Source organism: Mauremys mutica, chromosome 8 (assembly GCF_020497125.1).
Source record: "Mauremys mutica isolate MM-2020 ecotype Southern chromosome 8, ASM2049712v1, whole genome shotgun sequence".
NCBI classification, from domain to species: Eukaryota; Metazoa; Chordata; order Testudines; family Geoemydidae; genus Mauremys; species Mauremys mutica.
Window position 1 is genome coordinate 31,891,647 of NC_059079.1, and position 130,095 is coordinate 32,021,741.

Here is a 130,095-nt window from a genome sequence, read left to right on the forward strand (position 1 = left end):
TTGTGGTGTTAGTTTCCTATTGCATTTCACTTATCCTGGACAATGAAACAAACTGTTTGGTTTTATTTTGTTTATAGGTGTTTTGCTGTTGTTTCTGGTACTCAAGCACTAGCACAGTACGACAATGTTTGGGTTGCAAACACTGCAAGAAACATTTAACTCCAAACCAACATTATGTTTCCACTGAAATTATTTGTTTTTAAAGGTTATAGTCTATTAAAGGTGTCAGAGTAGCAGCCATGTTAGTCTGTATCCACAAAAAGAACAGGAGACTTGTGGCACCTTAGAGACTAACATTTATTTCAGCATAAGCTTCCGTGGGCTACAGCCAGTGGTGAGCTGGAGCAGGTTCCCACAGGTTCCCAAGAACCGGTTGCTAAAATTAGACCTCCGTGGAGAACCGGTTGTTAAAGGGCCAGGAGGTGGGCAAAGAACTCCGGTCCGTGGGCCGGACCATCCTGTTGCTCCCAGGATTCCTAGCTGGGGAGGCTGAGGCTCCCCCGGCCCTTCCCCCGCGTCCCCCCAGCTGCAGCATGGCCAGCCGCCGGCACCAGCTGGGCAGCTCAGCTGAGCTCCGGAGTCGTCCTGCTGCTTTGAGCTGCCAGCACGGTAAGGGGGGAGGGGGCTGCAAGCTCCAGGCAATTTGCCCCAGGCCCTGCAGGGGCCCCTGGCCCCACAAGTATGTCTCCCCCTGCCCCGGTCCCTCCCCCACTCCCTCCTCTTAAATCAGAACTTTTTATAGGGAACTGGTTGTTAAGATTTTGGCAGCTCATCACTGGCTACAGCCCACAAAGCTTTCTTTCCAAATCCTAAACATGCAGTGATGTTATAGCTGTGTCTGTCCAAGGATATTAGAGGGACAATGTGGGTGAGGTAATATCTTCTACTGGACTAACTTCTGTATTTTTGTCTTTTATCATTATCCTGTGTGAGCTCATTCCAGACCTGAGTGAGTCTCGTTTCATCCACATTTAGTGCACTGGCTAATGTACACCACATCCCTGATGGAGGAACACTTTTCACAAGCAATCACTCTCTCTCTGACCTATAAATCCTCATCCTTAAAGGAAACCCACACCCCACCTTCAAAAGATGAGCCTGGGATCTTAAATTCATAACCTTGCTAGACACTAAAAATCATAGTCCTAATAAAGACACTAGATTTATGGCTTATTACAACAACCTGTAACTCATTAACCCCTCTTTATGTCCTATGACTACAGGAGAGTTAATGGGCCACTTCACCTTGAATAATCCTTTAGATATGTGCTAACTGCTTATGCTAAATTCTGTTTGACCTTGTATTTAGCTGTGACCCTCTGAGGGCTTGAGTCTACACTGCAAAGTTGTCGACAAAACTTTTGTCTTCCATGGGTACTTAAAAAAGACAAAAGTTTTGCCCGAAGCAAGTGGCAGTGTGAACAAGGCTCCTGCTGACAAAGCTAACACTTCTTGCCGGGCTGGAAGTATTTTGTCGGTGACCACAAAGTACCGAAAAAGTGTTTACAGACACTGACTTTTAGCGAGGAGAAGCCCTGAGTATCTTTCCCAGACCCGAGGAAGAGCTCCATTAAGTTCAAACGCTTGTCTCCCATAATGGAAACTGATCCACTAGCAGATATTACCTAACCCACCTTGTCTCTCCACAATCTGAATAGTGAATTTAAATTGCCTTCAGCTGTCTCTTTATAATGAAGGAACCTTAAAGTTCTAAATGTGTTAAAGGTAAAGATATGATTGACTTATAGAAAGAACATTAAAAGAGCTAATAAGAATTATAGGCCTCCATCCTGCAAACATTTATGAACATATTTAATTTTAGGCATATGAGTCAATGATATTGTTTTCAATGGGACTATTCATGTGCCCAGAGTTAATAACCTTCAGGACTTGGGACAGAGTTCTCAGAGCACTGAGATTCTTGCCATGTTCTTATAATAAAACTATAATGAATTGTGTGTGTGTGTGTGTGTGTACACATATTCCACTGCCTGTGTAGTGTCCAGAGTGCTTGGCTATGTGCAGGGGCGGCTCTAGCAATTTCGCTGCCCCAAGCACGGCGGCACACCGCGGGGGGAGCTCTGGTGGTCACCAGTCCCGCGGCTCCGGTGGACCTCCTGCAGACGTGCCTGCGGAGGGTCCGCTGGTTCCGTGGCTCTGGTGGACCTCCCGCAGCGACACGCCCCCCCCCCCGCATGCCGCCCTAAGCACGCGCTTGGCGTGCTGGGGCCTGGAGCTGCCCCTGGCTGTGTGTCCTATGCCCCATTCAGCAAAAAACCATTCTCCTGTAGCGAAAGCTGTGCCTGTGGTTTTGGAACAGAGGATCTGAAATCCATTCTCCGTATTGCCAGGCAGCCCCACATGGCCAAGATGTTTGACACAGTGACGCTTATGAAGTCCTGAGTGGCCATGGAGCTGTTGACCACTAAGACTTTGCCCTTCCCTTTGGGGTGCTCGACGGTCCCTCTGTCGCTATTCAACCCGTGTCAGAGACAGCCAACTAGACACAGTGGCATTAGGTAACTTGCCCAAAGTCCCAGTGCCCCGCACCGTGGGGAAGCTGGGCTCGGAAGGGGGCCCTGGCACTTGGGCCGGGCTTTCGGGGCGCGGCCAAGCTGGAGCGGCAGCAGCTGTGGCGATCCTGCAAGCAGCGGACCTAGAAGCAGGCGGAAAACACCCCGGGGGGGGGGACCTATTGCTCTCTCTTCCCTCCGCCCCCGTGCGGGGCGCCCCGGATCCGGCAGCGGGGCCCCGGCCCGAGCACCCCGGCAGCGAGGGAGGGTCGCAGGCACCTGCAGCGCGCGGCCCCGGAGCACCTGAGCCCTGGCAGCGCAGAGGTGCCGCGCAGCGCAGCGCAGCGCAGCGGGGAGGGGACTGGCGATCACATGGGCGCTGCCGCGGGGCCATTGGCTGGTGCCTCAGCGGCCGGGCCGGAGCTGCTCCGAGCGGAGCCATGTGCCGCTGCGTGGCGTGTGGCTGCGCGGCGCGGGCTGCAGGGCGCTGCTAGCCGCCGGGAGCCCCCCATGGCCGCCCCGCCGGAGTGATTCGCCGTGCGGCCGCGCCCACCTGCCTGCCGCGCCCTCCGCCAAGGTTTGTTCCTGCAGCCCCGGGGTGGTGCGGGCAGTGGAGGCCCCCGGGCAGGGAGGCTGGTGCAGCCTGGTACGGGGGGGATCGGTGCCAGCAGGGATCCTCCCGCCCTGGAGCGTCTCGGGGCTAAGGGGAGAATCCGGCTGCTTGGGGGAGCGTCACGGTTCCCGGACAGCGGCGCTGCCCCTCGCCTTCCTCCTTCCCTGCTTCGCCCCTCCCGCTGCGTCTGCACGTGCATCGGTCTTACCCGGCCGCTGTAGCTCCGCTAAGGTGAAACCCAGCCCAGCGGCTCTTCCTTATGCAACAGACCGCCGGTTACAGGAAATGCTAAGAATAAAACTGATGTCGCTGTCTCCCAGTGAGGGATCATGTCTGCTCTGACTGACCGGGCAGCCCCAGAGGCTGGCCCGGGAGTGTTAAGGACAGAGCCCATGTCCGATTGCCAGATCAATACCGCTGCAGGAAAACGGAGCGTATCTTGCCACCCTGGTGTTTTCAGATAATTGCAAAAGTCCACAGTTATGTTGGCCGGGAGACCCGCTTAGATAAGGAGAGCTTAGAATTCATCCAGTACTAGCAAAGTGAACTGAAGCAGGCAGGAATAGTGTCCCCAGATTAATAGTTATAAATACCCACCCTCATAAAAGTAGCTCTGCCTTCCCCTGGCAACAGGGGTATCCATAAACACTTGGAATACCGGCTAGTGGAAACTGAAAGGGTAACTAGCTTTGCAGTGACAGGAAGAATATTATAGTTCATCCAGAGATATTTTCCTTTTTAAAATCTGTTTAATATTTTTAGTGTGTGTGTATGTGCGTGTGTGCGTGCACGCATGCATGAAGCATTGCATGCCAGAGTATGATACTGGAGCAAGCCTTGGGTATGGAAGTTTACTCCAGCTAAAAAATCAGTCTTTCTGGACCCTCTCTTTTGCCATATTGCATTATGAAATCAGCGTGCAACCACTGATTATTTGTGGTTTTTCTATGGTCTCAAATATTTTCTTGATGTTGCACTAGGCACAGATAAAGGGCCTTAACCTATGTAATGTTTGCTACGTAAATTTATTATAACATTTCCTACATCAGCACAGTCAGACTTTTGGTCAATGAACCATCTTTATTCCACTGCTTTTTTAGGTATCCTTGCTAGTAAATGGCAGTACAATAACACTTCTATAGTGTCTGTTGTATGGGAATCTCAGAGCATTTTCTATTAATCCTTGAAACCCCTCTCCACGTTAAAGAAGTTTTGTTATCCCTGTCCTACGAATGTGTGAACTGAAGTCCAAGGTCACACAGTAAGCCTATGACAGCCAGTAATTGACTCTTCAGTCTGGTCTTCTCTAGGTGATTGACCTGTTGCTTGATAAAACCAAGTCTCAGGAATGCTTTTTATAATGGTGCTGAAATGTTTTTTCCTGTCTCTAGCAGCAGCTAAATTATCTTCAGCGCCGGTTTGTGGTACATGTTGCTGCTCATTGTTGTCAATGATGGTGGTCTCTCTCTCGCTCTTAAAATATATTTAGGAAAGGCTTAATTTCTGTGCCATACAAACAGGGTTATGACCATCAGCTCTGGTAGCATTAAAGATAGAAAAGAAATTATCTATGAAGCCGAACGATAAGCAACTGCTAAGTGGACAGGGGACGTTGCGCTTCCGAGGATGCTACCGAGGTCCTGGTCCCCCAGTGTAACCTATCAAATACATTTTAGCCCTCTTTACTTCACAAGCTAAAGGTGCCCTAGTTTCAAATCTGTTAACTGTGTTTCTGCTTTTCCAGTGGGTCTACATTCATTTTCTTCATGACTAAATTAAGGGCTTCAACAGTGAACAGCAATTCATGTTACATTATTTATTCACCATTGATCTTGGATCAGTACACCAGGCTTCACTCTGAGGCCAGCAGTGAGGTGCTTTGAATTAGATCTATTCTCAGGGATTTATAACTTGGCTGTAAACCTTGTATTGTCTGATTAAACTTGACTTACAAGGTCTTGGCCTGATAGTAAGTTATTTTGATGATATTTTATGTGCCTTTATGATGTCTGCCAATTCTCAGCAGAGTCCACTGTACAGAAAATTAAAGTGTTAATATTAAAATAATACAGTATTTGTCCTAGATCTTGGCATGTAACAAACAAGGACTGTCTGAACAGATACTCTTCTCTGCTGTCAAAATTGCTTTGATAAGGAGACAAAAATTACATTGACTATACAAGGTGGGGTGGAGGATGGAACAATATAAAACAGATTCATAATCTCCAGAACATGATGCTGTGTATATGATGGGAGTTCTAAAATCCATTTAGAAGTGGGACAACTGTCTGTGTAATGTTTACAGACCCAGAGGAGGTGTAGTAAAGCAACAACACTAATAATAACATAGAGAAACATTGCATGGTGCTACCATATGAAGGTAATATTGATAGGAACAAGCCTGTTCCTGTAATGACCATGTTAAGAGCTGGGTAAGTTAAAGCAGTCAGACACGCACATAAAAAAATTAAATATCAAACATAGCACTACTATAACTCATTGGAACATGCAAAATCTGGTTCCTCCATGGTATTGCATTATTTAGCCTTGCTAAACATTTTACTTCTGTGTGACACATGCCACTTTGGTGAAGGCACCAGCTTTACTGAGAGCACATCCAGCTCACTTTCCTCTGACTTCAGAAAAGTGTTTTTCTTTCCACTAGAAGTAGGTAACAACCAGGAGATATGCCAATTATACATCTTCTTTCTGGGCATCTTTCCTAATTCCATTTCTGGTGAGTCACAAAAAACTAATGGTATTGTGGGAAGTGCTTCCAAATGCAGGAGATTAAGAAATGGAATGCATGGCAGCAGTCAGAGAAAACTAGCCAGAGCTCGCGCTTGGCATAAGTAGACTAAGCAATTGCTTAGGGCCCCAAGCAGCTCAAGCTTCCCCCCCCCCCCATGTTATTAGTATGTGGTGGGTGTGTGTGTGTGCGTGGGGGGAAATTCCTGTTTAGGCCCCCCCTGGGCCAGCACTGGCTCTGAAACTAGACATAGGTTCTAGGAGCACTTGTAACCATGAATAAATGTGATAGATGTTGCTTGCTTTAATCCAATAGTGTGATTGTCCTGAAAATTCTTAACTGAAGTTTGTTCTCTCTCTATCCCCATTCCTCAAAGCCTTTTCATTGGTTCCCTGCTCTGTATTATGGTGCTGATTCAAGGCCTACTCTGAATTTAGTGGGAGTTGACTTCAGAGGGCTTTGGATCAGGCCCTGTGTCACTAGCTGGTTCTTCCCCCTCTCCTGATCCCATCTGTTGCTGTGTCATTTCCTCCTCTTGCAGTCTGGCAGTGAGTGGGGGATGACCAAGAATCCTGAGTCAGTGCCTCATCCCAAGTGGCTGCAAATGGTCCCTCTTCCTGTTGTTGTACCTCTCTCAACCACAGTGGAATTGGCTAGTCTTAATCCAAGGGACCCTGGGTAATCTCTAAGGATTAGACAATGTTTTGAGGATTAAAATTCTTAATTAGAGCCTAGTGCTGGAGACAGACATCTTGCTGAAATGTGGCATACTTTGTCATGCAAGCAGTGTGGGAGCTCAGAGAAATAAACTCTAAACCAGTTTCCAAGATACATACTAACAAAAGGGAACACCTGATTATTCAATCAAAATGTTTCTTTTGTAAAATACAAAGAATATAAGGTTTTCTTCTGCCTGTTAAAGAGATAATTGACAATTACAAATGTTCTTTAAGTTCCTTGTCTTCTTGCAGTTGCTTCTTGTTTTCACATAGTTTTACAAACAATTTGTAGCATTACTAATAATGCACTTGAGTAGTAATATTTTTTAAATGATCTTTTCGCATTTTAGGCTGTTTATTTTTGTATTTCTTTCAACTGTGAAACTAGACTACTCAGTTATGTTTTTGTTTCTATTCAGTTCCATTTCCCTGATTCTGCTATATTACCACAATGCCAAACATTGCAGGGGGAGGCTTGCATCAAAACAATTTTTTCCCCCAGTGAAGTGTTTAGAAAATACAAAAACCAACCAAACACAAACCCCTCACCCTCACAAAGTCTTGGTTTCTATTAAGACTTTGTAGATTCTTTTATAAATTTTAAACTATGTGAAAGTGTTTCTTTGGCAAAGCAGACTAAAAGCTGTGCTACACGCTTTGGACACAATCCTGCAAAAACATTTGGAGGTATGTAATTTTTCACACATGTAGTCTCATGGGTCTGCTTCCCTGTAAAAGTCTTTGGCATCATAGTCTTAGGACTGGATCTGCAAAAAATTACTATTGGCCATACTGGTTGGCTTCCTCAGGCTCATGTTTTTAGTGAGTGTTTGCAGGAGTGGGCCTTTAAATCATGTTTGAACACTGGACTGACATTTTTTAGCATCTAGTGGCCTCCAGCACTAGGCTCAGAAAAGCCAATTGTAATTAGTTGTTTTAAATAAATATATCACAGTTTATTCATGGTGACAAGTGCTTCTTACCTCACTCACCCATCTCTCTCAAGGTAACACCTACTATTGTACCAGCTTCTACCTTGAGAACATTTTGGGTCCCGTTTTTCAATGGTGCAACTCCTTTACTCTATCAGAATTACACCAGGGATAGAGTTGGCTCAAAATCTCTTGGGCTGAGTAAAATGGGTGCAGTTTTCTCTTCTCCACTTAGCAAGAATAGGCACTGATTGCCAAACCAAACTTTTCCAGAGGCTCCATACAAATTTACTAAAGAACAAAGCCAGCATTCTTCATTTTCAACTAGCTGAGAATCATCTTGTTGTTTTTTGACCTGTTCAAAAGCAAAGTGCGTCACAAGTCAGATTGGCACTTTTGTAACACAGTCAATAAGTAACACTCATTTCCACATCGTTAATTTTAACAGCCTATTGCTGAAACTTTCTTTCATGAAAGGAATCAAAGCTCTTTTGCAATATCTCTGTATTCTTCCAGTCTTGCAAACTAGTTTCCCATCTCTTTCCTGAAACAGAGAAGACTGTTTGTTTTATAGGACCCTGATTTAGCACCTCCAGAAATGCCCTGGGGCCTAAAAATATATTCCTTCTGTGGGAGTAGATTTGTCTTTTGGAATCTAGCAAGCAAAGTATCTATTTCACTCATCTTTAAGGAAGAAAGCGGTGGTATTAAAGTGGTATCACTGCATCAAGCACCTGCTTGTTGCCACTGTACAAAGAGAAATAGTTTCATTTTTGTCCTTTTCATCTTATCTGTGTGAATGAAGCTATGAAAATATTGTGCTGATACATTCGTTAATGCTGTTACTGTCTACAACTTTCTCTTTCTGCTCATGCTCCCCTCTTAGCCACCAAAGTGATGTTCCATGTAAGGGGACAATTTGTGCTACTCCACTTTTAAGGGACAACTGTGGTACAAAGCACTACCACACTAGAGGAGGATGGTGAACATTTGCCACCCCCGTCTTGAACAAAATGCTCTTTTTGGAAACAATATTCGAGAGGGGAATGAGGAAATTAGCAGGCTGAATGCAGTAAGGCAACTAGCAGTAGGAAAGATGAGCAGAGCAGACACATGGTTCTGTGTAGTCCAGCATTTTGTATTAAAGGTGAGACAGTAGAGCCTGTGACCTCTTTTACTGCTTGAAAAGTGTAAGGCTGTTTTATTATGGTTTTTTTCCATCTTAGAAGTATCAGGCCTGGTCATTCCTTGTTTTGTTAGGGGACTTTTTAGAGGACCAGAGAAGTGAAGTGGGCTTTCTCAGCCCTCAGTTGAGGAGGAGGTGGTGTTTCACACTTTAACAAAGAGCTTCTCTTCCAACTGTTTTTTTTCTCATATTTGAATTAAAAAGGGTAAACAAAACCCCAATAAACAAGAGTTTGAAACAATCTGAATAAAAATCTATTTCCATCTCAATTGCTCAGGTTTTGCTGTCTGCATGTTATCTTCCTACTGGTTCTGAAGACTAGTGAGACCTAGACTTCCGATCAGTGATGAGCTGCCAAAATCTTAGGAACCGGTTCCCTACTGGGTCTTTGGCGGCATGGCTCCGGCGGCTGAAGGACCCACCACCGAAGACCCGGTAGGGAACCGCCCAGTGAGTACACCCCCCACCCACGTCCTGCCCCCCCTCAGAAACCACAACCCATAACCCCCCCTGCCCTGCTCCTTGTCCCCTGACCACTCCTTCCCAAGACCCCCAACCCTAACTCCCCCCCAGGACCCCACCCCCTGCCAAACTTGCCCCGCTCCCTGTCCCCTGACTGCCCCGACTCCATCCACCACCATCCCAACAGACCCCAGGAACTCCCACGCGGTGCCTACCCAACCCCCCCTTCCCCATCCCCTGTCTGCCCCCCCCAGAACCTCTGCCTGATCCAACCCCTCCTCCCCCGCCCCAGTCCCGGCCCTGGCCCTGGCCTCTTACCCCTGCCGGGGTCGGGGCCAGTGTCGGAGCCGCGCCGTGCGGCCGGAGTTGGGGCCGGGCAGTGGTTGGAGCAGGGCCGGGCGGCGCCTGGAGTCCTCATCGCGCCCCACCCTGCCCCAGCTCACCTGCAGGAAGCTTCCCCCCGGCTTCTCCTCCCACCGCGCCGCCCGGCCAGGAACCGCGCCGCCCGGCCAGGAACCGCGCCGCCCGGCCGGGCCCGGCCAGGAACCGCACCGCCCGGCCAGGAACCGGGGGCCGGACCCGGGCAGGAGCCGTGCCGCCCGGCCGAGGTCGCAGCTGGACCCTGGCGTCCAGAGTCTCGCTACGACTTCGCCGAGTGGCGCGCCACCTGGAGCCCTCCTCCCGCTGGCACCCCCGGCCCCAGCTCACCTGGTGGAAGCGCTGCTTGCTTCTCAGCCCTCCCAGCTTCCCGCGCGAACAGCTGATTCGCGGGAAGCTGGGGAGGGGGAGGAGAAGCCGGAGGAGCTTCAGCAGAGGAGGCGGAGGCTTTGGCTACACTTGCATTTCAAAGCGCTGCCGTGGCAGCGCGAGTGAGGTGAGTTGGGGCTGGGGGAAGGGTAGGGAGCAGCTAGAGTTTTAATTAAATTTAAAAGCCCTTTTGGAACTAGTTGTCCCTCCAGGAACAACCGGTTCTAAAGGGGGCTTCTAAATTTAACAACCGGTTCGCGCGATCCGGTGCGAACCGGCTGCAGCTCACCACTGCTTCCGATGTAAAGAAAGAAGTAAAGTTAAAACCTTAGGCCTTCTTTAGGCACCATAAAGAAACAAACAAAAAGAACACAAAGTCTGATTTTTGTTTTTTTCAGATGGCCATTAAGGGTATACCTTCACTGCAGTTAACTGGATGCTTGGCACCCAAGTTAGTTTAGCCCAGATGGGAGCATTCTCACAGCAAAGCTCTACCCGTGTTATTGGATCCCTGTTTTCCGCTTATCCATGGGGCATATCCTGTTTTTCTTTGTGCTGGGGCTTCCACAACTAATTGTGGGAAGACACTGGAAGACTTTCAGCATTTGAGTGACTTATGCCTGTGTCCCCACTTCAACGAGGGCATTTTGCAGTCCTAGTTAAAATGGAGTTTGAGCTCTGACCCACCCCAATAGCCACATAAATTAGCCCAGGCTTAAAGCACATCCAAATCCAGCTTCAGGGGGTTTTCTGTGTGGCAGGAAGGGGGAGAGTTTGGGCTAAAACTCAGGCAGGAGCCTGGATTAACTCTGAAGTAAAGATGTACTCTCAGTGGGTTTCTCCATAAAAGGTGGCTTTTGTTTTCTACAGGATCCTTGGCTTAGAACTTCCTCTAGTGTTGTAAAACCCGAATGGTGCTAGGCCAGATTTCACATTTACTAGAAGCAGTGCTGAGTCAGTGTTGTTTTAAGAACTTAGCTTTCTGCAAGATGATCTCTGCAGTCATAGGAAAGTTATACTGTATTGTGACATTTTGGGGTTCACAGCAGGCCAGCAAGGGGTTGTCATTGCCTGTCCGGTAACTCTGGGTGTCTTCAATGCTATACTGCTGTGGCTAACAGCCCTGATGCCAACTGCCAATATTACAAGTATGCAGGTCCCATGCTGGCTTCACCACCTAGTTACTTTTTGCAGAGTGACCCCAACATCCCCCCAGTCCCGAATTTTCCCCAAACTGTCTACCTCTGTAGTGTCCAGCTCTCTCCTGGACTGCTCACAGAAGTTGTTAGTCAATATGCTGCAGCTTATTAATTTAACTGGTGTTTGACAAGCACTCTTATTTCAATCACACAACTGAATTGGTTTATAGTAAAAGTGAAACAAGTTTATTAAACAAAAAGTCATAGATTTAAGTGATACCAAGTATAAGGAAAGAGTTATAAGCAAACAAAAGTAAAAATATGCTTTTAAGACTAAAACTTACTTAATTTCAGCAAGTTCCAGTCTTTGCCTAAGTAGGTTTCTTATATAAACTTAGTTCCCAGAAACGTCAACCCCCTTGGTTGAAGGGCCCACTGTCCTTTGGTTTCAAGAGCTCCAGCCTCTTGAATCCCTCAAGTGGTAACTCAAACATCTTTTGCCCCCCCTCCCCCTTATATCACCCAAAATTCATTGTCTGTTTCAAAAGCCTGGAAGGCTTCCTGCTGTTCTTCCCTTCTTGGGGACTTCCCCTCCCTCTGCTGATTTGTATGTAAATAGGGCTTCCGTTGGTTTTATTCCACATTGCTTAACTTACAGTAGAGAAATGTAGATAGTTATCTTCCCTCCTGTCTGGGAGAAAATCATTTTCTCCCTGTGTTTAGTCACAGACTTTAAAGCATAACATCATGGAGTATCCATAATTCCTCACATTGTGTAAATACATACATTTCACAATGACATCGATCACAAGTGTGTCACAGGCTGTCAGAAGAGACCTTACTCGATATGCTTTTATAATACAGTACTGTTGTATACAATCAGTGAATTCAATTGCTTATCATTTAAGGTACAGATCCCCTCTTTATAGACCAGTAAACCTTTGAAATGCATATTCAGATGAAGTTCCTTTTCTCCTGCTGGGGAGAAACACCATGTGGTCTGGCAAAGACTTAATGCTGGTTCTTTCCCATGTTAGGTTGATGGTTTTGTTTACCGTTTATGTAAATGCATTTCCAATGACTCTCAATTTACCCCGAAGACACATGCAAGCAGGCAGAACCACATTCTAGGTGGGGTGGGATGCCTTTTAAAAACATAATGTCAGCATGTTTTGCCTAGGTTACCTATTCGTATACCACACAAGAATATTACCAGTCAGTGAGTTGTGTGTTTTCCAATGGTACATTACATGCCACCTTTCGATGACAACTGTGTTAGATATATTGAGTATGTGAGGCCTGACAAGTTGCTGACACAGAGTAGTGAACCACCAATGGGCCTCTGGGTCACAAGTATAAAGCCATGGTTATAAGTAGAAATTAATCCACTACACCACACACATTTTTTTTTTATACTTGTTCTTTAAGGCCGGCTGTAGACACAGGCCTCAAGATGGGGAAGAAGGGGAACTTTTCCACTAGTAGCAATTGGTAAGCAATTCAGGGTAAGCACCTGAATAATTGGATGATCTTTTGTGCAGAATTACTGAAGTGAGGTGTGAGAGAGAATGCAGTGCTTTAAAGTTAGAAGAGGGCTGATAAATGAATGGAGCTCTTTAATGTAACTTTTGTGTGTATATTTCAAGTTGTATTTCTTAAATGTTTGTTATGCTAATAAACTCTGTCCATAGCCTGATTGTTTCTGTCTACATCCAGTATGCTGATCAGCAAATAATGAATAAACGTATTGTAAATTAAGCTTTCAGGTCAAAGGTTTCATCTGTGGGTATCAGTATTATGTGCAAAAATATTGTTTATACAATACTTATCTGATTACAGTGCCTTGCATTGATGCAACTTTTGACACTATTATTATTCATTAATAAATCTCTCTGTACTGTACTAATGCAAACCTCCACTAATGATTCAAACATGTCCACCAACTTACACATTATACCTAGTGCTTTTTGCACAAATTGCCAAAAGGAAGTCAATAATCCTTTTAATCTGACAGTTTGTATATTAAAAGTTGACTTGTTGGTCCAGACCAGTGAAAAGTATTACATTCCCTCGCCTGTCTACTCCCCCTCCCGCCCCTACAAGCACCAATATGGCTACACTTTCCACATAAATTAACAATTGCCTTAATCAAAGATGCAGAGAGGAACCAGACATCACGCTTAATCTAACTAAGGTTTAAAAATACAAAAGCAGAAGCCTATACGCAGCTCACAATGACTGCTATCCAGAAACTTGCATATGGATGCTCCTTTTCCTTTTTTAAAATAAATCCCAAGCCTTCTCAAACTGGAAGACCGCTACAGAAAGAAACATGAAACCTTTGAGGCATTTTTTTCTCTTTAAAAGTTTTATTTTAGGTACTTGTTCTATAATCTATACCAGGCCTATTCAATATTTTATCTTGCCTGCATATATGGTAGTGGAAGATGGAGAATAGGTTTGATAATGCTGGTCCTTCAAAAATACCCAAATCTCTTGTAGTACAAACACATCTTCGTGTCTTATACTCAGGGCCGCCCAGAGGATTCCAGGGGCCCGGGGTCTTCGGCGGCGGGGGGCCCTTCTGTTCCGGGACCCGCCGCCGAAGTGCCCCGAAGACCCGCGGCGGGACCCCCCGCCGCCGAATTACCGCCGAAGCGGGACCCGCCACCGAAGTGCAGCCCAGTCTTCGGCGGTAATTCGGTGGCGGGGCGGGGGTCCCCGCCGGGGGTCTTCGGGGCACTTCGGCGGCGGGTCCCGGAACGGAAGGGCCCCCCGCCGCCGAATTACTGCTGAAGACCGGGCTGCACATCGGCGGCGGGTCCCGCTTCGGCGGTAATTTGCCAGTGGGGGGGGGTGCGTGCGCCCCGGAGCGGAAGGACCCCCCGCCAGCGAAGACCGGGAGCGAAGAAGCTCCTGCGCTCTGCCCCGCGAGAGTTTTCCGGGCCCCCCGGAGCGAGTGAAGGACCCCGCTCCAGGGGCCCCGAAAAACTCTTGTGGGGACCCCTGTGGGGCCTGGGGCAAATTGCCCCTCTTGGCCCCCCCTGGGCGGCTCTGACCCTATCCACCCCCCCAGAACACCCACAATCCAACCCCCCCATTCCCTGCCCCCTGACCGCTCCCCCAACCTCTGCCCCCTCCCGGGGCCCTGACTGTCCCCAGGACTCCCTGCCCCGTATCCCCCCCCCGGCCCCCGCCTCGTACCCCCGGCTCCCTCCTCGCCCGGAGTCTCAGCACCTCGCTGAACAGCCGCAGCGTGTCTCCGGCGGGGCTGGGAGCTCCACGCCGAGCGGAGGGAGCTGAGCTCAGCCCCGAGCTCCCAGCCCCGCCCCCTCACCACGCGGCTCTGAGCGGGGCGGGGCTCAGGGGCCCCGGCGGAGACACGATGCGGCGCTGTCTGAGGACGCCGCTTGATGCGCTAGGGCTCCAGGAGCGGGACGGAGGTGGGAGCCTCAGCTGTTCTCTTGGAGGCCCCTGTGGAGCCCGGGGCAAATTGCCCCCTGTGCCCCCCCCCTCCCCCGGGCAGCCCTGCTTATACTTATTTCTCTGCTTCAAAAGTTGTGATTCTAGTCATTTACTCTACCTGAAATACAAAGTGAAAAGGGAGTAAAGATGGGTTGTACAATACAAGAACAGGAAAAAAGTAACACCTGAAACGGGGGAATGGATGTAAAAAGCATTAGAAGTCTGTTGGACTGGCACATCTTTGGTAGAGTGGGTCATGGAGTCAGGGAGATCTGAAACTGGTCTTCTCTAACAAGAGTTGTAAATCTTTATTATTTAAAACTTTGTGGACACGTAAATTTTTTGTTAATTTGGTAAGGGATTAATTGTTGCTGAATTGAGATAGATCAATCCAAGGCACTCAAACCAATTTAAGATTGTCCACAACAGAGATTTACACCACTGTAACAAAATCTATTTTAAAATAAGACTTGAAATCAGTACAAATTCTATTTGTAGACTAGCCTTGAGTTACAGGAAAATAAGAATTGTTAGTAAATGAAGACAAAAAAGATTGGAAACAATATGAAGTATGGCAGGTAGAGGAGATAACAGGCACCAATCTGACAAGATAAACACGAGTAAATCTAAAAGGCTAGATCATACCATTCTGCAAGTGAAAGGTGTGGGGATTCTATTTTTTAGACTGAACCTAATCTCATAATTGGAAATAAGGTCTTTGTGCCTAAGGCACTATCCAAACATGCAAGTTGCGTCAGTTTAACTAAAATCCATTAAAAAACTGATGTAATTAAGCTGGTGTAAATGCATGGTGTAGATGCAAACTCATCAGTTTCAGACTGATTATATTGATATAGCATGTGCCTGTAAATTTCCTGATGCAAGCTAAATCAATATAAACCAGGTTTAAATCAAATGCAGTGTTGCCACAGAGCTTTGCACCATTTAATTACAGCAGTTTAAAATTGCCTGTTCAGTTAAACTGGCACTATGGGTGCGGAGACCAGGCCAGAGTTGAAACACTGCTGGGGCAGTATTCAGGGCTGCTACCCCTCTGTATTTCTTCTGTGGATAAAGAGAGGATTGCAGGTTTCAGAACTTACATTTACCACCTCTCCCAAGCATTCCATTCATTTCCCTCCCACCCCCATTTTAAGGGCTTCTTCAAAGGCAATCATATTTATCTGAAAATATTTTTACCTGCCAGTTGACCAAGTCTGCATAGCCTTGCACTGAACTTTTCAGTTTGGGGTGTAATGTGATAAACCAAAAGGGGGTGGGGGACATGGAACCATTGGCATCTGGTTAGCAGCTTCTGTAATTGCCTATAGTTTAAAGAACTGGCTGATGGTAGGCAACGTATGGCACGGGTGCTGAAGGCGGCACGCGAGCTGATTTTCAGCGGCACTCACGCTGCCCGGGTCCTGGCCACCCGTCTGGGGCTCTGCATTTTAATTAATTTTAAATGAAGCTTCTTAAACATTTAAAAAACCTTATTTACTTTACATACAACAATAGTTTAGTTATTTACTATAGACCTTATAGAAAGAGACCTTCTAAAAATGTTAAAATTTATTACTGGCATGCAAAGCCTTAAATCAGAGTGAATAAATGAAGACTCGGCACAGCACTTCTGAAAGGTTGCTGACCCCTGCACTAAAGACTTCCAAACAATCCTCCCAATGCAGTTTAAAATAGTTGGTGAATACTCTGAATGACTTATCTCCCAGAGAGAGAGAGAGAGAGAATAAATAAGAATGATGGACCACAGGGACCCTGTGTGGGGAATAGACGAACCCACAAAATGCCTGGCTGGGGAAGACTAGGGGACCCTGGCCTGTGGGGAAGGAGACATAAGCACCCAGAGTCCTTGGTGTCAGAGGGAAGAGGTGGAATGCAGAACTCCTGGTATGGGGGCAGGTTTATAGGGAGTCTCTGAAATAGAGTGGGATGGGAAGGTGGCAACAGAGAGAGCTTGAAGGAGAATGGAAAATTACAAGGAACCCATGTTGTGTGCTGAGAGTTCTGCCAACAGAAGAAAAATTATATGACCCTCTACTGTTACAAAAAAGATTCTTTCAACTCAGCTATGTCTACACTGCAATTAAACACTTATTGTTGGCCCCGGTCAGCTGACTAGGCTGGGGCTGTAAAATAGTGGTGTAGACATTTGGGCTCGGTCTGGAAAATGTCTACACCCCAATTCTATAACCCCACGAGCCTGATTCAGCTGACGGGGGTCAGCTGTGGGTGCTTAATTGCAGTGTAGACATACCTTGTGAGACTAGAGGGGGACAAAAGTCCTTTCCAGTTTGGTTACTTTGTGTATTTGATAACATTGTGTATATAGTCAGTTTCATTGTTTCCTCCTATATATCCAGTGAGTTTTCCCTGTCTGCGTGGATCTTTCATACAGACACTGGAGAGGAAACCAGCATTTTTTTTAAGTGATTGAAAAATCACAAGCATTGGTGGGTGACTCAGACAGACGGAAGACCTATTGAAATTTGCTTTCAAATTTGCTTTCAAATTGTTACCTTTAATTTTTAAGTGTTTTTGGAAGCTTGACACCTTCCCCACAAAAATGAACTGTTCTCTCCCCGCCCTCCCCTAAAATCAGTTACTACACCTGGTACAGCGATTGTTAGTAATGATTATTTACGTAGCAAACATAACAAATAAAAGGATTTGATGACTAATGAAAGAATGAGGACAGGTGTATATATTCCACATATAGGCAGTGTTATATAGGAAACGGCCATTTGGAGGTCACATGTCATGCCAAAAACACTGAAGGCCTGGCTATGCTGTAGAGATGTAGGTACACCAGTGCACATTTTTAAACACTTTCCCAATGTTGAGGGGGCCTGAGAGAACAGAGAAGGAATGACTGGGAGAGAAATGGATATCACACAGACTTAAAACATACACTTATTTTATAGTGTCCTGCATACCGACCATCCACAATACTAGCAGTACAAAACAGCGGCTAGTGTGTTTTGTTTCCTATATTACAGCAGATGGTTATGTAACTAAGACATGGCTTTGCTGGACTACATTTAAGACAGTCGTCCATAAGACTCAGCCCGTGTCTGTGCTATGCACTCTACAGCAGCACAGCTAGAGCGCTGTAGCTATGCCACTGGTGCTGTAGATGCTTCCTACAGTAACAGAAGAGATTCCCCCCCCCCCCCGCTTACCCCTAGATAATCCACCTCCAGTAGCAGCACCTAGAGTGATAGAAGCATTACACCAGAGGTTAGGTTGTCAGCTTGGCACTAAGGCATGTGAATTTTTCACATTGACATAACTATGTTGCTCAGCAATCTAAATTTGAAGTTTAGACAGGTGCAGGGGGAAGAACAAAAAAGGTATAAACAGAGGAGAAAAGTCTTCAAATAGAGTTTGAAATAAAATGGAGAGGCTGAGGTTTACAGGTTCAGGAAGGTACTTCTTAGGGGTGTCCGTACTACAAGCACTACAGCAGCACGGCTGCAACTAATGCTGCTATAGTGTGGACACTTCCTACAGCAATGGACAGGATTATTATCTTTGCTGTAAATCTATCCGAGTGGCGGAAGCTAGGCTGATGGAAAAATTCTTCCATTGACTTTGCTGCATGTAGATTGGGGTTAGTTTGACCTAACTGTGTCACAGGGCATGAAATTTTTCACAGCCCTGAGCGATGTAGCTAGGTCAATGTAAGTTTTAGGTACAGATCAGATCTTAATCTACACTATGGGGTTGTGCTGGTGTAGCTACATCAGCATACCTAGCCAGTGTAGATGTACCTTTAGTGGCAGGAACTTCAGAGAAGGCTCTTGCACCTATCTTGACAATATGGAAAAAGGAATTTGATTTTTTTATCAGATTTTTAGTATTTTTCCTAAAGTCTCTGCTTACATGAGACTTTCACCTTTCATTTTAAAATAAAAATATGTTTCTAGCTATCATGGTTGCACCCTAAAGCTTCAAACGTGTGATGACAAATAACACAATGTGTTTTATATTTTTTTTAAAACCTCATATTTTGGGGGCCTGTCTTTGTGGTTTTTGAATGCTTGGGATTGGCAATACTGGGGGAGGTTCTAGAGAAGGCTGGGATTAAGACTGGAGCAAATTCATCATTTAAAAAAAAAAGGCACTTTGAACTGGCACCCAAGATTCATTGGATTATTTGCAGATGGCGATGTTGTGGTCAGGCTTCTTGCTGGACTCTTGAAGCAGCAAGGGTGAGGATGTTCCCATACTTGGAAAGGTATCAAAGTAGCTATTCCAGAATGCATATTTAATGGCCCTGTATGGAGACTTATTCTGGAATAGCTATTTTGGGGATATTTCCAACTGCAGAGAAATCCTTGGGGTGCGGGGAAATGCTGCTAATGAAAGCACAAAGGTGGATTTATGCAGAAGGGGAAGAGAGGCACTAGGGTACACACACACTGAGGTTGCCTTTTTCACAACTGCTGCAATCTCACCGAGGTGGGAGAACACAGGATACCTTATCTACCTCTGAACTGAGACTGCTTCCTGCATTGAGCAGTTGATGCAGCATAATAGGATATAAAGGTTAATTATCAGAAAAGATTATGGGCCTTGTCACAGCATTCCCAAAGGATCTGGGCAGGTCATAAACATACATCTGCTTGAATCATCAGGGACTCTTGGTTATTGATTTTTTCATTTCTTCAGATTTCGCTGATTTCAGAAAGGAGTTAACCTAAGGGTCAGTCTAGCTTGGCTATCCCTCTGGACATGCTGGACCCCGGCATTAAGTACACACGCTTTAATCCTGGCCATACCCTAGCGAAGGCTCCATTAGGAGCTGCGATATGCCCCACTCCAACTGATATCTTGCAAACGCGGCTACGGCGCATGCTTCGGCTAGCCCTGTAATGTTTTTTTAAGAGCTGTGGCGATGGGTATGGGCTTGTTATGTGTGAGTGAGCGTGACTGATGGGACGGGACATGCAGTAAATATGCATGGCTGGCTAGTGCATCCTTCGGGCAGCAGCGAAAGTTCGCATTTTATAGCCTACCTTTGTTTCAGCAAAGCAATGAACTGTAGCCACCCCACCCCCTTCCACTATCAGCGCCCAGAGGCCGTGACACCGCCAGCCAGAGGCCACCGGGAGCGGTACGCTGTGAGCTCCCCCCAGCGCGGCGATCAGCCTGTCTCTGCCGCCAGCCGGCGCGGTGCAGACGTAAACAATTCCTACCCCCCTCCCGCTCCGTCTGGGCAGCTTTGCAGACGAGGCGGCTGCAAACTTTACGGGCGGCGCGCGAGGCGCAGCCGGCGGAGCGGGGCTGGTTTCCCGGGGGGGCGGGAGCCCGGCCGCCGCTGGAGCGGGCACGCGCGGCGCTGCCGGCTGCGCGCGGAGGTTGGCGGGTTCCGCGGCAGCCGGCGGAGAGGGGCGCGCGCGGGCGGGCGGGTCTGCGGGCAGCGGCTGACAATGGCAGGGGCGCTGGTGCCGCCGGCGGAACCTCCTGGCCGCACGCCGCCAGCCGCGGGCTTTCTCTCGCTCTCTTGTCGCGCAGGAAGTGCCCGGCGGTGTGCAAGGCCGGCCGGCAGGAGGGCGTGACTCCGCGCTGCTGGATTCCCGGCCCCCCGCGCCCGGAGCCCGCCGCAGCCCGAGCTGGGGCCAGCTGAAGCAGGACAGGCGAAGGAAGGAGGAGCGCAGCCGGATCAGGTACAGAGACGGGGCTGGGGGGAGGGAGAAGCAGCCGCTGCCGGTCCCGTCCCCCCCCCGGCAGTCCCCTTTGCTGCCATTCACGTATTGCTCGGCAGCGGGGGGGTCCATAACCTGGACCATAGCGCCTGCCTTGTACAACTCCTCCGGCGCGCGGTGGAAATGGGCACCTTGTTTTCCCGGCTCAGGACTTCGCACTGAGCAGGCTTCTTCCAGCCTGTGATCGCCGGCTGCTGCTGCTGCTGCTGCAGCTTCAAGCCCTTTGTTCCTGCAGCCTCCTCACTGATCTTATTACGGCCGGGGAAGCGGCTAGGGAGCCTTCGAGACAATGGGGGTGTCGGCGAGTGCCCGGAGCGTGAGAGAGCCGCTGTGCTCCGGAGGGAAGAGATACTTAAATGTTACTCTGTTCAGTTTTCAGATGAATAAGCACGGAGTGAGCACGGGGCTGTCGTTTTTCTCAGGCAGCGATCTGAGATAGGGCCCAGCTAGCTGACCTCCGCTGCCTGTGTGGAAGCAGTAAGTTACCTTTAGTCTTACCCAGGCAGACCTGAGTGTATTTGCTTTTCTCGGCTGACAATCGGAATTACGGTACCTGGGAGTCAAAGCTGCTGATCCAGACTTCTCTGGATTAAGCCATTGGGTGATTGATGCTCCTTGAACATGCCCTATTGTGAGCTGTTCTTGTGATGAGCAAGATGCATAACAAGCAGCACAGGCCTTTAGGCTTTGCTGTCATCTCCCTTCCACCTGCAGACTCCCAGACAGACCTCTGATTCCTTCAGCTGCAAGAGATGGGGCCCTGCTTCCCTATCTACATCTTGCCAAAGGCAAAAGCGACCACCTTCTCTCTGGAAATAAATTGGAAACAATGGCATTTGACAAGTTTGTTGTGCAGACCTTTGCTTTCCATTTTGAGGTTTAAAATTCAGCATCAGAATAATGATGATAATGAGTGTGAATTTTTTTATTTTTTTTGGAAGGGAGTTATTCTGAGTGGTGGGAATACATCAGTAGAATTGTACTTAATCTCTCTATATAACAAGCACTGCTTAGAGTATAAACAAGACTGTTATTGCACAGAATAGCCAATAAAAGGGCATGTCAAATGTATGGAATCATTCTTTCTTCTTTATGAAAAGCACTATTTGGCATTTGTTATACAGCAATGAAAATATACGTGGCAGCATGCCATGTGCTTGTTGGAGGCTATTACAGTAAAGATGCTTGATTTATAATGAAATACATTTAATACATTTATACATTTAATAGAGCAAACAACTGTAAGTACAAGGAAAGTCACATAACTGTGTGTATGTATTCTTTTTGCTGTCCCATCGCTCTTCCATAATACTGCTTGCTCTGTCTCCTAAATGATACTGAAGGAAATGTAACTAGCCAGGGGCATGGCCAGTGGCAGCGCTAGGAAGTAGCTTTGATGGACATAGGCTTGGTGTACACTACCAATTTATGCTGGTATAATTACGTTGCTCGGGAGTGTGGAAAATCCACACCTCTGAGCGATGTAGTTATACCATCCTAACTCCTGGTGTAGGCAGTGCTATGGCAATGGGAGGGCTTCTCCCATCTACAAAGTTTACTGCCTCTTGGGAGGTGGAATATCTATGACGTAGCATCTTCACTAAGCACTACAGCATCGCTGTAAGTGTAGACAAGCCCGTAGTACCTTTTTGTCTTTTGTCATACCTTTGTTTGATAGGAGTTGTAACCTTTTCACTAAACTGACTCCTTGATTCCTGGGTGTCCACGCGCTAAATGTTCTATCAGGGCACATCATGATCATGTCAGTACATGTAAAGTGTTGTGCAATGATTTAGATATGATCTAAATACTCATGGGGCATGTAAGTGAGATGAGAATGTGATTGGCATGAAGATGCAATTTGTTGCTGGTGTAACCGTGCTCTACAGCGAGATACAAGTGGAATGCTATAGTGCAGGAAAAGAAGGGCACTTTTGGGGTAGGTGTGGATGAGTGAGTTGGCATATAAAAGGAGACAGGTAGTATGTAGGGGATGTGTATTAAAGATTACATCTCAGGCTTTTGGTAGTGACGTAAGGGCAATTCAGTAATATTGTAGGATCTCAAATGTTTGAATATAGGAGGAGCCTAGAGTATTAAAGAGCATTATTAAAATAAATAGAGGTATGCCCTCGCTTCCTTGCCCCCACCTTAATTCTGCCATAAAGTTGCTTTCTGGATAATATGCATTGTTTGCAGCATCTTAGACACCCAGGTTTGCAGCACAGCTTAGACACTCAGGTGTGCCTGAGTTTATGTTGGAACACTTGTCTCGGTAGCTTTTAAAACCAAAGAACGTGATACCAGCCTGACTTTCAGAACTACTGAAAACCTTCAGTTCCTGTTGACTTTAGGTGGAGTTGTAAGTGCTCAGTACTCTTGAAAATGAGTTGCATAGTATCTGATTTTTGTTGTTGTTTTTTTATTTTCCCAAGCAAGATGGCTACATGCTTGAGATACCTACAGCAGACACAACTATGACTCCCTGGGTGTACTAGCTGTTCACGGTAGTGACTAGTGACATGGTCATGTATCCTTTAGTTGCAGAAAGTCCTTTTTCCTGCTGTCTTTGGTGTGTGTGATGTCAATAGGGCCCTTCCCCCAACTCACAGTATACACAAGTTCTGCACCTAGACTAAACATCAGGGAATGGGACTTATACTTGACATGTTCATGCATGTCTAATTGTCACATGGATGATGGTAGTGCAGTTCAGTGGCAGTTTGGATGCCAAAATCTGAATCAAGGCTCTGTTGTCAAATTGTAAGTACAAGTTATAACTCTTAGCACACTTTCATTTGAAAGCTATTTAAATATTGAAGAGTGATTTTATGCTTGGTCAGAATTATTTTATTCTTTATGCTAACAGGGAAAATTTACAGCACAACCTTCCAGGAACATAATGTTACTGGGAGGCTAAGGAAAATTGAATGTATTAGCTGCGTGGTGCCTGGCAGTTACAGATTTTCTAGTTTTAATTAAAACGGTTTAGAACAGGAATTAATTTGCTGTGGCTGTTTTTGTAAACTGAGAATTTGTACTTGCAAACAAAAGTTTCACATTGCCAGAAAACTTTGTTAGGTTTATTTACGTAGTTGTGCAATAATGACAAACTGGCAGGATGATCCAACTTCTGAAGAAAAGAAAATTACAAAATAGCTGGATGTTCTCAATTATTTTTGACAGTTGTTGTCCCTTTTAATTTAAAAAATCAGTTAGAATGGTGGCGGGCTATGGTGCTTTGGTTTAGTAGGGACTAGTATGCTTAGGTCCCAATCCTGCAAAGTCTGAGCCATGTACTTAATTTTATGCCCATGAAGAGACCCATGGGCATCAATGGGGCTACTAACATATTTAAAGTTAAATATGTGCATAAGTCTTGGCAGGATCAGGGCCTTAGTTTACAGCTAGGAATTGTACTTTTCCTGCAGATTTTTAAGGCAAAATGTTTACTGTGTATATACTGTGGGGCCTGTTCTCAATCACATTTTCTGGCCAGATGTCCCACAGCACTTTATCTGTTTACCTGATTTGAATTTATTTCAGACTAATTTGGATCCTACTTTATTCCAAAATTAGAATGACTTAATAACATTTGTTACCAGGCTAGTCTACGCTAGAAACACTATAACAGAGCAGCTGCACCAATGTGGCATGTCTGGTGAAGGTGCTCTATGCTGATGGGAAAGAGCTCTGCCACCTCCACAAGAGGTGGTAGCTATGTTGGCGGGAGACGCTCTCCTGATGACATAGCACTGTCCACGCCAGCGCTTAGGTCGGTGTAACTTATGTTACTCAGTGGGTGGCTTATTCACACCCCTGAGTGACACACGTTTATCCAACATAAGTGGTAGTGTGTACAAGCCTGTAGCCTTTGCATTTTCAGTGAAATTTACAATTAAGGCCATGTCTACACTACCCCTTATGTCAGCAAAACTTATGTTGCTCGGGTGGGAATAAGCCACCCCCCTAATGGACATAAGTTTTCCTGGCACAAGTGGTAGTGTGCCCAGTTGGTGGGAGAGCTCTCTCCCGTCGGCATAGACCAGCTACACAAGAGATCTTACAGCGCCACGGCTGCATAGGTACAGCTGTGCTGCTGAAAGCTGGCTAGTGTATCATAGAATCATAGAATCTCAGGGTTGGAAGGGACCTCAGGAGGTCATCTAGTCCAACCCCCTGCTCAAAGCAGGACCAAACCCAACTAAATCATCCCAGCCAGGGCTTTGTCAAGCCTGATCTTAAAAATCTCTAAGGTAGGAGATTCCACCACCTCCCTAGGTAACCCATTCCAGTTCTTCACCACCCAGTGTAGACGTGGCCTAAAGCTAGGTACATAACTCCAGTATGGTTAAGGAAAGGCAAGCTCCTGACTGGTATGCACTGAGAAGGCTTGATAGTTGAAGGAAATGGAGAATGCTCTGTTAGTGTAATTGCGGGAATATAAACCAGTATTCTTTTGATTCAGTGACTGGCTTCCTGCCCCACAGGGAAGAGGTGGTGGCTTATTCACTTGGAAACGTCTCTCCAAATGAAGTGATAAACTAGAGTGTCTTTGTCACAGAGTTTGAGGGAAGCTAGAAGTTACAAGTAAAATAGCTGCATAATAGGATGAGGGGATTATTGTATCGTTACTAGAAACGATATGTTTATATGCAAGGCCTCACGTATTCCACATGCAAGCTGACTTAAATCCTGCAACTAGGCCCCCTAGTTTCTGCATCAGTTTGATGTGGCAGATTGGAAATTCTGAAGCAGACCTGAATAAATATTGGAGGTTTTTATTTAAATAAGGAAATAATGCAGCTAATGTGTTATACCTTTAATGAGTTTGTATTTTAATATGAAAGTTCATGTTATTCTGCCCTTACACAATCTATATTGGAAATTGACAAGTCAATTCTGTGTTATAGAAGTTGTCACTGGGAAATGGGAGATTTTTGCTGCTGGGTAGAACACATTTTGGTCATCTTGCACTGGATAAGGCTTGAGAGGTGGTTTGAGGGATAACTACATAAGCACATCTTGTTTGCTAAAAATGATCGGCCATGAAATAATCACTGATATTTAAATCATCACTGTTGGGTTTCAGGATTAACACCCCATTGAGATATATGGAGCAGTCATACTTATGAGGGTTTTTCAGGCCATCTGCAGGCATAGGAAGACTACACATTGCTGGTCTACACTGGGGGTTAAGTTGGCATAGCGACGTCTCTCAGGATCGTGAAAAACCCACCCTCCTGAGAGATGTAGCTATGCCGACTTAACCCCCAGTGTAGACAGTGCTAGGTTGACGGAAGAATTCTTCCATCAATCTAGCTACCACCTCTTAGTGAAGTGGATTACCTACACTGACAGGAGAACCCCTCCGGTTGGTGTAAGTGGTGTCTACACTGAAGCACAACAAAGGCACAACTTAGTGCTGCAGCAGCACTGCTGTAGCATTTTAAATGTAGACAACCTAAGTGTGGCCATAGCCACAGTGCTGAATATGATAGAAGAATCCAAATAGAAACCAAAAAAGCAGTGTCAGTTTATACTCTGCTCACTACTGGGTCTGGTCTGTATGCCAATTTTGTACCAGTATTACTATATCAGTTAGGGGTGACTCTTATGCAGCCCTAGTGTAGATGCTGTTATACCAATATACTATATTTCCCTTTCTGTATCAAAATAAGCTATACCAATATAAACACTGCTGTACTGGTACAAATGCGTCCACAATAGGAGGTTGTACTGGTTATGATTATACTGGTATATTTAAAGCAGTAGAACTTTTTTTTATGTAGGTGAGTCTTTGAACGGCTTTCTTTGCAACTATATTATAGCTAGACATGTATATTTTAAAAATTATAAAAATAGAAAGCTTCCGTAACTGCAGAATTGTGGAATATGTAGGCATTGGCAATTATCTTCAAACTTAAATAAAAAAAATTAGTTACCACATTTTACTGACCAACTCTTTTTTTGTAATGTAATCTGTGATGGGGGGGGGGGGGGAAGAAATCAAATCCATCTAAGGCAGGGGTAGGCAACCTATGGCACGCGTGCCGAAAGTGGCACGCAAGCTGATTTTCAGTGGCACACTCACTATGTGGGTCCTGGCCACCAGTCCAGGGGGCTCTGCATTTTAATTTAATTTTAAATGAAGCTTCTTAAACATTTTAAAAACCTGATTTACTTTACATAAAACAATAGTTTAGTTATATATTATAGACTTATAGAAAGAGATCGTCTAAAAACGTTAAAATGTATTACTGGCACGCGAAACCTTAAATTAGAGTGAATAAATGAAGACTCGGTACACCACTTCTGAAAGGTTGCCGACCCCTGATCTAAGGTATTATTTATATCTATTTCCAACCTTATTCACTGTCCCTATTACAACTTCATGGGTCAGCTGCAGGTTTTTCTTTGCTGTGTAGACATACCCTATCTGTACAAGGTGCTGAAAACTTGGTGGAGATGGGTTGAGGAAGGCAAAAACCAACCAAACAAAAAGACTTGTGGATAAAAAGTAATTTGTTTGAGGATTTTGTGTCTCTCTCCTGTCACCATGCCTGATGCAAGTTTTCAGTACCTTGTGTAGCTGGAACTTCTTATTACAGAATATCAGTATTCCAGCAAGAGAGAAAAATAAATCTAATGGATTGGTTGGTCAGTGCATCAGTGACTTCCACAGTTATGAAAGCTTATCAATAACAAACTCAAAGTAACTGTGGTGTCCTGAGTCAGCCTATTGTAATTTGTTTATGTAACACCAACTTTAGTCTGTACTGATGGGCTATTTCATTTCATGTGTCTAAGCCATGTGAGTCTTTGGCTGCAGAGGAGAGTGAGAATGGAAGGAGACTGTAGTCTGCTAAAACAACAGCTATAGTCATTAGTGCTGTTAACACCAGCTGCCAGGGGAAGGAAAAGTGGTGGAAGTGGTAAAGATGTATGTATTTAATAGGGTTGTCAAACAATTAAAAAAATAATTGTGATTAATTGAAAGATAAAGAAAATAGTCTCAATTAATTGCAGTTTTAATCACACCGTTAAACAATGATAGAATACACTTCAATTATATTTGGATACTTTTTACATTTTTAAATATATTGATTTCAATTACAACACAATACAAAGTGTACAGTGCTCACTTTATATTTTTTATTACAAATATTTGCACTGTAAAAATAAACAAGGCATACTATTTTTCAATTCACCTCATACAAGTACAGTATCTTTATTGTGAAAGTGCAATTTTCAAATGTAGAATTATTATTTTTTACATAACTTCACTCACAAACAAAACAATGTAAAACTTAGAGCTTACAAGTCCACTCAGACATACTTCTTGTTCAGTCAATCGCTAAGACAAACAAGTTTATTTACATTTACAGGAGCTAATGCTGACCACTTCTTATTTACAATATCGCATGGGGGCTGCATCTTGCCAGAATCCTCAGCCATCCCTCAGGTCTCTGGCCACTCCTGGTTCACCAAGGGCACCATATTAGATTTTGGTTTGTGTGTGTGTATGTATTGGGGAAGAAGAGTGTGTGTGTGTGTGTGTGTGTGTGTGCGCGCGTGCGAGCACATGTATGCATGTTGGGGGAGCACTGTCTCTTTAAGCAAAGCACTCATGAGCCTGAACACTTTTTCAGCCAGTAGCAGGTGTTAGCAGCAGCACGCACTCCCAAGCCACCATCATCATCAGCAGACAGGCTCCCCCTGTTCAGTGGTGACCATGTACACAGACGAGGGGAAGGGGATACCCTGATATCAGACACTCTGGCAGGTTCCTAGTCCAGAGCAGCTTGGCCAGGGTCAGCTCCATGGTGGGGGTTGGGGAGTGGTGGAAGTAGCAGTGGAGCATGGTGGAGGGAGAAGGGGCACACTTGCCTTGTAGGCAGGCAGCAGCGTCCTCCTGAGCATGGCACCCTGGATGGTGGCCTTCCTCGCTCATCCCTAAGGCTGTTCGTATCCAGTGGGGTGGTGATAGTGCAGGCGGCAGGGAGCTGGGCTCCTCCTTCCCCCGTGAAAAGTGTTTAACCGTCTCTCCCAAATCGCTTCAGCCAGAGCCTCCCTCTTCGCCCAGCTGCTGCCAAGTCCGGTCTTCAGAGATGGGCGATTAACGCTTGTTTAAAAAAAAAAAGTGTTAATTTTTTGAGTTAATCGCATCCGTCAACTGCTATTAATTGACAGCCCTAGTAGAAAGTACATGTTGCTTTAAACAACCCCTGGCTTTGTTTTAATTGCCAAAAAAGTGCATATTTATATTGAGATAGCTGCCTCCATGTAAAATCTTAGTGGAGACAAGGCAGGCAGATTTAACCTCATTGTAGCTAGTAAAGGTCAACCCTATACCCCTTACCTGGAGTTTACTTCACAAAGCTGTGTCAAGGTAAAAACTACCTATGCCTTGTCTTCTCTCGGATTTTACATCAAGGTAGCTATCAGTATTAAAACACTCTATTTTTGCAGTGTAATCATAGCCACTTTGTAGGTAATAGTAAGAGATTTCATTGATCTGTGCTAGTTTTGTGTAATGAAGATGGATAATGGCCTTATTTGCCTACTGTTCATTGTTTTTGTTTTGATCGTTCCCTGCATAGCCAAGAGTTCATCAGTTGTTAATAACAAAGATAGCCACACTCCTTCCTAGAGGAGCTAGATGTAACTGCCACCACTTCCTCTGATGATTTACTCAGGCTAGCAGCAGAACCAGTTTTGTCTGGGTTGGGCTTCAGCCAGCCAGTGGGCTCTTCAAGTCAAGTTTTGGGTCAGTCACTGGGAAGTATTTGGTATAACATCTGGATGAGATCAATGAGGCTGGTGCAAAACTAAGTATCACTAGCAAACTGGTGATGTCATGTCAAAATGTGCCTTGCATCAAAATGTGGCAGTTCACCATCTTAATTACTAACAGTGTAATGTATGGCTGCATATTTTGGTGTGCATGGGGAGCCCATCAAAATTGGGCTACACCTCCTCAGTTTTCACCCTTGGCCCTGAGGGGGCACATTTTTATGGGTGTGAGGTGACTGTCAAAGTAGGGTCTTCCACCAGTTTTTACCCTGGTCCTAAAGAGGGCACACTTTATCAAGTATGGGCCACCCATCAAAAAGTGCCCTGCCAGAAATGAAAACTGGAGGGTGGGGCATTTTTTGATGGGCTACCACAGCTACCGCTTGTATGTCTTCCTTAGGGTCAGATTCAGTGTACTTGGGAAAGTGAAACCCTTGCTGAAACTGAGGGCAAAATAAGGACAGGGCCTCGCCAAGGCTTCCGTTCTCTTATTTATTTATGTGCATCCCCTATATGTGCTCTCTAGGAATGTTAAGTTTGCACATGTTCCTACCAAAAAGGTTACATATTGACACTACAATAATACTGCACCCCAAACAATGAAGGGATAGAAAAGAAATTTTGGCAGGTGGCAGGCTGGCAGAGTTCTTTTTGAAGGACCATTTTAATGCTACTAGGGTATTGTTTTAATATTAATTATCTGTTAAGTCACCTGAGCCCAGATTTTAAGGGTAGTTAGGCATTACTGCACTCAGCATTGCAACACCTAATTGATTTAGGAGCCTAAATCTCATTTTGCAGAAGGAGTTTAGGTTTTTAAGTGCCTATATATGAAGATAAGTAAATTGGCCCTTTAGGCAGAATATATATTAAATCAGTAGGCCACTGTGTGAAATATAGTAAAAGTAAATTGGCCGTTTAGGTAGCAAAGCGGTAATCTCTATGATTGCACTTAAATACTATCAAATAGTCAACAAACAACAATGCATATGTTTGAACACAGTGAGCTTAAAACTAACTCAGATGCATATATGCACAGGTCATCTAGTCAGATGCCTTTTCATCAGCGAACAAGACAAGAGGCTGGTGTGTTTTTTTTTCTCCATCACATGATCAGTAAATTTATTTAAAGGGCATGTGTGATACATAAGAACATAAGAAAGGCCGTACCGGGTCAGACCAAAGGTCCATCTAGCCCAGTATCTGTCTACCGACAGTGGCCAATGCCAGGTGCCCCTTGGGGAGTGAACCTAACAGGCAATGATCAAGTGATCTCTCTCCTGCCATCCATCTCCATCCTCTGACGAACAGAGGCTAGGGACACCATTCTTACCCATCCTGGCTAATAGCCATTTATGGACTTAGCCACCATGAATTTATCCAGTCCCCTTTTAAACATTGTTATAGTCCTAGCCTTCACAACCTCCTCAGGTAAGGAGTTCCACAAGTTGACTGTGCGCTGCGTGAAGAAGAACTTCCTTTTATTTGTTTTAAACCTGCTGCCTATTAATTTTATTTGGTGACCCCTAGTTCTTGTATTATGGGAATAAGTAAATAACTTTTCCTTATCCACTTTCTCAACATCACTCATGATTTTATATACCTCTATCATGTCCCCCCTTAGTCTTCTCTTTTCCAAACTGAAGAGTCCTAGCCTCTTTAATCTTTCCTCATATGGGACCCTCTCTAAACCCCTAATCATTTTAGTTGCTCTTTTCTGAACCTTTTCTAATGCTAGAATATCTTTTTTGAGGTGAGGAGACCACATCTGTACACAGTATTCGAGATGTGGGCGTACCATGGATTTATATAATGGCAATAATATACTCTCAGTCTTATTCTCTATCCCCTTTTTAATGATTCCTAATATCCTGTTTGCTTTTTTGACCGCCTCTGCACACTGCGTGGACATCTTCAGAGAACTATCCACGATAACTCCAAGATCTTTTTCCTGACTTGTTGTAGCTAAATTAGCCCCCATCATGTTGTATGTATAGTTGGGGTTATTTTTTCCAATGTGCATTACTTTACATTTATCCACATTAAATTTCATTTGCCATTTTGTTGCCCAATCACTTAGTTTTGTGAGATCTTTTTGAAGTTCTTCACAATCTGCTTTGGTCTTAACTATCTTGAGTAGTTTAGTATCATCTGCAAACTTTGCCACCTCACTGTTTACCCCTTTCTCCAGATCATTTATGAATAAATTGAATAGGATTGGTCCTAGGACTGACCCTTGGGGAACACCACTAGTTACCCCTCTCCATTCGGAGAATTTACCATTAATTCCTACCCTTTGTTCCCTGTCCTTTAACCAGTTCTCAATCCATGAAAGGACCTTTCCTTTTATCCCATGACAGCTTAATTTACGTAAGAGCCTTTGGTGAGGGACCTTGTCAAAGGCTTTCTGGAAATCTAAGTACACTATGTCCACCGGATCCCCCTTGTCCACATGTTTGTTGACCCCTTCAAAGAACTCTAATAGATTAGTAAGACACGATTTCCCTTTACAGAAACCATGTTGACTATTGCTCAAGAGTTTATGTTTTTCTATGTGTCTGACAATTTTATTCTTTACTATTGTTTCAACTAATTTGCCCGATACCGACGTTAGACTTACCGGTCTGTAATTGCCGGGATCACCCCTAGAGCCCTTTTTAAATATTGGCGTTACATTAGCTAACTTCCAGTCATTGGGTACCGAAGCCGATTTAAAGGACAGGTTACAAACCTTAGTTAATAGTTCTGCAACTTCACATTTGAGTTCTTTCAGAACTCTTGGGTGAATGCCATCTGGTCCCGGTGACTTGTTAATGTTGAGTTTATCAATTAATTCCAAAACCTCCTCTAGTGACACTTCAATCTGTGACAGTTCCTCAGATTTGTCACCTACAAAAGCCAGCTCAGGTTTGGGAATTCCTGAGGGTATGTCTACACTGGAACTGCTGCAGCTGCACTGCTGTAGTGTAGGCGCTTACTACAGTGGCAGAAGGGTTTCTTCCTTTGCTGTAGTAAATCCACCACTCTGAGAGATGTTAGTTAAGGGCTTGTCTTCACTTAAAACGCTACTGTGACATAGCTGTGCTGCTGTCATTCTTCAGTGTAGATACTACGTATGCTGGCTAGGAGGCACTTCTCCTGTTGGCATAGGGAATCCACCTCCCCAAGAGATCATGGCTAGCTCAGTGGAAGAATTCTGCTGTTGACCTAGCAGTGTCTACACTGGGCATTAGGTGGCTTAACTACATCTCACGGGGTGTGAAATTTTTCACAATTAAGCTGACCTAACTCTGTAGCATAGACCAGCCCTGAGCTGCAGTGAAAGATTAATTCTGTTTGTTTTACGTGAATTAGGCAACCTCTAAGGTGTTGGCTGAAATCTTGGCCCCATTGAAGTCAATGGCAAAACTCTAATAGACCTCACTGGGAGTTTTGTAGTTGACTTCAGTGGGGCCAGGATTTTGCCTTCAGATTTTGTGCAGAATCTGAATTATGCAGAGAATAGGGCAGTGATGGAAAGAATAACTAGAGTCAGTGTCCTCTTCAGCAATTGGTGGTAAATGCTGAAATGGATTTCCAGTGCCCTTGCCTAATGATAATAATATGATACATTTTATTTTAAAACAGAAATACTAGTTAGTGGAGAAAACTCAAAACTTTTGTTGCCCTTCTTTCAGGGGCAGGATCATAATATTTTGTTTCATATGTATACTGCAATGTAAATGACAGCTATAATGATAAGGAGGATCAGATCCTTGGTGCTTTGTGTATGTGTGTAGGAATAAAGAGGGAAGAAAAGATTTTTTTAAATTAAATGTAATACTAAACATGAATAGGATTTTTTTTATAAAAGCATATAAATACTATTTTAAAGCATTGCAGCCTAAGGCTAACACTCTTCAGCAATTTCTAGACAACCTGTTTCCTGCACCCACATAGAGGTCCGTGGGGCTCTGTATGGGCACTGGGATCTGCTCACATGGAGGTCATTGCAGAATTGTGGGCTCAGTACCTCTTTACTGACTCCTCCTCCTACCCCCACGATGTTGAGAATTTTATAACAAAAGTTTGCTTTCTGAAACACTTTGCTAATGTGAGGGTTTTTAGACTCCTAGAAATCATTTACCTGTTTAAAGGGGGAGAATCCACTATAGCTTTAGAATGATTGATTGTGCCTCTCTCAACAATAATTGAAATGCTTAGATGAGCACTGCCTCTTTTGATAGGCATCCTTCATTATTTATGTAGCATTCTGTCCTCTGTGTAGTCATAGCCTTTCACATTATTTCTTTCTGTGTGCTTCCCGCCTACAGCTCTGATGAGTACTTTGTTTCAGTTGGTCTCCTGTAGCTCAAACTGAAGGGAACTTTGTTAAAACAGGCATAATACATAGAGGTGGAAAGGCAGGGAAAGGAAAGCTCTTATTATTAAACATTTCAAAGCTGTCTTCAGCTGCTATTTCTGCTGTTTTCTGTCAAAGGGACACTGTCATCTTAAAAAAAAAAAATCATACTTCTGCCTGATTTTTTTTACCTAATCTTGTTACAAGTAACACCTAAATCTTATACAACTGAAAGAGATGGGAGAAAGAATACTCTTGTTTCCCTGATGCATTTGGCAACACTTTGTGTATGGTTGAATTGTGTCTGCATGGTTGTTCAGTTTCTCTTGTTGTGTAGCTCTTCCACTCAGCAGCATGGGTAGGAGGAGAAAGAACCCATTCAAATAGGGAAATATGATGAGGCATGGACTGTCATTTATGATGTGTTTATTCTGTCTGGCACAATGGAGCCCTGACCTAGTTTAAACCTCTAGGTACTCCTGCAATATGAATGTTTAATAATAATAATAATAAACCACTGTAACTGGCTGAGGGACTCAATGGGCAAGTGTGCAGCTTGAACAACTTCATTCACTTTTGAAATTGACTAGATTTCAGGGTGATAAGGTCCCTTTGAGTTTGAGACCAGAGGTTCCCTATTCAAAATGTGCTTGTCAGCAAAATACTATTTTATGGTAATATATGTGTTGCTAAAGACCCAACAGCTGCTCTTAATTATTTAGAGGAAAGAAAAGAGGCATATTAGGGTTGGTTTGTCTCATCTGACCTACTTTATTCTCTATAGTAACAATATTGTAGTAATTGTTTTGTCTGTTTTTCATATATGATGTCAATGTTATATTACAAAAATCAGCCACACTGCTTTTAGCAAACTTACAGCAGTGATTGAAAACAAAACCAGAAACCCCCAGGCTGTGGTGTGGTCAAGGAGAGAGAGCTGCTAGTAACCAAGGACTTGTTATAAATGGTCTAAGGGAAGAAAGGTTATGAAAACTCACTTGACAGTAACTTTAATCTTTAGACTGATATTATAAATGTGGATGGTGCTGTGTAACAAAACATCTCCCATTTTTCCTTTTAATAGTAATCTTATTTATTTTTACTCAAAACTTTTGAATAGTTGAATTTAACACGATTCTTCACAGGAAGATGCCTTGGGGCTTATTCTTGGCTTTTTGAGTATTCTAATATGTTAATGGAACTGAGGTGGGATATGGGGTCATGGCATTTTAAAAAAGGAACCTGTTAGATATAATCTAGATGACCCTCTTCAGTTGGAGGTGTCCTTCAGATAAGCCATTTTGAGTGATCTGCTGCCAAGAGGACCAGTAATTAGATGGGAGGAATGTAGCTGGATTGATGTACCTAGGGTTAAAATATTGAGTGTGTGCGTATATTCTGGTTGAAAATGTTGCTCAAAATTGGAATGACTTCATAACATTTGTTGCCAGTGTTTGTCTCTTTTGATCTGTTTATCTACTATATCAGAACATATGCAGAAGGTCTTACTTCATTTTTTAGCTTTGTGTAAGGCACATAAGAAGTGCACATCTTGTTTTCAGAGCAGTCAAGCAGTCTGCAGTATCTGACTCTCTGCTGTTTTGTAAGACTTGCCTTCTCTTCTGTTCTTGCTTTCTTTGGCCATGTTAACTTACATTTTCTTTGTGTTGTGTAGTGCTTTGGTGTCAAAACAGACTTGTTTGGGTAGTATCTAATCTTTTGTGTATATTTTATACTCAGATTAATTTGATATATCCTCAAACATGTTAATTTTTGGTTGCTTTGTTCCTTTCTAATTGTGCCACTGTTTATAACGTGAACCAGGGTGCATGGACACTTTTGTACAGCTGTTTATTCTGAAAAGTATATCTTGTTGGGGTTTTATTTTGTTGGTATTGATGGTTTTCATATTTATTTATTTTTTGAAAGTTTGACTCTTCTGGGCTTGTTTTCAGCCTCTTCTGGGCTTTGTCTTGCACAAATTGCAAAATATTTGATGATCACTTGAGTCACCGGTTAATTGACCTAATCAAGTTGCATCTGTATGTCTGAGCTGCAGTAATTTAGGGGAGGCTGCAGGGTGGGGTTGAAGCTTGGACTGTTGGGAGAGAACTTCAGGAGGAGGTCTGGGAAAGAAAAATAAGAACAGGGTTGTGACTTTCTATGGCTTTGATCCTTTTTTACTCCCCTTGTGCCTATGTGCCCATTCTTAATATAGCAAACCTTAAATTATGTAACTAGTATTCCAATTCTGGGTTTTAAAATCACTTAAATGTACTTTCACAGTTTGATAATGAGTGAAATGTAGATACAGGTGATTGGCAGTAACCTTTTGATATCAAAACCTATAATTTTAGTCTTTAAATGTCAATTCAGAGCTTGAAACTCCATTTCCTGTCTCTTTTTCTTGGGCCAAGTGGGAAGTTTGTCGTGGCGAGTGAGGGAGGGGACCTATGCAGTCACTTTTGGCCGAAGTTAAGCTTTTATTTAAATAAAAACCCTTGCATGTTTGGTTGTGAACATAACTTTCCAAATTTCCACTGAAGTGAAAGATAATGCAGTGATGGCTCCCAGATGAGTCTTCAGACAGTTCCGGTATTTCTGCTGCTCCTCATAGCTTTGCCAGGCAACAACAGAAGAAGAAATAGTAAAACTGATTAGTTTCACTGATGTTATTGAGAACCTTGTGCTTAGTTGCGAAACTGACAAGAATTGGGTGAATTTCCCACTGTGGCTACTACCTAGAAAGCAGAGGCAGGCACTAGAGTTGTTCACTCGGAACCCATAAACCAGGCCCTGGCAGAGAAGTAGCGTAGCAGAGACCTTTTTTCATCTTTCTACACCCTGTTCACTGCAACCAGGAGTTGAAGATGAGGCGTGTGACACTGGCAAACCAGGTGTCATCTCATGCTAAGGCCCCGGGCATCACTGAACAATGACAAATGCAAGCTGGAAACCAGTCTGGCTTACCTGTGGGTTAGTGTAGTTAAATATTAGTGGCATAAGAATGTGTTTAGACTTTATGGAATGTTTGTAGGATGCTGAATGTATTAACCCTACTTATCCCATACTATAAGGCAGTGGTTGTCAACCTTTTTATCATTGTGGGCCACAGGTTGAGAACCACAGTATGCGCTCCCCGAATGCCCCTCCCAGGCCCCTTATGTGCAGCACCTCCCTCCCAGAGACCCCTCCACAGAGTGGGGCGAGGAGCAGAGCCCTGGGTGCGGGGCTGGATGGCAGGGACCCTGCGGTGTGGGGCCGGGTGACAGCCCTGACCCTGGACCTGGCTGTATGGGGCCAGCTGGTGACCCCTCACCCTGCCGCGCTGGGCAGCCAGGAACCAGACCTCGCTGCATGGGCCCGGCAGCCTTTAGCGCACACCTGGGCCACAACGGTTTGCTAATTGGGCCATGGGTTGAGAACCGCTGCTATTAGGTAATACTTAAGTGTTTGCTCTGTAACTGTACAGTGTTTTTTCTGAAACTCTTAATTCACCAAACAGGGGAAAAAACCCTTCACCTAATGCAAAATGCTGGATTCCTGCAAAACATGTTATTTCCTGCCCATCAAGATAGACTGTTGAATCCAAATGAGCCATTGGAACAAAGATTTTGTCAATAGCTCCCCCGACTCACCCATGAAGAGATTATGCGCCAGAGCGCTTGTCCCATCAGTTTGAACTCTAGGAATAGGGTGATAAAAAAAAAACTCTGACCAGAGAAATTAGGTTCTCTTTATGCTGTCTGGACTCTGAGGGGAAAAGATGTCTAACCATAAGCAAGAGATCCCCATGCTGCTTATTATAGGTGCTTATATTACTTTTTTACATTTAAGGTTGTAACTCATTTGTGTGTGTGTGTGTTTCCTGTTTTTAACCTTGTAAATAATTCTCATTTCTTTTCTTAGTTAATAAATCTGTAGTTAGTTTATTACAGGATTGGCTTCAGGCATTGTCTTTGGTTTGAGATCTGCATATAAATGACTTGAGGTAAGTGACTGGTCCTTTGGGACTGGGAGTAACCTGAATATTATTCTGACTTTTGGTGTAAAATTACCATTGATCACATAGTCCATCTTGCTTACGTGGCAAGATAGACTGGAATGCCGAATGGGGGCTGACTTTGACTCCTTGGTAAGACGGTTATAGTGCTTTAGGAGTTCACAGTTGTTATTGAGTTGGAGAAATCTAATTATACAATTGGTTTGGGGTGCTTGCCCGGCTTTTTGACGGTTGGTGCTCACGCTTGTGAGCCATTCCAAACAGCGTGACAGCAGGAGAAATGGAGAGAATAGTAGCCATCATCCTCTTTGTGGGAGAGGCTTATAAGTAGGGTGGAGTAACATTACCTTTCTCTTCCCTGCCGCAGAGCAGCTGGAGCAAAGGAGAGAAGTCAAGAGTTTCCCTTCTTGGAGCAGACATGAGGCTATAGAGAGGGGAGATAGCTCTTCATTTCCAGGGTGCAGTTTCATATTTATGGCACTTAAATGCTGGAGGCTAGGAAAGATGACTGTGTCCTGGTAGAAATTGCAGCTCCTTTGTAGCAGCTGTTGGCAGCGGTAGGTGAACTTCAATCTGGGTGTTTCCTCTGGATCTTGTTGGTGAAGCCCTCCATCCTCCTCTTGTGTGTCTACCTCTGGCTTGTAGGTGTCTCGTATGGTTTTCTGTCACTGTTGACAAAATAAAAAAAGAGCGTGGGTGGGAGATATGCAAATGTGTTCCATCATTCTGAAATAATTTTAGTGCAGGAAAGGAGCAAACTGCTTTTGTAGGAATCCAAAATTAGGCTCCAATTCTGCAGCTTAATTCATGCAAATAGTCCTGTAGACTCTGAAAGCCCTGGTCATGTAAGTATGGGCTGTAGGATCAGACTGTTAGTTTTTCAGACTCTATAAACCAGGGGTCGGCAACCTTTCAGAAGCGGTGTGCCGAGTCTTCATTTATTCACTCTAATTTAAGGTTTTGCGTGCCGGTAATACATTTTAACATTTTTTTAGAAGGTCTCTCTCTATAAGTCTATATATTATATAACTAAACAAGTGTTGTAAAATAAACAGGGTTTTCAAAATGTTTAAGAAGTTTAATTTAAAATGAAATTAAAATGTTGATCTTACGCTGCCAGCCTGCTCAGCCCGCTGCTGGTCTGGGGTTCTGTTCACCTAGGCCGGCAGCAGGCTGAGCGGGGCCTGCAGCGCGGCTGGCAAGGGTCCGTCAGCCAGAACCCCAGACCAGCAGCGGGCTGTGCGGGGCTGGCGGCCAGGACCCAGAGGGCTAGAGTCAGGGCTGGGTATGGGGGGGGAATGTAGGTGTCAGGGCAGAGGGGGCTCTGGGTATGGGTGGGGTGCCAGAGTCAGGGCTAGGGTTGCGAGTGGGAGGGGGAATGAAGGAGTCAAGCAGAGGGCTGGGTATGTACAGGTACAGGGCTCAGGGCAGGGGCCTGGGGGGTGGGTGCGGGGCTCAGGGCAGAGGGCGTTGTGTGTGTGTGTGGGGGGGTCGGGGGTCAGGGCTCAGGGGAGAGTGCTGGGTGACTGCCCCCCCTAAAAACTCTCAACCCCGCTGCTCCTTGTCCTCTGACTACCCCCTCCTGCCCCCAACTGCCCCCCAGGACCCCACCCCCTATCTAAGCCTCCCTGTTCCTTGTCCCCAGACTGGACTCTACCTCCTACCTGTCCCCTGACTGCCCCGACCTTTATCCACACCCCTGTCCCCAGCCAGACCCCCGGGACTCCCATGCCTATCCAACCACTCCCTGCCCCCTGACAGGACCCCCAGAACTCCCGACCCATCCAACCCCCCCATTCCCTGCCTGCCCCAACCCCTTTCCACACCCCTGCCTCCTGACAGGACCCCCAGAACTCCCAACTCCTACAATCCCCCCAGCTCCTTGTCCCCTGACCACCCCCCTTCAGAGAGCCCCCACCCTAACTTCCCCCCCCAGGACCCTTCTTGCTCCCGGTCCCCTGACTGCCCTGACCCCTATTCACCCCCTGCCCCCTCACAAACCCTGGGACTCCCATGCCCCATCCAACCCCCTGCCCCTAACCCCCCCCCTGGGATCCTACCCCCCCATCCAACCCACCCTGCTCCCTGTCCCCTGACTGCCCCCACCCCTGATCCAACCCCCCCAGCCCTGGGCCCCTTACCATGAGACTCCACACAGAGCTAGATACGCTGCTCCGCGGGAGCACACAGCCCCGCCCCTCCGGTTGAGCGGGGAGCATGTCTGCCTCCCCGCGGAGCCAAACGCCGTCATCGGGAGCGTGCAGCCCCAACCCCCAGAGTGCTGCGCGCGGCGGCATGGCTCCAGGGGAGGGGAGAAGATGGGGGAGGGGCCGGCAGCTTGCTGCGCTCGGCTCCGTGCTCCAGCCTGGGAGCGCGGACCCCGCGGCTTGCTGTGCTGGGAGAGTGGGGCCATTTGCCCACCCCGTGCGCACGGCTATGCTTCTGCTTCCTGCCCCCGCGGGGGAAGTGGAGGGCAGAGGAGGGTGCACCGGGCTGGGCAGGATTTTTAGTGGCATGCTGGAGTCCCGGCAGGCTCCAGCATGCCATTAAAAATTGGCTCGCGTGCCGTCTTTGGCACGCGTGCCATAGGTTGCCAACCCCTGCTATAAACCAACACCTACAAGGAGTGCATGCTTAAAGTTAAATCCTTTGAAGTTAATAGGAATTGTCTGTGTGAGGATAACAGAATCAGGCCTTTTAATTGCATGTAAACTGAGGCTGTAATTAAGAAGATCTGGTGATGTGAAAATATTCTTTGCTCGAGGCCCGTAGCATCATCAGAACCATCTACCTTATGGGTGGTTTTATTATAAATGACTGTTAGAGATGGAAGTTTTATCTCCTCTTGCTGCTATTAAAAATATATAGATCCCAAGTGTTGCTTTGATATACAGCTAATTGTAATTTCTCTTACAGTTCACTGGTAAAACAGAATTTTATTAAGAAAAACATTTAAGATGCCTTTGTCATACCTTGGGTTAAATATTATAGATTACATGGCAGTATAATAGTTAACTATAGCCCTTTTATACAACGTTAACTTTAGCAATGAGAGTGAGTGACTCATCACAGGAGGTAGGATGGATGAAAAGATTCATTAATAATTAATGTGTAAAACAAAAAATCCTTCCCCATAATGTGTTCCAAATTAAGCATTCAAATTATCCTCAAATCCTCACATATAGTTTACTCTTTGAGTGACAGTGACATGTTTATTTTGATGTCTCTCCCTAAATTGCAAATGTTGCTTCCTCTCTGCATTTGTTTAGGTGTTATTTATAGGGACATAAATGTTGGGTATAATGTTTACAGTGCTTTGAAGACATTACAGCACTCTTAAGTAGCTGAGTATTGCCATTATTTTCATTTTATTTTAGGCTTGAAATTAGATGAAGATTTCTAACCATCAGAGGAGTGGAGTTCTGGAACAGCCTTCCACGGGGATCAGTGGGGGCAAAAAATCTAACTGGTTTCAAAACTGAGCTTGATAAGTTTACAGAGGAGATGGTATGATGAGATTGCCTGCAAGGACACGTGACTGGTAGTAGCAAATATCTCCAGTCTGGCCAAAGATGGGACAATAGATAGGCAGGGCTCTGAGTTACTACAGCAGATTCTTTCCCAGGTGTCTGCCTGATGGGTCTCGCTGACATGCTCAGGGTCTAACTAATCGTCATATTTGGGGTTGGGAAGGAATTTCCCCCCAGGTCAGATTGGCAGGGTTTTTCACCAGCTTGGGGTATGGGTCGCTTGCTGGTTAGAGTAAATGGTGGATTCTCTGTAACTTGAAGTTTTTAAACCGTGATTTGAGGACTGCAGTAACTCAACCTAAGGTTAGGGGGCTATTGTAGGAGTAGGTGGTGACGTTCTGTGGCCTGCAATGTGCAGGAGGTCAGACTAGATGATCACGATGGTCCCTTCTGGCCTTAAAGTCTGAGACTGTTGTTTTCATGTGATTTAGATGGTTCATTATACTTCAGTCTTTAACTCCTCATTACTTTCTGGCAGTAGCTGAAATGTGGACAAGCTTTTTAAACAATTGAGAGAGAGAGAGAGAGAGTGTGTCTGAGGGGGCAGTTAGCATACATCACACACATTTTCTCTTAAACATTCATTTGTCTGACAATCTGGAAAATGCCAGTGTTTTGCATTTCTTGTGCTTTTAAGCCTGGAGGTAAAAGGTGAGTGAACACTTGTAACAGTTTTAATATGGGGTTGCTCGTCATCCTGACATTGTAAAGGGAAATTCAGTAATTAAACATAAAGTTCACATTTTTTTACTTCAATTGCCCCAGAGACACTAACTCACAAATTAAATTATGGCTGGGCTAGTTTCATGATAAAAGGAGGTGGCTCTCAAATATTTGGCACTCTGATGTAGTTACGACCTTGTGGTGTTTGTATTTATGGCATCCCATTTTGCTGTTGGTGCAGGGTTGCATCACCAGAGCCTTGTACTCCTTCAGGCCAAAACTTGTAAGGAGTTATCTAAATCTTCTGGTTCAGAGATGGAGGTGCATTTTGGCCAACTTTAACCTTTAATTTACCTTAGATCACAATTTTAGATGTAGCTGCAGTGCAGCATGAATTCTTTAGCTGTAGTGCTGAACTGCAGTTATGGATGGTGTTAACGGAAAGGGGGAGAACATGAAGGGTCATTGTAAACCTAAAGCAACAGTCAAAATCAGGATGGCTGTGTAAAAGCCATAGTATTGCTCCTTTAATAAAATATAAAATTAATGGCCCTTTTTAATTTTGTGCCCTTTTTTTTTTTTTTGGGCACTTGTATGAGATGAAACGGAGGACAACAAATGTCTTCCCCACTTTTTGTACAAGCAAATTTTAGCTGTAGGGAAACGGAAGTCTCCTAGTTGAACCCAGCACTTATGGATCAGGCATTTTGGCTCCGCTCCGTCACAGCTCCATCAGGTAAACAGCACGTGCTGGGTGCTCAATAAGCAGAGTCTGCAGGAAAAGAAATGAAACCTCTCTCAAAGCCCCTGTTGGGAGATGGAGAAAGAAAGAAACTCATTTGGTAGAAGAGATGGCCAGCCTGCCACCCCAAGAAACCAAACTTTCCTTGGTGGAAGATCAGACCATGGGATATTCACCCGTGGAAGTCAGCTTGGGAGAGACAGGTTGATGACGGGCAGAGTGATTTCCCCTGGTGGGAAAAAGGGAATTGGCTCTGCAGTGGGAGATTGGTGAATCAGAATACATAACATAAGCCAAAGCAGGGTGCTGGGGTGAATCAGGTTGATGTGTGATGTCGGTTTCCCCCCCCCTCCACTTGATCTGCGTCGGTGTGGGCAGAAGAAAGGGGCTGCATTGCACTAGTGGTGCCAGAACGCGAGGGTGCCAGGGCCTTCCCACTTCTTGAAAGCGAATGGGCTTGGACCATCCACTTTTTGCCAGGGTAGACCCTGCCCCCTTCCCCTCCTCTTCCCCATGAGGTCCCATCCTCCGGCCATGCCAGCGGGGAGCCCGGGCAGTTGTGGGAGCCATGCAGACCCTCTGCCTTCCCGCTGTGCTGGGGAGTCCCCACCCCCTGGGCTCCCTGCCCGGCCCAGGGCAGGTGGAGGATCCATGACTCTGTGGCAGCTCCCCACAGCTGCCGATGCGACTCTCCCCAACCTGGCTCTGGCTGGGGCGGGGGGGGGAAGACACCTTGGAGCCACAGCCCGGCCATGGTAAGAGTCATGCGCGGGCAGCTGTGGGGAGCCACAGACCCTCCACCTGCCCTGGGTCGGGGGCTCAGGGGGTGGGGACACGGGCCAGTGACTGCTCTTGGCGCCCCCCCCCCCACCATGAGCAAGTGGAGGGTCCACCAGGTCCCTTATCATGGCCAGGCTGTGGCTCTGAGGCCCCATCTCCTGGCTGGAGCTGCATGGGTAGCTGTAGGGAGCCTGGGTCCCTCCACCCGCCCTGGGTGGTGAGCCTGGGGGCGGGAACACAGGCAGGAGGGCCCACCCCCACCCTGAGTGGGGGAACAGAGCTCCCCGGCCCGCCTCTGGCTTCCTGCGTGGCCAGGGCGGGGCGTTGGGGGGGAAGAGGAGGGGTCTCGGGGGTGGGGGCTTCTGGCCTCTGATCTCCCACTTTTGGGAAGGCTCCAAGGCCCTTGCATTGCACCCCAGTTGTGAAAATCTGTGTGGGTGTGCTGTGCAGGTGGAAATGCCACCAGGAAGCCCTGTGCCTTGCTCGTACCTGAGTTTGCCGCGACTGTAGTCACTATTTCAGGGTTTCCCTTTTGCCTCCTTGTGCCCCTGGAACTGCCTTAAAAAGGGCTCCATTGTGCAGAGGGCTCTGAGCAAAAGTAAGTGCATCTCGAGACTGTATTTATCTTTTGCCCTATGGGATCATCGTGGGATTCCTGGTGGGTACAGAGAGAGATGATTTGTCTTTTCCTGTCCCCTGCCTCCCCACCAGCCCTTTATTCTCCCTATGCATAGATTCCTGGTCCTGTGGAGAGCTCTTTCTGTCTCCCACAATGGTGCTGTGGAGGTGGCTGGATTACCCCTTCCATGATAAAATGAGTAGATCTGCCTGTAGAATATCCCTTCTGTGAGCAGATCTCAGTGGGATAATTTACTTGGCCCCTGGTGTGGTTGGTAGGAAGTAAAGGGGAAGTGAGTGTGTTTATATACCGGTATAAGCTTTGTGAGGAGTCTGGGGGTATGGCTACACTTACAAATCTGCAGCGCTGGTCGTCCAGCTGTGCAGGGCCAGCGCTGGTGTGTGGCCACACTCACAGCTACCAGCGCTGGTGTGTGGCCACATTTGCAGCATTTGCAGCACTGTTGGGAGTGATGCATTATGGGCAGCTATCCCAGCATTCAAGTGGCAGCAATGTGCTTTTCAAAAGGGGGGGGGGCGTAGTGTGACAGGGAGCGAGCGAGAGAGAGAGAGTGGATTTTTGGAGCCAACACTGTGTGTTAGCTTCCTGACTTGAAAAATCAGAACATGTTCCTGATCCCTTACCCTTAACTCTTAACTGCAAACAGCCTGCAGCCAACTGACTCCCTCTCTCCCCTCTGCCCCGTTTCTGTCAAGCAAACACTCACTCCCTGCCTGCCTCATTATCTCATTTGATTGTTCACAGATTGATCACAGCAAACAGGAGCTGTGTTTGTAGATAAGCAGCTCGGGATCAACGGAGCTAAGGAGCTCTGAGTTCACAACAAAACAAAGAGAGGCTGCATAACAAAACAAAGAGAGTAATTTATAAAAGCATTCTGGGATATCTGCTAATACCCTGGAGGCCAATAACAGCGCTGGTGTGTGGCCACACTTGATGACCAGCGCTGCAATCTTTATTCCCCATGCTGAGCCAGGTGTACGGCCAGCGCTGCAGCCAGGGAGTTGCAGTGCTGGATGTGCCCTGCAGGTGTGGACACTTACTAATTGCAGCGCTGGAAAGCCTCCACCAGCGCTGCAACTCGCAAGTGTAGCCATACCCTGGGCCACCATTCACATCTCTGAATAGGTGACAACTGCTTAAAAATGTAATTGGAACTGAAAACTGTTCACATGGGTTTCCCGATGTTGGCATGAGCATGTTGCTACCATGGTGGTGCTCCATGAACCAATACGTGCCGAGATTCCATTGAGCCTGACCTAATTTTCAAATACCTACTTCCCTCCCACTCCTGTAAAAACTAACGCAGTTGCATAGTGTTTCCATTATCACGGTGGTAAAGCCAAATAGAAAATTAGTTCAGAATATTATTTGTATAGCTGTTTCTCTTCAGCATTTCTGAGTTCACTTTTTGTAAAACTGCTTGCTTCTCTGTTAATATCAGTTGACTTGCAGTTGATTAGTTAATATCCCTCTCAGGGGAATTATTAAGATAACTGGTGTATTAGTTTCTATAGTTCCCTTTGTGATGCAGCTTTCACTGATTAGCCTGGACTTGATTTGTGCGTTCACTGGAGTTGTTTACATGCTCAGAATATGCTTGAGGCAAGGGGAAGTGAAAGAGCATCTTCAATTTGGGGCAGCTAGTTGCTGTAGTGAAGGAGGCCTCAAACTTCTTCATAATACAGACCATGTTTTAATTGTCTCATGGAATTCTTCCCCCCACCCCCATTCTCTGTCAATCTGTGTTCCTGTGGATGCTACGGCAGTTGCATACATGGAAAAGTAAGAGGAAAGTCATGCATTTCCCAACTGTCTTTAAAGTCAGAAGTCTGAGTTTCTCTCTGGAAAAACATTAATCACAGTGTCTCTTGTTGCGTGGCCCGTGGTCTGTAGCAGAGGCAGAGACACAGGCTGCTCCTTGGTTCCAGCTGCTTTTACAAGCCTCAAGGCTTTTCTTTGCAATGAAACAACAAGGAGGAACCCGCATGGTATAAGTAGCCTGCTCACTTCTGCCCTCAGGGACGTGTTCTGTGGATCACTACTTTTGATTTCAAGAAGACATTAAATATTTAATTAAATCCAATTGCTTTGTGGAATCCAATATAAAATTCTTGTTTCCATCTCCTCTTTTGTATCATTTCTGGTGTTGCTAAAAATCTCAACTGTTCAAATGGGTTTTTTTGCTGCAGCTATAAACTGGGATTAGTATACAATGTGAACTTGTGGTCGCATAAATTGCCATCTAATTGTACATTATTAAGTTGCCCAATGACTCACCAGAATTTAGGCTTTCACTTAGGGTTTTTTTTTTTTTAATTTCTAACCTTTTATGGTTGTGAAGAAAACCTTTTGGAATAGTCTGTGCTGATGAACCAATGTGTTGATATCTGCTTACAGCATCAGACTGCCTTGAAAGGATAGCTCTGAGAAGGGTGTGAACTTATCTATTTGTCCCAGTGAGTTGACTCTGAACTATAAATGTAAAACTAGGCAAGGAGCACTGCATATCTTGGACTAGATGTAGGCAAACAGATTAATAATTCTGGATCTCTGCCTTATAATTTAGGTGTAATGCGCTGTATAAAACAGGGACATGACTGTAAAGTCACTCTTAATCTATTAAAAAAGAACTAGCCTGTCCTCCCCGCTCCCTGTCCCCAACAAATGTTTTTAAAAGTGAGAACTGAATGGCTAAAATATTGTATATTGATTTTCTTTGTTCATCTAAGACTGTGCTCCCCTCCGCAATCCTTCCAAAAAATAGTTGCAGAGTTCCTGATGAACAGCAAGTGCCAGACTGTGTTGACTTGAGCCAACACATTTTTTTTAGTTCATTGATGTTCAACAAAAAAGACTAACTTCTACAACATACTTCTGGCCCTGATCCTGCAACTGGGTTCTTTCTGAGGTGCCATTGACTTGAGGCTGTGCATAGGTGGAAGTGGAAGGGTCCACCTGTGTAGATTCAGTAGTGCTGTGTGTGTGTGTGTGTGTGTGTGTGTGTGTGTGTTTACACATTTGTATCTCTAACTGAGTTCATATGGAACACCGTTAATAGCTATTGCATATTAATAGCTACCTTGTTTGCTTACACTTGACATTAAATTACTAACAGGGCCCCCCACTTTTGTGAGGCTGTTACATTTTTCTTAACTGCTGTGTAGAATTATGTTTAATGAGTTTATTGCTCCTTGAAAGAGACACTCATAGACCCTGAAGGCTGCTAACTCCATTTTTATGTACAGAACAGTCACAGCACAGGAACAGTACATCTCATCTGATGAATTTTAAAGACTGGGCTGGTTTAGTGTAAACCAGGACAGCTAAGACTGGATATGATAGAGGCATGTGTGACAGACTAAAAATATCCTGAACAAACCTCATGGAATTAAGATAAACTTTATTGAACTAAGTTAAAACCTTATTGAATTAGGGTTAATATATTGGCGGTTCATTGTATTAAAAATGCAATTGTATATGTGTTACTGTGGCACTGTGTGAACTTTCCTTAGTTGGGCAGGGGGGAAATGCAAATGTATTTCTTCTGTTTCCAACCCTTTGCAGCCACCCCACTGGACAGATACACATATACTAGAAAAATAAAGAGTTTTAGGTTTTAAACTGGCTCAGGGCCTTTCCTGATTCAGCAAACAGACCAAACCCCTGATCCATGGAGGGGCCCCAGTCCTTAGGGTAGGGATCAAAGGACTGTGAGTGTTCTGAGCTGAAGCTGTGATGAAGTGGTAATCACAAGAATCCCCTTGGGTGGGGGTTTAAAGGACGACTCCTGCCAGAATCCATTGTAGGGTTGGGATTAATTTTGGAAAGTTTATTAGTGTGTGTGTAGGTCCTTCTATTGCTTTGAGTAAATTTTCTCTGTAATGCTTTTGTACCTTAAGAATAAAGCAGACTTGCCTAGGAAGTGCTGTGTGGTACCTTATAATTGTAGCAATAACACCTGTTAACTCTCTCTGAAGAGAAAGCAAGCAGGTGTCCTGGGGCAACCTGTCAGTGCTGGGAAATACACTGTGAAGGCAGGGTGCTGTGCAGCCTGGAAATACCCTGGTCAGAAGAGGGAGAGATGCAGGTCTCTGCCCGAGAGAGGTGACAGCTGGGGAGCTGGAAGCCCTGCTCTGAACTGTGGTAAAGAGATGGTAAATTGGGTGTTCCCATTTACCACTTTTTTAAAAAACAGGAATAAAGAGTTGTTGATGAAATTGAGCATATGTCTACACTGCATAGTAAACCCAGGTCCATGTGAACTGCACTTTCGGATCTGTTCTTTTGAAGCTCATGCTTGAGCATCCATACTGCATTGCTATTCGAGTCTCACACCCGTGCCAGCACATCCACTCTATGCGCATATGAGTCAGACGTTGTTTCTGGAGCATGTCCTAGTATTCTTAATATCCTTGGTACTATGGCCACTCTAGGGCTTGATTCATTGTGTATTGTGGGGAACTTGTCTGTCCGTCCATCCATCCCATGGGACTTGACCAGAAGTGGTTTGAGCCCACCAGCGCATACAGCTGAGCCATTTTTGAGTCTGCATGTCCCCAGCACTGGAGCTATCAATATGGATCCCAACCCCGTGGAAAAGCTTCTCCAGCTCACACTTTTGCTCCTATTTTGGGAATCAGGCAGAGCATCTGTGGGAGCCTGGTGGACATTCAGGTGGTGGTATTTGTCCTAACGAAGGCACCTCTTGGAGGGTGTTACCGACATAGTAGCTGCAACCCAGCTAATGCAGCTTATGGCTGTTGCCAAAATCGCACATTCCCCATATGTACAGCAGCACTTCTGCAGCAGGGCCACAATCACAGACTGGTGGGACCACATCTTCATGTGTACCTTGGGATGACCAGCAGTAGCTCCAGAACTTTTGCAAGAAGCAGCAGATTTTCCCAGACACTTGTGATCAGCTTGTTCTCGTGCTCCAGCATCAGGACACATGCCTGAGGGCAGTTGTGCTGGCCCAGAAACTGGTTGCTTATAACCAGCTGGAAGCTACCCCGGATTGCTACAGGTCCACAGCTAACCAGTTTGGAGTTGGCAAGTCTGGGGCTGGATCCACATGTGCAATGGAAAACAGGGATGCTTTGTTTGCCCACATAATAGGTTTGCACAGTCCCAGGCATGAAGGGAATGAAATAGTCTTTGTAGTTGTGCCGTTTCCAGCTATGAAGCAGCTCTAGGAGATCATTTTTATGAATTTGTATTTTGAATTTTGTGAACAATGCTAATGTCCCTCCAGTCTCACTATGCATGTATGGAACTTTTTATTCATTTTATAAAAACTAACCATGTACTTCAACCCACAGCGAATGGATTATGATGATGAAATGTGTTGAAATTTTTTATTACTTTTATTGAGACTGGCCATGTATTTCAACCCAAAGTTTACGGACCCAACTTCATTAAATGTAATAACATTTGCTAATGATGCCTCTTGTGCAAATTCAGCACTTTTATTTTAAATATTTATTTAAATACAAAGTGACAATGTAAAATCCAGAAAGGCAGACCAGCTGCCATCCACATGTACAACACAATTATCAAAATCAGTGCAAAACCAGTGAACAGTGCGTGTTAAAACATGAAATGGACAACAGTGCAAATTGCTCCAGCTATGTATATTGCCACTGAAGCAGTTTATCTCTTTCTGGGTGTTCAGTTTCCCTTTCTTTGTAATGGCCTGTCTGGTGCATTTTGCAGCTGGACTAGAGTGGAGAAATGCACAGGGTACATTTGACCATTCCATGTACTAGTGTTCATTGCCTGTGACATAATCCAGCTTACCCCTGAATTGTCCAAAGGCTGTGTAGTATGCAGTACATGATAGGGTGGTGGGTGGGAGGCCTTAGGGCATGGGGATGGAGCAGGAGCTGAAGGGGTCTGTGGAAGTGGTGCTGGAGCCTGCAGTCTGGTGACCATAAGCAAAAGCAACCGCTCAAACAGTTGCTTCTGTAGCAGTCTGTCTTTCTCCCTCGACCTGCAGTCATGCTCTGCAAGAACTGGGCTGCCAATCTCTGTGCACTTTTTCTCTTTCCACCTTTCTTGCATCCTGATCACTCTGGTACTTCATCTACTCATTGGTTTTCTCAGGGTAGGTCTATACTTACCGCGCGGGTCGACGCGGAGAGTTCGACTTCTCAGAGTTCGAACTATCGCGTCTAATCAAGACGTGATAGTTCGAACTCCCCACGCGCTCCGGTCGACTCCGGAACTCCACCACCGCGAACGGCGGTGGCGGAGTCGACCTTGGAGCCGCAGACTTCGATCCGCGGCGTCTGGACGGCTGAGTAGCCCGAACTAAGGTACTTCGACTTCAGCTACACTATTCGCGTAGCTGAAGTCGCGTACCTTAGTTCGACCTCCGCCCCCCCTTAGTGTAGACCAGGCCTCAGAAGTATCTCCCATGGATTTATCTCTGACTCCACCCCACCCCCCTCTTGCCTGTAGTTGGAGTCTCTCTCTCCCCCCAGGCTCCTGGACTCTTGTGTGTGCCATGCAGAGATGGAAAAGCCTGGAAAGGAACATGAAAGAGCACGTTATTATCTGGCCATGATAAACAAAATACATTTCTACTCTTTCAAAGGGCCTGTGTCAATTCAAGGTCAAAAGATGATGCTTCTAATCACTGGGTCTTATTACATTCATACAAAAACCACTGGCCAGTTCAGACATCCTTTGGAATAGTACTGAGAGCCATCACGCATAATGGGAAGATACATATACACATTCAATTAAAATTATTTATAGATCCTCACCATTTTTCCCAGAGTGGAGAGGGAAGGGGGGGTTCATATGAGGGGGCCTGTTACTAGCTATAGTTTTACAGTCCTTTCAGGAAGGGCAAACTCTGAAGGACATTTTTTATTCTGTAGTTCCCTGAATGGAGCATGAACTTCTGTTCCAGGCCAGCAGATACACCCATCTGAGTATGCAGAGGAGCTTTTTAGGCTTCTAGGGAGACATCCAGCACATCTACAAATGGATGAGGCTCATGAGCTACAGAGGCAGTTCTGTCCCAGAACGTAAACGACTGTCTGGAGTTCCTACTCTGTGAGGTCACTTTCATCATCAGCCAGGAATGGGTTGAAAGTTGTGGCACAGTCAACCAGAGGCTGAGTTACCACGGAGATGGACTACAGCCTCCTTACAAGCATCTTGTGTTTGTGCACAAGCCCGACTGCCAGCCATTGGAACCCTTAACACACAGAGACAGCCACCCTCTGCTGTAATTTGGACTCATATTACTGTGCTTTGGACCAAATACACCAACACTGGGACAGAGCAGTGTGTCTGACTTATCAGGTGCACTGTATTAGCAAGGTTGGGTATGTGCGACTCATAATTTTAGTGCCCCAACCTACCTTTCTAACAATCAGTGAGTATCTAGTAAAAATTCCATAACCCACATATTCATTCAAGTGACACCATCATAGGACCTAATCACATCAGACACGCCATCAGGGGCTCGTACACCTGCACATCTACCAATGTGATATATGCCATCATGTGCCAGCAATGCCCCTCTGCCATGTACATTGGCCAAACTGGACAGTCTCTACGCAAAAGAATAAATGGACACAAATCTGACATCAGGAATCATAACATTCAAAAACCAGTGGGAGAACACTTCAACCTCTCTAACCACTCAGTGACAGACTTGAAGGTGGCAATTTTGCAACAAAAAAGCTTCAAAAACAGACTCCAAAGAGAAACTGCTGAACTTGAATTAATATGCAAACTAGACACAATTAATTGTGGCCTAAACAGAGACTGGGAATGGTTGGGTCATTACACTAATTGAATCTATTTCCCTATGCTAAGTTCTCCTCACACCTTCTATGGGCCATCTTAATTATCACTTCAAAAAGTTTTTTTCCTCCTGCTGACGATAGCTCATCTCAATTGATTAGACTCTTCCTGTTGGTATGCATACTTCCACCTTTTCATGTTCTCTGTATGTATAAATTTCTCCTGTCTGTGTGTTCCATTCTATGCATCCGAAGAAGTGAGCTGCAGCTCACGAAAGCTCATGCTAAAATAAATTTGTTAGTCTTTAAGGTGCCACAAGTACTCCTGTTCTTTTTCCCCTCAGTTCCCAGTATTCATTTTGTATCCCACATGGTGTCGGGGGAAGAGAAAGGAGGGGAGGTGCTAGGGAACTGGCATGGGTTCTGCCCTGAATGGAAGTACACTACAACTCCTGGCTTATATTAATCATTTCTGAGGGGCAGAAGCTAGAAACCCCTCCCATTCATATATTAATAACAAACATGGTGGCAGAAACATACCAGGCTCTGGCTCCAGCTTTCTTCTGCTCTAGATTGTGCTGTGGGCTGCTCCCCGGGGCTATTCCCAAACAGGTCCTCCTCCGAATATGGACCCGGGATGTGTGTTAGCTGCTCTGGCAGGATAGCCTTTTCAGGGACTGGCATTAGCACCAGAGTCACGTCATTAACTTCATAGAATCTCAGGGTTGGAAGGGACCTCAGGAGGTCATCTAGTCCAACCCCCTGCTCAAAGCAGGACCAAACCCAACTAAATCGTCCCAGCCAGGGCTTCGTCAAGCCTGACCTTAAAAACCTCTAAGAAAAGAGATTCCACTACCTCCCTAGGTAACCCATTCCAGTTCTTCACCACCCTACTAGTGAAAAAGTTTTTCCTAATGTCCAACCTAAACCTCCCCCTCTGCAACTTGAGACCATTACTCCTTGTTCTGTCATCTTCTACCACTGAGAACAGTCTAGATCCATCCTCTTTGGAACCCCCTTTCAGGTAGTTGAAAGCAGCTATCAAATCCCCCCTCATTCTTCTCTTCTGCAGACTAAACAATCCCAGTTCCCTCAGCCTCTCCTCATAAGTCATGTGCTCCAGCCCCCTAATCATTTTTGTTGCCCTCCGTTGGACTCTCTCCAATTTCTCCACATCCTTCTTGTAGTGTGGGGCCCAAAACTGGACACAGTACTCCAAATGAGGCCTCACCAGTGCTGAGTAGAGGGGAATGATCACATCCCTCGATCTGCTGGAAATGCCCTTACTTATACAACCCAAAATGCCATTAGCCTTCTTGGCAACAAGGGCACACTGTTGACTCATATTCAGCTTTTTGTCCACCGTAACCCCTAGGTCCTTTTCTGCAGAACTGCTGCCCAGCCATTCGGTCCCTAGTCTGTAACAGTGCATGGGATTCTTCCGTCCTAAGTGCAGGACTCTGCACTTGTCCTTGTTGAACCTCATCATATTTCTTTTGGCCCAATCCTCTAATTTGTCTAGGTCCCTCTGTATCCTATCCCTACCCTCCAGCATATCAACCACTCCTCCCAGTTTAGTGTCATCTGCAAACTTGCTAAGGGTGCAGTCCACACCATCCTCCAGATCTTTAATGATTGCTGGCTCTTCTCCAGTGGAGCCTGTGACTGTGGGGTTATCAGGGTACCATCCCTGCTCTTCAGATTGTCCTGTGCCATGGTGGGCTCAGTGCTTGCTGAAGTCCTTAGCACCATTGAATTCCTTGCAAAAGAGACAGATGGATGGGGAGCTCTCAGAGGTGCTGTTAGTATCGTTGACTTTGTTGTAGTCAATCTTGAGCCGTTTGATTCACTCTTTGCATTGATCTCCAGTGTGGTTGATTCTTGCTGCCACCACCTGCTCCATATAGATTTGTAGAAGTGATCATTTCTTGTGCTCTTGCTGAAGTCAAATGTCTTGCTTGGCAAGCACCAGAGATTAACCAGAATCTGTTCCTGTGGCCAGCCAGTAGCACTTTTGATGTAGGATTTCTTATTAGTGCTGGCCATAGCTAATACACATGAGGATTAACTGTGTTGATCAGTCTGTGGAAATGAAGGGCTAAATGCTGAGCAGCTGTGTTTGAAACAGGAAGTTGCTTCAGATTGCTGGGAATTGAGTGGGAAGCTTTGGAATGGATGGGCTGGGAAACACAGGCTCAAAGGATTGTTGGTTTGCAATAGTGGACTGTTCGGACATGAGTCTGGTGACCCAGGCTTGAGCTCCATCCGTTCTGCAAATGCCTCGGCTTGAACCTGCAGCATAGCAGGACTTGGGCTTGGACCCATACTCCTGGGTGGGTCTGTGGGCCCAAATCAGATTTGTGTGTTGATGTAGAGGTACTTTGGCTTAAACCTGACTCTGAGCCTGGGTTTACTATGCAGTATAGATATACCCCCAAAAGCAACCAACGTAAAATTGAAAGAAAAAAAAATTATTTTTTACATAATGCAAAATTAACCTCAGGAGTTCACTGCCAGGAGATAACATTGAGGTCAAGAGCTTAGTAGGATTCAGAAAAGGACATTTGAATGGGTGAGAAATTCTACAGTTCTGTTAGATAGCATAAAAAAGGATATTAAACCTTTGTGCTTCAGGGCTTAAAATCACTTGTAGGGTTAGGAAGAAACTGACCCTGTTTGGAAGGTTTTTCCATAATTGTCTACTACAGAGCTTCTTGCACATTCCTCTGAAACATCTGGTACAGGCTAATGTTAGAGATGATATAGGAACAGATGGTTTACTGGTCTGAGCCAGTATAAAATAACTTTAGAAATCTAATACTGAGGAAGCTTTGTTCCTGGTATTTACTTGTCATAATAAAACCACTCAATTTTCTCTTTGTAATTTTTATCTTAATTTGAACACATTCCCACTATGGGTTTGGCTACACTTGCAGCTGTCCAGCGCTGGGAGTTAAAGCTGTCTTCGTACAGCTGTGTAGGGAAAGCGCTGCAATGTGGCCACACTGACAGCTACCAGCGCTGCAGTGTGGCCACATTTGCAGCATTTGCAGCGGTGTTGGGAGCGGTGCATTATGGGCAGCTATCCCAGCGTTCAAGTGGCTGCAACGTGCTTTTCAAAAGAGGGGGGGTGGGGTGGAGTGTGACGGGGAGCGTGGGGGAGACAGAGAGAGTGGATTTTTGGAGCTGACACTGTGTCAGCTCCCTGCCTTGCAAGTTCCGACCCCTTCCCCCACCCCTCTCTCATTCACTAAATGCAAATAGCCCTCTTTGTTTTTTTCCTCACAGACCAGATAAGCAGCTGCTCCGAAACGGACCCCCTCCCGCCCGCCGTGCTGCTTCTCTCCTCAAGCAAACACTAGCTGTGGACATTCCAAAGGGATCCCCCTCTCTCTGCTCATTCACTGCAAACAGTAGCTGTGTTTGTTTTTTAGATAAGCAGCTCCGGGAGCCCCGAGTTCACAACAAAACAAAGAGAGGCATCACAACAAAACAAAGAGTGTTATCTTTACTTAAAAGCATTATGGGAAGGTTCCAGAGGTCAGTTACAGCGTAGTAAGATTAATCACTGTTTACACTGGCACCCCAGCGCTGCAATAGCAGCGCTGTTCTCTTTGTTCCTCTCATCGAGGTGGAGTACATGCAGCGCTGTAGCCAGGGAGATACAGCGCTGTATGTGCCTTGCCAGTGTGGATGGGGAGTAAGTTACAGCCCGTAAAGCCACCACCAGCGCTGTAACTCTAAAGTGTAGCCAAGCCCTATGACAAAACAAACAAGATCTTCAGTATAATGTGGCTGTGTAGTTGCGGCTCCAGCACTGGGGGAGAGCTCTCCCAGTGCTGTAATAAAACCACCTCCATGAGGGGAATAGCTACCAGCGCTGTAGCACTATCTACACTGCCATTTTACAGAGCTGAAACTTACATCGGATTGCATTGTGTTTTTTCACACCCCTTACCGAAAAAAGTTTCAGCGCTGTAAGTGGCAGTGTAGACAAGGCCTTATTCTCCAGTGAGATAAGGAATCAAGTTAAATAGACGTGGTTTACTAGACAAGAGAATTGTTAAGGACCATATCTTTTTGGTGATAGTTTTGTTGAAGCAACAAACACGTGGTTTGGAAAACAAAGTTTAGTTCTAGTTTTGTGGCAGTAACTGAAGAATAAATGTTGCTTTGCATATATCAGCCTTCTGCTGCAGGAGAATGTATACTTTTATATAGTGTAAATTAACTTTTAGTATCTCTTCAGTAATGTCACAGAGAATATATACTACTTTTTACTTTTTGTTTTTGCTTGTGCAAATCATAGTAACCTTTTGCATCATTTTAACAATATAAAAATGAATAATAAAAACTTGGTGATAGCTAAAGATTATTTGTCCTCTCCCTCCATTTGGAAGATCGTTTACCCCAGATGACAGTATGATGTGTTTGGTGTAGGACAACAGTTTGAAAGGCCCTGAATAAAAGTAATAGGGAAAGTTTTACTCCAAGAATAACTTGCTGTGGCACTCTGTACCTCAAAACAGCATCCTGGAACCCCCGTATTCACCCCATCATGTAATTAGGATATATTTCATACAAAGCATGCCATGTAAGGTATCATATGAAAGGTCATGATCTGTTGAAACCCATTGTTCTGTCAAAATACGTATATAATTAGTGTGCATCAAATTATGAGATTTTGCTGTATGGTGGTTACTGAAATATGTTGTAAGTTTGCGAGTAACAACAAAGGAAGTGATCCACACCCACCAGGGTGTTAAATGACCATTAATCAGCAGGGGAGTTGTAAATAGGGGATTTACAATGCTGGGAGAGCTGGGCAAGCATCACACATCTGGGATTGCTCAACTCTGTGACTCAGCAAAGCCCACCAGGATGTGTCTGGGCTAGTGTCTTGCGGGGTGAGAGAAACTGCTTGATCCAAAAACTGCCTAGTCTAATATGGCTTCAGATTTAGCTTGTGCGCTTACCTTTTATTTTCTTAGGCATAAAAGGTCAGAGATAGTTACCAATCACTCAAAATCTTTTTTTTTTTTTTAGTTAATAAATTTGATTTATATTTTACCTAAAACAGTGCGTTTTGCTTGAAGTGCTTGGGAAATCTCAGCTCACTTTACAAAGGCTAGTGTGGATCCTCTCCACATTGAGGGAGGGTCGAACTGGGTAATAAGCTTACACTGGTCAGGCTTCTGATCAGGACAAGATGGTAAAGTTCTGGGGTCAAGGCTTGGGGGTTTGGGAGATTTGCTGGTGCCTTTCTCTGTGTGATTTGTGAGTGGCTCTGGGAGCTGCACATGCTGTTGTACTAAGTGATAACAGCACCTGGAGGGGTTTGCTGCTTGTCACTAGTAAAGCATTGTGAGAGACATCCCAGGCTGGAGAGTTAAGGGGACACAATGGTACCCCCAGTTCCAGGTTGTACCCCGGGAACCCCATCACACTTACAGGTTTTTCCCTTTGCAGTTTTATTTGGTGGCTTCATGATATATAAAAAAGGCTCTTTGGGGTGGGAGGGATGGCAGGAGGAGGGAGATGTGATGGGGGGAAAGGTTCTTCTTGTTTTGTCTAATGTAGATGTTCTTATCTTCCTTCTTGCTGTAGGAATCCTTAGAGGACTGGAGACCTAGTGAGCTTATACCATTACTACTTGTTCAGTACTAGAGATATTATACCAGTTAAAGCCCCCTGTACATTTATAGAACACTTTACATCAGCACATGCACAAACACTTCAAACAGCTTATGCAGTGTTCTAATAATCAGAACAGCTGTCTTGTCCGCGAGTGTAATAACTGGTTAAACTTGACTGGTTCAGTCTGAGTTGGCTTAGGACCAGTGTGGCTGCAAGCAAACTGAAATGGTTCAACTAGTCCTCTCATGCCCATCTATTTTATTTAACTTTTCAGAAACATTTGGGAGAAAAGGTCCCTTTGGTAAGATTAAACTACACCTTCCCTTAAACTGAGGGCTGAGGAAATGTCACACTTGACCTCTTCATTCATCCAAGGACAATTTACTTGTCATATGCCTCTATTCCATGTGGAATGTATGGTCTTCACCACTGCCTTCCATCTTTGGTGGTCTCTTGCTGCAATTTCCAAGTTGTCCTTGGTCTACCCCATTGCCTCTTGCCCAGGGGATTCCAGTCCAATACCTGTCTTGTGTTATTTTGTTTGTTCCATAATATCCTGTCCTGTCAGTTTCTGTTTCATCCTCTTCCAGAGTTCATCTCTGGATTTTTTTCTGTCCATCTGACATTGAGGATTTGTCTAAGGCAGCTGTTTATGAAAACTTGGAGCTTAAATGGTAAGATCTTGATAAGTCTCCATGTTTCTGTGCCATATAATAAGGCAAACTTTAAAAGGGCATTAAATATTTGAAGTTTAGTTCAGAGGGCAAGGTTTCTGTTTCTCCATATCGGTGTTAGGATTGCAAAGGCATGTCTGGTTTTTGTTGTTCTGGCTTTAATGCCTTTATCTGTTCCATCTGTTTTGCTATGACGCTGCCAAGATGTGAAGTGTTGGACCTCTTCAATGTCAATCCCAGAAAGTGTTGTTGGGGTTTCTTGTTGTGTGGGGTTAGTTTTCTTGGTGTTGACTTTCAGCCCTACTAACTGTGTATAGATCTGGAGACGATTTGTTTTTAGCTTGCGTATCATTATGGGTATAGGACAGCAGGTTGGTGCCATCTGTAAAGTTGAGGTCTTGTAGCTTCTGTGTAAATGTTATTCCTAAGGCTATGTTTTCATCATGGATATTTTTAGTGAAAGTCATGGACAGGTCATGGGTGCTGGGGGAGGTGGCTCAGAACCCCACTGGTGCTAGGGGGAGGAGGGAGAGGGCAGGTGGGCCACGGTGTGTGGCCCGGGACCCCTGCTGGTGCTGGGGGAGGGGGAGGCTGACTGGGGCTCCCTACCTGGCTCCTTGTGTCCCTGCAGCTCCTAGGTGGAGGGGTCAGGGGCTACATGCACTGATCCCACCACAATCTCTGGCTGTGCAGCTCTCATTGGCCAGAAACCGCAACCAATGGGAGCTTCAGGGGCGGGGCCTGCGGGCAGTGTGCAGAACCCCCCAGCCTCTCCGCCTAGGACGTGCAGGACCATGCCAATGGGAGCTGAGGAGCCCCCCACTCCAAGGTAAATGCCCCCGTGCAATCCCTTGCCCTGAGCCCCCTTCCACAAACCCAAACTGCTGTTGCTGGCCCAGGGACCACCAGCCACTGCAGAAGTAGTCATGGAATCCGTGACCTCCATGACACACTTGCAGCCTTAGTTATTCGCCTTCATTGTTCTGTGGTCTTTCTAATTACTCAGCCCATAGGAAGGTCATGGGCAATAGAAGACATCCTTGTCTGATGAAGGTAGTTATGTCAAATGGCTTGGTCAATTAGTTGCTATGTATTAGTTGACATGTCATATTTTCATAGAAGTTTTGGATAATATTCACAAATTTCTGCAGCATTTCATAATGGCATAGCAAATTCCATAAGGCTGTTCTATCGGCTGTATCAAAGGCATTTAGAAATCTATGAAATTCATGTACATCAGGGACTGCCATTGGATTGACAGTACTATGATGATACATAGGGTTATAATTTGATCTGTCTAGTGATGTTTTACAGCAGGGGTCCCCAACGCGGTGCCCGCGGGCGCCCATGGGTGCATCTTAATGCGCCTGCGTCCTGGCCCCCGGGAGAGCACCCGCCGAAATGCCGCAGTGGCATTTTGGTGGGGACGCCTCTCGATGATGACGCTTGTCGCCGACAAGTGATGTCATCGAGAGGCGTCGCCCCCGAATTTCGGCAGGGATGCCTCTCGCTGACGCCGCTTGCCATCGACAGGTGATGTCATCGAGAGGCGGCATTTTGGCGGGTGCTCCACCGCCGCAGTGGTCCTTCGGCTGGTGCCCGCCAGCCAAAAAGGTTGGGGACCACTGTTTTACAGGGTCTTCGTATCATTTTGTGTTGTGGTGACCTGTGCATCTGTTGCCATTTTTTCTATAAAATTTGTTTCTATTTCCTGGCACTCTTTTTGATCTCTTTGTTCTTTATGGCATATTCCTCGTGGTCACTGTTTGTGTTCTTGTTCTTGCTTGAATTAATTTCAGTTTAATTTTACATCTATCTTCTGCCATATGTCCTCAGACAACCATTCACTGTGGTGTTTCTTCATGAAGCATCACACTTCTTTGCAGGGTTCGATGAAAGATTCCTTTACATGTTTCCATTTGCCTTGTGCTGTTCTATTGTTTTCATTTCAAGTGTTTTCTTTTTCCTTTTGGCTAGCTTGATTTGTTAGAGCATAACTTTAAATAATAGACACCTTCTGGAACTTCGATGTAAACTGCTGTTGTAATCCTTTCTGAAACTGGTGCTCATTCTCTCAGGCTTTTGGCCGCCCTCCTTAATAGTATCAGACACACATCGTGTTACTGGCATTTGGTAGCCCAGAATACAGTAGGATGTGTCCAGCTGGCAAAGTTATTTGTCTTGATGTTACCCATCTCACTTCACTTAGGCCTAGTATGTTTGTTTTATATCTGTCTATTTCTTTTGTTACTTGGGCCATTTTATGAGACTCATATAGTGCCCAGGTGTTCTATGTACCAACTTCAGTTGTAGATTTAGGAGAGAGCAGTAGATCAGTGGAGTACATTCCTTCCTGGTTTGGCCACTTTGCATCATCATCTCTTTTCTTGGTCTAACTGAGTTGAGTTTGTTGAGCAGAGCAATAGCATAGGTTTCTGTAACAGCTTTTGTTTTTTACAGGAGCGGCTTGGCTTGTTAATCCACTCCCAACCCCCTATCAGGAGGATTGGTGGACTGCCTTTGGTCTGGCTCCTGTCCTTCGACCTGTCTGGCGTGGATGGTCCTACCATTTTTACACCCCCCCCACCCCCACCCCCACCCCCACCCCTACATAGCTCTCAGGGTCATGGGAGCACACAAGCCTTCCTGCCACATCACGGCTCAATTCATGGGAAGGATTCTTCCAAGGATAGAACAGTATTTCTAGCTTAACTGAAGGGCTTGGGTTTAGTGGTTTGTTTGGTTTTTAAATTCTTTAACAATTTCACATTTTATATTTTACTTTGCCAACCCTTTTGACTGGAAGAGCAGAGACTAGAACTCATGCTTTCTTGGCTCCCAGGCCACTGCTCTAAATTTTAGCCCAAAGAGTATTGGGATAATAAGAGCCATTTTGATTTTGTCTCCTGTGGAGTCCAAGCACTGCGTGGTAGCATGGACACCATGCAGGAGATTCAGCAGGTGCTGGGTGCATGTGCAGTGTATTGGGGCAAGAGTCTGAACCTCGATAGAGTGATTCATTGCCACACAGACGCTACAGAACATGTGCAGGTGGTGTGTTTCAGTGGCTTACAACTGGCCAAACCACAGGGAAAGTGAAAAGCCCTTTTGTGACTTCAGGACAACCCACTCCACCGGGGTCAAATTTTTGCTTTTTTTTTCAACTCTTGAGCTGTTCGTAAAAAGGCTACATAAAATGTGGAACACTAACAAGACTGGCTTTGTTTTCCTTTTCTGACTCAGTTCTCCAAAATTGCTAAACTATATTTGATCAAACTTTCAAAAAAAAAATCAACCTGAGGCAAGACCAAGCATGGAAAATTTCAGACCCCAAAGTTACTGTTTGACAACATTAGAACCTACTAAAAACAGAAGGTTGCTATGGAAGTTGTTAGGTAACCTTATTAATAGACATTGCTATGTGTGCTGCCTATCATTAAATAACCCAGGTTACGTGTGTGTGTGTGGGGGGGTCCACAGATATAAAGGGGATATCCACAGATTTCCAGGGCTCTAGATATAAAATTTGGATCCCATCCATCTGTAGTCCTCAGACATGGTCCACGGATATCCGCATCCATGGATATAAAGTGGGGATATCCTCAGATTTGCAGGGCTCTAGGTATTAAGAATTATGGATATATGCTAGAATTATGACTAAAGTATGTTTAAACCAGGCATGTCAGGGGAAGTTAGTAAACACAACTGCCTTAGACAAAGGAATGTGGATTTGATTCTAAAAGTCAATGAAGGTCCATACAGGGGTGTTGGAACAATTTGTATAGTGGAGGTGCTGAGAGCCATTGAACCAAACTGTATATGATGGAAACCACTTCAAGCCAGGAGGTGCGGCTGCACCCCTAGCACCATTAGTTCTGGCACCTATGGGTCCATATTTACATATAAGCAGCAAACAGCAAGACCATCAAGACAGCAGTGGGAGGAGAGGGCAGGAAACAACAATTTGTACGTAAGCTAACGTGAGGGAAGAAAGAGCATGGAGCTTCCTTCACCACCAGATTCTGTGGCCTTCCTCACAGCTTGAATAAACTTTACTTTGAGGGGCAACCCTCAGAAAAACCCATATCAAGGGTTTACTGGTCTGTAAAGACAAGGGACTGAACATGAAGTGATACGCAACTGAATCAACTGACTGAATACAATAGTACTGTATTATAAAAGTGTATATAATGACTGACTTGCATCTTGTACCCTGGTTGGGAAGTACAGCAGCAAAACATCGTGAGGGACCCAGGGCGACAGGGCAAATGGTGACTCAACCCCTCACTCGTGTGGATTGCACCCCAACCTCCATCACAGTGGTCTATGCCAGAGTAAAAGGGTGGTCAGGTTCTTAAGACTGAACTTTTTCTGAAAGGGGATCAGATGCTGAGACCTTACATAGAGTGTCAGATTTTTGCTTTGTTTTTTCCTGCTGATTCATCCTGGAAGCCAGTCCAGCTTGAACCTAGGAGTACAAAAGTGTTTAAATGTCTCTGGAGTTGGACGGGACTCCCACCAGCTCACAGACACAAACTACATACTAGTTGTAGAGTCCAAAAGTCACCCTTCTTGTGGTCTGATTTTATTAACAAAGAGGTCATTCTAAAGGTAACATTAGATGACTGCAGCCTAAAGCCTTTCCCCCAGGCTTAGCTGCTTCTAGGGTTCCTACTCTGAGGACCAGCTTGTCCCAAAATCTAGTTCCCTTTCTGAAGGGTATTCCCACCTCTTTTCTATGCAGGGTAGAGTTTAAGGAGCCATGCCTGTCCCAGGGAATAAGCAGTAATTAATCTGCAGCATTCCAACACTTGCTAGCAGGGATGGGGCAGTAAGAGAATCCTGTCTCCTGTGAAGAAGAGGAAATAGGGTCAGGAACAGAGGGGCACTGTCGGAACAACCTTAAGCACTGCCAAGTGTGAGAGAAGGCTTAGGCTTGGGTTTATGTCCTGTTGTGTAGGTTAACAGTAAACTCAAACCAAAGAACAGGAGTAAGTTTGGAAGGTATCCAGAGTGTTTGGAGCAGGGTGGGAACTCAGCATAGCTGTTGCTGAACTGGATCAGACCAGTGAGTCACTGTGGTCATTGTCCTATTTCAGAGGAAGGTTAAAGAAACACTGCAGTGGACATTTACTGAATAATCTGGCCAGAAGGGGAAATTCCTAATTCACAGCTGTCAATTAGCGGTTGGTTTATGTCCTGAAGCGTGTGGGAAGGAGGGGTTATATCCCTTCCTAGAATTAAAAAAAAAAAAAAAAGCAAGCAGACATTTTCTTCTTAATCTGATTGTTACAATTGAAGCTTCTTCCATTATCCATATCAGTTTGTTTACACTGTCCTGAATAAGCTTTTGGAACACTACATTGCTTTAATTTTGATTTCTAATAATTATATTGAAAAAATATTTATCCTGGTTCTGTTTTCAAATCACAACCATGTGTAAACAGCTAATCATTAGGAAGACGTAGTTTTATGTGACTGGAAACTGGCTTTCATCATGAGAGCCTGATCATCAAGTGAGTTAGTTTATTCACTGGAGGCAGTAAAGAGTTTTTAATACACCTCTACCCTGATATAATGTGACCTGATATAACACGAATTCGGATATAACACGGTAAAGCAGCACTCCGGGGGGGGCAGGGCTGCATGCTCCGGCAGATCAAAGCAAATTCGATATAATGCGGTGAGATTTTTTGGCTCCCAAGGACAGCGTTATATCGGGGTAGAGGTGTAGTTAAACCACAATTGCATTATTTACATTTATTTGTATGAATGTGATTCCACTGTCTAATCCTCCTAGACTTTACCTTCATTAAAGTGTTGCGATTTTTTTAAAACCACTTGATTACTCATATTTGCTCTTTGTATGTGAACATTCCCATCTTCTCACTTTAGTGATCAAAATGAGTCTTTACTGTTGCTTCTGCAGAGCCAACACAGTTAAGAGACAATGAGCTGGATTCTGTTGGTTTTCTTGCATTGTCAGCAAATCTGTTTATTAAGTTCCAATCCATTACACCTGTTCAAATCCCCAGCAAGATGTGATTGCACAGATGTCAGTTGAAGGTCTGATTTAGCCAATGAACCTTTATTACTGGTGAAGATGCATAAGAAAAGCACCCAGCTTGACTTTCAGATCCCAGGGAGAGTTTAAAGGACTGGCAGTTAGTAAACTGTGCATATATATGGAAATAATGAAACACAATAAAATGGAAAATTCCACTGTTACTTTTAACAAGTTATATTGTGAAGTAGAACTGCGCAGTAAGAAACACCACTTAAATCATTACCCAGATAAAGACTTGGATAAATAATCTCACCAGATCTTGATCATACAAAACAGTTTGGTGACTTCATCTTAGATTAAATAAAATAGTGGTGATGTAACTAGCCATTGGGTAGTGTAGAATTAGATTGGTGTTGCTGTCTTGCTCTCCTGAGTCTAGAGATTATACCAGTTATTGCTTTCTGGGGTTTGAGAAATCTGTTCCTATGAAAATTTATTTGAGTCATAATTTGGTGTGCAAGTTCTCAGCCACAGAGAAAGGAGATGTTTTAAAATTATAGTTAGAGTATTTTGTCATTGTTCTGGTTTGTCTTGCTAGAGCACGACAAACTTTTAAAATTAATGTCTATAGGAATTTAATCATGTATAAAAGTTTTGTGTACCCACATTTGCAAGTACTAGTTCATATTGTGCATCTGTAATAACAGTAACATAAGAAAGTAATTGATGCATTGGCTAGCTGTCTTAATATGAATTCTAGATTAGATCCATACTAAAATAGTGACAGTCTATAATTTATAAGTAAATCAGTGTATCCTAGTTTAAAATAGGATGTTATATTCTCACATAGGTTGATACTTTGTATCCATCCCCCCTTTATTTTTGGGGGGGTGGGGGGAGGAGGAGGTGTCAAAAGCTTGGCATAACTTTCAAATTAATTTTGCAATAGCCTCCAGGGTTGCTACTCTTAGAATCACAGTGTGCCTTTGATATTCCATCTTGTTCAAAGAGGGGTGAGGATGGGAAGGGAGGAGGAGTATCCCGTGTCAGGATTATACTTGGTTTAGCTACACTGGCTGGTGTATTGGGGAGTTGGAATAAGGCTCCTTGTAGAGAGGGAAAACATAGCAGCCCAGAAGAGGTTTCTCTCCTCCGTACACTTGTTACCTAGGATGTAGGTAGCTGGTGCAAGTGAGTTAAGGGGTCAGAGAAGAGCCACAAGAATGATTTAAGATTTGGGAAAACATGTCCTGGCCACAGGTGCGGGGGGCTCTGCATTTTAATTTAATTTTAAATGAAACTTCTTAAACATTTTAAAAACCTTATTTACTTTACATACAACAATAGTTTTGTTATATATTATAGACTTATAGAAAGAGACCTTCTAAAAACGTTAAAATGTATGACAGGCATGCAAAACCTTAAATTAGAGTGAATAAATGAAGACTCAGCACACCACTTCTGAAAGGTTGCCGACCCCTGCCTTATAGTGATAATCTCCAGGAGCAAAATCTGTTTAGTTTTAATAAAGAAAAAGTGAAGGGATGACTTGATCACAGTCTGTAATGATACCTACATGGGGAACAAGAGTTTGAGTCTTACAGACAAAGGTATAAAAAGATCCAATGGCAGGAAATTGAAGCTAGACTAATTCTGACAAGAAATAAGGTGCAAGTCTTTAACAGTGAGGGTAATTAATAATTGGAACAATTTACCAAGGGTTGTAGTGGATTCTCCATCACTAGAAATTTTAAAATAAAGATGGGATGTTTTTCTAAAAGAGATGCTCTTGTTCAAACAGGAACTGATTCAATGAAGTCCTATGTCATGTGTTATGCAGAAGGTCAGCCTAGATGATCTGGCCTTATAATCTATTAACTTTATGGCCCTTATTAGCCTGCATTCATGTCTGAGACAGGCAACAATTTGGCCCAAGATAAACTGAGATACAGAAACATAATTAAAATAACATTAAAGAAAAAATGGAAAATTCAGGTGAAGGCTAAATCTCAGATTTTAACATTGTCCTGTTGTGTTAGCCCACAAATACATTTGAGCATAAGATCTCACCTCTTTCTGAAGCCCTTCTCAATACCTATAGTTGAGGGCAGAATAAGATGAAATTTATGGCATTTTATCAATGTACTTTAAGTCAAAACTTCTACATTTATGTATCTTATTTCCCTTTAAAAATTTGAGCATGTTGGCAAAATGGTGCTCCGTGGGAGACAAAGCTAGAAAATAGGTTCTAAAGAAAGTGGTCTTTCTTGTCCTAGTTATTCAGATATGATGCTACTGCTGCATTGTCATCTCGTGTCTATTATTTTTTTAACTTGGAGATTATAAAGAAAGTAGTCTTACTTTGGCTTGTTTGTGTATATGAAGATTGTATTTCTTTTGATTACACGTTGAAACAAAAAACTGATTTAATTTGTTTTCCTCTGAAGAGAGGGACAGATCTTCCTTATGTTGCCTGAGAACTTAGGAAACTATTATTCTGCTGTCTTAAATGGTGTGGAAAGAACTTGCAGGAACAAATTCAAATGGAAAACATATTACTGGAGGAATGGGGCCTGGGGAAAAAAGTAAATGTTCTGTCTCTGAGTTGATTCTTTGCCTAGCTAACTAAATAGACTCCATATTGGTTGTAAAAGCCAGACAGCGAAATAGAGCAATAGTGGGTACCTCTGACAATGCCTGTTGGAAAGGTTTTTTTAGTGCATCAAGTTAGGGCTCTGATAATCATGACTCTAGCGATAAGAATCTGGAACAACAAGTCTAGCAGTGCCCATGGGGAAATTCTACAGGCATGTGTTTCCTGCTTTTCAGTCACAGCTGGGTAGAACATCAAACTGGGTTTAATGCTAGGGGGAATGAGAGTCTGTCTGGAAGTGAGATTAAATAAGATTTCTTCTCCCTGCATCCATATGGCTTATTTTTTCATGATCTGAACTAAAACAAATATTTAGAATGCTTCATTAACTGTTAAAACAAACCTGACTAGAAAAGGTAGTTTTAAAGAATGTAGTTTGTTTGTTTCTGCGTGACTTATTTTGGAGATAGGATCATCCTAAAAGCAGTGGACAGAGTGTGGCTGTAAAGGGATTTACAAAGACACTTTGCTAACCCTCTTCAAGGATGACTGCCTAGAAGAAGGTTGAATTAGCGTGATTAAGCATATAATATGTTATCCTACAGCTTTTTTCTGTTGTAGTCTGTGATAAATCCTGTCTGTCTTTTTGTCTTGTACAGCAGCAAGCAGCAGCAATGCCTAACAAATGATCATTTTTAGATTGTAAACTCTCTAGAGCAAGGATTGTCTGGTTTGTGCCGCACCCATCATAATAAAGCCATAATCCCAATTAGGGCCTTTGGGCAAAACCAGAATATAAAGATTTACTGCTGCCACTACTGACTTCAACTTTCCGATTCAGTGGGATCCCAAGTTAAACATAAGAATGGCCATACTGGGTCAGGCCAAAGGTGCATCCAGCACAGTATCCTGTCTGCCGACAGTGGCCAATGTCAGATGCCCCAGAGGGAGTGAACCTAACAGGTAATGATCCAAGTGATCTCTCTCCTGCCATCCATCTCCACCCTCTGACAAACACAGGCTAGGGACACCATTCCTTACCCATCCTGGCTAATAGCCATTAATGGACTTAACCTCCATGAATTTATCTAGTTCTCTTTTAAACCATTATAGTCCTAGCCTTCACAAACTCCTCAGGCAAGGAGTTCCACAGATTGTATGCTGTGTGAAGAAGAACTTCCTTTTATTTGTTTTAAACCTGATGCCCATTAATTTCATTTGGTGGTCCCTAGTTCTTATATTATGGGAACAAGTAAATAACTTTTCCTTATTCACTTTCTCCGCACCACTCATGATTTTATATACCTCTATCATATCCCCCCTTAGTCTCCTCTTTTCCAAGCTGAAAAGTTCTAGCCTCTCTAATCTCTCTTCATATGGAACCCGTTCCAAACCCCTAATCATTTTAGTTGCCCTTCTCTGAACCTTTTTTAATGCCAGTATATCTTTTTTGGGATGAGGAGACCACATCTGTACACAGTATTCAAGATATGAACTTACCATGGATTTATATAACAGCAAAAAGATATTCTCTGTCTTATTTTCTATCCCTTTTTTAATGATTCCTAACATCCTGTTTGTTTTTTTGACTGCCGCTGCACACTGAGTGGATGTCTTCAGAGAACTATCCACGATGACTGCAAGATCTCTTTCCTGATTAGTTGTAGCTAAATTAGCCCCTATCATATTGTATGTATAGTTGGGGTTATTTTTTCCAATGTACATTACTTTACATTTATCCACATTAAATTTCATTTGCCATTTTGTTGCCCAATCACTTAGTTTTGTGAGATCTTTTTGAAGTTCTTCACAGTCTGCTTTGATCTTAACTATCTTGAGCAGTTTAGTATCGTCTGCAAACTTTGCCACTTCACTGTTTACCCCTTTGTCCAGATCATTTATGAATAAGTTGAATAGGATTGGTCCTAGGACTGACCCTTCAGGAACACTACTAGTTACCACTCTCCATTCTGAAAATTTACCGTTTATTCCTACCCTTTGTTCCCTGTCTTTTAACCAGTTCTCAATCCATGAAAGGATCTTCCCTCTTGTCCCATGACAACTTAATTTACTTAAGAGCCTTTGATGAGGGACCTTGTCAAAGACTTTCTGGAAATTGAAGTACACTATGTCCACTGGATCCCACTTGTCCACGTGTTTGACCCCTCCAGAGAACGCTAATAGATTAGTAAAACATCCATCCTCTCCTCCTGACTAAAACCTAGAGATCCACATGCTCCTCTGCAGCAACCGGCTTTCCCCCATCTCTTAGTTTAAAAACTGCTCTGCAACCTTTTTAGTGTTAAGTGCCATCAGTCTGGATCCACTCTGGTTTAGGTGGAGCCCATCCTTCCTGTATAGGCTCCCCCATCCCAAAAGTTTCTCCAGTTCCTAATAAATCTAAACCTCTCCTCCCTACACCATCGTCTCATCCACGCATTGAGACTCTTAAGCTCTGCCTGCCCTACCTGACCATCCGTGTGGAACTGGAAGCATTTCTGAGAATGCCACCATAGAGGTCCTGGATTTCAGTCTCTGTCCTAGCAGCCTAAATTTGGCCTCCAGGACATCTCTCCTACCCTTCCCTATGTCATTGGTACCTACATGTACCACGATCACCGGTTCCTCCCCAGCACTACACATAAGTCCATCTAGATGCCTCCAGAGATCCTCAACCTTCGCACCAGGCAGGGAAGTTACCATACGGTTCTCCTGGTGATCGCAAACCCAGCTATATATGTTTCTAATGATCGAATGTCCCATTACTAAAACCTGCCTTTTCCTAATGACTGCAGTTCCCTCCCCCGGAGAGGTAACCTCAGTGTGAGAGGATACCCAACATCATCTGGAAGGAGGGTCCCAACTATGGGAAGGTTTCCCTTTGTTCCCATTTACTGCTCTGTTTCCCTGGGCCTTTCATCCTCCTCAGCAGTGCAGGTGCTGTCTAACCAGAGGTGGGACAAATCTACAGTGTCCCGGAAAGCCTCATTAACATACCTCTCTGCGTCTCTTAGTTCCTCCAGTTCCACCACCCTGGCCTCCAAAGCCCGTACGCGGTCTCTGAGGGCCAGGAGCGACTTGGACCAAATGCACGCAAACGCCACCCGCCCACAGGGAAGGTAATCATACATGCTACATTGAGCACAATAAACAGGATAGCACCCACTCTGCTGCTGAGCTTCTGCCTGCATTCTCTCCTACAGCTACCTAGGTTAATGAGAGTGGTTTTGTTTAAATCAAGAAGTTTTGATTATAGTTTAGTTTAAAGGTTTTAAAGAATGGCAAGTGTACCTTGCCCCCTTCCCACTCCCTCTTGAAACTCCCTGTTAGCGGCCACTGGTTGCAAAGCTCCCTGGTCACTGACTCACTGCTTTATAAAGCCCTGGCCTTCCTGATAGCCCTGCCCCCTGACTAAGGCCCAGCCAATGAACAGAGGCTTCTAGATTTCAAACCTTGTTTAGAAGCTCACAGCTTCCAACTGCTGGCCACAAGGTCCTTCAAACAGACAGACAGACAAACACAGCAAGTAACCCCCAAACATAAACACAAAGTTTGAAAATCACTGAGGAAAATACTCTGAATGCTAATGTTACTTCTGTAGTATAAGATCACCATTACCTGTGTTCTGAATGGCTCATTTGCCAGCACCAATTGTGGTGTGATGGGCCGTTGTGAAACATATTGGCAGGGATAAGGGGGTTGTTTTTTAAAGCAGGGTTTAGTGAGCAAGGAGGCTGCAGACCTAGAAAAGAGCAAGTCTGTCAGAGCAGTTTTCTTCTTGTTTTACTTCACCATTTTGTGCAGGTTTTTGAGGAAGTAGATCATAAAACACAGTTAGTGGTCTGTGCATGTCAGCAGAATCCCAAAATAAAAATACAGTCTCTAGGCATATGTATAGTGTGAGTGTATTTTATTTATTCATGAGTATTGAGAATAAAGCACACCTAGTGCACCCAACGGTTATTGTGCTTGGTCAATATAGGTACAACACATTCTCTGCTAGAGAGAACATGTTGTTATATTTGTAAGAGAAAAAATGTAGTAAGTTTAAAAACAAAAACAGCTTCCCTTCCACCGCCCCCGTCCACCCCCCAACAAAACAGTCCAGATTCAGCGGGTCCTCTGGCAATAAAACCAATGGTGTTCAGCAGTATGTGGGGGGAGGGGCAACAGGGATCTGCACCCTCTGTTTGACATAGGCCATGCTCTGGATGGCCTCCTTGTATGATAAGGGCAGGCAGGGATGAGGTCATAGGTATCTGCTACTGACTGGATCCTCCAGTCTCTGCATATGTACACACACATGTTTTGAATAGAGGAGAGAGGTCAGAAAGACTTTTCTGGCTATTGGGCTGTCATGACCACATGGTCTGAAAATAAAAGTAGATTCAGCAAACATATCAGGGATTAGGGTCCTAAAGATCCTTGGGGCTTCACTGTTTTTTAGATGTCTAAAGTGATTACAGTAAATATAACTTTACTCTCACCTTCTCCCTCCCTTATCCTACTGTTTCTTTAAATGAACCTCTGTTTTAATGGTGAAGAAGCAAATGAAGGAAAATGGTGCTTGTGCAGAACCACATGTACTTCACTAGAAACCAAAGACACATTGGTTCGTGGTGAGGCAGCAGGCTGCAGGTATGATGTTTACAATCTGTTGCTCTGCTCACCAAAGTGGGGACGGACGGATGGACGGGGACACACACCCTGCACAAATTTCACTGTGAAAAAGATAGAGGGAAATAGCACATTTTGGAACCTGACTCTCAACACACATACAGTATATGGATTACAGTCTCTCATAACCTTATGTGATCATATAATATGCCCAATCAGTCCAAGTTAAATGAAGAGCAATCATATTTAGTGGTGCCTTTACTGCAGCAATTAAACAACAAGTTGTTTTGCCAGATTCTCTTTCTTGTGTACACAAATCCATTCTGTATCTTTATCAATATTACTGGTTGTGTGCATCTTAAAAATTCTCTGGAATGGGATGTGAACTTTGGGCATATCTGTACTGCACACTCCTTTATAGTGGCCTGTTGCATACATACCCTGCATGTCCCCCTAGCACAGGTATAAATAGTAACATAGATGGTCTTACCGGAGGTGAAGACACACTTGACTTTTTATGGACTCTTCACAGCTCTCTACACACCCAAGCAGGTCCTATCCTGTCTACACTGCTATTTTTAGCAATGTGGTATCCCACTGGCTCCCCCACTAGAGCTTTTCACTGCCGCATGTAGCTACACACTGCAGTGTGGCCGCAGCCTGCTTTTCACTGTGGCTATGCATACCCTACATGCCACTGTCAGTGCTGTGCAGTGTAGACATACTCTGTCTGTCGATCCACAATCTCAATATAGTCTAATTATAGATAGTTTCAAGCAACTAATTACTACGTAAGTAACAAACTTCACTTGTGAATCTGTCATTTAACCTGAAATCAATGCTACTACTATTGTCTCTGCTCAGATCCTTTTCTCTTGTAAAATGTGAGTTAATTTGGTACTCGTGTAAATGAGGGACAATTTAGCACTGTTTGTGCATAGCTTTGGTGCACTGTCAGTCTTGACCTGCAGCACCAAGTATTGTTCTTGTCTAGGTTGGGTGCTGGTCCCTGAGATCTCCCTGACACAGTTTAGGAGGGCATCAAGCCGGTCCCTGGTATCAAAAAGGTTGAGAAACACTAGTCTAAGATACTTATTTGGTAGACACTAAAAATTGTGCCAGTTTGAGCATTGTGAATGTACATGAGCAGGAATTAGAATCAACCCATCAAATTTGTTTCCTGGTGACTGAAGCTAGCATTTGATTCCAGTTATGCAGAGGTGAAAGGTCAGTACACAAGCTCATTGTGTGGCTTAGTTCCATTAACAATATCTCTTAGTTTTGTGTGTCCTTCTTTCCTAGGTGGTGTGGCTCATACTGATTTAAAGCATGTATAGCTTTTAAAACACTGACTCTAAGCTCCTATTTAGATTGTAAGCTTTTTGGGGCAAGGGCCAGCTTTTGTTCTGTGCTTGTACAGCACAATAGGGACCTGTGACTGGAGCTGCTAGGTGCTATCATAATTAATAGCTTTTAGCAAAGCCATGGGAGTCTTCAGTAAAGACAGCGTTAATCCTGTGGGTATATACCTCATGAGTTATAACACTGCAACAGGAAATGCTTTCCGCTCCCTCCCCTCTCTACTCTTTATTACCCTCTCTTGATTAGCTGTTGTGTTTGTGCATGAATGGAAACAGTGAACACTGACTAGTATGAAACTACTATTGAGAGTCATGTTAATGAACCTCAATCTCTACTTTTTTCTTTGTTCTTCATGATCTCATTTATTGGCTTCCTGCAGCTCTACCCTTGTGACCTCTGCTTAGGTTTTCAGCTCATTTATACTCCTGTTACTCAAAGCTTTTGCTTTCTTCCTACTCTGAGATTCCTATTCTCCACCCTCTACTGCCTTGGCACCTTTTATGACCCAACTGGGGATGGGAGAGGGACAAAGATACAGGGGCATGCGTGCACATGGCAATTGGAATACTATTTGAAACCCTGCCTCGTGTACCTCTGGTTGTACAGCTCTCCCCACATGAAGGGGTCACTCTTTCAGATGTATGCTGCCCGTCTGGCCTGACATTCCCTTGATTTGCTGCTGCGACTGGGGAGATAGCAGAGATAGTGACAGTTAGACCAGCATAAAGGGACCTTAGTGTAACTGAGAATCAGGCTCATAGGCTCTCTCTGAATTGTTGTTCATAAATCAAAAGAACACTGTCACATAGTTTAACCCTAATGGACCAAAACCTGTGAGATACTGAGCACCTGCAGCTCCCACTGAAGCCTGTTTTGGACTAGGATGAACAGAAATGTTAGGAAACTTTTTTGGGGGGGTGGAGGAGGAAGGGGGCCTGTAACATTCCTCTCTGGAGTGAGAAATAATTTTGCTGCTCTAAGCATAAGCAACACTGATTAGACCACACATCTGTGTATGGTTGATTTATATATCAATACTTCCAAGCAATTATTAAGTGGGTGCTATGCAGGGTGGATAAAAATCAATGATTTTAAAAAAATCAGATTTTTTTATTTAAATCGGATTTTTTTATAAAATGCATTTAAAGGACAAAACCTATCTAAAGGTAGGGAATAGGGATTATAAATTCTAATTTTTATAGTATGAGACAAAATATTCATGTAATGTTTAAGAAAAGTTTTGTAAATGAGTTCCAATAGTTCATGGATTAGGGACCCAATCTTATGGGATTCCACAGGCTTCTGTATAGATTATTTAGGTTAATCTTTCTATATACCTACTGGGACTCAGCGCTCCGTCTAGAACAGTGCTTCTCGAAGCCGGTCCGCCGCTTGTTCAGGGAAAGCCCCTGGCGGGCGGGGCCCATTTGTTTACCTGCCGCGTCTGCAGGTTCAGTGAATAGAAGATTGTTGGGGGTGGAATAGCTCTGAACAAGGAGAAGAAGTCTGGAGATAAATGTGAGAAGCGAGGGACATATGCTTATTTTGTTATATCAGTCACACAAGAAGTATCAAAAAGCAGAACTGAGAAACATTTAAAATAGTTATTTAAAATCTCTCTATATATATTTCTGTGCTGAATTCTCCCCAAGACCTGATGAGTAGGAGCACTCAGCATAGAAATCTGCACGTTGCTGAATTATCAGTTTTGTTTTGTACGTCACTTACAAAGATAATCGTTGTCAGAACTTTAAATTGTACCCGGAGTGGAATAGGTAGCAAAACACAATTGTCATGTGCTTATAACTATTTATCCATCCTATTTCTCTTGAAATGGGAAACGATATTGGTAGGTTGCCACTGCTTCTGTGAGTAACTAGAATCAGCGAGTGATCCAATGGGACAGGAGACTTTAAACCATGCTAGGAAAGGGTGATGCTACACACCCAAGTAAAGTTTGAGGCATAGTCTCCTCTGAAATGAATCTCAGTCTTCTGGCATTGATTATGCCTTGTCTAGGTTAAACTTCAGGAAGTTTGCTCCCATCCAGATTTGAACTTCCACTAGGTTCAGTAACCCTATAATCCACGTTTGGTGAAAATGAGGCATAGAGGTAAATGTCATCTGTATGATGGTGCCACTGGGTCCCATAATGCCTCATAATCTCTCCCAGGTTCTCTGTATACACATTATCCAGGAGGGACGAAAAGATCAAATCCTCTGGCCCCTTGCATTAGGTTCCTTGGGAAGAAGAGAAGGTGTTCTCAGTACCATTCTCTGAGATCTCTCTGAGGAAGCGTGGAACAACTGTAATCCCTCATACACTAGCAAGACACTACAAGTATCAAGCTCATTATCCACTATATTAAGTTCACTTCTAGTCACCCCATCTTCTATAGGGTATAGCACAGACAGAAAAGCCCTAGAGAACATCAGTGGCAATGATCAGAGAGGCATAGAAAGACTTCCATATGAGCTAAGAATAAATATATTGGGACTACCTTACCTTTCTGAAGGTGATGATTAATAGCTAGCGCTGGTCCAAAAAAAAAGAGGAGGGGGAGGGGGAATAATGTGTGTGTGAATGAGTGAGAAAGAGAGAGTGTGAGTAAGCTGAGTGAACTTTCTGGGGGCGGGGGGAATTCATCTAGTTCAAACAGGCATTTTTTTGTTGGAAAAGTTTTGGCAGAAATCTTTGATCAGCTCCGGTGAATGACGTTGATAAAGTCATCTTTCCATTTTCAGAGGGGTACAAAGACAGGTGGGCTCATCTCAACAACTAAGAACCTGAAAGTAAAATGGGTGGGGTTGTTTTTGTTTGTTCATCTACCCCCACCCCCCGACTCTCTGTGAAATTAATGAAAACATGAAATGGTTAATCAAATAGGGCCTGTAACTCACAGATACTCCTGTTTTCACAGAGACAGCCAGATGAATTTTGATCAATGAGTACAGGAAGCAGTGGGATGTAAATAAACATAAAAAATGCAAACCAAGATGCTGCTTCCTATTCCAATGAAGATTTTACACTGATCTTATTTACAAATAGAATAGTTTAATTTGTGACCCAGTAAGAAATATCCCAACATGTCCACTCGCTGTTTGTTTGAATAGTTGCTTTCTGAGGTCTGCCAATGAAACTCTTGAGCTGTTAATCACATCTCTCAGGGGCTGTGCTAATACTTACTTTTCAAAAACTAATTAAAGGGAATTTAATTGGGCAGGCAACACAATTTATGTAATAATGGTTACAGTTGTTGATTTATCTGAAGCCTGTAATTTAGATCAGTAGTATTATTATCTTTCTGTCTGTGCATATGTAATTGCCAACGGTTCTCATTCTGCGCTGATTGTTTTAACTGCAAGTAATTTCTTTGGTTTTTCTACAATCACATCTAAGAGAAAGTGAGACTTTATGGAGAATATTTTCTTTTTCAATAAAAGTACAGATACGTTATACTCAGATGAGGTTGGAGCTTTTAGGAATCATTAAACTGCCCTGATAGCTACCTATATAATAGAATAAATTAAAATATTTTTAATTCTAGACCTCCCAAGTCACCTTCACAATGAAAGGGGAGTTGGTGCACTCATGCTGCCAGGACTTTGAAGGTTCTTTTTAAGATTTTAGGAGGAGATGAGAGTAAAACTGAGGTTCCTAACTAAGCTAACCATAATTGATCCAAAGATAGACTAAGATAAAATTCTATCATCTTGACTACTTAGATTGGCTAAATCAATGATTATTTTGTTGGAAGGTTTAGGTAAGGAGAGGAGGTTATTCATCAAAATACAAGGATTTCCTGTAGATAGCTTTCTTGTGTATTCCTGCTATTTATGTAGCGTTAAGCTGTCATGTTGTAATAGCAATAATTGAAATTACTAGTTTTACATCAAAACTGAACTGAACCACACTGTCTTAAACTAAGTGTCTGCCCTCTAAACTCTGTGCTAGGGAATGGAAATCACTGAAAAACATCTTCAGGGACCAGGACTTTCTAGTTTCAGTCCTTGACTAGGGTGTCAAAAAAGCAGTGCTTTGACTGGGAGACTGGAGGCCTGTTTACCATTCAGTGCCTGATAAACCACAAGGGCTAGAAGGAGATGGTTTTTTTACCACAGGAAATCAGGTGCTTGGCTTTCCAATGGAATGGTATGTGTTCTCCAAGGTTCTAAGATGCCAGCCTACAGAATAGGCTGCCCTGGATCTTTGCACAGAACTCCCGTTGACTTCAACAGGGAGCCTGCTATAGTCAAAGTGTTGTTTATGGCCCTGGTTTTCTAACTCCAGGCCACAGATCCAAATTTAAACTATAGTTTGTCCCCCAATGCAGAATGAGTCTGATATTCCTACATTAGACTTACAGGAGTAGTTCAGTTTCTGCCTTCCCATCAGTCCTAATCCCTATCCCCAAAATGAAGATGAAAAATGGTTGTGAAAGAAATTGCTTTCCAGCTTATGAAAGGGTATTACAAACTATGGAACAAAAAACATGTTAAAACTGTGCAAGTACTTAGAGCTGTCCTTTTTAGTAAAATAATCATAAAAACAGTGGCAAACTTGTTGTCCTGTCTTCAATTTAAGTCTCAGGTCCTCCAAATCTGAAATAGATGGAATGTGAAAAATTAGCATTGAAGTATGAATTCAGTTTTTATGGTTATTAGTTCAGTGAAATTGAGGAGATTAAGGACTTGTTGTGGAGTATATCAAATTCACTTGCAGCTTGTCAGAATGTGACTTATGAACTGTGTGGACCTTTTTGGGTTTTTTTGGTTTTGTTTTTAACTCAGAGTGCCTAAATATTTTACAGGTGGGGAAAGGAGAGCTAGTTTTCAGTTCATAGACCCAACGATACTAGCTAGAAACTGTCTACCTCTTTTTTTATGCCATGCTGAATTTTAGATTGTAAAACAACATCATTTTCCATGTTTCATAATTGCTAATCTCTGTTGAAAGAGCAGTTCTTCTGTGGGCTTCTGTAACTTGAAAGAAAAGACCTGTTCAGAGAGCTGAATGCTGTTCTTGTGTAAAGCTCTTGTTACATCACACTGGCTGCAGCCTACAGTAAGAGGATTACAGCAACTATCAAGTTTACTGAAACTTTTGAAATAATTTTGTGCGTAGGACAAGGTCTGCAATAGATTATTAAAAAAAAAAAATCAACAACCGCTTGAACTCTTGTGCTCTTTCTCTATTTTGCGCATTTCTCCCCCAGCCCACTGGATGACTCTTAACTTGCTGATGGTGGCCAGTTTTCAGTGTTATACAAATGTTCTCATGGCATCCTTTCTACACTGTGAAATTAAGCCCTTGGTGGCAGTGGTTTTAGGAATAGGTTCCCCTGAACTGAAAATGGCTTCTGCTAGCGTAGACTGAATGAAACCATTTTCTGCATAGTTACCCTGTGTCTACATAAGGAAGTTTTTGAGAAAATTGCTGCTCTTGTACTACCACCAGTAGCAGTAGTACAGTGGTGGGAATGGTAGAACAGACTGGCAGCTAGTTCTCTGGCTGCTGCATCGGCTGACCACGCTCAGCATACGTCTAGCTGACAATGGGCAAAGTACCAGTAGCTGTTGGTGGCCTGTCTTTGCTAGCTGTCTCACCACTGCTACTGTTCATTGGTGGAGAAATTTTATTAAAATTCTAGTGTAGACCAGACCTTGCAGAAAGTATCTGAGACCATCAGAAGCCTTATTTCAAAGCCCCTTTGAAAGATCTGTACAGGAAAAAACATTATTAATATTATTTTCCTTTCCCACGCTGGGTGGGATAGCCATTTTGCCACCTATGACCCCAGCCCTGAGGGGTGGGGAGGATCATTATATGTTTGTCTACATAAATTACAAATGACTAACATACGGTGTCTGGTTCTAGTCCCATTGAAGTCAATAGGAGTTTTGTCATTGACTTCAGCTGAAGCAGTAGTGGGCCTTTCCAGCCTGGGGATGTATTCTCTTTACTGTGGAGGCTGTTCGATTTGGGATTCCCCCAGAGTAATCATGGGCGCAGGAATCCCTGGTAAAATGGCTCCAGTGGAGCCATGTTGAGTGGATGGCGTCAGTGAAGGCCAGCATCAGTCTGGAGGTACTGGGTCTCTAAGCAAATGACCAGATCCACCAGGTTTGTGGGTGGCCCCCACACCTTGTTTTGACAGAGGGAGGGAGGGAGAAAGGAACATGCTGTCCTCATCCCCTCGTACAGATCCTCATGGAAGACTGCCTCCTTCAAAGCTGCTTCCTTTGAGTTTCCCCACAGGAGGTGATGATGTGGGCCGTGGCTTTTGTGTTGTAGCTACAGTGTAGGTAGTTGTAGCAGCATGATGGCTCTGACTCTTCTATTCTGGCCTCCTATTTTCAGGTGCCTATAACTTTCTGACTAAAATTTGGCTTTGGCTGAAATGTCTCGTGCTCATTCTCAGCCTAAAGGTGAACTCTATTTATATAAGAAGTTGGCCAAATGGAATGTGGCCAGTTCTTGAGTTCTGCACACAGATGTGAGCAAGAGGCAACTATTAATTGCACTATTTGGCCTGTAAATATTCAGTGTCTGCTATAGACTCTGTCCAAGCTTATTTGACAAGTATGAAGAAATATGGATTAGAAATAACCAAGTGATCCCATGCTGTGCATATACACTTGTGACTGTACCCCCTAAGTAACAAACAGCAAACTGAGGTGTACTTCTGCGTAGATCTGAACTGCCACACAGTTAAAATAATTAACCCAGCTGATCCATCCTAGGCCTGAATCGGAAATGAGAGGCTTTGTCATATTGTTATAAGAGAGTGAAGAATGTTTTGCAAAATGTATTTTTTTTCTGTTTTAAAATATATTTTTAATTAACACTAATATAGTGCTTTACATATTCAAAGTGCACAGTGCAATCACTTCTAGAGAAACTGATTTTCGCAAGTTATATTCTATTTGCTATTCACGTTTTTAAAATATATCAACTACAGCTCTTAACAGTCCAGCTATTTATATCATACAGTGCAAACCTGTTAAGTGATGGCTCTCTCTAAATATAATTTGACAGTAAGTAAAGAGAGAGATTTTGTTGTTTTTGTTATTCTAGAGACACCGTACACCCTTGAAAGGATCCTGTCTGGCTAGCTTCCATTTTATGGGATAGTGGACAATAGCATATAATTCAACAAAATACAAAGAGCAGTGGAAAACTTTTTCAGATTCTATATGTCTTGTGATGTTATGCTGTTCAATAGAAAAAAAAATTATAGCCAGTCTGTCAACAACAAATGATAGTAACTTATGTTTTGTTTTGTTTCAGGAATGTTTACCCTGGCAGAAGTTGCATCACTTAATGACATTCAGCCAACTTACCGCATCCTGAAGCCATGGTGGGATGTATTTATGGATTATCTTGCTGTTGTTATGCTAATGGTTGCCATCTTTGCTGGAACCATGCAGCTGACCAAAGATCAGGTGGTCTGCTTGCCAGTATTGCAGTCTGCTGTAAATTCAAAAGCACAACCCAGCATACCAGGGAATGCTGATGTTACACCAGGATTTGAAGCAACCACTGATCAGGATAAAGAAATGGCAATGAGAACAGTTTCTGTTGAAAGTGCACCTACCATAACACCAGACATACCACTGAGCAGAACTACCTATTCTCAGTTGCAATCAACTGTATCAAATCAGGAGCCGAAGAATGAGAAACAGGATTCTTCAGGCCGAAAAACCAATTTGGATTATCAGCAATATGTATTTATTAACCAGATGTGCTATCATTTGGCTCTTCCTTGGTATTCAAAGTATTTTCCCTATCTTGCTCTCATACATACTATTATTTTAATGGTCAGTAGCAATTTTTGGTTTAAATATCCCAAAACATGCTCAAAAATTGAACATTTTGTGTCTATATTAGGAAAGTGTTTTGAATCCCCGTGGACTACAAAAGCATTATCTGAAACAGCATGTGAGGACTCTGAGGAGAACAAACAGAGACTAACAGGTGCCCAATCCCTGCCAAAGCACGTTTCCACTAGCAGTGATGAAGGAAGCCCAAGTGCTAGTACTCCCATGATAACCAAGACGGGCTTCAAGTTTTCAGCTGAAAAGCCAGTGATTGAGGTTCCCAGCATGACTATTTTAGATAAAAAAGATGGAGAACAAGCCAAAGCCCTGTTTGAAAAAGTTCGAAAATTCCGGGCCCATGTGGAGGACAGTGACTTGATTTATAAACTCTATGTTGTCCAGACAGTCATCAAGACAGTCAAGTTCATATTTATTCTTTGCTATACCGCTAACTTTGTAAATGAGATTAGTTTTGAGCACAACTGCAAGCCAAAAGTGGAGCATTTGATTGGCTATAAGGAATTTGAGTGCACACACAATATGGCTTATATGTTAAAAAAGCTGCTTATCAGCTACATTTCTCTCATTTGTGTGTATGGTTTTGTTTGTCTGTACACACTCTTCTGGTTGTTTAGAATACCCTTAAAAGAATATTCCTTTGAGAAGGTCAGAGAAGAGAGCAGCTTCAGTGATATTCCTGATGTTAAAAACGATTTTGCATTTCTTTTGCACATGGTAGATCAATACGACCAGTTGTACTCCAAGAGATTTGGTGTCTTCTTGTCAGAGGTAAGTGAAAACAAGCTGCGTGAAATTAGTTTAAACCACGAGTGGACATTTGAAAAGCTTCGGCAGCACGTCTCCCGCAATGCACAGGATAAGCAAGAGCTGCATCTCTTCATGCTATCAGGGGTCCCTGATGCAGTGTTTGATCTGACAGACCTGGATGTGCTGAAACTTGAGCTGATTCCTGAAGCAAAAATCCCAGCTAAAATCTCCCAGATGACTAACCTTCAAGAGCTTCATCTCTGTCACTGCCCTGCAAAGGTTGAGCAGACTGCTTTCAGCTTCCTCCGTGACAACTTGAGATGTCTTCACGTGAAATTCACAGATGTTGCAGAAATTCCTGCTTGGGTGTATTTGCTCAAAAATCTCCGTGAGTTATACTTGATAGGCAACTTGAATTCTGAAAACAATAAGATGATAGGGCTTGAATCTCTCAGAGAGTTAAGACACCTTAAAATTCTCCATGTGAAGAGCAATTTGACCAAAGTCCCCACCAATATCACAGATGTGGCACCGCACCTAACAAAACTAATAATTCACAATGATGGCACCAAGCTTGTGGTACTGAATAGCCTTAAGAAAATGATGAATGTAGCTGAGTTAGAACTACAGAACTGTGAACTGGAGAGAATTCCACATGCCATTTTCAGTCTGTCTAATTTACAGGATCTGGATTTAAAATCAAATAGCATCCGCACAATTGAAGAAGTCATCAGCTTCCAGCACTTAAAAAGACTTACTTGCTTAAAGTTGTGGCACAATAAAATAGTCAACATTCCTTCCTCCATTACCCATGTAAAGAACTTGGAGTCACTTTATCTCTCCAATAACAAACTCGAATCCTTGCCAGTCGCAGTGTTCAGTTTACAGAAACTCAGATGCTTAGATGTAAGCTATAACTCAATTGCAGCAATTCCAGTGGAAATTGGATTGCTTCAAAATCTGCAGCATTTGCATATCACAGGAAACAAAGTGGATATTTTGCCAAAACAGTTGTTTAAATGTGTGAAATTAAGGACTTTGAGTCTGGGGCAAAACTGTATTACCTCGATCCCAGATAAAATTGGTCAGCTCGTGCAGCTAACTCACCTGGAACTGAAGGGAAACTGCTTAGATCGGCTACCAGCTATGCTAGGACAATGTCGGCTTCTCAGGAAAAGCGGGCTTGTTGTGGAAGATCACCTCTTTGACACTTTGCCTTCAGAAGTTAAAGAAATATTGAATCAAGACACAAGCATTACCTTTGCTAATGGGATTTAAATACCGGTGTAACTCCCAAGCAATTGACTTCCAAGCAGCAAATGCTAATGTACAAGTTATTACAAGATCATGAATTTTAGAAATACTGGAATCTTTATAAGAAAGAACTATTAGCAGGATGATAGGTGATGTAACTGAGTGTTCAGTGTTTGTAGCATTTTAAATGATCATTTCCAATTTTTTTGAAAGAAAAAACCCTTAATCTCAATTCTTTTTCTTTTAAATTGTTTGTAACTTGGATGCTGCCGCTTTTGAATGTTTACAAATTGCTTGCCTGCTTAAAGTAAATGATTGATTAAACCGATGACCTTTTTCTTACTATATAAGTTATTCTTTAATGTCTGGACTTTATTTTCCTCCCCCAAAAATGCGCAAAAGTGAGTGGTTTCTACTACAGTATTATCCTAAAAGTACTTAAAATGCACATTGGTTTGTAATGTAGTATTAATCCTCATACATTGCTGCCTCACTTACTAAGGATGTATGTCTACCTGTGATGTTGTGAACTGCAGCAAAACTTCCAATTGTTTTACAAAGGGGTATGTGATTTGCTTGTGGGAGCAGGGCTCCTCCACATCCCTCACCAACAAGGCCTGATTTTTTGGATGGGATTCCCATTATAATCCACCAGTACTAGAGCACCAGTCCTTTGTACACAGTGCTATTTCTGCTAAGCAGTAAAGGCCTTTCCCCATTTCAGAACGGATTTGTGTTGCCCCACTGTGCTCCCAGATACTGCTAACTGGAGTGGTGATAGATGGTCAAATGTAGATCCCTACCACTAAGCTGTTGGATTGGCCCTAGGACAAGTACTGAACTTCTTCATTTTGAATTGTTTTGCAAGGTGATGGTGGAAGGTCTTTAGATAAAGATACAGTGATTTCACTACTGCTGCTTTACTCCTCTGCAGAGCCTTCCATCCAGAAATCTCACAGTGCTCTGTAAGTACTGATGAATGTTTTGTCTTACAACACCTGGTGGCTAAGTCCATAAATGGCTATTAGCCAGGATGGGTGAGGAATGGTGTCCCTAGCCTCTGTTTGTCAGAGGATGGAGATGGATGGCAGGAGAGAGATCACTTGATCATTGCCTCTTAGGTCCACTCCCTCTGGGGCACCTGGCATTAGCCACTGTTGGTAGACAGATACTGGGCTAGATGGACCTTTGGTCTGACCCAGTACGGCCGTTCTTATGTTCACCTGCGTGAAGGAGGCGGGAATCAGCCCTATTTCACAGATACGGAATGTGAGGCTATGACTTGCCCAGTTTCACACAGGAGGCCTGACAGTCTGTGCTTTTAACCACAAGATAATCCTTCCTCCAAACAAATCCAATTTTGGGGTCATTCAAGCACTGACAATGTTAGCACAGGAATCTATAAACACTTGCCAGATGAGGCATGAAATAAATTGAGAAAAAGCAGCCAGCACAGTGTATTATTTTTCAATTGACTTAGTATTGCCTGAATCACTACAGAAGTATAAACTGCAAAGAATCCTGTGGCACCTTATAGACTAACAGACGTTTTGCAGCATGAGCTTTCGTGGGTGAATACCCACTTCTAGCTCATGCTGCAAAACGTGTTAGTCTATAAGGTGCCACAGGATTCTTTGCTGCTTCTACAGAACCAGACTAACACGGCTACCCCTCTGATACTAGAAGTATAAACTGTTAATCTGCAAAATCACCTGCTGGGAGATCTGATTACAAGTTAGACTCCTGTAATGGTTAAAACAGTTCTCTACTGGAGAGTGGTTAGGGTACTGAACTGTGCTACAGCCCTGCTTAAAATCCAAGGGCCTGATTCTCCTCATGCACCAGTGCTATGGTGGTGGAACTCCACTAACTTCAGTAGAGCTACTCCCGATTCATGTCACTGTAAGTAAGGGTATGTCTGCATTTGCAACTTGCTGCCAATTTTGCTAATCTGTGTTAAGTGATCTGCAACAAGTGTTGCATGAGCGGTTCAGACGCATGACATTATCACCTCGTGATTAAGGTAGGTTTTGCCTTAAATCATTGCTGCCACACAGCACAGCAATATTTTGAAACCGGCATTCAGCATGCTGGTCAGGCATCCCATAGTGCATTGCTCTGCTCCTGTGCTCAGTGCTTTCTGGGAGTCCTTCCATTGTGGGATTGTGACATTTTGAGGATCTCTCAAACCAGTAAGGTGCTCTGTCAGTGCCTGTCTTGGAACTTCGGGTGCTGTAATGCTGTGCTGCTATGACACCAGTAGCCAGCCCCCAGGCATGAAGGTCTCAGCCTGGCTTGTACCAGCCTGGTTGTTACTTGTGGGGTGACCCTGCCGGCCCTTCCAGTCCTAAGAGTTCCCAAATCCATCTACCCCGAGTTCTTGTCTACCAGACACTCAGACTTCCCCCCTCTGGTTCATCACACCAAAGGTATGAAACCTGCTCCCAGCTTATTTTGGTGCACACACTCCACACAGTTTTCACACCAGAGATTGCCTGGGGGTAAAAATAAACAAGTTTATTTAATAGAAAAATCACCGATTCAGAGATGAAATAATAAGGAAAAGCAAACACCAGTTACAGAGAAAATAAACATAGAGACACAACTTCAAGCTCTGCACTTCTATAGTATATAAATTTCCTTTTCTAACACAAGTTACCCAGTGCCTTTGAACAGTTTCCCAGTGTGCCCTGCTCCATAGAGGGAATCCAGCATTGACAGGCAGCAGCCACTCCCTCCTCCCCACCTTCAAGACTGTTCCTCCAGTTCTGGATCAAGAGCTCAGTTTCAAGCCTCCTTTTCAAAAAGGCGATTTTCCTTTTTATCCTCCTGCCCTGGTGACCATGGTTACGTGGGTGGGGACATTCTAGCTGGGGTATCTGTGTTTTCCCATTAACTTTACTGGCCCATCATTTGTCTTTTTCTGGGTTGTACAATGCTAAGTGTTTGGGGCTAGTCTCATCCCCTTCTTGCCTGGCCAACCACTGCCCTGCTGTGAGATGGAGGTAAAGCTTTAAACATCCAGTTCTCTATATACATAAATTCATAACCACCATCTCTAGACATATCTCATGATGACCATCAAGCTCAAAACATTACAAGCTTCCATAAAAGACCTTACTCAACATATTTTTATACAATAACATTATATACAACCAGTTGATTCAATTGTTTATTCTTTGGGGTCATATCCCTGGAGGTTTCTGGACCCTGATCATCATGGGAAACCTACCAAAAGGCACTAGAATTCTGAGGCTTGGTTCAAACTATATAATTGCCATGATTCCCCTTCTTTCACCTCATCGTACGTTGAGCACTGCAAGCCAGTGCCTTTTTTAAAGCTCTGTCAGGCAGCATGAAGCACTGGTGAGCTCTGCAATCCTCATGGTGATGACTATAAACAGGCCACTACAGGCCTGTGTACCGTTGTGCAGTGACCTCACAACCAGGCAGCAGTCTGCAGCCCTAGTAAGGCACCTAGGGATGAGGCTGACGTTGAGCAGACACTTCTCCTAGACCTTTACATGGAATGCTTCATTCAGTGGACAGCTGCTTTTTTGGACTTGGCCAACATGCACAGACCAATGGGATAGTGCTACAGACTTGGGATGACCAGTAGTGGCAGCAGAACTTCAGGAGGACAAATGCCACTTTCCAAAAAACCTGAGCAGAGCTCACTCTGGAGCAGCAGACCCCCTACATGAGAGCTTCCCTCAGCATAGCAAAGCACGTGGCCATCAGTCACTTTCTGGAAGTTCACCACTGCCAGTTGTAAGCAGTCTACATTCCCACTGCTCCAGCTCACAGTTAAAAACCCACATAACTTGGTTTTATAGAACTAGACCATTGTCTTGACTTGAGGGCTAATTCTTTCAGCCAACTGAGCCTTGGTATTCAGCTTCTTCGGAAACACTCGGATTTTTTTCTTTAGGGGGGAGGTGATTTCAATCCTGACCTTTACTTAGCATAGCAGCAGTTCTTAATTTAAGAAGAACCTTTTCAGAGTGGGAGGAAAAGGCAGCCTTCCTCACCATACATGAAGTGGTTAGTTTTCCACATTATTTTCCCATTTCTAATCTGACCTTGTCCTGCTTAAAGCCTTGAAGTTTCAACCTTCTTCCAAAATAAGACTTCAAAAGGCACATACTTTTTTTTAGAAGAAAATATTACAAAACCTCTCCCTGTCTGTTCTATTATGCATGAAGACGTGTGTTCATGCAGTCAAATCCCCTGTTTCAGGTATTTCAACCCTAGAGAATGTTTTGGAGTTTCTAAATATAAACAGGTGTGGAGAGTTCTTTACTAGGGTAGACTTTAATATGGCCTCTTGCTATACAATAGTAACTGAGGCTGTGTATTCCTCAAAGGATTTGGTGGGGGGAAAAATAGTGTATACAGGAATACTTTTTGATGGTAACTTTGCCATTGCCATGTACAAATTTAAGTGACTGGGAGACCCTTTCATTTGTCTAGAGAAATTTTCTTCCTCAAATCCTGTGCATTCCAAAGGGAGATTCTCTAGAACAAGTTTGCCTTTTGTAGAGTTTGGCAGTCAATTCACCGGGTCTTCTAAAATGAGCATCTTAATGCTATAAAATTAAGACTGGGCTTGGCTATACTCGAAACTCCAAAGCGCTGCTGCGGGAGCGCTCCCACAGCAGCGCTTTGAAGTGCGAGTGTGGTCGCGGCGCCAGCACTGGGGGAGAGCTCTCCTAGCGCTGCAGGTACTCCACCTCCCCAAGGGGATTAGCTTACACTGGGGCACTGTTTACACTGGTGCTTTACAGCGCTGTAACTTGCTGCGCTCAGGGGTGTGTTTTTTCACACCCCTGAGCGAGAAAGTTGCAGCGCTGTAAAGCACCAGTGTAGCCAAGGCCAGAGTGCTCATCACCTAAAGGACTTACAAAATTATTTAAAGATCTATAAATGTAACTTCTCTGGAATTTTTACTCTGTTTCCAAGTTCTTTGCTGGACATGCAAATGTCCCATTGCAAATGTAACAGGTTGCCTATAGAGAGGCCGGTTCAAGCAGAGGTCATGCTTTTTCAAACTAGTTGATTGTCTCCCTTGCAGTAAAGCCAGAGGTTCAAGATGTATACTTCCAAACCACTGCTCCACCTAACTTTCCCCCTGCCCAAATTGCTCTGCCACTCCATTGGAGGGGTGGGCTCTTCAGGGGGGAAGGGACAATATCCAGAGCTAGTGTAGGTCTTTGCGAGGGGATTCGGGAGAAGGTCAGATAGACATTTGTTGTTGGGGAAGGAAGGAAATAAGAGGAAGTGGGGAACTGTAATGTACCCCAGCCAGCGTCCAGCGCCATGAAAAAGCAGGAAACATCTTGATGATCAAATTACCATCACAGGGTAATCAGCACAAAGCAGGTCATATTCTACATAATGTGGCACCACATATTTCACTAATGTTTCAACCTGCCCTTGGGTATGGTGCCCCCTAGTGATCCAATACCCCCCAGGTCTGCAGGTTCTGGCCCTGGTCTAGAAAGGATATGCAGTATTTTGTTAAAGGTATATGACTGTGTCAGACAAGGAAATCAGATCATATTCTACTTCTTGAATTATCTTCATCATCAATCATGTGTATCTTTGTTTGAAGGGGAAAATATTATCCACTGTGTTCACTATGTCACTATAATATGTTCATGTTAAAACTATTTTTCAAATGGAATACCCTGCCAGAAATACATCACAAGATTTAATCTAATTAACCTTTTCCTCTTTTCATTTATTAATCTTGCCAAAAATTGAGCATCTCAAAATTTAAAATAGTATCCCAGTAATCATGAAAATGGTGTTTGGCTGATGTATTAATCACAACCAGCTGGTTTTCCACTCTCATGCGATCTGCTCCTGTGTTGAGAGGGGAGGCTCTGATCCATGCAACAATGTCAAGTGGTTTATTTTTTTTGTTCAGTTGGTCACAAAAACCTCAGGGAACCTTAAGAGCCCTAGACTGGGCTACACCTAGCAATGGTCAGTCACTGTCGTAGGGCCTCCATCACTGGTAGCTGAGCACCTTCCAAAATTATGTACCGTACATATACAGAGAGCAACTGGGCTTTGTTTACTTGGTGTTGGGTTTTTTTAGGGGGTGTGTGTGTGTTAGTTTTCTCATTTTCAGGTTTTTATTTTTAATGTGGTATTACTGTCAGAATAGTGGGTCAAAGCAATGGCATTTGTATTTACTTCTGAAAAATTTGGGGTTAGTAGTCATCCGAATCTCTTGTAGGAGTGAATTCTAGATTTCAATCCTCAATCACCAGGAAAAAGCACTCATGTGCCAGAGTTTAATAGTTGAGGATAGCTATTCTATGGGTCTGGTGGAATGTAGGTGGTGCGGGAAGCCAGGATCGTGCGGAATGCAACTGTCCCTCAGGTCACTTGGGACAATCTCATGGAGGGTTTTGAAGATGAGGCCTGAACTCTTGAATTTGACATAGTAATCCAGTGCAAAATGTAGAGCACTGGGGTGATGTAGCACCCCTGGCACCCCTCTGTTGTGAACTTATGGGCTGCTGTTTTGAACCAACTGTATCTTTATAAGGTTGCCTAGGTACAAAGAAATACAATAATTAAGCTGGGGCGGACGGTCATGTATGTGTGGATCATTATGGTGAAGTCTAGAACCAGGTAAGAAGGATTGGCTAGTGGATAGAGCACTGGATTTGGCACTTAAGAAACCTGGGTTCATTTCCTGGTTTAGCCACAGACTTTGTTTGACCGTGAGAAAATCACGTATGTTTTCCTCTGCCTGAGTTCCCCATCTATAAAATGGAGATGGTAATTCCCTGAGACACCAGTCTGCCGTAAAGATAAAATCTGTTAATGAATGCGCCATGTTCAGATACTATGGCAGTGAGGCCATATAAGTACTTGTATAAATAGAAATCCAAGAGTTTTCTTGCTAGCTGCAGGTAGACAACAGAGTCCATTAACATGGTTGTATTTGCAGTGTAGGCGAGGCCAAGTCCTATTCTTGTGCGTAAGTTAAGAAACTATTTGATCTAGATAATAAAGTAGCATAGTCATAGCTCAATAGATTGCTGGCTTCCTAACATTTGGCTTGGGCCATCCCATTCCAAGCAATTAGAATCGTGGTGCAATAGAAGAACAGAAGATTTCCCAGTTGACAGTGCATGAAAGCAGTTACACAGTTCTGAGTACTTCAGTCCAAGGGAACAGAATGTTTACAGATCTTGCTCAAACAGTGCACAAATTAATACAGCCTACAGGCAGGTTTAGACTGCAGAACTGGCACTTGCCCAACAGAAAGTCAGTCTAGGTCCTTTTATTTAAATAGATGCTGTCTAATTGAAAATGTTGTACAAACTTTTGTTACGAGTAATCCTTAAGATTACCAGAATTGAAAGATTAGAGGCGGGGGGCACAAACTCAATTTTTTCCTAGGTTGTTTTTTTAGTCCACAATGGTAGCCAATGTAAACTGCACATTTAACATTCAGCTTAGGAAATTCTTTGTAACCCATTAGGTATTTTAATGCTACAGAAGAATGACCAGTTGATACTGGATAAATGTGGTTATACAAATCTCTTGAGTTCTTAAACCAAGGGAACAAAACATTTCTGAATTCTGCTGTAACTGAGTGTGTACATTAATGTGACATATGAGCAGGCTGGAATTGCAAACTGGCATTTGCACAGCTAGTCAGCCTCCCTTTAACCATGCTGAGGGATGCCTATGGTTTAACGACATTCCCTCTAATGGCTGTATTTGCAGCATAGGTGGGGCTTTAGAACTAAACTCACAAATAGATTTGCAAAAAGACCATTTACAGCCATGTATATATATTCCAGGGTAAAGGGAGAGTATACAACACATCTGAAGGAATACCCCTTGCCTTCTTGCTAATGAAATGCAGCCAACTCTGGGATGTAATTTTGGCAATTGACCATGTACAGTGCACCATCACTACACAATTCTTTAGGACTGGAGTTGAAGAGCCAATACCTATTTAAAACCACAGGTGGAATTTTAGGCAGTGAGAATATAATTAAGCAACCTGGAATTCTGGCAGGCTCCATCTTAGGGCTGAAGATCTTTAATAACTACAAGGGGTCAGGACCCCAGTTTTCTGTCTTATCTAAAGTGGACGTCTACAACATCACATTGCCCCTTGATGCCTCAGGTAATGCTGGGTGATTGGTTTAGCAATGACTGATTGGGAAGAATACCAGCAGCTAAATCACCTCCACAATGTCCTGCGGCCCATCTCATTCAAGCACAGATCAAGTCTGGTTCTGCTTAACTTGAAATTGATGAGACAAGTTGCGCGCGCACGCTTTTGTTGAGATTTTTTCTACCTGAATCACCATTTGTATTACAAATAAATGTGCATAGGTGAGTCATCTGTCAACAACCAATTATGTGTGTGTGTGTGTGTGTTATCTGCTCGTGCTAAACTATCTGTTCCATCTTATATTTAGCTGTGACACTGTTTCCCAGACTTGAAGAAGAGCTCTGTGTAAGCTCGAAAGCTTGTCTCTCTCACCAACAGAAGTTGGTCCAATAAAAGATATTACCTAACCCAGGGGTCGGCAACCTTTTAGAAGTGGTATGCTGAGTCTTCATTTATTCACTCTAATTTAAGGTTTTGCGTGCCAGTAATACATTAACATTTTTAGAAGGTCTCTTTCTAGAAGTCTATAATATATAACTAAACTGTTGTTGTATGTAAAGTAAATAAGGTTTAAAAATGTTTAGAAGCTTCATTTAAAATTAAATTAAAATGCAGAGCCCCCCAGACCAGTGGCCAGGATCCGGGCAGTGTGAGTGCCACTGAAAATCAGCTCACGTGCCACCTTCAGCACATGTGCCATAGGTTGCCTACCTCTGACCTAACCTATCTTGTCTCTGCTCTTAAGGTCAATTAAAAACTGTACACTTTTCTACAAGCATCTCTCCCCACCACTTTAATGCAATGTCTGTTCAGTGAATATCTCTATGGTGCAACTTGAAATGATAAGAACACCCAGGATCATCCTTAGGGTAGTTTCCCCAGCAGATCTTAGAATGGCTGAGGGAAGAGTTTTGCTATGCTTTAGCTCTTATTTCAATCACATTCTGCTGATCACCCCTCTAGTGGTGGTTGATAGATTTGTCTAATGCCCTGAGTGTACTGTATCTGAGAGCTGTCCTGAGAAGCTGCACCCATACATATAATTTAAAGATAATTTAATTTATACTTGTTGCTACTCTAGTATATTTGCAAAGCAGAAATCACCATAAGGCACAGAAAATATACAATAGGAAAAGGATTAGACAGTTGCCACTTTACTGTTTCCTACCTAAAAGGATGTTCGTGCTGTTGGCAAGTTTTGAAGTTTCATGAAGAACATAAAGTTGCATGTAAATTATAAAACTCCATTTCTAGAGGCCTGAGCCTGACCTCAGTCCCAGGCATACTGGATTCTATGGAAACAACTTACTACTCCAGTCTCATGTTTCTTTCTCTCAGTTGGAGATCTGAAAGTATCTATCTACCTAGGCATTTATATGGCTCCCTACCAGAATCCCATCGGAGCACCATATTCAGTAAAGTTGTCTGTGCTTTTAAATGGTCACCCCAATAGGTCCAGTTAAAATAATTGACACCATGAGACTATATAAATAAGCACGTGTATCGTTACTACTCCTGCCATGTGCTTAGGCAACTTAAGTCAAGGGGAAACTTCCCACATTGGAGCCAAAAAGTCCAAGCTTGGAAGGCTCTGTTTCATAACGATTGTCACCCTTTGGCAGGCTACACACAAAGTGATGCACAACATTTTAATACCAGGATAAGTACATTCCTCTTAAAACCCAGCTTCCTGTGTCAAAACCATTGTGGAAGATGGCTGAGTCTCCTTGGCACTTAAGCGATGTGTCCCTGCAGAACCCTATGTCTTTGTCCACCTCATCCCCCAGTTAGCAGAATCCAAGATTTCTTTTATGATTATAGAGTGAATGAAAAGGGAATGACAAAGGATGTTACCTACTATCGGGGCTTTTAAGTAGGATGTTTACTCAGAAAAGAGTGACTATGCTACTAATGTATCCTTTGCCTTCCTGACTCACTCCTTGCCAACTCTCCTCTCCAGCTGCCTGGAGCCTTCCCCGTCCTGCTCTGTGAATCTCCAGGACAGGAGAGAGCAGCAGATTCATCACACTACTCTGCTAGTCAATTAATGTTCAGCTGATTCATCACAAACACATTCTTGACTCGTGTTGCAGCTCCACCCAAGCCCAAAGGCTGAACTCAAAGTCCTCCCCCTGTTTCTGCTCAGCCCTCACTCTGGCAAACTTGCTTAAAGGTCGATTGGAGTTTTCCAGGGTAAGGCATGAGTAAAAGCCGGGGAGTCTGACTCCACACTGCCTTTCACCTTGTGTAGTAACTTACACCTGTAAATGTTGACCTGGTGACCAGATAGCAAATGTGAAAAATCAGGACACTTTTTTTCCCAGGGCAGGCGGGCTATAGTTGTGTATATAATATTGAGACATCTGGTCACCCTATGTAAAGGGGTGCTACTGGGTGTAAAATACAAGCACCAGTGTGAAGGGGACTTCTGGTTTGGTGCTTATGTCTACTTTGGACTAGTGTAGATGACTATCCCAGGTGCAAGTCAGAAAGGAGCCAGGCTGAATGTGGGGACCTCAGGATTTAACCAGAGCAGGATTTGGAATCATGGCATCAATAATGTCCAGGCAGGGGCAAACTGTGTTGTAAATGAGTCCTTGAAACCAGAGACATTTATGATGTAGATGAGACCTGTGAAAATATCAGTGTTAATGAAAACATTGGTATTTCCTTAGGCTTTGTCTATACTAGAAAAATGCACCAGTTTAGCTATATTAGTTAATAAAAATTAAACTGGTGCAAATCATTAATATAGTTACACTCAAAGCAGTTCAATACCAGCTTTAAATAGTCAGTTTAGCTTAAATGAGGGTATGTCTACACTTTAAATGCTACAGTAGCACAGCTGCAGCACCCCAGTGTAGACATCATCTGTGTCGGTGAGAGGGTTTCTCTTGTTGATGTAGGTAATACAGCTCCCCGAGAGTTGGTAGCTAGGTTGATGGAAGAATTCTTCCATTGATCTAGCACTGTCTACACCAGGGGTTAGGTGGGTATAGCTGCATCTCTTAGGAGTGTGGATTTTTCATACCAGAGGGACATAGCTGTACCAAAGTAAATTCCTAGTGTAGACCAGGCCGGAGTAATTTACATCTTGCCTATGTGACACAATTTTATCAAACCAAACTGATTTAGTTAAATTGGTGCAATCTTTTTGTGTGGATGCTCTTGATTCAGTTTCAAGGCTTGTCTACACTTAAAATGTTACAGCAACAGCTGCACCACTGCAGTTGTGTTGCTGTAGCTCTTCAGTGTAGATCCTGCTGATGGGAGGGTTTTTCCTGTAATTCACCTTCCTGAGAGGCCATGGCCAGGTTAATGGAAGAATTCTTCAGTTGACCTAGCACTGTCTAGGGCTTGTCTACGCCACGCAGCTTTTAGCGCCAAGGCTTTGTTGACACAGCCTTGGTGCTAAAAGTCAGCGTGTGTAAATGCTCTTTTTTGGTACTTTGTCAGCACTTTTGCTGACAAAATACTTCCAGCCCCGCGAGCAGCATTAGCTTTGTTGGCAGTAGAGCGCTCCTGCCAACAGAGCCGCGTTCACGCTGCCACTTGTGTTGGCAAAACTTTTGTCTTTTGCAGGGGGTGCTTGTTAAAGTACCCGTGAAAGACAAAAGTTTTGTCAACAACTTTGCAATGTAGACAAGCCCTGTGTGGAGACTTAGGGCTTGGCTACACTGGCACTTTTTACCACAATCAAGCCTCCTAGAGCGCTCTACCTTACTCCCCATCCACACTGGCAAGGCACATAGAATGCTCTGTGAACTCGCGTGCTAGAGCGCTCCTGGTACTTCACCTCCACGAGATGGATAACGGCTGTTGCATATTGGCTGAGACGCCCCAGGGCCAGTGCAAAGGGGGAGTTAAGTTACAGCGTTCTGACTGACCTCTGGAAACGTCCCATAATCCCCTTAAGTCAAGTGGCCTCTCCTTTTTGTTGTGAAATCAGCTGAGGAACGTGGAAGTGCCTTTTCAGAGCTCCGTTTCAGACAGAGGCTGCTTATCTGCAATGGGGCAAGCAAACGTTTACTGAGTGAGTGAGAGAGAGAGGCAGGGGGGCTAGGGGGATCTGAACTTACAAGGCAGCATGCTGACACACTCTCAGCACTCCAAAAATCCGCTTGCTCTCTCCCCTCACATACAAACAACACACTCCACCCCACTCCCCTCATTTGAAAAGCACGTTGCAGCCACTTGAACACTGGGATAGCTGCCCATAATACACCGCTCCCAATGCAGCAGCAAATGCCGCAAATGTGGCCATGTCAGTGCGCTTGCAGTGGTCAGTGTAGACAGACTGCAGCGCTTTCCCTACTGCGCTCTCCGAAGGCTGGTTTAACCCAAAGCGCTCTACATCTGCAAGTGTAGCCATGGCCTTAGGTTGGCTTAACAATGCTGTGCAGGGATATGGATTTTTCACACCCCGAGTGATCATTAAACTGACCCAATTTTCCCGTGTGGACCAGATATAAGTGCCCATGAAAGGGAATTGTACTAATATAATTTGATAGGTTTCTGAGGCCTGGCCTACACAAGGAATTTACACCAGTATAGCTAGCCTGTCAGAGGTGTGAAATATCCACACCCCTTCAAAGGAGTAGCTATACTGACCTAACCCCTGGTGTAGACAGTGCTAAGTTGAAGGAAAATTCTTCCATCAGCCTAGCTACCTACCACCTTTCAGGGAGGTGGATTTACTATAACAATGGGAGAAGCCCTCCTGTAGGCATAGGTAGTGTCTATACCAGGGGTAGGCAACCTGTGGCATGTGTGCCAAAGGCAGCACGTGAGCTGATTTTCAGCAGCACTCACACTGCCCAGGTCCTGGCCACCGGTCCGGGGGCCGCTGCATTTTAATTTAATTTTAAATGAAGCTTCTTAAACATTTTTAAAACCTTATTTACTTTACATACAACAATAGTTTAGTTATATATTATAGACTTATAGAAAGAGACCTTCTAAAAACATTAAAATGTATTACTGGCACGCAAAACCTTAAATTAGAGTGAATAAATGAAGACTCGGCACACCACTTCTGAAAGGTTGCCGATCCCTGGTCTATACTGATGTGCTATAGCGGCGCCGCTGCAGTGTTTAAAGTGTAGACATACCTTAAACCGATTTAGTTAAATTGGTACCATTTTCTTATCTAACGAGGACCATACCAATGCAATGCACTCTTCTAACATATTCAAGCAAGGCCTCAGTGTTGTAGTGGCTTTGTTTATCTTCCTAGTCATGTTGGCTTGCTTTAGCCGTTTGTTTACCTCCGAATAATTGGTTTAATTGAATGTTTTTAACATCCACTGTCATTCCAAAGGGCTACTAATTGCTGATTCATTCAGGAGGTGTAAAGCACGGAACAATTGTGAATGTATTGGACAGTCCATGCTGGAGAAGCCATATGATTGAAAGCTAGGGGAAGGATAAAACAACCTTCTATTTTATTTTTTGCAAAATTCAGCATTAAGAGAATTAAGAGATTCAGAAATTGTTTTAGTTTTCTCAGCTTGCAGAGTAGTCATTCTAAGACCCTAAGATGCTGCTATCACATTGACAGTGTGATTAGCACTGTATGAGATTCAAGTCCCTGTTGCAACTTAAAGTCTGAATACATAGAGAAGGATCAGGATCAAATGCATGAGAGAACCTGGAGCAGGTCTAGATGCCACTGCAGGTGGTGCTAATTGGTGGCCCAATTCTCCAACCTTTATTCGCATTGAGTAGCACTTACTCATGTAAGCAGATAATGGAATTCCTTGTGAGAGTTAGTGGTACTGAGTGCAAGGGCTGGAGAATTAGATCCATAAGATGCCAACATTGTCATTGCTGTGGAAATTTCCTACCATGGCATGATGCTGGAAGCACTAGTGTAATCAGGTTTTAGACTTTTTTCTGCCATCATGCTGTCTAGAACTGCTCTGAGCAGGTGTATGCGACATGCTAGTAAAAATGCCTTGAACCCTAAATACAATGGTGCTCTCTGCATCACTGCCGCCCAGGGAAGCTGACTTGATTACTGAGGAAGGCAGTGAAGTACATGTGCCCTATTGCCTGGGAAGCTATTCTTCTGTTAGCCGGCTACACAAAGTGTACACACAAAATATGGTGGATAAATATGCATCATATGAAGTTACTGTTTCTAATAAAATTGTAATTTTCTCTTTTTAAGGCTTTTTACATGGATGCCAACCTTTCAATGAACTTGAAACCAGTCCTAACACATCATGAAAAGCAAAGGAATGTAAATGTCCTGCAATACATGGGCATTCAAAGTGCTAACTGTTCTCTCTGACACAGTGTGTTGCAACTCTAGCTTGTGAGGCATATAGTTAAATGAGCACCATTGTCTGAGTCTTCCAAGAAACCTGGGCTGTTTCTTAGAACTTGATCAGTAGCTGAGATACAGCGGTGAAGTATTACAGCCCTTCCCCTTTTCATCTTTTTTTCTTATTTCTCCCCTGTTTTCAAGGCTAGCTCCTATGGCTTTACAGTCCCTAAGAAATGGTTCCAGTCTTTTTCCAGATGCCTCTTTAGAAATTTGTACACTTGAACCATTGTGCAGAGCAGCTCCTATTTCAACCTGTTAAAAGTTTGACAGCACTTGAAAAACTCCCTTTGAAGTTTCTTTGTTTCCTCCCTCTATGATTTTGTTTTTTCTTGCAAAGGTTTCTTTGTCACATCAGGTTAACTCCAGCTTCTGAGACCTTTGTTAGACGAAAGACGAGAAAGCATTTGGAGTGGCCCTTTATATACTTCCAATTCCAATGATCTCCCCCATGAGAAACAACATGCTATCGTGGGGTTCCCTTGGGAAAACACAAATAAATCCCTTGGGAAAACACTTTTCCTCCTTTGCTGCTGGGTTGGAGCTGTACAAGGAGGAAATATTTGGTCTGATCCTGCTCCCACTACAGTCTAAGTCTAAATTTCCATTGACTTCAGTGGGATCATTCCAATTCTCTCTGCAAATATTGATTCTAGGAAAAATGTCAGTTTTCTTCCCAAATTAGTTTGCCACACATCTAAGATGACTACATCAGAAGCTCCAGGAATCTCATAGTTTTAGAATTTGAGTTAAAGGGGCAAAATTACCAGGATTTAATTATTGTCTAATTTGCTAGGGAATAGAAAGCCACCACATTTGCTTCAATGGAATTATTTGCCCAAATAGGTGTTCACCATTGTGAATAAGAGTTGCACAATCTGCCACATAGCTTCTGTAAAAATAAATATTACAAAGCCTAAAATCAATAGAAATGTTTCCATTGTCTTTTTATTTCAATGGAGACTGTTGTTTGTGAACCAAATAAACATTTGCCTGGATTTTTTTTCCTGGTCAAGCACTGCATCTTTCTAAATGAAACTGACTTAACTAATTCTTATTGTCCAAGCAACTCAAAGAGCAAATAAAAAAGCCCAGTGTTGATTGTAATTTGGGTTTTAAATTGTTCTGTTCTAAAAAGCCAAAGGAGCAATTAGTAACATAGGCTACAAAATGAGTTTACAACGTATGAATTTAACATTGTCCCTTTTATTCACAAATCAAGTGCGGCATGGTGGGACCCTATTTATGCTCTGCCATCATTAGGCCTCACCTCTGAACTGGAGAGAGACCATACCTAGAACAGTTCATTCCTTCTACCCGTGGACTCCTCTTTGCTGCAGCTGCCAAAAAGGGTGCCAGCTAGTGTGACAAAGGTTTGTGATGTTGACCCCAGCCTGTTGGGAACTGTTCTGAGACCATCAATTTATTTCACATCCAGTAGGCCATTGCACAGCTTCTAGATCAGGGGTGGGCAAACTTTTTGGCCCGAGGGCCAAATCGGATTTGGGAAATTGTATGGAGGACTGGTTAGGGGAGGCTGTGCCTCCCCAAACAGCCAGGCCTGGCCCAGCCCCTGCCCCCTATCCCTCCACTTGCTTCTCACCCCCTGACAGCCACCCCATCCAACACCCCCGCCCCCATTCCCTGATGGCCCACCCAGGCCCCCTACCCCATCCACCCCCCCGCTCCCTGTCCCCTGACCGCCCTTGGAACCCCCACCCCTGACTGCCCCCCACCGCCCCATCCAACATCTCCTCTCATTCCTGACTGCCCCCCCCCGGGACCCTTGCCCCATCCAACCACCCCTTCTCCCTGATTGCCCTTGGAATCCCTGCCCCTGACTGCCCCTCGCTGCCCCATCCAATTCCCCTCCTTCCTGACTGCCTCCCGGGACCCCTGCACCCTTTCAAACCCCTCCCGCTCACCGCCATCTGACTGCCCCGACCCCTATCCACACCCCTGCATTCCCCTGCCTGCTATCCAACCCCATCTGCTCCCTGCCCTCTTACCGCGCTGCCTGAAGCACCAGTGGCTGGCAGCGCTACAGCCGTACCACCCGGCTGGAGCCAGCCACACCACCGCACAGCACAAAGCACCGGGTGAAGCCGTGGCTCTGCAGCTGCGCTGCCCGGCCGCCCAGAGTGTTTGCACCGGCAGCGTGGCACGCTGAGGCTGCAGGGGAAGGGGAACAGCAGGGGAGGGGCCAGGGGTGAGCCTCCCGGACCAGGAGTTCAGGGGCCGGGCAGGAGGGTCCTGCGGGCTGGATGTAGCCTGTGGGCCGTAGTTTGCCCACCTCTTTTCTAGATAGAGTATGTGGTAGCTGGTGACAGGGTCGCCCGGGGGGGTGGGGGGCAAGTGGGGCAATTTGCCCCGGGCTCCGTCCCCCAAGAGAACAGCTGAGGCTCCCGTCCTGGCCCGACCCTGCCTCCGCCCCTCTCCCGGAGCCTCAGCGCATCCAGGAGCATCCCTGAACAGCAGCGCAGTGTGGCTCCGGCGGGGCCTGAGCTCCTCCCCGCTCAGAGCCGCGTGGTAAGGGGTCGGGGCTGCGAGCTCCTGCGGGGCCAGAGCTCCCTCCGCTCGGCGTGGAGCTCGCAGCCCCGCCCCCTCACCACGCGGCTCTGAGCAGGCAGATCTCAGGCCCCGCCGGAGCCACGCTGTGCTGCTGTTCAGAGACGCTCCTGGATGCGATGAGGCTCCGGGTGACAGGGAAGCCTGGGGTAAGAGGCTGAGGCTGGGGCCGGAGGGGGTTGGATAAGGGGCAGGGAGTCCCGGGGACAGAGGTTGGGGGGGTGGTCAGGGGACAGGGAACGGGGGTGGGGGGTTGGATCGTGGGCATTCCGGGGGTCTGTCAGGACTCAGCGGGGGCAGGGGGGGTGGATAGGGGTCGGGGCAGTCAGGGGACAGGGAGCAGGGGTGGGGTCCCGGGGTAGTGGTGGGGGTCTCTGGGGGACAGTGAGGGGGCAAGGAGCAGGATAGGTTGGGAATTCTGTGGGGGGCAGGAAGTGAATGGGGGTCGGATGGGGGCAGGGCCAAGCTGTTTGGGAGGCACAGCCTTCCCTACCCTAAAGCTCATTCAGCAGTTTGAGGCTTGCAGAAGAGCCAAGCTGTTAGCTTTTCCATTAGGGCTACCATCCCTTTCACATCTCAAATGCCAAATTGTAGTCTATATTTAATTTCAGTGCCATAGGGAGATTCATGTCAGGGGAGGGTAGCTTCATTTAAAATTAGCCACTGGGGGAGGGATCACATGAGAAGAGCAATATCCTACAGCACCTAGCTCCTTCCCAACCCTACCAAGGGAGACCCCTCTCCCCTGCATTCCCCAAGGCTCCAGAGGGGTTAATTCAGTGGTTCTCAAAGTTTTGTCCTGGTGACCCCTTTCACATAGCAAACCTCTGAATGCGACCCCCCCCCCCCATAAATTGAAAACACTTTTTTATATATTTAACACTATTATAAATGCTGGAGGCAAAGCAGGGTTTGAGGTGGAGGCTGACAGCTCGCAACCCCCAGTAATAACCTCGTGACTCCCTGAGGTGTTCCGACCCCCAGTTTGAGAACTCCTGGGTTAATTTAATTTTAGCACCCTGTGTCCATTCACATGCATGAGCTATTTTGAGCATTTCAGTTTTCACAACATAGGCTCATCCCAGATTCTGGAACAAGCTCAAAAGCTCAGTTCATGGAGTATGTACATAAGCTATACCAGGGGTAGGCAACCTATGGCACGTGTTCCAAAGACGGCACACAAGCTGATTTTCAGTGGCATTCACACTGCCCAGGTCCTGACCAGCAATCTGGAGGGATTTGCATTTTAATTTAATTTTAAATGAAGCTTCTTAAACGTTTAAAAAATCTTATTTACTTTACATACAGCAATAGTTTAGTTATATATTATAGACTTATAGAAAGAGACCTTTTAAAAACATTAAAATGTATTTCTGGCATGCGAAACCTTAAATTAGAGTGAATAAATGAAGACTCAGCACACCACTTCTGAAAGGTTGCCGACCCCTGAGCTATACTAAAGACAAACCCACAGTAACCGTCTCCAGTTTGTGAGGGACCCCATGGAGCCAGTCTCTAGGAAACAGATAAATTCATGAAGATTAAGTCCATTAATGGCTATTAGCCAGGATGGGTAAGGAATGATGTTCCTAGCCTTTGTTTGTCAGAGGGTGGAGATGGATGACAGGAGAGAGACCACTTGATCATTACCTGTTAGGTTCACTTCCTCTGGGGCACTTGGCATTGGCCATTGTCAGTAGACAGGATATTGGGCTCGATGGACCTTTGGTTTGACCCAGTATGGCTGTTCTTATGTTCTAACCTAAATGAAACCAAAGTTATGGAGACAGATATGAGTCAAGGAAGCCAGCAGTGTATCAGAAACCTGGAAAAATCTCTGACTGGAAGGGCTCCGGCATTTGGTCACAAGCTGAGGTGGTTCAAAAGTTTTGGATTTTTTTTAAGCAGAATTTTTTTATTGTTTCTTTAAACAATCAAACACAGCAAGCAGCAAATATTTGGCCACACACTTCTGAAACCCCAAACCATATTCAGATTTTGGCAGACTAATTTCAGCTTTTCAATTAAAAAAACCACAACAGATTTTGAAGGAAAGCAGATATTGTCTGTGATTTTTTTCTGCTTTTTAAAAACCCCTAGTTTTCTATCCAAAAAAAGTTTTGACAGAAAATATTTGTCCAACCCTTTTAATGAGCTTTAGTGCCTTTTAGCACTAGCTGATGCCGAGAACCAGTGATACCTTGTAAAGAAGTTTTCTCAAAACTGAGTTTGTGCCGAGATGCGGAAGGTTTATTTTTCCCAGGGTCGCCCGTGGGTGGGGGAGCAAGTGGAGCAATTTGCCGTGGGCCCCCACGAGAATATAGTATTGTAATTTTTTTTATGGAAGGGGGCCCCCAAAATTGCTTTGCCCCAGGGCCCCTGAATCTTCTGGGGGCCCTGGCTGGTGATATGATCTGCATTACTGACTTAGATGTGAAAGGACTTGATCCGGCCATTTTGTACTTCCCTTAAGACACAGCGTCTTAGAAAACTGCCTTAAATGGGTAGCTAGGGAAATCTCAAGCTGATGTAGAGATGTTTATTCTGTGTTTGTACAGCACCTGGTACAATGGAGTTCTGGTCCCTGAATGCGACTCTTAGGTGCTACAGTAATACTACTAATTAATAATAATAAATATGCTGCCTCTGTGCCGCTCCTGTCCAGCCCTCTGACGTACAAGTGTGCCAAGGATGATCCTGGGCTGGTGGAATGGTCCCGGCCTGAGGCATTGTTACAGCAAGTTTAGATCGAACAGCCTTGAAGTTTCTCTAATAAGTGCTGGAAACCAAACAAGTCCCCAGCCTCCCCAGGATCAGGGGATCTCAGAGATGGCTTTAACTCACTTTTTCCCTGTCCCCCCTCAAATTCTGTGTCAAATACAGTTTGACCAAACCTGAAGATCTGGTCCCAAACCTCCAAGTCCTACTACTTACCCTCTGAGCCAGCCAAGACCACATTTCATAGCATTTAGTTTTCTATTGTTTGGCTATAGAGACACACTGGGATTTCGCTTTTGACAATTGGATACCCCAGACTTTTGCAAAGGTGAATTTTGCAAATCTTCTGTGTAACTTGGATGACAATCTTATTTTGCTCTTCCATGGGTATGTTTTTCTTTGTGTATCTTGGAGAGTTCACACATTTTAACAGACTTTTGCAAAGGGCGGAGGAGGGAAGGCATTGCCCAGAAAAGAGAAGAGAATGAAGCACAAAGAGGTGGGAATCTCCAAAACTAACAGCTGAGACCAATTTCCCTGAAGATTCAGCTCCAGGTATGTAAACTACAGCAGCTTCTAGTTATGTCCTGAAATGGCAATACAATCCTATCAAGCACATCACTGGAAAATCCTAATCTTCACTGTGGCCTCGCCGTGGCTTTCTCCAGAGACTTCTACAAGCTTGCATTCCAAAAGGAAGGCAATATTAGAGAGATATTCCAGGGGACAGACTATGGAATGTCATTTTAGGAACTAGAGATTTTTGATAAAACTATTGAGCAACTTTTGGTTCAGAAGTCTGATTTTTTATTTTAGGAGTACTGCACAAGAAAAGTTCCTTCTTCTGTTTTATAGGTATGTGTCATAGGTTTATTCCCCACTTTGAACTTTAACGTCCACAAGATGGGGACCTGCATGGAATCCTCTAAACTAAAATCATAGTTTAGATCTGGTAAAGCTGCCACCAACTAGAGATTCCAGTGTCTAGTACACTCCCTGTTCCCCCAAAACTTTCCCTGGGAACACAGATCCAAACTCCTTGAATCACGACACAAAGGGAATTAAACCATTCCCCCACCTTCCTCCCCCCTCCCCTAGTCGTTGGGAGAGATTGTTTTGATTCAAACTCCTTGAATCAAAACAAAGAGGGATTCACTTTTCCCCCCTCCCCTTCCCCTGAAAATCCAAACAAGGGAAGAAATCAATCAGTTTCTAAAAAGCAAAGGATTTTATTAAAAGAAAGAAAGAAAGTACACTAGCTCTGTAACACCAGGATGAAAAATATACAGGGTCTAGCTTATAAACCTGGAGAGGCTTTCCCCCCCTCCTTTCTCAGAATAATCAAAGTAACAGCAAACAGAAATAAAGATATTTCTCCAGCAAATTCACAATTGCAAATGTAGAAATTAATTATAAAACTAATCCGCCTTTCTAATACTCACTATACCGAATAGAAGAAAATACTTCAGGAAACTTGGATAGCCTGGAAATGCGTCTGGCCTGTCTTAGATCCAAAGAGAGAACAAAGACCCAACAAAGAACACAGACAAAGACTTCCCTCCACATAGATTTGAAATTATCTTGTCCCTTGATTGGTCCTCTGGTCAGGTGTTTGTCAGGTTACTGAGCTTGTTAACCCTTTACAGGTAAAAGAGACCGTAACCCTTAACTATCTGTTTATGACAGTATGTCAGTTAGTTTTCTGTTTATTTTAGTATGTAGTAATTCATTTGTGTAATAACTACCCAAGGATCTCTGTGATAGTTACACAGGAATTGTGTATGCATGGGGCATGATTTTATACAATCAAAGGTCTCTGTTCTAATCTTAGGTGATATGCATCACAACATACCCCTTTCAGATAAACCACTGTTGTCCCGTTTGCCCATATGCAGCAGAAGACTGTCCAAATTGCATAGTGGTCCCATATACCTGAAATGTAGAATCTGGTCCTTAATATTTGTGCCTAACACTTTACCAGATGTTGGTTGTTTGCCATAGGAATGACGTGCATACCAGTACTACACGAGTACTTTCAAAGTATGGGTCAACCCATTCTATTGCTCATTCACATTTGTGTCATTTATGAAGGCACCCCTAGATACCCATAGCTTGGAAGAGAAGGACTGGGGCAGGCATGCTGATATATCTCAATTCCAAGGGCTGTAATTATGTATGTACATTAATGACAGTAGTCTCAATCTAATTCCCATTGAAATCAATGGAAAGACCCCAGACAGATTTCAATGAAATGGGCTCGATATGTATATTTTCAAACATTGTTTCATTTCAGCTTGGCTAGGATAATGATCATCTGACCAGGAAAGAAGCCAAGAGCAACACCCGCTCCCATATAAGGAATAGTTTTATTTGAGACAGGAGGGTTTGCAAAGGAATAAGAACAGCATATGGCAACAAAGAAGTGTGTATATGCTAATATAATAATATGTCATACATAGAATCATAGAATATTAGGGTTGGAAGAGACCTCAGGAGGTCATCTAGTCCAATCCCCTGCTCAAACCAGGATCAACACCAACTAAATCATCCCAGCCAGGGCTTTGTCAAGCCAGGCCTTAAAAACCTCCCTAGGTAACCCATTCCAGTGCTTCACCACCCTCCAAGTGAAATAGTTTCCTAATATCCAACCTAGACCTCCCTCACTGCAACTTGAGACCATTGCTTCTTGTTCTGTCATCTGCCACCAATGAGAACAGCTGAGCTCCATCCTTTTTGGAACCCCCCTTCCGCTAGTTGAAGGCTGCTATCAAACCCCTCCCCCCCCATCTTCTCTTCTGCAGACTAAATAATCTCAGTTCCCTCAGCCTCTCCTCATAAATCATGCACCCCAGCTCTATTCTCTACTAAACTTCTTGAGGGAAATGGGAGAAAAGATCAACAGTTAAGTCTGGGCTGATAAGCAAGTGCACAGCAAGAGGCATTTTATCTCTTGGACAGAGGCACCAAGATATGGTAGGTCCTATTCCCTCCCTCATCATCTTCACTGTCTAATTATGCCATGCTTCTAAGCAGGTTGGGTTGTCAAATCAGAAGGACAGAATTCAACTTTTTACAGCTAGTTCACATTTAGACCTTGTCCATGCCTTGCAGAGGAACTAGGTGAGCTACACAAGCTTTTAAATATGGCTGTTGCTAGTAGGCCTCTGGCACAGCTTTCCCATAGCAGTGTGGGCAGGGATCTTCTTTTTGTATGAGAACCATATCGTTGTGAAGCTAATCTAACGTCTTACTTAGCGGGCTAGTCGATAATGTGGTGTAGCTAGCATCTCGGACACAAATACCCTCTCAGGGAAACTGTGCTAGAACCATACCAGCTGCAATTGGATAGCTGTACCTGGTGTGGCTGTGCTGTGGACAAGGAGGGCACTACTGCCAAAGGGAAACTGGTGATTATGGTGTTCATTTCAAGGTAGTTCTCCATTCACTTATTGTGCTTAGTTTCCTTCTTATATATGGGGTTTGGTTAAATTTTTAATTTGCCATTTGTCTTTTTGGCTCTTTTGAGAAAGCCAGATGTGTTTGGTTTGTTGGCTTGTCTTTTTTCTTTTGAGGGGGAAAGGAAATATTATTGTCTTGGGATGATTTGTCCCTACTACCACCACACTGTTTTCTTCTGGGCTTTTGAGTTGGGGTTTTTGGGTGGTGCTCTTTTAAATCTTTGTTATGTTGGTGTCTATGCAGACTGAGGTTGCTATTTAGTGCAAATTTCCACAAGAGTGTTGCACCACACAGTGACTGTTTTTATAATTCTGAGATTTCTCTATTGTTCCCAGAGCCCTTGGTACAACACATGGGAGTTGGCATCACGTCCCTACTCCCACTTTTTTGCATGCACGCATGCTAGTCTCTGACTTAAGAGCGGTGACAGACTGGAAAAGTGGGAGCGCAGCACTTAAGGACAGACCTGCCGTGGCAGGACTGTGAGGTTAAGCTTGTAGAGTCCATGCTTGAACTAGTCTGATTCATGCAAATACACTTCTCTCTTTCTTACTTTTAACAGCATTAAATTTACACAAACACACCCCAACTGGAAAAAACAATTCAGAAATGGGTATTGTATATGCAGGTTTTACTCCTCTTGAATAGTAAATTGTCTGCTGCAACTTGTGCCTTCCTCAGAGCAAAAGAAAAATTGTGTGTGTGGTGTGAGAAAACGTAGCTATTTTCTTATATGGTAAGTTACAAAGAATTCTGCCTACATTTGTAGTAATATGTCTGTAAAATGGAGATGATTTGCCAATAAATTGCAACCTAAAATCTTAAACATGTGCACTGTGTAACTACAGTACAAAACAAACCTGGTAAAGTCAGCTGGCAGTTTCTCCAAGATCCGTGAAAAGTCTCTCCTGCAGCCCCTCTCCCTCAGCAGTATCTAGCAGAGGTGTAATATAATGTTGTTCCTCTGAATGTTCCAGCTGGGAGTAGAATGTGGTGATAGTCAGGTATTTCTTAGATGCAATTTTGTTTATTTACAAATAATGTACAAAATCCTGTGTCTCTGAACTCAGAAGAAATCAATTTATTTTGCTCACAACACCCAGAGCACTCTTTTTCAGCCTGCAGTCCTGACACAAAAACCTCTTCTGGTTTGTTTTTTTTTGAGGGTCAGCCACTGTACTTCCACCTGCTCCTTTTGGCTCTCTCTCTTTCTCAGACTTCTTTCTTGTCTCTTTTGAGTTTCTTTTTGTTATGCCTTCCTGCACACATGCCCCTTCCCATAACAATACTCAGCAAAAGCTCTTGGGTGGGTTCACACACATGTTTTTTCTTAGGTGGGGCACATGCTCACAGTTATGATAGTCAAAGGGTGAGTTCACACCTATCCACCTCAATCGCTAACAAGGTTTCACCCATCTCATAACATTAAATTAAATGAAGGAGAAACTGTGCATTCTCTTGGCAGGAGGCAAGGTACCAGACTGAAATTACTCCAGTGAAGGGAGAATTGGAAATAAAAAGCAAAAATATTGAAGATATTGGCATCTTCCTATGTTGCCAACTCTTATAATTTTATCATGAGTCTTGCAGTAGTTAGTGCTTTTCTTAAAGCCCCAGCTGCTAGAATCAAGAAGCTCAGGCTTTGTCTACATTACCAACTTTTGTCAACTAGACTTATTGACACCCAAAAGTCAACTTAATCAAAATCTGAGAAGCTTGTTCACACTAGCCCCCTCTGGTGACAGATCATGTCCACATTGGGGGCACCATCATTGACAGTATGAGCAATACACTGTGGGTATGTATCCCGCAGTGTAGGGTGACACCTTCTGTCACTAGGAGTTGTGGGAAGTCGGAGTCAATCGCAGTGCATCTTGGGACTGTGCCAAATGTCCCATCATGCATTGCTTTATGTCCCAGCCCTCCACTGGCTTCTGTTTTTCTTTCACACCATTTTTTCAATGGCCATTCTTTGCTGTGCACTCCGGCATCTGTAGTGAGAAGAAATGGATCCTACACTTCTGTCCTATAGTCTGTTAAATATCATGAGGACATCGTGCTTGGCAGTGCCATTAATCGTGAAATTATTGACAGAGGAAGAGTCACAGACGCCTGAGATTCTGCTTGATATGGATAGCAGCAACTTTATATTGCTTTTGGCATTCACAGACTGTCACTTTTGGGCTAGGGAAACCACCAGCACTGAATGGTAGGATTGCATCATAATGCAGCTGAAGGATAAAGAGCAGTGGTTACAAAACTTTGGGATGTGTAGAGGATAGGAACCATAACCCTAGCTTCAAGTGCCCTACCCTTAGGAACACTAATTCTAGGGCGGGGTGCCCTACACATAGGAACCCTAACCCTAGGGTGGGAAGCCCTACCCATAGGAACCCTAACCCTAGCTCCAAGTGCCCTAACCATAGGAACCCTAACCCTACCTGCAACTGCCCTACCCATTTGAACCCAAACCCTAGCTCCAAGTGCCCTACCCTTAGGAACCCTAACTCCAAGTGCCCGACCCATAAGAACCCTAACTCTAGCTCCAAGTGCCCTACCAATAGAACCCTAACCCTAGGGCAGGGCGCCCAACCCATTGGAACCCTAACCCTGGCTCCAAGTGCCCTACCAATAGGAACGCTAACCCTAGCTCCAAGTGCCAGACCCATAGGAACCCTAATCGTAGCTCCAAGTGCCCTACCCATTGGAACACTAACCCTAGGGTGGGGCACCCTAACCATAGGAACCCTAACCCTAGCTCCAAGTGCCCTACCCATAGGAACCCTAACCCTAGCACCAAGTGCCCTATTCTAAGGAACCCTAACCGTAGGGCGGGGTGCCCTACCCATAGGAACCCTAACCCTAGTTCAAAGTGCCCTACCCTTACGAAACCTAACCCTAGCTCCAAGTGCCCTACTCATGAGACTCCTAACCCTAGCTCCAAGTGCCCTACCCATGAGAATCCTAACCCTAGTTTGCAGTGCTCTACCCTTAGGAACCCTAACCTCAGCCTCAAGTGCCTGACCCATAATAACCCTAACCCTAGTTCCAAGTGCCCGACCCTTAGAAACCCTAACCCTAGGGCAGGGTGCCCTACCCATTGGAACCCTAACCCTTGATCCAAGTGACCTACCTTTAGGAACCCTAAACCTAGGGCGGGAAGCCCTAATGATAGGAACCCTAACCCTAGCAGCAAGTGCCCTACAAATAGGAACCCTAACCCTATTACCAAGTGCCCTACCCTTAGGAACCCTAACCTTAGGACGGGAAACGCAACTCATAGGAACCCTAAATCTAGCTCCAAGTGCCCTACCTATACGAACCCTAACCCTAGTAACAAGTTTCCTACCCTTAAGAACTTTAACCCTAGGGCCGGGCGCCCTACCCAAAGGAACCCTAACCCTAGTTCCAAGTACCCTACACTTAGGAACCCTAACCCTAGGATGGGAAGCCCTACCCACAGGAAAATTAACCCTAGATCCAAGTGCTCTACACTTAGGAACCCTAACACTAGGACGGGGTGCCCTACCCATTGGAACACTAACCCTGGCTCCAAGTGGCCTACCCATAGAAACCCTAACCCTAGGGTGGGAAGCCCTACCCTTGGGTACCCTAACCCTAGCTCCAAGTGCCCTACCCATAGGAACCCTAATCCTAGGGTGGGAAGTCCTACCCATAGCAACCCTAACCCTAGTTCCAAGTCCCCTACCCATAGCAACCCTAACCCTAGTTCCAAGTGCCCTACCCATAGAAAACCTAACCCTAGGGCGGCAAGCCCTACCCATAGGAACCCTAACGCTAGCTCCAAGTGCCCTAACCGTAGGAACCCTAACCCTAGAGCGGGAAGCCTTACCCGTAGGAACCCTAATGCTAACTCCAAGTGCCCTACCCGTAGGAACCCTAACCCTAGAGCAGGAAGCCCTACCCATAGGAACCCTAACCCAAGCTCCAAGGGCCCTACCCATGGGAATGCTAACCCAACTGCAAGGGCCCTACCCACGGGAGCTGTACCCATGGGAACCCTAACCCAAGCTCTAAGGACGCCACCCATGGGTACCCTAACCCTAGGGCGGGAAGCCCCACCCATAGGTACCCTAACCCTAGGGCGGGAAGCCCCACTCATGGGTACCCTAACCCTAGCTCCCAGTGCCCTACCCATGGGTACCCTAACCCTAGGGCGGGAAGTCCTACCTATAAGTACCCTAACCCTAGGGTGGGAAGTCCTACCCATAAGTACCCTAACGCTAGCTCCAAGTGCCCTACCCATAGGACCCCCTAACGCTAGCTCCAAGTGCCCTACCTATAGGATCTATAATCCTAGGGAGGGAAGCCCTACCCATAGGAACCCTAACCCCAGCTCCAAGTGCCCTACCCATAGGAACCCTAACCCTAGGGCTGGAAGCCCTACCCATAGGAAACCTAACTCTAGCTCCAAGTGCCCTACCCTTATGAACCCTAACCCTAGGGCGGGAAGCCCTACCCATAGGAACCGTAATCCCAGTTCCAAGTGCCCTACCCATATGAACCCTAACCCTGGCTCCAGGTGCCCTACCCATAAGATCCCTAACCCTAGAGCGGGAAGCTCTACCCTTAGGAACCCTAACTCTAGGGTAGGGCGCCCTACCCATAAGAACCTTAACCATAGCTCCTAGTCCCCTACGCATAGAAACCATAATCGTAGAGTTTTGCACCCTACCCATAGGAACCCAAACCCTAGGTCCAATGCCCTACTGGTAGGAACCCTCACCCTAGGTCGGGAAGCCCTACCCGTAGGATCCCTAACACTAGTTCAAAGTTCCCTACCCTTAGGAATCCTAACCCTAGGGTGTGAATCCCTACCCATAGGATCCCTAACCCTAGCTCCAAGTGTCCTAACGTTAGGATCCCTAACCCTAGGGCAAGAAGCCCTAACCTTAGGATCCCTAACCCTAGCTCGAAGTGCCCTACCTGTAGGAACCATAACCCTAGGGCAGGGCACCCTACCCATATAAACTGTAACCCTAGCTCCAAGTGCCCTACCCTTTAGGTACCCTAACCCTAGCTCCAAGTGCCCTACCCTTTAGGTACCCTAACCCTAGCTCTAAGTACCGTGCCCTGAGGAACCCTAACCCTAGCTCTAAGTGCTTTACCCTTAGGAACCCGAACCCTAGGGCAGGAAACGCTACCCATAGGAACCCTCACCTGCTTATAGGAACCCTAACTCTAGGGCGCGAAGCCCTACCCATAGGAACCCTAACCCTTGTGCTGGTTGCCCTACCCCTAGGAATCCAAACCTAGCTCCAAGTGCCCTACCCTTAGGAACTCTTACCCTAGCTCCTAGTCCCCTACCGGTAGGAACCCTCACCCTAGGGTGGGAAGCCCTACGTATAGGAACCCTAACCCTAGCTCCAAGTGTGCTACCCATAGGAACCCTAACCTTAGGGCGGGAATTCCTAACGCTAGGTACCCTAACCTTAGCTTAAGGCCCCCTGCCCCTAGGAACCCTAACCCTAGCTCCAAATGCCCTACCCTTAGGAACCCTAACCCTAGGGCGCAAAGCCCTATGTATAGGAACCCTAACCCTAGCTCCAAGTGCCTTACCCTTAGGAACTTTAAATCTAGGGCTTTACGTCCTAACCATAGATACCCTAATCCTAGCTCCAAGTGCCCTACTCATAGGCAGTGGTGAGCTGGTACCGGTTGTTAAATTTTGAAACCGTTTTTGAACTGGTTGTTCCGTGAGGGACAAGTTGTTTGAAAAGGTCTTTTAAATTTAACAAAAGCCCCAGCAGCTCCCTGCCCTTTCCCCGGCCAGCTGGGCGCCCCTGCTCCGGTCCCAACCCCGGCCGAGCGGTCGAGCCCAGCCCCAGCCTGGCCCCAATCTCCAGGTAATGCAGTAAGGGGGCAGGGAGGGGGTGCTGGATAGAGAGCAGGGGAATTTGGGGAGGATGGATTAGTGTCGGGGCGGTCAGAGGGCAGGGAACAGCGGGATTCAATGGGGGCTAGGGTCTCGGGGGGCAGTCAGGAAGGAGGAGGGGTTGGATGGGTCGGCAGGGGGCAGTCAGGGGACAGGGAAGGGGGATGGATGGGGCAGCGGTCCAGGGGTGGGGCTGTCAAGGAACGTGGCGGGTTGGATGGGGCAGGAGTCCCGGGCGGGGCATGACCTCCTCATGGGGTGAGGAGGAGGAAACTGGTTGTTAATATTTTGGCAGCTCATCACTGTGTAGAGCCACCTTCCTGGAACTGTGTGCTGAGCTTGCCCCAGACCTGCAGCGCAAGGACACCAGAATGAGAGCTGCCTTCTCGGTGGAGAAGTGTGCGGCAATTGCTGCCTGGAAGCTGGCGACTCCAGACTGCTCCAGGTCGCAAATCAGTTTGGAGTGGGGAAGTCTATTGTTGGGGCTGCCTTAATGCAAGTGTGCAGAGCAATAAATCGCATCCTGCTACAAAGGACCGTGACTCTGGGAAATGTGCATGAAATAGTAGATGGCTTTGCAGAGATGGATTTCCCTAACTGTGGAGGGGCGATAGATCGCACACACATTCCAATTTTAGCACCAGACCACCTTGCAACAGAGTAGATCAATGGGAAGGGGAACTTCTCCATGGTGTTGCAGGCGCTTGTGGATCACTATGAGCATTTCGCAGACATCAAGGTGGGGGTGGTCTGGAAAGGTGCATGACACATGCATTTTCAGGAACAGCGGCCTGCACGTGGGGACTTTCGTTTCAGACCACAAGATTACAGTGGAGGAAGTGGAAATGCCTATAGTGATCCTAGGAGACCCGACTTACCCCTTTCAGCCCTGGCTCATGAAACCTTACACAGGACACCTGGACAGCAGTAAGGAGCGTTTCAACAACAGGCTGAGTATGTGCCGGATGACAGTTGAATGTGCCTTTGGCAGATTAAAGGTGCGCTGGCGTTGCCTTTATGGCAGGTTATGAGGAGAATATTCCCATGGTCATAGCCGCATGTTGCACTTTGCATAATCTCTGTGAATCTAAGGGTGAAATGTTTGCTTAGGGGTGGAGTGCTGAAGCAGAGCGCTTGGCTGCTGAGTTTGAGCAACCAGATACCAGGGCTGTCAGAGGAGCCCAGAAGGCGGCAATTGAAATCAGGGAGGCTTTGAGGAAGCACTTTGACAATGGACAGTAGCAACATATATCTTTAGAGTAGCTTCCATGGTGCATTCCATATTTCTTTTCTAGGAGGCTATGTTGACATTTGGGGCCGCATAGCCTAGTGAGAAAATGATTAAAATGCCTGTACATGTACTTGTAGTGATTGCAATGTGAATTTGTAGAAAACAAAATAGATGATTTACCATTATAAAACTTTGCTTTTATTGATCAAGAAAAAACACAATGACACTCACCAAAACATAAGCCTGGTCTACACTAAGCGTTTAAACCGGTTTTAGGAGCGTAAAACCGATTTAACACCACACCCGTCCACACTGAGAGGCCCTTTATATTGATATAAAGGGCTCTTTAAACTGGCTTCTGTACTCCTCCCTAATGAGAGGAGTAGCGCTAGTATCGGTATTACCATATCAGATTAGGGTTAGTGTGGCCGCAAATCGACAGTATTGGCCTCCGGGCGGTATCCCACAGTGCACCACTGACCGCTCTGGACAGCAATCTGAACTCGGATGCAGTGGCCAGGTAGACAGGAAAAGCCCCGCAAACTTTTGAATATTTCCTGTTTGCCCAGCGTGGAGCTCCGATCAGCAAGGTGGCGATGCATTCCGAAATCAAAATAAAAAAAGAGGTCCAGCATGGACCATGCGGATGTGATTGCTGTAAGGGCAGGCAAATCTGTTCTATCAGCGCTCCGTTACAGAAGACGAAATTCAAAATCATTTTTAAAAAATCTCCAGACAGACGCCATAGCAGGGACTCAGCGCACTGCTGCATGACAAGCGTAACAGAAAGCCAAAGAATCAAATGGATGCTCATGGACTGGAGGACTCAAGCTATCCCACAGTTCCTGCAGTATCCGAAAAGCATTTGCATTCTTGGCTGAGCTCCAAATGCTTCTAGAGTCAAAAACAGTGTCCGCGGTGGGTCAGGGCATAGCTCGGCAATTTACGCACCCCCCCACCCACCCCCAGAAGTGAAAGGGAAAACAATCCTCTCTTGACTCTTTTACATGTCACCCTATCTTTACTGAATGCTGCAGATAGACGCGATGCTGCAGCACTCAACACCAACATCCTTGCTCCCCCCCCGCCATGGGTGGCTGATGGTGCAGTAAGACTGATATCCATCGTCATCATCAGCCTATTGGCACATGGGGCAGTGCAAAAGGGCTGGTAACCATGCCGACTAGCATCCGTGAGGTCGATCAAGGGCGCCTGGCCCTAAATTTTCCTGGTAGATGGTGCAGTATGGCTGGTAACCATCCTCATCATAGCAACAGGGGGCTGAGCTCCATCAGCCCCCACCCTTCATGTGTAAAGAAAAGATTCAGTTGCCCCTGGACTAGCAGCGGGATGCTGGGCTCCTCTCCTACACACTTCTTAATGTCCTGTCTGGACTATCATAGCAGCTGGAGGCTGCCTTCCACTCATTTCTCACTAACAAGATGATGAAATGCTAAGGGAAATTAGAGAGGCTATCAAAATTAAGAACCCAATAATAGTGGGGGATTTCAATTATCCCCATATTGACTGGGAACATTTCACTTCAGGATGAAATGCAGAGATAAAATTTCTCGATACTTTAAATGACTGCTTCATGGAGCAGCTGGTACGGGAACCCACAAGGGGAGAGGCAACTCTAGATTTAATCCTGAGTGAAGAGCAGGAGCTGGTCCAAGAGGTAACTATAGCAGGACCGCTTGGAAATAGTGACCATAATACAATAGCATTCAACATCCCTGTGGTGGGAAGAACACAACTGCCCAACACTGTGGCATTTAATTTCAAAAGGGGGAACTATACAAAAATGAGGGGGTTAGTTAGACAAAAGTTAAAAGGTACAGTGACTACAGTGAAATACCTGCAAGTTGCATGGGCCCTTTTTAAAGACACCATAATAGAGGCCCAACTTCAATGTACACCCCAAATTAAGAAAAACAGTAAAAGAACTAAAAAAGAGCCACCGTGGCTTAACAACCATATAAAAGAAGCAGTGAGAGATAAAAAGACTTCCTTTAAAAAGTGGAAGTCAAATCCTAGTGAGGCAAATAGAAAGGAGCACAAACACTGCCAACTTAAATGCAAGAGTGTAATAAGAAAAGCCAAAGAGGAGTTTGAAGAACGGCTAGCCAAAAACTCCAAAGGTAATAATAAAATGTTTTTTAAGTACATCAGAAGCAGGAAGCCTGCTAAACAACCAGTGGGGCCCCCTTGATGATCAAAATACAAAAGGAGCGCTTAAAGACGATAAAGTCATTGCGGAGAAACTAAATGGATTCTTTGCTTCAGTCTTCACGGCTGAGGATGTTAGGGAGATTCCCAAACCTGAGCTGGCTTTTGTAGGTGACAAATCTGAGGAACTGTCACAGATTGAAGTGTCACTAGAGGAGGTTTTGGAATTAATTGATAAACTCAACATTAACAAGTCACCGGGACCAGATGGCATTCACCCAAGAGTTCTGAAAGAACTCAAATGTGAAGTTGCGGAACTATTAACTAAGGTTTGTAACCTGTCCTTTAAATCGGCTTCGGTACCCAATGACTGGAAGTTAGCTAATGTAACGCCAATATTTAAAAAGGGCTCTAGGGGTGATCCCGGCAATTACAGACCGGTAAGTCTAACGTCGGTACCGGGCAAATTAGTTGAAACAATAGTAAAGAATAAAATTGTCAGACACATAGATAAACATAAACTCTTGAGCAATAGTCAACATGGTTTCTGTAAAGGGAAATCGTGTCTTACTAATCTATTAGAATTCTTTGAAGGGGTCAACAAACATGTGGACAAGGGAGATCCGGTGGACATAGTGTACTTAGATTTCCAGAAAGCCTTTGACAAGGTCCCTCACCAAAGGCTCTTACATAAATTAAGCTGTCATGGGATAAAAGGGAAGGTCCTTTCATGGATTGAGAACTGGTTAAAGGACAGGGAACAAAGGGTAGGAATTAATGGTAAATTCTCAGAATGGAGAGGTGTAACTAGTGGTGTTCCCCAAGGGTCAGTCCTCGGACCAATCCTATTCAATTTATTCATAAATGATCTGGAGAAAGGGGTAAACAGTGAGGTGGCCAAGTTTGCAGATGATACTAAACTTCTCAAGATAGTTAAGACCAAAGCAGATTGTGAAGAACTTCAAAAAGATCTCACAAAACTAAGTGATTGGGCAACAAAATGGCAAATGAAATTTAATGTGGATAAATGTAAAGTACTGCACATTGGAAAAAATAACCCCAACTATACATACAACATGATGGGGGCTAACTTAGCTACAACTAGTCAGGAAAAAGATCTTGGCGTCATTGTGGATAATTCTCTGAAGATGTCCACGCAGTGTGCAGAGGCGGTCAAAAAAGCAAATAGGATGTTAGGAATCATTAAAAAGGGGATAGAGAATAAGACTGAGAATATATTATTGCCCTTATATAAATCCATGGTATGCCCACATCTCGAATACTGTGTACAGATGTGGTCTCCTCACCTCAAAAAAGTTATTCTAGCACTAGAAAAGGTTCTGAAAAGGGCAACAAAAATGATTAGGGGTTTAGAGAGGGTCCCATACGAGGAAAGATTAAAGAGGCTAGGACTCTTCAGCTTGGAAAAGAGAAGACTAAGGGGGGACATGATAGAGGTATATAAAATCATGAGTGATGTTGAGAAATTGGATAAGGAAAAGTTATTTACTTATTCCCATAATACAAGAACTAGGGGTCACCAAATGAAATTAATAGGCAGCAGGTTTAAAACAAATAAAAGGAAGTTCTTCTTCACACAGCGCACAGTCAACTTGTGGAACTCCTTACCTGAGGAGGTTGTGAATGCTAGGACTATAACAATGTTTAAAAGGGGACTGGATAAATCATGGTGGCTAAGTCCATAAATGGCTATTAGCCAGAATGGGTAAGAATGGTGTCCCTAGCCTCTGTTCGTCAGAGGATGGAGATGGATGGCAGGAGAGAGATCACTTGATCATTGCCTGTTAGATTCACTCCCTCTGGGGCACCTGGCATTGGCCACTGTTGGTAGACAGATACTGGGCTAGATGGACCTTTGGTCTGACCCGGTACGGCCTCTCTTATGTTCTCATGTTCTTATGTTCTTAACAAGTCACTGTGTCTTATTCCTGCATTCTTTATTACTTCATCACACAAGTGGGGGGACAATGCTACGGTAGCCCAGGAAGGCTGGGGGAAGAATGGAATCAACAGGTGGGGTTGTTGCAGGAGCACCCCCTGTGAATAGCATACAGCTCATAATTTCTGCTGGATCTGACACAGAGCAGCTGTGCTCTCTGGTTCTATGATACAGTGGTTCTCTAGTACACTTGCCCATATTCTAGGCAGGACTGATTCTATTTTTAGATACCAAAAAGGAGGGATTGACTCAGGGAGTCATTCCCAATTTTGGCTTTTGCGCCCCTGGCTGATCTCAGCCAGGGGCACTTATGACAGCAGCAAATGGTGCAGTGCAAAAGGACTGGTAACCATGATCATCTTATTACCAATTTATGGTATGGTAGATGGTACAGTATGGCTGGTAACCATCTCTGCTGTCATGCAAAAGCAAAAGCATGCTGCTGTGTAGCGCTGCTGAATCGCCTCTGTGAGCGGCATCTAGTACACATATGGTGACAGTCACAAAAGGCAAAACAGGCTCCATGATTGCCATGCTATGGCATCTGCCAGGGCAATCCAGGGAAAAAAGGCGCGAAATGCTTGTCTGCCATTGCTTTCCCAGAGGAAGGAGTGACTGACGACATTTACCCAGAACCACCCGTCAGGGGCGGCTCTAGGTTTTTGGCCGCCCCAAGCAGTCATGCCCGGGAGGCGCCCCCGAGCCGCGGGAGCCGCGGACCTCCCGCGGGCATGACTGCAGAGGGTCCACTGGTTGCGCGGCTCGGCTGGACCTCCCGCAGCTGCGGGCGGTTCGCAGGTCTGGCGGCTCCGGTTGAGCTGCCGCAGTCATGCCTGCAGGAGGTCCAGCCGAGCCGCGGGACCAGCGAACCGTCCGCAGTCATGCCTGCGGGAGGTCCACTGGAGCCGCCGGCCGAGCGTCCCCTCCGCAGTCATGCCTGCGGCAGGTCCGCTGCTCCCGGGGCTCCGGTGGACCTCCCGCAGGCATGACTGCGGCAGGTCCGCCGGCCCAGCCTGCCGCCCCCCCGGGAAAGAGCCGCCCCAGGCGGGTGCTTGCCCCGCTGGGCTCTGGAGCCGGCCCTGCACCCGTGACAATGATTTTTGCCCCATCAGGCACTGGGATCTCAACCTGGAAATTCCAAGGGGCGGGGGAGGCTGCGGGAACTATGGGATAGCTACGGAATAGCTACCCACAATGCAATGCTCCAGAAATCGACGCTAGCCTCAGACCATGGACGCACACCACCGATTTAATGTGTTTAGTGTGGCCGCGCGCACTCGATTTTATACAATCTGTTTTGCTAAACCGGTTTATGTAAATTCGGAATAATCCCGTAGTGTAGACGTACCCAGAGATGCTTGCTGGGAAAGGAGGAACTGGGAAAGGGCAGATCCTCACAACTGTGTGTAGCTCCAGCTGTCATCATAAAAGTTGTGCGAGGAGGTGGAGTGATGGAGCAGGATTTTGTGTATTGTATTTTGTAGTTTGTATGTGTGGAGGCTGCTAGGGGCAGTGTGCTGGGAGAGAAGCTGAGCCCTGTTTAGGGGGCGGGGCGTTTCTGCTTAGGGGTCCTATAAAAGCAGCCAGCCAGTCAGGCAGCGGCACAGCAGCCAGCAAACAGAGCTGTAAACAGGGGAGTTTCAGAGGGAGTTTACAGGGGAGACTAAGAGACCTAGGCAGAGGAACTGACAGGCTAGTGAAGGGTGTAGGCAGTGGTCTGCCAGTGTTCTGGTGCCTGTTGGGGGTTTGTTTTGTTTTGTGTTTCTTGGACTAACAGGTTTTAGGTGGGAAGGCTATGACCGATACAGAGGCAGCAGTGAAAGACACAATGAGGATGACTGGATGTGGAAGCTACGGCATGTACATGATCCTGGAGGGGGTACCTGAAAAGAGTTTTTTTTCTGCATGAAGTGCCGCCTGATAGAGCTGATGGAAGAAAAGATCCGAGGACTGGAGATGCAGGTGGAAACTCTGGTCGAGTTTAGAAGGGAGTTCAAGCAGATGATGGAGCAAAGACATGAGAAGGCTGAAGGGATAAGCTCAGACTTGCAGATGGCAGCAGGACCAAAGAATTCTGAGGAGAGACTGCTGGGTGAGGAAAGTGGATGGTGGAAGCATGTGACTAAGAGAACCAGGCAGAGGAAAAGACAGGCCAGTGCAGGAGAAATAGAACCCAGGAACAGGTTTGCAGAGTTGGAAAATGAAGAAGGGGCACAGCAGGTGGTTGCTGAAGATGAGAGGGCAAGGAAAAAGAGAAGAGCTGCTAGTCCTACAGGAAGAGGGGAAGAGTCAATGGAGACAACACCAAATATGAGCCCCAGGAGGATACGGGAAGGGTTGCGGAGGATTGCAAGGGTGAATAGGAGATGGTTGGGAGATGTCCAGGTAATCTCCACACCGGAATTTAACCTTGAGAGGGAAGAAAACAAAGTAAGAGAGGATACAGTCGTGGGCAGAAGAATTGACATAAGGAGGAAGGGTAGTGTAGATACCAGTCTAATAGGTGGTGCTGGTGGTAGAATGTCTGTGCCTAACCGGGCAAAGAATGTCAGTGAAGCCAAACGGCAAAAATTAAGATGTCTGTACACTAATGCGAGGAGCCTAGGTAAGAAAATGGAGGAACTAGAGCTACTGGTGCAGGAAGTGAAACTGGATATTATAGGAATAACAGAAACATGGTGGAATAGTAGTCATGACTGGAGTACAGGTATTGAAGGCTATGTGCTGTTTAGGAAAGACAGAAATAAAGGCAAAGGTGGTGGAGTAGCATTGTATATCAATGATGAGGTTAACTGTAGAGAAGTAAGAAGTGATGGAATGGATAAGACAGAGTTTGTCTGGGCAAAAATCACACTAGGAAAGAAAGCTACTAGAGCCTCCCCTAGGATAGTGCTTGGGGTGTGCTGTAGACCACCGGGATCTGATTTGGGTATGGATAGAGACCTCTTTAATGTTTTTAATGAAGTAAACACTAATGGGAATTGTGTGATCATGGGAGACTTTAACTTCCCAGATATAGACTGGAGGACAAGTGCTAGTAACAATAATAGGGCTCAGATTTTTCTGGATGTGATAGCTGATGGATTTCTTCACCAAGTAGTTGAAGAACCAACAAGAGGGGATGCCATTTTTAGATTTGGTTTTGGTGAGTAGTGAGGACCTCATAGAAGAAATGGTTGTAGGGGACAACCTTGGTTAGAGTGATCATGAGCTAATTCAGTTCAAACTAGATGGAAGGATAAACAAAAATAGATCTGGGACTAGGGGTTTTGACTTCAAAAGGGCTAACTTTAAAGAATTAAGGAAATTAGTTAGGGAAGTGGATTGGACTGAAGAACTTGTGGATCTAAAGGCGGAGGAGGCCTGGAATTACTTTAAGTCGAAGCTGCAGAAACTATCAGAAGCCTGCATCCCAAGAAAGGGGGAAAAAACCATAGGCAGGAGTTGTAGACCAAGCTGGATGAGCAAGCATCTCAGAGAGGTGATTAAGAAAAAGCAGAAAGCCTACAAGGAGTGGAAGATGGGCGGGATTAGCAAGGAAAGCTACCTTATTGAGGTCAGAACATGTAGGGATGAAGTGAGAGGCTAAAAGCCATGTAGAATTGGGACCGCTAAACACTGAGGATGGAATGGAGGTTAATGATAACCTAGGCATGGCCCAATATCTAAATAAATACTTTGCCTCAGTCTTTAATAAGGCTAATGAGGAGCTTAGGGATAAGGGACGGATGACAAACGGGAATGAGGATATGGAGGTAGATATTACCACATCTGAGGTAGAAGCCAAACTCGAACAGCTTAATGGGACAAAATCGGAGGGCCCAGATAATCTTCATCCAAGAATATTAAAGGAACTGGCACATGAAATTGCAAGCCCATTAGCAAGAATTTTTAATGAATCAGTAAACTCAGGGCTTGTACCGTACGACTGGAGAATTGCTAACATAGTTCCTATTTTTAAGAAAGGGAAAAAAAGTGATCCGAGTAACTATAGGCCTGTTAGTTTGACATCTGTAGTATGTAAGGTCTTGGAAAAATTTTTGAAGGAGAAAGTAGCTAAGGACATTGAGTTCAATGGTAATTGGGACAAATTACAACATGGTTTTACAAAAGGTAGATCATGCCAAACCAACCTGATCTCCTTCTTTGAGAAGGTAACAGATTATTTAGACAAAGGAAATGCAGTAGATCTAATTTACCTCGATTTCAGTAAGGCATTTGACACAGTTCCGCATGGGGAATTATTAGTTAAATTGGAAAAGATGGGGATCAATATGAAAATTGAAAGGTGGATAAGGAACTGGTTAAAGGGGAGACTACAACGGGTCGTACTGAAGGGTGAACTGTCAGGCTGGAAGGAGGTTACTAGTGGAGTTCCTCAGGAATCAGTTTTGGGACCAATCTTATTTAACCTTTTTATTACTGACCTTGGCACAAAAAGCGAGAATGTGCTAATAAAGTTTGCGGATGACACAAAGCTGGGAGGTATTGCTAACACAGAGAAGGACCGGAATATCATACAGGAAGATCTGGATGACCTTGTAAACTGGAGTAATAGTAATAGGATGAAATTTAATAGTGAAAAGTGCAAGGTCATGCATTTAGGGATTAATAAGAATTTTAGTTATAAATTGGGGGCACATCAGTTGGAAGTAACAGAGGAAGAGAAAGACCTCGGAGTATTGGTTGATCACAGGATGACTATGAGCTGCCAATGTGATATGGCCGTTAAAAAAGCTAATGCAGTTTTACGATGCATCAGGTGAGGTATTTCCAGCAAAGATAAGGAGGTGTTAGTACCGTTATATAAGGCACTGGTGAGACCTCACCTGGAATACTGTGTGCAGTTCTGGTCTCCCATGTTTAAGAAGGATGAATTCAAACTGGAACAGGTTCAGAGACGGGCTACTAGGATGATCCGAGGAATGGAAAACCTGTCTTATGAAAGGAGACTCAAAGAGCTTGGCTTGTTTAGCCTAACCAAAAGAAGGTTGAGGGGGGGATATGCTTGCTCTTTATAAATATATCAGAGGGATTAATATTAGGGAGGGAGAGGAATTATTTAAGTTTAGTACCAATGTGGACACAAGAACAAATGGATATAAACTGGACACTAGGAAGTTTAGACTTGAAATTAGACGAAGGTTTCTAACCATTAGAGGAGTGAAGTTCTGGAACAGCCTTCCAAGGGGAGTATTGGGGGCAAAAGACATATCTGACTTTAAGACTAAGCTTGATAAGTTTATGGAAGGGATGGTATGATGGGATAGCCTAATTTTGGCAATTAATTTTGGCAATTGATCTTTGATTATCAGCAGGTAAGTATGCCCAGTGGTCTGTGATGGGATGTTAGATGGGATGGGATCTGAGTTACTATAGAGAATTCTTTCCTGGGTGCTGGCGGGTGAGTCTTGCCCACATGCTCAGGGTTTAACTGATCACCATATTTGGGGTTGGGAAGGAATTTTCCTCTGGGGCAGATTGGCAGAGGCCCTGGAGGTTTTTCGCCTTCCTCTGCAGCATGGGGCATGGGTCACTTGCTGGAGGATTCTCTGCAGCTTGAGGTCTTCAAACCACAATTTGAAGACTTCAATAACTCAGACATATGTTAGGGGTTTGTTATAGAAGTGGATGGGTAAGATTCTGTGGCCTGCTTTGTGCAGGAGGTCAGACTAGATGATCATCTGCTAAACCCAGGGTTGTGAGTTCAATCCTTGAGGGGGCCATTTGGGGATTGGTCCTGCTTTGAGCAGGGGGTTGGACTAGATGATCTCCTGAGGTCCCTTCCAACCCTAATAATCTATGATTCTATGATCATAATGGTCCCTTCTGACCTTAAAGTCTATGAGAAACTGAGGAGTCCCAGACAGTGGAAAGGAATGTGTGGGCGGAGGGGGGCAGGCTGGTAAAGAATTCTGCATGTGCTGCAGTGGAGATCGAGCCCAGACCTGCTCTCTCTGCAGCATTATTAAAAACTTGAACATTTCTGTTTGCTCCTCCGTTACTTTTATCATCCGCTCAGTTGCATCCCTAGCAAATGCTTGATTCTCTTTTCTGTCCTGCCTTTTGACTTCCCAGCACTCCTTTCGTTCCCTTTTCTCTGTACTGGAGCACTTCAGTACCTCTCAGAACATGTCTTCTTTGCTGCGTCTTGGCCTCTTTCTAATCTGGCAGAGATGGTCAGCAGGGATGTGTGGAGTGTTCCTGATGGTCACATCTGGTGAAGTACGGGACAGTGCACAGAAGCAGGATTGTTAAATTCAAGCACAGCATAGAAACATTTCACTTGTATGCACCTTTTGCAACATACCAATCACTTTCTCACTGACCTTTGCCAGGCACACATCTCTGCAAGCACCGAAAACATGGTGAGTTTTGGGCTGGGGGGGGAAGGGGGTGCTGCATCTGGACAGAAGAACATACAGTCTTTGCAGGGGTTGTGATGCAGCTTTACAGGGAAATAATTCTAAAATTATCCACAGGCAGAGATCATTCTAGCAGACCAGGGTACAGGGTACATCTATTGCATGCTCGCGGCTTCCAGCCTGCTCTACGTGCAGCTCACCTATGTGCTGCTTTGGTTCCTGCACAAGTGATTACCGAATGGTGCGGGACAGTGCCCTACCATGGGGGAAGGAACAAAGCTGCACTGCCACGCAATCTGCGGCAGAGTATTACTGGGTACCTCCAGGAAACTTTCCTGGAGATCTCTGTGGAGAATTCCTGGGAGAGCTCAGTGTGCATCAACACCCTGTTCTGCCGTACCAATTAGCTACCAGGGGAAATGTCCAGCTCACAGAAACACAGCCAGCCTCCCACATTTCTATGCCCTGAACCCAACTCCACACTACACAAGCCACAGCCACTTACCAGCAGGGGTGGCAGGTTTGTGTAATTTTTGGTGGTGCCCAGAACAGGTCCAAGTCCCGCCCCCGCCCCCACACCTGCCAAAGGCTCTGGAAGGGAGTTAGGGTGCAGGAGGGTGCAGGCTCTGGGAGGGAGTTTGGGTGCCGGGTGCGGGCTCTGGGCTGGGGCAGGGGTTGGGGTGCAGGAAGGTGTGCAGGCTCTGGGAGGGAGTTTGGGTGCAGGAGGGGGTTCAGGCTCTGGGAGGGAGTTTGGGTACCTGAGGGGGTTATGGGTGCGGGCTCTGGGATGGAGTTTAGGTGTGGGGTGCAGGCTCTGGGCTGGGGCAGGGGTGTGGGAGGGGCTGAGGGGTGCAGTGCTTACCTCAGGTGGCTCCTGAAAGCAACCCACGCATCCCTCTGGCAGTGGCTTCTAGGCGGAGGGGCTGGAGGTTTCCGCACGCCACTGCTTGCAGGCACCACCCGCATAGCTTTGAGGGTGGGCAGGAAGCCACTTTAGCCCTGCTGCGCTGCTGGTGGTGGTGCGGGCGCCATGGCTCTTTTAAATCGCCCAGAGGCAGCAGGCACGGCCGGCAGATGCTCCGGGAGAGGCGCATGGGGGCAGCAGGTGGGGCTGGTGGAGAGACTTGGCCTCAAACATCGGTGGAGCCGGGCCCCCGTGCTCTTGAATATTCCTGGAGCAGGGGCACCATGGGTCCATACAGCTCACCATCCCTGCTTACCAGGCATCTCATCTCCTGCTTCTTGCTCACTGGAGAGCAACTGCTGAGACTGGCTGGGCACCTCAGGAGTGGAGAAAAGTTCCTGGCTGCCTGCCCTATTGGGAGCTCCACATCCTCATCTAGCTCCACTTCTCATCAATAACTTCATCCTCCGGGTTAGGTCTTCTTTCCGCTATCTCCGTTCCCGCTGAAGTATCCACGGGGCTCTTAGCAGTGAAGGTGGGGTCACCATCGAGGATACTGTCCAGCTCCTTCTAGAAATGGCAGGTCTTAGGTGCAGCACTGGAGTGACCGTTTGCCTCCCTCGCCTTATGGTACACCTACCTCAGCTCCTTTATCTTCGATCTGCACTGCAGCATGTCCCAATCATAGCCCTTTACACCCAAGCCTTGAGAAATGTGCCATAGGTCCCAATTCCTACAGGTCAAGTGCAGCTGGCACTGCACAGACTCCTCTCCCCATGGACTGATCAGATCCAACAGCTCTGCTGTGGTCCAGGCCGGAGTGTTTGGTGCAATAGCCAGCCATGGTCACTGGGAAGACGTGATGAGACACTCCCTGAGCCAGCAAGCAGAAAATGGAATTTAAAATTCCTGAGGCTTGCAAGGGGGATGGGGGGATTGTTGTTTACCTGGCTGCAGGGCAGCGGAGTTCAAACTGCTGATCAGAGTGGTCAGGATGGGCATTGTGGGACACTTCCAGGAGCCCAGATAAAGCGATTAAAGCATGCATGGTGTCTACACTGGCTCTTTGTTGATAATAAAGGGAAGGGAAAAGAAAAAACGTCTCTCGTAGGGGTGGAAGTATTTTGTCGCCAAAACCGGGCATTTTTCCTGACAAAAGTCGCATCGCAGTGTGTACGCACTCACTGTTTTGTCGCCAAAAGGCAGTTTTTGGTGACAAAACTTGGTAGTGTAGACAAACCCTGAATGAGAATTTCAGCTTAAAGTTTATAGCCCTCATGACTGTAGAGAAAAGCTTGAAAATTTCACTCAAGTGCATCCTTAGAAATTAGAATGCAAATAAAAATAACATTTTAAAAAATCATGGTTTTTAAGACAATTTCATAATTGTCAGGACCCTGACTCATAATTCTTGAATGCTTTGTGTTGGCAATACTGCATCCCAATTACTTTTGAACTTAGGTCAATATGGAGAAAAGTCTGAACTGGAGAAGTGATTAACAGAGAGCAGAGTTAGGAAGCATGCCTCTGCCCACCTCCTTCCCCCAAAACACAGACTGAGAGGGCAACAGGGTCACTGCCATGCAGTGTTGAATAGGTAGAGAACCAAGGCAGAACAGTAGATTGAGCAAAGCTGCCTGTGATAGGTTGCTTCTGCTCCACCCAGACCAACTGGTATGGAAAGAGACTTTTGTCTTTGGAGTAGCATGTCCCCTGAGAGACAGCCCCCTTTCCTCAGGAAGGCTGCATTCTTCCCTTTCTGTCCTCCTGTAGCAAACCCAAGGTTTTTTATATACACGGACACCATGTTCAGCATCAGGGTGGAAACCCAGGCTCTTCAGCAGCAAAAGCAGAAGCCGCTACTACATGAGCTAAACAAATAACTTCATTAGTAAGGCTATGATATAATCACAGGTATTTTTAGCAAAAGTCATGGACAGGTCACAGGCAAGAAACAAAAAATCACAGCCCATGACCCGTCCATGACTCAGGGCCGGCTCCAGGCACCAGCGAAGGAAGCAGGTGCTTGGGGCGGCAAGTCGAGGTCTTCGGCGGCAATTTGGCGATGAGTCCCTCAGTCCCTTTCTTTCTCTTTGAGCTCCTGCTGAACTGCCGCCGAAGAGGAAGAGAGGGAAGGACCTGCCACCAAAGAATGAAGTGGCACGATTGAGCTGGCCCTGAAGTGCCGCCGATCCACTTTATCTTTTTTTTTCCTTTCGCTTCGCCGCTTGGGGCAGCAAAAAAGCTGGAGCTGGCCCTGCCATGACTTATACCATAAATAGCCCTGATTTAATCTTGGGGTGGGGAAGCCCATGGCACCAGCTGGCGGTGGGGGGCGGGGGGGAGAGGGGAAGGAGGAGAAGCCCTGAGGGGCCAGCCACTGCTCTGGCTGCCCCAGTACTACTGCCAGGAGCCACTGAGCTGCAGTTGCTCCCATCGCCCCTGGGGCCACTGCTTAGGCAGTCTCTGGGGCCAGCCACATAGTCGCTGCTTGGGCAGTTCCCGGGGCCAGCTGCCCAGAGCCACCAGAGCAGCGGCCGGTATGGCTAGCCCCGGGCTGCTGCAGGTGTGGCTGGCTGCGGGGCTGCCTGAGCGGCTGGCTGCAGAACGCCTCCAGCAGTGGCCGGTGTGGCTGTCCCCAGAGCCGCTTGAGCTTGAGTGGCTCTGGGGTCAGCCACAGTGACCACTGCAGAAGTCATGGAGATCGCAGGAAGTTACGGAATCCATAACTTACACGACCTCTGTGACAAACACGGAGTCCTACTTATGAGTATGTAGGAGACTTGTATCCTTGGTGCTAGCCACTAAAGGGAGACATGTTCCCTCAGGTCTTACTCTGGCCTATGTATTGGTCTCTACTGTCACCACTCCCAGTTGTATCCCAGCCAGTACCACTGTTTTAAGGAGGTTTTTTTTTTTAAAGGGACAAGTATATTAAATAAACCACAAAAATCTCATGTGAAAATATATATTATATATAAATACATTTTATTTATTAGTTCACCACTTGCGTTTTTCCTAGGAAAGAAGTGAGGCTCCCCCTGCATATGACTCAACAGAAATTGTAACATCAAGCTGAAAGAAGAAATGATACAAGGCACTGGTCGGTGGCTGCTAGGAAGAGAATAAGGAGCAATGGCAGGATTCCAAATCCTATATTTGCTTAGGACAGCAATGCAGCTAGGATCCCTTTTTGTCTCCCTGGTCCACCACGGAGGGAATAGGGGTAGCCAAGGCATACAGTCCAGCCAGAGTCCTGTACATCTGAAAAGGCACTTTGATCTATAGATCAGATAACTGCAGTTGACATCCAAATTGTGGAAAATGAAGGCCAGTTGTAAATCTAAAAAGCAGTAAGCATAATTGTTAATGAGTAGGGCTCCATGTCTGTCACAGATATTGCAGAAGTTATGGATTCTGTTACTTTCTGTGACCTCCATGACTTCTGTAGGGGACCAGTGTGGCTGACCCCAGGGCCACGAAAGTAGGCTCCGGGGCAGGGGCGGCTCTAGGGATTTTGCCGCCCCAAGCACGGCAGGCAGGCTGCCTCCGGCAGTTTGTCTGCAGAGGGTCCGCTGGTGCCTGCGGGAGGTCCACCGAAGCCACGGGACCAGCGGACCCTCCGCAGGCAAACCGCCGGAGGCAGCCTGCCTGCCACCCTTGCGGTGCCAGCAGAGCGCCCCCCGCGGTTTGCCGCCCCAAGCATGCGCTTGGCATGCTAGGGCCTGGAGCCGCCCCTGCTCCGGAGACATCCACACCAGCCACTGCTGGAGTGGTTCTGGGGACAGCCACACCAGCAGCTGCTCTGGCAGCCACCAGCAGTGGTCCTGGGGCAGCCAAGGTCCATGGCCCCAGGCAGCAGTTCTCGGGAGGCCAGTCGGAGCAACCGCAGTCTGTGGCCCAGGGCATCGGTCCCTGGGCAACTGGCTGGAGTAGCTGTGGTTCGCAGCCCCCGGGAGCTGGTGCCACTGGGCCCGGGTATCCCCTCCTCCCAGCAGCAGCCCCCTGGATGTTTCCCTCCAGCACCCCCTCCCACGATTTAATCACAGGTATTTTTAGTAAAAGTCATGGACAGGTCACGGTCCATGAATTTTTGTTTATTGCCTGTGACCTGTCCATGAATTTTACTAAAAATACCTGTGACTAAATTGTAGCCTTATTAATGAGGTATTTGCATGTTGAAAAGTAGAATACTTCATTGTTAATTTGCTGGTTACTAATATGCTGCTGTGCAGAGATCTTCATGCTCTAGGGAGGTGAGATTATTAAGTCTTCATTCTGTGTGTGTGTGTGTGTAATATTCCCAATCACATACTGCAAAACATATCAAAATTGAACTGGTGAATAAAATGACTCTGACTGCCACCCTAGTATATTTCACTATTGTCAAATTAAGTGTTCTTTCAAATTGTTCTTCTGATTTATGAATGCTGTTTATTTATTTCTGAGGAACTATGTTGTCAGGGAAGGAGCAGGGCGAAAGTTTCAGGAACTGTGGTGCTGTGTGCAATAGTTCCCAGAGGATCTCTGGGTTCTGTGGGTCTTACACTCCCAACCCTCTTCCTCAAGAGGGGAGCATGTGAAGTAAAAGCTCATGGAATTTACTGAGCTCTCTGTCTACCTCCTGTGGGTTTGATTGTGGGAATGTATTATGTGGCCATCCCATCACAGAATGAGTTTGACCCTTCCCTCCCACTCTAGTGTCTGATTTAGTTTTTTGAATGTAGTGCAAAGGCAGTAATATAGCAGTCTAGGAAATGCCAGACTATGGTTCTGATCAATCTTGAAACTAGAGCCACATGTGCATCTGGGCCCACTGAAGTCAGTGGGCTCTGGATGCTTGTATTGGTCTGCCTGCTTGAAGAATCAGGGTCTGCTTATATCTAATTGAAATGGAGGAATTAGATTTCAAATTCTAGAAATAAGAATGATTCCAGTCCCCCTCTACCCCCCACCCAATGGACTATTGTATTGAAATGTGAGAGAAGAAATCAAAGTGGTTAGTCTCCTAAATGTGTCAAGTGAAAGAGCCCTGTGTTAATGTAGCTCAAATCAACTGGTGTTAGCAGCACTGGGCCCTTGGAATAGAGAGAGGCCCTGGAAATCTTTTTGTCAATTAAACCTGCTCTAAATAGGATTAGAAGACAGGGCCTTGAACCAAAGTCCATGAAAATCAGTGGAAAGACTTTCATTGTCTTCATTGGGCTTTGGATCAAGGCCAAAATGCTTAAAACACTGATGACTTGTCCACAGGAGGGCTCCCAACATTGCTAATACCAGTGGAGCTGACCCAACAGTAGAAACTTTTTGCAAATTTTCCTCAGTTTTTAGACAATATTCTGAATGTACAGAAAGTAACAGAAAAGATGGCATCCAAAACACAGAGAGAATCTGGGTAGTGATACTATCAAACTACAAAAGAGAGATTTTTATAATAGTCTCACTGCTTCTGATGCTTGACTAGATGACCAATCATTTTCTTATTCATGGACTGCTCAAAATAATTGACAAAAACACCAGTAAAATAAAGGACGGAATAGAACATGAATTCAAGAGCAGGATGAGAATTCTGAGAGGGATTCTGTGCTTAGCCAAAACATTCACATTTTGGATCATAAAGCACAGTACTATTCTATTCTCGCTCCCCTTTTGTCTCTCCATTTGTTTTTCTTTGCTTTGTTTTTCACTTTTGGGAATCCTGCAGGGAGTTATAAAAGGAGCCTTTGTTTTAAAAAGGGTCAAACCAACAGCAGCCAACTGATCATAATTAAAGCTAAAATAATACACTTTTATTGGCCTGTTTATCTTGAATCGAAAGACTTGTGTGCTACGCCTGCTGCACCTTCAATCTGCTTGCAGGTCCAGTTTCTTAGCACTCTCTATCATTTTCTAAGTCCCAAGCTTATTGGGGGCAATGCTTAGTGCCCAAAGCACCTCTGTTGTTACTGTTCTGTGTTCACTTTTTTTTGTCATACATCCCTTCTATACCAATGTGTTCCTAATGAGACATATCACTGTCCCCAAGACAGTCTCTTCATCTGTCAGTAATCGCTTTATAATGTAAAATGACCCCAATGTATATAGCAGTAATTC

General features: G+C 44.9%; 1 protein-coding gene across 3 annotated transcripts; it reads left to right on the plus strand.

The window, feature by feature from the left end:
* The first annotated feature begins 2,959 nt into the window (after window positions 1-2,959).
* LRRC8D (leucine rich repeat containing 8 VRAC subunit D) lies at window positions 2,960-82,594 on the plus strand. 3 transcript variants are annotated; one of them, XM_045028028.1, is made up of 4 exons: window positions 2,960-3,090; window positions 20,064-20,215; window positions 20,627-20,731; window positions 79,698-82,594. In XM_045028028.1, the coding sequence occupies exon 4, from the start codon at window positions 79,700-79,702 to the stop codon at window positions 82,271-82,273; it is 2,574 nt and encodes an 857-aa protein (XP_044883963.1). In that variant the 5' UTR covers window positions 2,960-3,090; window positions 20,064-20,215; window positions 20,627-20,731; window positions 79,698-79,699; the 3' UTR covers window positions 82,274-82,594. The 3 variants fall into 3 exon arrangements, with proteins under 3 accessions (XP_044883963.1, XP_044883964.1, XP_044883965.1); XM_045028030.1 differs by lacking the exon at window positions 2,960-3,090 and adding an exon at window positions 19,577-19,662; XM_045028029.1 differs by lacking the exon at window positions 20,627-20,731.
* Window positions 82,595-130,095: the final 47,501 nt, after the last annotated feature.

Coding starts and splice junctions, on each gene's coding strand:
- LRRC8D (XM_045028028.1), top strand. CDS start 79,700: ATGTTTACCCTGGCAGAAGTTGCATCACTTAATGACATTCAGCCAACT.